This window comes from Schistocerca piceifrons, chromosome 2, assembly GCF_021461385.2.
Source record: "Schistocerca piceifrons isolate TAMUIC-IGC-003096 chromosome 2, iqSchPice1.1, whole genome shotgun sequence".
Classification (NCBI taxonomy): Eukaryota; Metazoa; Arthropoda; class Insecta; order Orthoptera; family Acrididae; genus Schistocerca; species Schistocerca piceifrons.
In genome coordinates, this window is record NC_060139.1 from 413854721 (window position 1) to 413998899 (window position 144179).

Here is a 144179-nt window from a genome sequence, read left to right on the forward strand (position 1 = left end):
TCATCAGTACCGCAGTCTTGTGAAAGAGCGCTGATGAACAATCTCTTTAGCATCCAACAATTTTAAATCAATCCATCCTTAAATCTTCCATGCCTTGCCTCTTGCAATACAAAACAGATTGTCTAGCTTCGTTTCAGAACCACCCACCATACAAGCACCAACATGTTTCCCACGTTCGAATTCACTTATATCTGACATAATGCACACGCAATGCAAGGAACACTATTCTGACCGAGACTAACACTTTCAAAGTATCGCGGATATTGCGCAGGTGCCATTCGTGATCAAATACAACAGCGCAACCTTCAGCCTTGGCTAGCACCTGCATTTATGTTCTAGCAAACATTTATCGCGGTGTTTCCACATTTTTATCGAACCCGTGTAAATGAATTACTAATCAAATAATGTCGCTTAAAGAGACGCACGAGTTGAGGTAAGGGATTTAGTCTGACTGACCATCTACGATATCCTTTACCGCATGATATAGAGCAGTGGTAAGACACTGGATTCGCACTCGGCTAGACAGGGGTTCAAAATCTGGGCATCTTGATTTAGAATTTCCATGATTTCCCTAAATCGGTTAAGGTAAATGCTGGGATGGTTCCTTTTAAAATGGCACGACCAATTGCCTTTCTCATTCCTCAGCAAACTGAGCTCTTGCTCCGTCTAATGACCTCCTCTTATTCCAAACATTAAGCCCTCCACTTCTTTCATTCTTCTACAGAATGTTCCATGCTGTCCTCTAGCGACTGCGAGCAGTTGTGTGTCTAGATTAAAATGCAGAAAGGTTTTGAACTGTCTAATGAGGTTGTAAATAATACCACATACAAATACGGATAGATCTAAACTAATCACCCAAAAAAAAAGTTTATTGTGCGTTACTTTATTATACTGGTGGCAACGGTGATTATCCATGGCTACCTTATTAACGGTAAGGAACGCCATTATGTTCCGGATATGAAATTAAAAAATACTTGCAAGGATAATCACAAATGTCTAAGTTTCAGTGCGGAGAAGCACCTAATCAAGATGCAAAAGATTACTTCAAAATGTTTTATCTTTCAAAGACAGTTAATGAATGATTTTACTGAATGAACTTCAAAGAGAATCTGATTTTCAGTCTTCATACAATTTATATTTATTAACTCGCATTAGGTAAAAGAAATTCACACTCTGGTCCATGTAACATTCAGAATTCCAATGAATGACAACAAAGATATCGCACCAGAAATTAAAGAATGGTTAATTATTCTGCTTCTGATGTTGGTGTTGGTAAATTTTCGCTTTTACACATTCATTGAGGATAGGAAACCGTTTCATAGAAACATGTTTCGAGTTCCTGATTTTTTTATGTACAAAATTACCAATGAGAATATAAATTAAACAATTTTCTTGAGAATTTCTTGAGAACATTATCTGCACTATTTGCATTCTCCATTTTCCAATTGTCCATCAACTTATCCCATTCTTCTTTGTGTGTTCTGTCCCTCGGGCCCCACTTCTTAGAAGGTCTGAACGAGTTCAGTAAATGCTGAAAAATGTTTGATAACATTTAGGATCTCGATAAATCATAACCATTTTACTAGATTTAAGATAATATTAATTATACCTTTCTGAACGAAATATTTCTTTTCCTGAAAATTCTCAGTGCCATCCACAGAGGAAACTGGACAACACCAAAGGCAAACAAAACCCAACCAGCCGCTGCAAAATAAATACAATTTGTTAAAACCTTTAGTGACTTAAGTCGTTACATTCATGAGCTTACATGAGACAGTTTACAGAAGACTGAAGTATACAGTTCGATCAGTACATTACAACCGATCTTTTTCAACTAACAAATATACTTGAATCAACTGCAGGGAACTTAATATAATATGAAATCTATGTAAAAGGGGTCATTAATTAAAAAATCGTTCTGTCATTTTCTCTGGAGAGAATGTGTAAAGTTGGCGATTATGATAAAGTGCAGATTATGACGTTCTGGTGGCTGATAATGCACCATAGTAACATAGAGGCTTGCAAGGTGATTACACGTTGCTGTCAACATGGTTTAGAGATTGGAGATGAATGATGGTGAAACCGTTAACGAGTTACAAGTTATTGGAAGTCCAAACCTTTATCAAAAATATAAAAATCAATGGTTTTCTAATAGTGTAAAACACATTCATTGGGCATCCTCGATACAGCCGACAGTGAAATTCAGTATTGAGGGAAGCATCAGCACCGCAGAGCATGTAATCCATTATGTATGTGCTGTTGTTGATTCGCTAACATTTCCGGTTATGGCTGTGTTGGCACATAAATACGGTCACTGGACAATGAGACAATGTAAGGGAAGTGGCTTATAAGGTAAACTACGAGGGGCGTTCAGAAAGTAAGCTCCGATCGGTCGCGAAATGGAAACGACTATGAAAATCCGATAAAGCTTTGCACAGATGTGTTGGGTAGTGTCTCTAGTATAACCCCAGTTAGTATCACGTCGCTCTTCTCATTTCTGAGCTCGCAGTGAGTGCGTAAAGATGTCTAGAAAATAGTGTCTGCCGCCAAGTACGAGGGCCTGGTGAGAAATTTCGCCTGAAGCTATGCAGCTAACATTACATAACTGTCGTGCTGTTTCTTCTTCAAGACAATTCTCAGCCGCATTCTGCAGGGGCAATGAAGATGCTCCTGCATCGTTTTCAAATGGAAATGTGAGATTACCCACAATACAGTCCGCAATTGTCTCCCCCTGAGTTTCATCTCTGGTCACATGAACCGCTGTCTTTGAAGACAACATTTTGACACAGACAACGAGGTGTAGGCCAGCGTGGAGAATTGGCGGAAAGCACTGGCGGCTGGCTTCTATGATGAGGCTATTGAAAAGTTGGTACAACGCTATGACAAAAGTCTAAGTCAGAACGGCGACTACGTAGAGAAGTAGCTGAAAGGTGTAGCTAATTGTTACAAGTAAAACATTTCTGATGTTCACTGTGGTTTCAATTTGGCAATCAATCGGAGCTTACTTTCTGAACAGGCCTCGTATCTTCTGCCTCTACATGGGGAAGTGCAGGATCTGCGGAATTAATGGAATATACATGGGCATAAGCCGGCCACTTCGGCTTTCGGCACAACGTCTGCGTCCAGCGGGTAGTCCATTCCACTATCGCAGGCGCTCCTCCACTGCATACAATCACGCGCCCAGCGGCGCTAGTGCAGTGCTTGTATTGGAAACATTACTGCAGACACACCAAAACACGCCTGCTGACACACCGACATCTAGCAAGCGTCACCAGCAGCCTCACTGCCAAGAAGCTTGCGAATAGGCGGCAGTGGCGCTGCCACTGCAGTGACTACGTTGCATCCGCCGATACGTCTCGCCGAGCGCCGCGCGGTACCCTTCAACCTGCTGCTTGTAAAGACGCAGCAGCCAGGCAGCAGTACATCACCTCGCGGTACTGATCATGCTCTGGAATTAACACCGGCCCTCAAGCCCATCATTCGAAGCTCACACCAGCCGCGCCACGTTGGTCCAACATCCATCGCCTTCGGAGCCTTCGTCCGTCCGATGCTGGCCTTCTCCGGACTCTGTACCTCAGCGGCCATCCAAGTAAGATACGCAACATAATCTGTACTGATCGGCCAGGTCGGTGTCTTCACCTCCTCTGACGCTGGCCTCCCCTGAACTGGTATTCTGTTTGAGCCAGTACGTAGCAATTACCGTCACGACCTGTGTCATTACAGACTTTTGGCTTCGTGTTTTCGCGTGCTCGGCGAACTTCTACTTTCGAAAAAGTTGGATCAAAGAATCTGCATCAAATTTTGCTTGAAAATGGAATGAATTACAGCACCACGATCTAAATGTTTACTGTGGCTTTTGGCGAATATAGTTGTAATACAAGACTAGGCAAGTGGTATAAACGTTTCACAGAGGGTCGCAAAGATATTGAAGTCGAGGACGGACGCATAAGCACGTCAGTTACTGATGACAATGTGGAAGGAGTATAGAAAATGGTTCTGGAAAATGGCCGAATCACCATCAGAGAGATTGCTAACGCTATCTGCATATCCCTTGGCTCATATCGAGCAATTTCCTCGGATGTTTCGGACATGAAACATGTTGCAGTAAAGTTTGTTCCGAAATTGTTGAATTTTGGCCAAAAACGCATAGACATCGCTCAAGAACTGTTGAATGAAATCGGCAACGATCCAGAACTTCTAAAGATTCTCATAACGGGTGACGAAACATGGGTATGGGGTATTACGCCGAAACCACGGCCCAATCTTCCCAATGGAAACTGCCTGAAGAGCCAGGACCGAAAACAGTAAGGTCAGTAACATGTGAAGTTTCTTTTCACTGTTTTCTTCGATTACAGTGGGATAGTGCATCATGAGTTCCAGCCTTATTGTAGTAAGGAATATTACATCGAAGCTATGTGCTGTCTGCATGAAGCAATCCGAAGAAAAGACCAGAATTCTGGCAAAACCGCTCCTGGGGATTGCATCATGATAATGCTCCCGCTCACACCTCAATGCTTGTTCATTATCTTTTGGCAAAAACCAAAACCGTTATGTTGTCTTAGCCACCGTATTTGACGGACATGCGACTTCTTTCTATTCTCGAAGGTGAAGACAACCATCAAAGGAAGTCTTTGAAGTTCTTCTGGATCTCACGTTTCCTAACTGTGTTTAGCTTCTTCAGCGATTCTGTATTGATTTCATCAGTTGTGGCCACAACTGACTAAATCAATACAGAATCGCTGAAGAAGCTGAACACTGTAAGAAAACGTGAGTTCCAGAAATGCTTCCAAGATTGGAAAAAGCGCTGGCAGAAGTGTATTATATCTGTGGGGGATTACTTTGAAGAGGACGAGGTTTATGTTGATAAATAAATCAAGATTCTTTAAGAAAAACAAAAATTCCAGTTACTTTTTTATCACTCCTAGTATACCAAAAACTTCCGATTTCCGACTTGCGTCACTTCTCCTGCCGGAGTGCGATGGTCTAAGTTAATCGCCTTTCCCTATAGTTTACTCCTATTTTTCTCAGAATTTCGAACATCTTGCACCGTTTTACACTGTCGAACGCTTTTTCCAGATCGAAAACCCCTATGAACGTATTTTGATTTTACTTCGCTGTTGTTTCCATTGTAACAGCAACATTGCAACTGCCCCTCAGGTGCCTTTACCTTTTCTAAAGTCAAATTGATCGTCATCTAACAGATCCTTAATTTTCTTCTTCTTCTTCCTATATTATCTTGTCAGCTACTTGGATCCATGAGGTGTCAACCTGTTTGTGCGATAACTGAAGCACTTGTCGGCTCTTGTTGTTTTCGGAATTGTGTGTATAATGTTTTTCCGTAAGTCTGATGGTACATCGCCAGTCTCATATGTTCTATGCATCAACGTGAGTAGTCACTTGGTTGCCGCATCCCGTAATTATTTTAGAATTTTCGGTGGAATGTTATCTATTTATTCTGTCTTATTTGGTCTTAATCCGGCCAAACTTCTTTTAAATTCTACTACCGGATCCCCTATCTCTTCCCTGTCGACCCTTGCTTCCGTTACTATCACTTCATCAGGCAAGTCCCCCCTGTCATAGAGATTTTCACTGTGCTCTTTCCACCTATCCACTCTCTCCTCTGCATTTATCAGTGGAATTCCCATTGTACTCTTAATATTAACGCCCTTGCTTTTAATTTCATCGAAGGTTGTCTTGAATTTTCTGCATGCTGAGTCAGTTCTTCGACAATCATTTCTTTCAATTTCTTCACACTTTCCATACAGACATTTCGCATTATCTTCCCTCCACTTTTTATTTATTTCATTCCTAAGTGACTTGTATTTCTATATTCCTGAATTTCCCTGAACATTTTGCACTTCCTTCTTTCATCAATCAACTGAAGTATTTATTTTCCTACCCACGGTTTCTTCGCAGTTACCTTCCTTTTACCTAGGTTTTTCTTTCAGACTTCTGTGATTGCTGTTTTTAGAGATGTCCTCGTCTTCAATTGTACTGGCTACTGAACTATTAATTATCACCGCATCTACAGCCGCAGAGAACTTCAAGCGTATCTCTTCATTCCTTAATACTTCCGTATCCCAGTTCTTTGCGCATCCATTCTTCCTGTCTAGTCTGTTAAACTTCAGCCTACTCTTCATCATTACTAAATTTTGTCTGAATCTGTATTTGCTCCTGATCGCGCCTTACAATAAAATATCTTATTTCTGAATCTCTGCATGGCCATGGTGTAATCTAACTGACACCTTCCCTTATCCCCAGGCCTTTTCCAACTACTCTTCCTCCTCTTACCATCCTTGAACAGAGTATTTACTATCATTAACTGATATTTACTGCAGAACACAGTCTATCTCCTGTTTCTCTAATACTGCCGTGTCTATATTCTCCTGTAAACCTTACTTCTTCTCTTTCCCCTACAACCGCATTCCAATCTCCCATCACAATAAGATTTTCATCTCCCTTAGCGTACTGAATTACACGTCCGACTATTGTTTTCGGTGTTGGTTTGCTGCCCATTTCGATGAGAACAACCCTTTACTGAACTGTTCACGGTAAATCACTCTCTGCATTACCTTCCTATTGATAACGAATACTAACAGTGTTATATCATTTTCTGGTGCTGTTCATATTACCCTGTACTAGTCTGACCATAGGTCCTTGTCTTGTTTCCATTTCATTTCACTGGCCCCCACTATACACAGACTAAGCTTTAACATTTCCCTTTTCAGGTTTTCTAGTTTCCCTACCATATTCTAACTTCTGTTATTCTACGCCCTGGCTCGTAGAACGTTACACTTTCCTCAGTTATTCAATCTTTTTCTCAATGTCACCTCCTGCTTGGCAGCCTCCTACACGAGATCCGAAATGGGGACTTGAACCTCTCTCCGCTCCTCGACCCTCTTTAACACTTACCATGCTAAGCCCTTAACTGCATGCCACTCCCTGTGTGCTGGCTGATTTTTTCTATTTTCAACAGACTTGAAATAGCTGTAAAGGACGTTTAGTTAGAGATACATAAAAACTACAGGTATGATTTAAAACCTTAAGGTTTCAACTTCACATGGGTTAACAGTCATGTGTATGGGGCATACACTGTTTCCAAGAAGTGATGCGGATTTCTCCTCGATTTTGCGAAAGTAAATTTTTGGAAAAAATTTATATTTACTACTTTATTCAATTTAAAGAAGAAATAAATTTTGGAATGTGATCATTTGACACTGAAAAGACATTTTTTATACCATTTGCACATAAAGCATAGCTACGTACACATAAGCTATTTTGCATAGTGAACCACAGTGTGGTAAAACTTGAAGCACGGGGTGACACACAAACCTACATTACACTCACTGCACACATAAGAAGTATCTTTCCTCCCAGCTTTTCCAGTAATGTTCTTTTGTTTTCCACTACACACTACACAACGTCTTTGTGCTTTCTTCTTCCCTTCTGCCATTTCCACACGGTTCGGAAAATGTTTCTGCGACAATCGAGCAATCGTTGCAGATCCATGAGAATCCTTAATTCTCTCTCCTCTCTGTAACACTAACGCAGTGCAGACCTCTTGTATGAACTTAGGAGTGCTCAGTTTCTTCTCACTGATGCAATTGTGCAAAATACAACCATTGGAAACTGCCATAATTATACAGTGGAAGGCAAGCTTTCTCCACCTCTTCACTGTTTTGTGATCAAGCGCTCCATATGAAAGACGCTGATCAAAAAGGTCTACACCTTCATTTGACGACAAATCTGTGTCCGAAATAATACAGAACGTAACAGAACAAATCGCAACATGAACTGTCTTGTTCTGCATCGATTTAGTAAGATGTTAGACTTACATGGACTATCGTGAATTTCCGGCATTTCGTAGTCACTGTCACTATCGAAATCCGAAAAATCATCATCAGTAAGTTCAGCAAGTACTTCTTCAATCATTTTTTGAAGTTTTGCGTCCTCATCACTCGCCATTGAGAGTAAAAAGAAGATAAACAAGCTAAAACGAAAATATTAGCGCCAAAATCAACGGTAAACAAACGACAGGGCACCACAGAACACGTTACATACGCGTGAAAACACACGTGAATTCGTTCGGAAATATATACGGATATATCCCACTACTTCACTAGGTGCTGATATCTAGCGCTAATATGATTAACTACAAGCATTACGGGATCTACAGGTTGTAGCGGGAACGCTAACAATGCGTTTGAAACACTAAAACAATGTGGAATGCGGCGGGACGTAATATTACGGCGGCCGCATTTTCTTCGTTTCCACCCGCGACGTAATATTACGGCAGCCGCACGGTAAGTGTTAACAAGGCCGTTGCCACAGTGAGGGTCACTTCCTTCTCCTAAAGTCTTCGGACGGCACTGTTAATGATTTTTATTCAGAATTTAAGCCATGACAGAGTTCAACACTGGACCGAGCGCTTGTTGATTGCTAATCAAAGACATTAGCTCTAGACCTTGGGAGACACAAACCCGTCAAAGCTTTTTATTCATGCCTTAACTGTGCCTCAGCAGGTACATTCTGTGTATTTAAAGTATTTTTTTGTTTGCTACATTGACAAAATTTTCAGGTTTAGGCGAAAAAATTAGCATATTACGGTCTGATGTCAGACATGACAAGGCCAGGTACAATTGGCCATGTGAGAAACACTGTACATTTATGTAAATTGCAGCAGCTTACAGTGTCTGGCTCCACCCTTAGTTAACTGTCACATTAGGTGATTTCAATGGGGAACTACAACCATTTGAACTGGAAAGCTAAGTGCGGGGGTATCTGTCATCGGTATTCATGGTATCAAAACAGTTTTTCCAGTTCACAGCCAGTTAATATTGTGCAGATGATCAAAAAAATTTTGAGGTCAGTTATTCGGAGTCTTGTTCCGTTGCAACCTCAGAATGAGTTTAAACTTCTCAATAAAATAGTGCTTGCACCTACTCTCATCATTAATTCATGAGGTGGCTTCCCAGGTGGCATCAATGAAATTAAAAATTCAGTAGGGTAAAGCACTATTCCCTGTCTAAGACCGTGTCAACACAGCAATAAATTTGTAATGGGGCCTCAAACTTGGACAGAATGAAGTCATTTACTTTACTGTCTTGTTCATTTGTAAGTGACAATACAGCCCTTCCCTTATCCAATAAAGTGTCTTAGATGTCGTGTTGTAAATATCTGGATATACTTTTCAGTTAACTCGAGTCGTTTGGTACTGAGACAGAGACATTATTAATATTCGTGTTACCATTTGTTTCTCGCCATTCGAAATGTCCTATTTTGAGGAAGTTATAAGCAAAATATACGCTAACAAGCCAAAGCGTTATAAACACTGCCCACCTTGACATTGGATGCCGTCTATTGGCGTTGTGGGCACGTGGCGCGGTAACAAAAGTATGTAAGCGGCACAGACACGGACGGGCTATCACTCTAGCGAAGATATGGGCTGAGAATGGGGAAATTCATTGAGATAAACGATTCTGACAATGGTTAGATTATTATCATGCAGAGCCTGTGAACGACTATCTCGAAAACGGCGGAGCTGGTCGAATGTTCACGTGCTACTGTCGCGAGCATCTACAAAAAGAGGCAGGACATAGAAACTACCATTAGTCGCTAATTCGTTGAACATCCACGACTCTTGACAGAACCCAGAGGCTTGTCTCCTCTGTAAAGTAAAATAGATGGCGATGTGTGGCATCTCTGCCGAGAGAGCACGTTGTCGGTGCGGCGAGCACTAGTGTTTCGGAGCACACCGTTCATCGTACATTGTTGAACATGGAGCTCGGCAGCAGTCCACCTCTACGTGTTCATATATTGATCCAACGACATCGTCAGTTACGATTGGAGTGTGCACGGGACCATCGGGATTCTACCGTCGAGCAATGGGAAAGTGTCGGCTCTTCGGGTGAATCAAATTTTTGCTACAGTAGGTCTCCGGTCGTCTCCACAAAGACCGTCATCGACGTCAACATGGAACGTGCAGCCCGCCACGGAGCATGCTGGTGGGAGCAGTATTACACTATGAGAGTCATTACTCTGCGTTTGCATGGGAGCTGTGGTACAGCTGGGAACCACGTGCATCCCTTGATGTCTGATGTCTTCCCCGACGGCGACGTCGTCTTCCAGCAGTATAACTGTCCGTGTCTCGGAGCCAGAACTGCACCACTGTGTATTGGGGAGCCTTTTAGTGAACTCACGCTCATGTCTGAGTGACCAAATTCGCCTGATATAAATCTAATGGAACCCATCTGGGTTGCTATTGGGTGCGATCATCGCGTACGCAAAACAGTGGCCCTATATTTACGCGAATTCGAATTACATGACCTATGCGTAGGCGTCTAATGCCACATACCTCCACAAACCTACCAACAAAATTTCGGAATCAGTGATGTATTTCGTCCCAAAGACGGACAAACAATTTATTAAGCAAATGGTCATAATCTTTTGGCTCCTTAGTGTATTCAACTTGTCCAGAACATGTTGTTGTTGTTGTGGTCTTCAGTCCAAGACTTGTTTCAGTCCATAGATGTATCATGAACAGATATTTGAATGTTGTGCAGGGGCAGTTGAATTTATTGAAACTAAATTTCTAATTGTTGTTATTTATAGGTCCCCTAACTCTGACTTCAGACCTTTCTGCTCAAGCTAGAGAGGGTTCTTGGTTCACTTTATAGGAAGTACCAAAAATTAGTTATATGTGATGACCTCAATATCAATTTTGTACATGATTGTGCAAGAAAAAGGATGTTGGTAGATCTCCTAAACTCATATGATCTGATGCAGACATTGCTTTTTCCAACTTGGGTATAGTACAAAGGTAGCATAGCCATAGACAATATTTTTATTCATTCTTCGTTACTAGATGGGCATTCTGTTAGTAAAAGGATGAATGGCCTTTCAGACCATGAAGCACGAATTTTAACACTAAAAGGCTTTTGTACTCAAATAAATGTCACATATAATTACAGTCTATGTAGGAAAGCTAATCCAACGGCAATAGAGAGTTTTTTTAAACCCTTAGGGAACAAGAGTGGCAGGATGTTTATACTGCCGGTAACAATGATGATAAGTATAATGGTTTCCTTAACACACTTCTGATGTTCTTTGAAAGTTGCTTTCCATTAGAACGTTCTAAACGGGGGACTAGCAGTAAAAGGCAGCCTGGGTGGCTGACTAGTGGGATACGTATATCATGTAGCACAATGCGGGAATTATATCACAATGTTAGAAGTAGTTACAATCAAGCTACAGTAGCCCATTACAAACAGTATTGCAAGGTGCTTAAGATGTTATTAGGAAGGCAAAGAGTATGTGGTATGCAAATAGAATAGTTAATTCACAGGATAAAATTAAAACCATATGGTCAGTTATGAAGAAAGTGTCTGGTCAGCAGCACAAGGTCGACGATATTAAGTCAGTTCACAGTAAAAATGTTTCTGTTACTGGTAAGTCAGGTATATGTATAGTATTTAACAATCATTTTCTGAGCACTGCTGGTAAAAATACTCCTCTGTGATACTGACAAGGAGGTGATTGAACCAATAATTAAATCACTGAACACTAAGGACTCTTATGGATATGATGAATTACAGTAAGACTCCATTTTTACAGTTTCTGATACACAATTCAACAAAACCCCGCGTTTTAATTTCACATAATGGGCATATGATTAATGAAACTGAACAGTTCAGATTTCTAGGTGTTTAGATAGATGGTAAACTGGCATGGAAAGCGCACGTTCAGGATCTTGTTGAAAGACTTAATGCTGTCATTTTTACTGTTCGAATGGCATCTAAAGTGAGTGATCGTTCTACATGAAAATTAGTCTTCTTTGCTTATTTTCATTCGCTTATGTCGTATGGTATTATGTTTTGGGGGTAACTTTTCCGTTCTAAGAGGATATTTTTGGCTCAGAAACGGACAGTTCGAGCAATTAGTGGTGTAAGTTCGCGAACCTCTTGTCGACCCCTGTTCACTATTCTGAGTATTTTGACATTGTCCTCTCAATATATATGTTCTTACCATCGTTTCTTGTTAACAACATCAGCTTAATCCCAAGAATTAACAGATTTCACTCAGTTAATACTCGGCAGAAATCCACTCTGCATTTGGATCGCAGTTCCTTAACTCTTGTGCAAAAAGGTGAGCATATACTGCTGCATCCATTTTCAATAAGCTACCACAAGAATGCAAAAATTTTAGAAGTAATCCACACGCCTACAAATCGAAACTGAAGGGTTTACTGATGGGTCACTCCTTCTATTGTGTTGAGGAGTTCCTTGAAAAATCAAGCTGATTCTTATGTTATATTGTTGATTGCGTTTACTTAAACTTATTGCTTGACTTTTTTTGGATTCATAAACATTTTATTTTTTGTCTGTTACTACTTTTGTGTTGCAATTTCGTGTACTGATACGTTCCATGACATTGGAGATTTGCTCCTCAGTTTGGTCCTACGAAACTAGACGTGTAAATAATAAATAGTAAAATAAAAATGCAGCTCTTCATGCAAGTCTATCCTGTGCAAGCCTGTTCATCTCCGAGTAACTACTGCAACTTATATCCTTGTGAATCTGCTTAGTTTATTCATCTCTTGGTCTCCCTGTACGAACTTTAACCTCCACGCTTCCCTCTAGTACTAAACTGGTGATCCCTTGATGCCTCAGAACGTAACTACCCGCATCAGGTAGCCAACTATGTTTCAAGAGTTATCACAACTAAGAAGGCAGCTCTTGAACAGAAACCTTTGGGAAACAAGGCTTCTCCACAGATCTTTTATAACTGTTAATTCCTTACAATGTCAAGGCGCATAAACGGTAAGGGGCTGCTTGAAATCCACCAAAAGTCATAAAGCTTTTAAATATTACTTCGACAAGCACAAAGAATTAAACCAGAACTTTAAAATACACAAAACACATTAAATATTTAGCCTTCTGGCAGTAAATAAAAAACAGAATAATAATAATAAGAGCGCATTAAGAGCTATTACCAAACGGACACCAGCATAAGAGGCCATAGGAATCAAATATTAATACTAGTTAACGCCGAAGTGGCAAAGAACAATTCGAAAGCCAAGTAATAGTATAGGTGAGCTGTAGTTCTGTCAGTATCATCAGTTTCACGAAAATGAATACACAATGTAAACACCAAAATAAAATTAATTACGTACATACAGCGGTTGCTCGTTAGTCTATAGTGTGTATAATGACAAGGCAACCCCCTGTGAAACGTGAGACAGAACTTTACTAAAATTCAACGGTAAAGAACTCATTGCTTATTAAAAGGACAGAGCTAAACTTAACAAGAGCAAAACTTAACACACTTCCTTATTAAAGGAACAGAGCTCGACCCATGCGCCACAGCCGGTCGTTACCGCACAACATTACAGGGAAATGTGGTTCGATAACCCGGACGGTAGAACTTTTTACGGCAGAACACAAGGGTTTCTAAAATTTTACAACCCGGCTGCAGTTTGGTGTAAAGCAGATGCTCACCGCAGTTCCGATGTTGTTCTCGGATGAAATTAAACCCGTCACAACCCCCCTGTCCACCAGGTAAGACAGCATATTCAAGGGCTCGGACTGCAACCCGCAACTCGCCGCTGCACAAGCACGAAGCAAACACTTGCAGCAGCGGGGCTGCACCGTTAACGGTCAACACGTCCGCCTCGCTACCAAGGTCTGATACGATGGACTGTGTCGATATTCCAAGCGGATACATCTGCCGAAGCCAGAACCTTGGCCATTATATGGAGCCACCACCCAAATGTCATCCACAAGTCGCATTACTGCAGTCGTTTCTCAACCAACTTGCTTACCCGAAGCTCAAGCACGAGTCTTTACCTTCGCAAGGCACTTCGTCGCTGCCCCAACGCAGTTGCCAGGCAATGGATCAAAGACATTACGCTGGTACGGCAGATATCGATAAATGCTCTCACCCAGCTCAGTGTAATTGGTTAATTCATACTACGTTGTTTTGTTTGTCCCCCGCATACAGTTACCTAGCCGGTGTAGGTCGTAAAATTCCTCTTTCTGTAGCATTTTTCTAATTAATACTGATGATCAATGCTCAACAACTCTTTCGTAGTGTCATTTCCGTTCTACAGAATAAAACCGTTTCGGCCTTATATTAACATTTATTTGAACTAATAGAAAGCTTCTTAGTTCGTAGGAAATCCACATTTTTTTCATTCATGTAAGGATATTTGTCAAAAGTAACTCACTTACCATAAGCACTATCAGGATACAGTTTGCCTCCATAGGTAGTTAACGTGTTTGTGACTAAGGAATATATTAGCACAACCATCAGGAAGATTGGAGTAATGAATCCCCAACAAAGCCTCCAATAAATCCCGGTCTTCCTTCCAAGCATAAAATAGATGTCCTGACAAATTCTGTCAACTCCTGAAATCGTACAAGTATATTAGTGCTCTGTCGACTCTTGCTGAATGTTTTACTCAGCTTCTTGAGTCGTCACATATTTACCATAAATCCAACAAATGGCAACTAGTTCCATCGTTGCGAGAACGTACACCACTAACGTCACTCCGTAATGGTCAACCAGATTTAGAATCCATTGTCCACCCTGGCAATATTAAAAATGACAAAGTTAATATTTTACAGGCAACCTGTTTCGAAACTTCATTCTTTAAAGCGAGCACATTCGTTCACCTTTTATTTTGTAGTTCTACTCACGGGTGTGATATAAACCAATCCAATCAAGAAGCCGACAACTGCTAATGTGATGGCAACTGCCCAGTACTTTAGGGACGGGACCTGATCACAGATAATTGTGATAATGCAGTTCGCCATTGATGCGACAGATCCAATTCCCAGCACAAACAACATAAAAAAGAACAGAACAGCAAACAGCTGAAAAGAAAATAACATTTAGTTAACAAATAGCGAAGTTTATACAAAAACTTGAGAGTTCTTGCTAAAAGATAACATATACTGACGTGACAAAAGTCATGGGCCAGCGTTATGTCTACACACAGATTGCTGTAGTGTCACGTACACAAGGCATAAAAGAACAGTGGAATGGCGGAGCTGTCATTTGTACTCAGGTGGTTCACGTGAAAAGATTTTCATTGTGATTATGGCCACACGACGGAAATTAACAGACCTCGAACGCGGAACGGTAGTTGGATCTAGACTCATGGGACATTCCATTTTTGAAATGGTTAGGGAATTCAATAGACCGAGATCCACAGTGTCAAGAGTGTGCCGAGAATACAAAATTTCAGACATTGCCTCTCACCACGGACAAAGCAGTGAGTGAAGCCCTTGAATTAGCGACTGAGAGCAGCGGCGTTTGGGCAGAGTTGTCGGCGCTAACAAACAAGCAACACAGCGTACGACGAATGTATCCGTTAAGACAGTGCGGCAAAATCTAGCGTTAACGGGCGATGGCAGCAGACGACCGACGCAAGTGCCTTTGCTACCGGCACGACATCGCCTGCAGCGCCTCTCGTCAGCTCGTGACCATACTGGTTGGATCCTAGATGACTGGAAAACTTTGGACTGGTCACATGAATTCCGATTTCAGTTGGTAAGAGCTGAACGGATAGGGTCAGAGTGTGATGCACACCCAACACCTTCTGATACTCAGGCCTCAAGGCGTAACTGTGACGCAATCGCCGCTAGACTGTCATTGTAAACCAGCATTAGCGCTAAAGCGTGAACTTCTTTCGTGAAAGCATAACAAAATCACACGACTTAGCTCTTAACTACCAATCTGTGTGTCATTCAGAAAGAAGTTGCGCCGAACTTTATCATTTACAAAGAAATTGTGCCGTTCCTGTAAGCTATAGTGCAAAACAGATCTCCAGCACAAATGGGTATCTGCACTACAAAGAGAAAATTTTCAGGTTACACAGAATTCGAAGGTAAGCTCAGCATCTTTACATTTCAGTTAGATTCTCTCAGGGAGTGGGTGCTTTAATATAGAGAGCATGAGCAACTTACATTGCGTTTAAGTTAGCATGATGTCCAGTTGCTCAGTAACAACGTGATTTCGGCTGGCCTGATATCTTTCTATAGCAGAGCAAGTACATTGTATACAGCATCGAATCTCTGGCAAACTGTGATTTACTTACTCAGAAATATTTTTAGCATTAGAACATAAAATACTGAGTCAGTTTTAATCGATTTGTTCTGAAGGCAACCGACACTAATCCCCTGGGTGTTAAAATTACGAACAACTTCAGTTGGAAAGACCACATAGATGATACTGTGGAGAAGGCGAGCCAATGGTTGCGTTTCATTGGCAGGACACTTAGAAGATGCAACAAGTCCACTAAAGAGACAGCTTACACTACACTCGTTCGTCCTCTGTTAGAATATTGCTGCGCGGTGTGGGATCCTTACCAGGTGGGATTGACGGAGGACATCGAAAGGGTGCAAAAAAGGGCAGCTCGTTTTGTATTATCACGTAATAGGGGAGAGAGTGTGGCAGATATGATACGCGAGTTGGGATGGAAGTCATTAAAGCAAAGACGTTTCTCGGTGCGGCGAGATCTATTTACGAAATTTCAGTCACCAACTTTCTCTTCCGAACGCGAAAATATTTTGTTGAGCCCAACCTACATAGGTAGGAATGATCATCAAAATAAAATAAGAGAAATCAGAGCTCGAACAGAAAGGTTTAGGTGTTCGTTTTTCCCGTGCGCTGTTCAGGAGTGGAATGGTAGAGAGATAGTATGATTGTGGTTCGATGAACTCTCTGCCAAGCACTTAAATGTGAATTGCAGAGTAGTCATGCAGATGTAGATGTAGATGTAGATGTAGAAGTTTCCGTTAGTACTTATTGGCATCATTTCCGTTGTACGTTATCATATGTAGCTAATAAAAATTGCTCTCGTTATTCCAAAGTCTGCGAGCACCTCTTCATTCGGAGACATACTGATTATTTCGACAATTCCACAGGGAAGAAATGTTCTGTGCCTCTTCCGAAATCTCGCCCTCAACTGGGAGCCATATCATGGATTCTGCCTAACTGTCCGAAGTACCTTTCGTCAGCTTCTTGTCTAATGGAAAATGTAGATGAGAGACCGGAGTGTCTGGAGAACAGAAACTTAGAAACAACTATTGCAGCCAGTGTAGCAATTCATTCCCGGTATGAATAGGAAAGATGTTTTGTGGTCTTTAATGGCTCCTTAAGAGCTTAGAGGGGATCAAGCTGCCCAAATATTGGCATAAAATCAGGAAGGGGCGTTAGCTTTAATTCTAATAGAAACAACAGATATTCCTACACTATTGTGTTCTTTTCTAGTGTATGCTGATCGGATTATGCAGTTGTACGTTGGTAAAAATATAATCAAAAATCTTGGTACAAGGAAATTCCTATTACTATTAACAAATTGAATCACTTAACTGACGTTGTTGATAACTTGGAAAACTTCACCAGAAAGAACCACTTTCTATTCATAACCAATTATTTGAAAAGTAAGGCAAATTCTTTTGATGAGACTGAAAGCAGAAAAATTAATTTTTATGTGAGCAAGTGAATTTAATAGTTGTCCAAAAGAACCATTACGATACTCGTCAGATTGTATTATATTTTGTAGTATTTTATTTTCAATATCACCACATGCTTACAAGTTCATAAGAAGTAAACACTATATTGTGCTAACCCATACTAATACACTGTATAAGATTTGTTCACATTTTCAAATAAACCCAGCAGCTGAGCAGCTAGGTGACAATTTTCTGTTGCACACAAAACAGATGTTCAGTTTCTTTGTGAATTCATGTTGTTTCACTAATGGTCGATAAAATTCACTTGAAGCCTTATTTAGACTTCACGGGAGGCACAATCTAGGGTGCTGCATTCAGTTCGAAAAGTGTGGCAATTAGTGCTCAGATTTTAATGACACCAAGTTTGCTTTCTTCGTAGAAAGATGTAGTTAACATCCTTCCAATGATAAACATAAATGGTGAAGAACTCTTCACTCTAACTAAGAAAATAGTTTCTGGGCTAGATACAACAGGTTTTGAGGTAGTCTGTGTTGTTAGGACAAAGATTCTACACTACTGGAAATGGAAAAAAGAACACATTGACACCGGTGTGTCAGACCCACCATACTTGCTCCGGACACTGCGAGAGGGCTGTACAAGCAATGATCACACGCACGGCACAAAGGACACACCAGGTACCGCGGTGTTGGCCGTCGAATGGCGCTAGCTGCGCAGCATTTGTGCACCGCCGCCGTCAGTGTCAGCCAGTTTGCCGTGGCATACGGAGCTCCATCGCAGTCTTTAACACTGGTAGCATGCCGCGACAGCGTGGACGTGAACCGTATGTGCAGTTGACGGACTTTGAGCGAGGGCGTATAGTGGGCATGCGGGAGGCCGGGTGGACGTACCGCCGAATTGCTCAACACGTGGGGCGTGAGGTCTCCACAGTACATCGATGTTGTCGCCAGTGGTCGGCGGAAGGTGCACGTGCCCGTCGACCTGGGACCGGACCGCAGCGACGCACGGATGCACGCCAAGACCGTAGGATCCTACGCAGTGCCGTAGGGGACCGCACCGCCACTTCCCAGCAAATTAGGGACACTGTTGCTCCTGGGGTATCGGCGAGGACCATTCGCAACCGTCTCCATGAAGCTGGGCTACGGTCCCGCACATCGTTAGGCCGTCTTCCGCTCACGCCCCAACATCGTGCAGCCCGCCTCCAGTGGTGTCGCGACAGGCGTGAATGGAGGGACGAATGGAGACGTGTCGTCTTCAGCGATGAGAGTCGCTTCTGCCTTGGTGCCAATGATGGTCGTATGCGTGTTTGGCGCCGTGCAGGTGAGCGCCACAATCAGGACTGCATACAACCGAGGCACACAGGGCCAACACCCGGCATCATGTTGTGGGGAGCGATCTCCTACACTGGCCGTACACCACTGGTGATCGTCGAGGGGACACTGAATAGTGCACGGTACATCCAAACCGTCATCCAACCCATCGTTCTACCATTCCTAGACCGGCAAGGGAACTTGCTGTTCCAACAGGACAATGCACGTCCGCATGTATCCCGTGCCACCCAACGTACTCTAGAAGGTGTAAGTCAACTACCCTGGCCAGCAAGATCTCCGGATCTGTCCCCCATTGAGCATGTTTGGGACTGGATGAAGCGTCGTCTCACGCGGTCTGCACGTCCAGCACGAACGCTGGTCCAACTGAGGTGCCAGGTGGAAATGGCATGGCAAGCCGTTCCACAGGACTACATCCAGCATCTCTACGATCGTCTCCATGGGAGAATAGCAGCCTGCATTGCTGCGAAAGGTGGATATACACTGTACTAGTGCCGACATTGTGCATGCTCTGTTGCCTGTGTCTATGTGCCTGTGGTTCTGTCAGTGTGATCATGTGATGTATCTGACCCCAGGAATGTGTCAATAAAGTTCCCCTTTCCTGGGACAATGAATTCACGGTGTTCTTATTTCAATTTCCAGGAGTGTATTAACAGACGGGCAATGTCATTCTTTGCCCCCCCCCCCCCTCAACTGTCAATTGTTTACAAACAACCTTGAGATGCTACTTAAGCACCTTTAGCACTTTTTTGTATTTTAGATTTTGTTCACACATTAAAATGTGTCAGAAACAATTGGATCAACAAAAATGATCCTGATAAAACAATAAAATACCTCAAGTTTTAAATAGTTTCAGAAAGTACGCTGCTGCTTATGGCTCTCTGCAGTTAAAGAGGTACATGACGCAGAATGTAAACAGTCAATAAAATTTTCCAACAAACTTAATTTAAAGTCTCTTCATCCAAGCAATCTGCTGTGACAAAAAATCAAACTTGTGCTTAATGTTTTCAATAAGATGACTGGCCAAGGCTTGTTAGCCTTGGGGGAATATCATCTTATTGAAAGTGTTGAGAGCACTGCTAAAGTAATTAAATTGATTTATACATGGTGGAACATTTTAAAAGTTATCTCAGCTGATAGAAATATTCGTTTCGAGCATTCACTTTAGAAACCACTCTCCAGCACAAGTGATGAAAATATCAGATATGTAGACAGATTTTTATCATGCCTGGATATATGGAAACATTGTCCTGATCATACGTTTGGGTTATCCAATGACACATATTTGACCTTATTACATACCACTCATGAAACGCCATTTCAAATGGTTACATCGAAATAACAGAATTAAAAACTGATGTATTTCTGTAAATCAAGTTTCATGATCAAACAGTATGTTTTGAAATCAACGTAAACGGTAACCAAAGTTTTGTTTACTGGGTAGGTTGGTCAACATATATACTTAATTCCGAATTGCTTATACAGATAAAACTACAGAAATTAACTACATTACTACAGAGTGCAGATTTTTCACCGGATATTTCTTTGTGAACGCCGCTTCTTTTTGTTGCAGTGCTTCATGTTGTTGTTGTGGTCTTCAGTCTTGAGACTGGTTTGATGCAGCTCTCCATGCTACTCTATCCTGTGCAAGCTTCTTCATCTCCCAGTACCTACTGCAACCTACATCCTTCTGAATCTGCTTAGTGTATTCATCTCTTGGTCTCCCTCTACAATTTTTACCCTCCATGCTGCCCTTCAATGCTAAATTTGTGATCCCTTGATGCCTCAAAACTTGTCCTACCGACCGATCCCTTCTTCTAGTCAAGTTGTGCCTCAAACTTCTCTTCTCCCCAATCCTATTCAATACCTCCTCATTAGTTACGTGATCTACCCACCTTATCTTCAGCATTCTTCTGTAGCACCACATTTCGAAAGCTTCTATTCTCTTCTTGTCCAAACTAGTTATCGTCCACGTTTCACTTCCATACATGGCTACACTCCATACAAATACTTTCAGAAACGACTTCCGGACACTTAAATCTATACTCGATGTTAACAAATTTCTCTTCTTCAGAACCATCATTAGTTATTTTGCTCCCCAAATAGCAAAACTCCTTTACTACTTTAAGTGTCTCATTTCCTAATCTAATTCCCTCAGCATCACCAGATTTAATTTGACTACATTCCACTATCCTCGTTTTGCTTTTGTTGATGTTCATCTTATATCCTCCTTTCAAGACACTGTCCATTCCGTTCAACTGCTCTTCCAAGTCCTTTGCTGTCTCTAACAGAATTACAATGACATCGGCGAACCTCAAAGTTTTTACTTCTTCTCCATGAATTTTAATACCTACTCCGAATTTTTCTTTTGTTTCCTTTACTGCTTGCTCAATATACAGATTGAATAACATCGGGGAGAGGCTACAACCCTGTCTCACTCCCTTGCCAACCACTGCTTCCCTTTCATGCCCCTCGACTCTTATAACTGCCGTCTGATTTCTGTACAAATTGTAAATAGCCTTTCGTTCCCTGTATTTTATACCTGCCACCTTCAGAATTTGAAAGAGAGTATTCCAGTTAACATTGTCAAAAGCTTTCTCTAAGTCTACAAATGCTAGAAACGTGGGTTTGCCTTTTCTTAATCTTTCTTCTAAGATAAGCCGTAAGGTTAGTATTGCCTCGCGTTTCCAACATTTCTACGGAATCCAAACTGATCTTCCCCGAGGTCCGCTTCTACCAGTTTTTCCATTCGTCTGTAAGGAATTCGCGTTAGTATTTTGCAGCTGTGACTTATTAAACTGATAGTTCGGTAATTTTCACATCTGTCAACACCTGCTTTCTTTGGGATTGCAGTTATTATATTCTTCTTGAAGTCTGAGGGTATTTCGCCTGTCTTATACAGCTTGCTCACCAGATGGTAGAGTTTTGTCATGACTGGCTCTCCCAAGGCCATCAATAGTTCTAATGGAATGTTGTCTACTCCCGGGGCCTTGTTTCGATTCAGGTCTTTCAGTGCTCCGTCAAACTCTTCATGCAGTATCTTATCTCCCATTTCGTCTTCATCTACATCCTCTTCCATTTCCATAATATTGTCCTCAAGTACATCGCCATTGTATAAACCCTCTACATACTCCTTCCAACTTTCTGCCTTTCCTTCTTTGCTTAGAACTGGGTTTCCATATGAGCTCTTGAAATTCATACAAGTGGTTCTCTTCTCTCCAAAGGTCTCTTTAATTTTCCTGTAGACAGTATCTATCTTACCCCTAGTGAGACAAGCCTCTACATCCTTACATTTGTCCTCTAGCCATCCCTGCTTAGCCATTTTGCACTTCCTGTCGATCTCATTTTTGAGACGTTTGTATTCCTTGTTGCCTGCTTCATTTACTGCATTTTTATATTTTCTCCTTTCACCAATTAAATTCAATATTTCTTCTGTTACCCAAGGATTTCTATTAGCCCTCGCCTTTTTGCCTACTTGATCGTCTGCTGCCTTCACTACTTCATCTCTCAGAGCTACCCATACTTCTTCTACTGTATTTCTTTCCCCCATTCCTGTCAATTGTTCTCTTATGCTCTTCCTGAAACTCTCTACAACCTCTGGTTCTTTCAGTTTATCCAGGTCCCATCTCCTTAGATTCCCACCTTTTTGCAGTTTCTTCAGTTTCAATCTGCAGTTCATAACCAATAGATTGTGGTCAGAATCCACATCTGCCCCTGGAAATGTCTTACAATTTAAAACCTGGTTCCTAAATCTCTGTCTTACCATTATATAATCTATCTGATACCTTTTAGTATCTCCAGGATTCTTCCAGGTATACAACCTTCTTTTATGATTCTTGAACCAAGTGTTAGCTATGATTAAGTTATGCTCTGTGCAAAATTCTACAAGGCGGCTTCGTCTTTCATTTCTTCCCCCCAATCCATATTCACCTACTTGTTTCCTTCTCTCCCTTTTCCTACTGACGAATTCCAGTCACCAATGACTATTAAATTTTCGTCTCCCTTCACTACCTTCATATATTAAATGAAATGAACAGCGCTTTCAATCGGTGGTTTCAGTTGCTTTGCTTGTACGGCTATTAAATCCAGCACTGTAGCAGATTCTGTTCGCCCTCAAGCGGCCTACCGGAAACGATGTCACACAGCATACTCCTCTTGGTGGGGAGGCCTGTTTGTCAGAAGGTGTTCGCAAACGCCGCGAAGACGTGGACCCAAGTTGTCAGCAAGGCAGTGAGCATGCTGGAGGTTTCACCATAAAGATGTGGGTTGTGGTTAAGTGGAATGTACTGGGTCCTCTGGTCCAATTAAACCGCCCATTGACTATAAATGGTCATGTTTGTTAACTTGGAGACCATTTTCAGCCAGTCATGGCCTTCATGTTCCCCAAAATAGGTTGCGTTTCACCGGAGCGCAATTGCTCGCGATTGGTTTGAAGAACACTCTGGACAATTCGAGCAAATGATTTGGCTACCTAGACCTCCCAGCATGAATCCCAGCGAACATGAATGGGACATAATAGAGAGGTAAGTTCCTGCAGTACATCTTGCACCGGCAACATATTCGCCGTTATTGATGGCTATAGAGGCAGCGTGGCTCAGTATTTCTGCAGGGGACTTTAAACTACTTGTTGAGCCCGTGTCAGGTCGAACTGCAGCACTGTGTCTTGCGAAAGGAGGTCCTATACGGTATTAGGAAGTACCCGTGACTTTTGTCACTTCAGACTACTGCAGAAGCTTTGTCATCACACATATAAACGGTCATGACCCGGACTCGGAAACTTCTGGATAAATGCTAGATGATAACTACGAACAAGCCGATGACAGTAATTAAACTGCTAACTTCTACGAAGTAAACGTCTACAAAATTCTGTGCAGCTGCGGTCACGGCCATGTTGCACTCACAATGGTGTGCAAGACTTAACGACGAAAGTAGCTTTCACATGATACGTCACTGCCAAGTAACATGGTTCGATGAAACTGGGACCATATGTAGTAATATCTGCTATAGTATAGTACAGAAGTTAACTGAAAAAATGCAATAAGACGCATAGAAATGACACTGGTGTTCAAAGATGATTATTTACACTGAATAGACCGCGATTCATGACGGTGTCCTGTACAGTACAAAAGGTGGGAGATGGTCCTTAATCGGGTATGTGATCACCACAGACGGCAGTGCATGCTTTGCAGAATGCTTTCATGCTAGGGACTATGTTGGCAGTCGGTACCTCCATGCATCGTTAAACCTTCCTTCGTCATAACACCTAGACCACCAAAGCAATAATGTTGAACAATGTTCTTGAGTACATTATGTTGCCTCATGTGTCGAGAGGTTCGAACACATAACTAACACAGGCAGAATGTCAAACACGTCCGTTTTGGTGGTCCAGGTATTATGGTGTGGAGAGGCGTAATGTTGCATGGGCGCGCTGACCTCCTGAACACAGTACATTCATCGTCAACACTCCTGTGTCCCTGCACTCCTTCCCCATATGCGTCGTTCCAGTGGTGTATTCGATCCTGACTTCATTTTAATAGATGGAAATGCTCTATTGCATCGAACTGCGCAGGTGGAGGAGCTGTTGAGACGAAAGTATGTTGATCGAACAGACTGGCCTGCCCGTTCCCCGACTTAAATCGAATTAGGAACGTGTGGTATGTGTTTTTCAGCATGTGCATGTGCACCAACGACCATCCAGCAGTTATCAACCGCCGTAGAATGGCGTGGAATGCCTTATCACAACAGCTCCTTACCAACCTTGTGGCCAGCACGGGAGCACGGTGCAGAGTATGTATTGCCGTGGTGATCACACATTCAATTAAGAATCATGTTCCGCCTTTTGTACTTTCCAGTGGACCATCATAAATCGCAGGGACTTCTATGTAAATTATAATCTTTGAATAAAGTGTCATTTCTGTTCGTCTCATTACGTATTTGTTTCAGTTCCTTTCTGTACTATATTGCACCATTTCTTTGTATGTATGGTCCACGTTTCGTCAGTCTATGTTACTTGGCAGTGATGCATCATGTGGAAGATAATTTCGTCCTTATTTTCTCCACAGCAGTGAACAAAGAGACTGAAAATGGATCCGGATTCGGTTAAACGAAACACAGAAGCCAAATGCGCAACTGGAAATTGCGGAATAACCTTGGTAACAATCAGACCATCTTAGAAAAGAATTCCCGCATTTTAAATTTCTATACACGACTGCACTCCGGAATGTAGCAAACGAATAAACACAAAAAATCAATGGTAAAGATTCTGGGCTCCGATTTTGTGGAACAACATTAAGGCTTAGAAGTATAGATGAGACAGAAGAGGCAAATCACTTCTAACAATCATGCACAATCTTTAACTGCGAGAGAAAGGTCAAGATGTAGGATAAACATAAAACAGAAGCGAAGGGATAACGTCAAGCGATTAAACTTCATTAACAGTGGTAAATTTTCATTCAAGACTGGAATATTTTCTCAACAACCCATAAAATTATGGAAAGTTGTAAAAAGAACTGTCACATATCAAACCAGTTAAATTAATCGTTTAATAGTTCATATATTACCTCACAAGTTAACAACCTTTTAAGAAAATGTCTCCTAAGTGCAAGGCCTGACTTGATAAAGAAGCAGCCACTATATATTTATCATTGATAACGTGGAGTGTGATATTTTCATAGCTAAATTTAAAATAAGAAGTTAAGTTACAATAATTATCCACCAGGAAAGAAAACTATATAATGTATGAAGCTGTTCAAGGAACCACAAAACTGATTTGCAAAGACTGCTTTGTACAACGTATTCTTTTAAAAAACATTGTGTGTAAATAGTACTCAAGATGACAGACCGAATGAATAAATAAATAAAAGCAATAGAAGTTTGACGAAAAAAAGTAAAAATACAAAGTAAAATATATTGGTCCCAGAAAGATAATGGGTCTTTGATGAAATTTTGTTTTCAATAAAATGCTACACACTGCAAAGTAACGCAAGAACCGACTTCAAATGAGTGGATCAAATAACATGCCGGCATCTTAAAATTTATTTTATTTTATTTTTCACAATTTTCCGGCAACGATCATTAATTTAAAGAAGACAAGATTTACCAGGGACCTGGTCTTAAACTTTCGGCATTAGGTAAGTGGGCGGTGGGACGCAACGCGCCAGTATTTCTTCTGCAAGTCATTGAAGTGAACTTCATGTCTAGATTAACGTCTGTTCGTAACTAAATTAGTTTCGACATGCAAATTATTTTGAGACCAACGAGATAACTGTACATCTTTCTATCTTATGAGATATATCGCTTCAGTAATCGTCTATTTTACTTGGCAAACTTATAACAGTATCATCACTGCACTCAACATTAAACTCCTTTGTAAGTGTTTTTATAAAGAAGTATTACTAAATTATTATATTTTATGATCCATATTACCTGAGGAACTGCATCAAATTTAGCTATTGCATCAGGATATGAAATGAATGCTAAGCCAGTTCCGCTTCTTACAACTCCAGAAATGTCGTCCACACCCATTTCATATGCAAGATTTCCTAGGATGGAGAAGATAGTGAAACCAGCCAGTAGGCTGGTGAACGTATCCAGCAGTGTCACTATCATAGCATCCCTGAAAAAAGTTTTCTATTATTAATAGCTTAATGCTAGTGTATAATAAGTAAGTGTGACCTGTACGATTTTGTTTTTACCTGTATATATTATGCTTGAAGTTGTTGTATGACGCTAGCATCACCAGTGTACCGAATGACATGGAAAGCGAGAAAAAACACTGCGTCACAGCAGCGTACCAAACCTAGAATTACGGTATTACAATAGTGACAACATAATATCCGGACTTTTCCTTAACTTTTATTGGTATATTAACACGCTATGCCGTAAGCTTCTTTCGGAGTGGAGAGTACAACAAAGAGAAATATATCACTCTACTTCGCAAGTGCTTAGAAAGATTGTCTATGCTGGTGCGAAAAGACTTGAAAGGTAAGTTGCACGTTGTCATAGTAGGCCAAGTAATTTTTATTTAATGCTGCACTACAGATCAGAGTCATAAATGACTCTATTTTTCTTCATTGACACAAAGTATGTAAAAAATAAAACAATGGTCCGAACTTTGCGTAACAAGGGTGGCACACTGTTAGAGGAGAGTATATGCTCCGGGGTTCCTGCAGATGCAATTCTGCTGCAGTTCGGATAACAAGTTCACTACAGTGCGCAAGTGAAATGGGGTGACAACTGGAACCTAGACTATAGAAATCCGCTCCTTGGTCACGAAGCGATTCGAGAACCACTGTGTAAACGTCCTTATCGTTGGAATATATCTTTCCTCCCAGATAGTCTTTCAGTTTGATGAAAAGAAGGAAATTATGCGCTGCAAGATCTGGATTGTATTACCAATGTGCGGCCTTGGTCAAATTGTTGGCACCATGTCACTAATTGCTTTTGGTCCGTATACTGGCAGAATTCCACAGTGAATCTGTGAGCAATTAAGACGTTTTCCGGCCTGGATGGCCTAGCGGTTCTTGGTGCTACAGTCTGGAACCGCGCGACCGCTACGGTCGCAGGTTCGAATCCTGCCTCGGGCATGAATGTGTGTGATGTCCTTAATTTAGTTAGGTTTAATAAGTTCTAAGTTCTAGGGGACTGATGACCTCAGAAGTTAAGTCCCATAGTGCTCAGAGCCAATTAAGACGTTTTGCCCACAAGAAACGTAATGTGCCTTATACATCAACTCTGGAGTGCAGTTCTGGTTGCCGCCCCATTTCACTTGCACAATGTGATACACTTGTTAATTCGAACTGCAGCAGAACTGTGCCTGCAGGAAACCCAAAATATGTAGTCTTTTCGGACAATCGATCACTCTTCTTGCGCAGTGATTTTAGTGTGGTACGACATGGGTAACTTACTTTCTGAAGTCTGTAGGTATGAAACGTATGATACATGAATTGAATCACTCCTTGTAGACACACAGTCACACGAAAAACGGAAAGCAATGATGTTCAAAGATCTATTGAGAGGTTATCAGCTAATGGGAACTCCTTAAATACAGAAGAATTGTACTGTGGACAGATTTACACTTAGATTACTACTCTAAAAAATATCAAATTATCAGTAGAGGGAATTTACTTAATTTTTTATCAAAAGGTAGTAATGATAGCTGCTTGTCATTGCACGTCCTGAAGACAAACCAATCAATAAGTTAGCATACACATAAACTTGAGAGAGAGAGAGAGAGAAAGGGAGAGCAAGGGAGAGAGTGAGAGAGAATGAGACAGGTGACCATATGTATGTATGTATGTCTGATATCTCCTCCAAAACCTCTGGATCTATTTCAGCAAAATTTTGCACACAATCAGTAAACTTCATGTGTATGAGCACTGTGGGGTTTATAGTCACATAGTTCAATACTAAATGATATATCAACAAATCATCATACAGATTATCCTGTACAACAGGTGTGTTGTGAAGAAATAGTATCATCCTGCCTTAACAATACTTTGCAGGCAGCCTACATGTCAGGGACGAACAAATCATTATCAATTCCTGTCTTGAACAACAGGCATGTTCTGGTGATAGTATCGACCTGCTTTAGCGACCTGTCTTGCAGGAGCTACATATGCAAATGGACATGGATGGGGGAATGTCACATTAAATACCTTTCAGCTGTCTTGTTCTCAAACTGAATTTATTTGGCTACTTGTTTCAGCATTTAACTACGCCATCTTCAGACCCATGACTGATGTGTAGGAAGATTCTACTTTGGTTCTGATCAAAACAGGGGCCAGCAATACTAGTATTAGTAGATTTCTGGTTGCTATAGCGATCATCTACCAACTGATAAGAACCGAGGTAGAATCTTTCATGTCCTTCAGGAGCCTGAAGATGGCGTAGTAAAACGCTGTTTGCCAAATAAAGTAAGTCTGGAAACTAAATCACTGAAAGGTATTTAAGTTGACATCTTGTATCTAACAGCTGAGTCCTGCAACCATCTCTAAAATAATGGAAAATACAGAGACTGGATGGGGAAAATTGACATGAATAGAGGAAGAGATGGACACAGAGAGGGGGAGGATGAGATGTATAAGGAGAAAGGGGCCAGCAGAGGATGGACAGAGAGAGCGGGAGGCGGAGATTGATAGGGGCCAGTAGGAGATAAATAGGGACAGATGGTGATGGACAGGGAGAGGGGGCCAAGAGGGGAAGCATAGAGAGAGGGGCCAAGACGATATGAAAAGAGAGATGTGGGCGGAAGGAGATGGACAGTAAGAGAGTGGGCAGGAGATGGACAGTGAGAGAGGAGAGAAGATATGGGGGAGACAAGGGGAGAAGAAGATGGGATTGGGGAGGAGGAGATGGACAAGGGGAGAGGCAGGGGGAAAGGACATAGTATAGCATCACTTCTTGAAAAAAGTAATGAAAATTACTTTATGTATGGGTGACTACAATGGAGCCGCTAATTAATCTCAGTAAATGTAAAACGGCGTCTCATAATAATTTCCATTTCATTTTAGGCCAAAGGTACAGTTTCATTGAAAGAAATTATTTTAAGTGCGTACACTGCCATTGCACGTAGGCGGCTATACTGGAGCATCAAGCTTCACAGAGAAAAATAATTGTTTGAATATTATATTAAATTTGCTTATTGCATTACGTTAAAGAAAGATAATTCTTTTCATCCATCGTGAGTAAGACGTTAGGATATGCAGGATATTTCTGGCCATAAATCCTTTCGATATTTTCAGAATTAAATAGCTATGAAGAAATTTTATCAATTTTAACAGCAATGGCGTCGCTTCAACAATGTATTTACAAATGGCCAGGGTAACATTTAATTGCTATGTAATTAATTAAATAAAGGGGACAGAGAAGGTAATTTCTTGCTACTAACAAAAACATATACTGCATTAAATACTAATATATATATTTAGCAGAAATTCCAAATACACTACATACAGTAGAAATAATTCTTTACAGACCGTAATCGAAATGCAACATCAGAACCAACCAGGCACGGATAACAAAGAAGAAGAAGAGAGAGAAGACAATGAAATAATTGTATACTACGATACAGAGATACCAGTAATTCAATTCTCTGAGCACGTATAGTGCCTCCATTGTAGTCACTATCGATTAAGTAATTTACATTACTTTTTCAAGAAGCGGTGCTATTGTGGACACACGCAGAGAGAGAGAAGAAGGACAAAGATAGAGGGACAGAACGGTAAGAGATGGAAAGGTTGAGAAGGAAGAGGAGATAGACAATGAACAACAGAAGTGGGGGAGGAGGTGTTGGACAGAAAGAGAGGTTAGTATGAGATAGACAGAAAAAGAGGAAGAGAGAAGGACATATATACATACATCTAAGATGGGAGTTAATAGGAATATAAAAAAAGGGAGGAAGGTTTATCTGTTTAGCAAGAGTAATAGAAGGCAGATTTCAGACAACCTAACAGATCAAAACGAAAATTTCTGTTCCGACACTGACAATGTTGAGTGTTTATGGAAAAAGTTCAAGGCAATCGTAAAATGCGTTTTAGACAGGTACGTGCCGAGTAAAACTGTGAGGGACGGGAAAAACCCACCGTGGTACAACAACAAAGTTAGGAAACTACTGCGAAAGCACAGAGAGCTCCACTCCCAAGTTTAAACGCAGCCAAAACCTCTCAGACAAACAGAAGCTAAACGATGTCAAAGTTAGCGTTAGGAGGGCTATGCGTGAAGCGTTCATTGAATTCGAAAGTAAAATTCTATGTACCGACTTGACAGAAAATCCTAGGAAGTTCTGGTCTTACGTTAAATCAGTAAGTGGCTCGAAACAGCATATCCAGACACTACGGGATGATGATGGCATTGAAACAGAGGATGACACGCGTAAAGCTGAAATACTAAACACCTTTTTCCAAAGCTGTTTCACAGAGGAAGACCGCACTCCAGTTCCTTCTCTAAATCCTCGCACAAACGAAAAAATGGCTGACATCGAAATAAGTGTCCAAGGAATAGAAAAGCAACTGGAATCACTCAACAGAGGAAAGTCCACTGGACCTGACGGGATACCAGTTCGATTCTACACTGAGTACGCGAAAGAACTTGCCCCCCTTCTAACAGCCGTGTACCGCAAGTCTCTAGAGGAACGGAGGGTTCCAAATGATTGGAAAAGAGCACAGATAATCCCAGTCTTCAAGAAGGGTCGTCGAGCAGATGCGCAAAACTATAGACCTATATCTCTGACGTCGATCTCTTGTAGAATTTTAGAACATGTTTTTTGCTCGCGTATCATGTCATTTCTGGAAACCCAGAATCTACTATGTAGGAATCAACATGGATTCCGGAAACAGCGATCGTGTGAGACCCAACTCGCCTTATTTGTTCATGAGACCCAGAAAATATTAGATACAGGCTCCCAGGTAGATGCTATTTTTCTTGACTTCCGGAAGGCGTTCGACACAGTTCCGCACTGTCGCCTGATAAACAAAGTAAGAGCCTACGGAATATCAGACCAGCTGTGTGGCTGGATTGAAGAGTTTTTAGCAAACAGAACACAGCATGTTGTTATCAATGGAGAGACGTCTACAGATGTTAAAGTAACCTCTGGCGTGCCACAGGGGAGTGTTATGGGACCATTGCTTTTCACAATATATATAAATGACCTAGTAGATAGTGTCGGAAGTTCCATGCGGCTTTTCGCGGATGATGCTGTAGTATACAGAGAAGTTGCAGCATTAGAAAATTGTAGCGAAATGCAGGAAGATCTGCAGCGGATAGGCACTTGGTGCAGGGAGTGGCAACTGACCCTTAACATAGAGAAATGTAATGTATTGCTAATACATAGAAAGAAGGATCCTTTACTGTATGATTATATGGTAGCGGAACAAACACTGGTAGCAGTTACTTCTGTAAAATATCTGGGAGTATGCGTGCGGATCGATTTAAAGTGGAATGATCATATAAAATTAATTGTTGGTAAGGCGGGTACCAGGTTGAGATTCATTGGGAGAGTGCTTAGAAAATGTAGTCCATCAACAAAGGAGGTGGCTTACAAAACACTCGTTCGACCTATACTTGAGTATTGCTCATCAGTGTGGGATCCGTACCAGATCGGTCTGACGGAGGAGATAGAGAAGATCCAAAGAAGAGCGGCGCGTTTCGTCACAGGGTTATTTGGTAACCGTGATAGCGTTACGGAGATGTTTAGCAAACTCAAGTGGCAGACTCTGCAAGAGTGGTGCTCTGCGTCGTGGTGTAGCTTGTTGTCCAGAATTCGAGAGGGTGCGTTTCTGGATGAGGTATCGAATATATTGCTTCCCCCTACTTATACCTCCCGACGATATCACGAATGTAAAATTAGAGAGATTAGAGCGCGCACGGAGACTTTCAGACAGTCGTTCTTCCCGCGAACCATACGCGACTGGAACAGGAAAGGGAGGTAATGACAGTGGCACGTAAAGTGCCCTCCGCCACACACCGTTGGGTGGCTTGCGGAGTATCAATGTAGATGTAGATGTAGAAGATGAACTTTTCATCGTGCTGGAGATGTCTGTAATCCATGTCTCAATATGTCATACCAGAATGGCAATTAAATACCACACTCTAGATTGCTTTTTACTGCAAAATTTGATACCATGTCTAGTCTTCAGTTACAAGGATTTTTGGTCTGTAATTCATTGGCTCTAGCCGCTTCCCGTCATCCTTCAAGTGCAGCCATTATTCATCAACTGTTAACAATATTTTGTAGTAGAAGTGTGCCTGGAGTAAACCTTTCCGCATTTTTTCAACAAATATCTGCACACACTCTAGTCAGCCTAAATCACAAATTCGGCGCATTATGCACAGTGACAAACGTTAGCAGGAACTTTTATTTCGTATGTTTTAATAGCTGCTTTTACATCTTTAGCCAAGAAAATTTAAATTGGTAGAAATTTCGACATCAAAAAAGAATAACCCTAATAAATCTCGGAATATGTGTGGAACAGCGACAGCACAGAAATGATGTAAATGTAGATTTATTAGCTTTCTCTCTAGTGTTATTGGGAACAACAGGATTACTATATTCTTATCTAGTGAAGAGTCGTTAAAGGCGATGGGAATTTCTAAAGAATAATCAGTGAGACACATCGACTGCAAAACGCATTAATATTAGAAGGGTGAGCTCTAATGTGCTACAGTAATCAGTCTCCGAGAAATTTGTTTGTCAAACAGTGACTATTCGTGTTGTATGGAGCATACTGCTATGATACGTGAAGAGTGTCATATGCAGTGAGGAGATATCAACGGACTATGGAACTCGACCACAACACAAGTTGATCCCTGTGTTGTCTGCGTGGTCATAGGGAGCAATACAGTTCTGTCTACAGAAATGGCGATGGAGCTCTTAAATTAAGACTAGCCTTGATTCAAGTTATTCTCTGTTGATGGCGACATGTGTTTGACGCTACTGTGATGCTTGCGCTCTTGAAGACTACTTGGTGTAAAGGCACAGCGGACAAATATGAAGAACAACGAGGAGGGGTGCTATTTGGTGGTGTGTGGTATAGTCATCACTCTTACAACTGATCTGATACAGCTCTTCACTATTTCCTCATGTGATAATCTGTTTATCCTCAAGTAGTACTTATCTTCACTGTCGTCAATTATTAGCTGGATATATTACAATCCCTCTTGCATCATGGAAGGTTATTCCCAAATTTCTAATCACATGTCCTCTCGTCCTGTCCTTCCCTCTCTTGAAAGGTTTTCACATGTTTTTTTCCTCGCCGATTCTGCGGAGCACCATTTCGTTTGTTGTTTGGTCAGCCCACTCAATTTTCAACGTACGTGTGTAACATCATGTCTCAAAAGCTTCAGGTCTCTTCTGGCTTTTCTTACTGTCCATAACGAACTTACACATCATCATCCTGTTATCCATTCACAGTATCAAGTAAAGGCCTATGTTTCATACAAGAAACTTTTGACTCCGAATAATTTCCTTGCCTGTGCTATTCTGCTTCTTTTGTCTTCCTTGCTTCGTTCACCATGTGTTACTCCACTTTCAAGTTGTAATGCAACTGATCAGTGGTCCTGTTTTTGTTATCTTTTCTACTTACTGGTAAATTCTGAGAAGCTGATACATAAAAAAATTTCTGAAATTACATAAATCTGGGTTTTTGAATGAACAAATGGTAATGTATTGTTTCATTTATATTCAAACATAAAAAATTATGTTCGGTCTATGCATCGAAAGTAACTATTATTAATTTAATTATTTTTCAGAAAACATTTTTTTCGTATTTCCATTTTAATTTTCAATTGTAATTAAAGTTGAAATTATTGCCATTATCACCATTTTTGCAAATTATTCTGAAAATATTTGAAAATAATTAATTAGCTATGTATAAATTTCTATGAAAATAAAAGAATCGGTACTTTGTAAGAATTTTGTCCTGTGCATGGGTGTATCTTTGTTCTTCAGGGGTTAATATGTAGTTATGGTATGGAGAAGTACAGAGTTAGATGTTCACTGTAACAGTACGAAGACTAAATTGTGATATTATGAGCAATACAAAATGAAGAAAATAAAACATCAGATGGAAGAAACTGAAACAAGCAGTGATCAAATTTAAACAATAAAATTCGATCATATTCCTAAATGTGAAATTTATTGTTTCAGTGAGCCAAGTTTTTTGACAAGCTATGTTTATTAATGATAAATTGCTAAGAGGAAATGAGTACCTATGTGTTTTACTATTATTCTGCCTTACTTCTCGCTTATAATAGTTGCACTGTAGTAGTGCAGGAATTGTTTAAAGAAGTTCTCTTCTTTGTCAGTTTCTAACATGTAATTGTTTTTCACAGGAGAGGGCCATAATAATGTTGGTGCTCTGAGATTTTGGCACTGCAGTAAATTTATGTCTTTCAGACCAAGAAGGAGAAGTAGATGTGAATTTACAAGGAATGTGGACCAATGAAATTATTCCTCAACTGAAAGAATTGTTGTTAGATTGAAGCCTAAGTACAACAATCATTACTGGTGGAAAATAAAGCAATGATTATTAATTAATCTGCTGGTTGTACCTGAGACAGCAATGTATGTGACCATGTGATTGCTGCATAGCCAAATACTTTACTTTTTTCGTAATTTTTGGAGTGAAACTTAAAAGCCAATAAACATGTTTAAGAAGAAACTAGAACAAGAATGAATGAAATGCGAATGTATTAAAGATATTACAGATACAGTAACAGCTAGTTTAGAATGCATACTAGCAACAGTTGAGGTATCTGTTATAAAAAATTTAGAAAAGATTACTAAATGGCCAAAACAAAATGTGGCACTGTTGAACAATCCCAGAATAAATGTTTCCAAGCTACTACATGAAGTAGAATGCACCAAAACTGAAATTAGTGTTCAAGACGATATAGTAAACTTGCAAATTTTGTCAAAATTTTGAATTACTGTATTGAGGGAAAAGGTCAAAACAAAATTATTGAAAGAGAAATATTAATAGTAGCCAGTAAAGAAGAAGAAGTTTATGTTAAGAATCTGATGATAAGGCCAAAAACGTGACTGAAGCACAACCTATTTTAGTAGCTGAACCTATCAATGTAGTTAGTGTTGAAAATATTGTTGCTTATAAAATAATTAACAGAGAGGAATGTGTAAATAAACCATTTAATGGTTAAAAACAAATTGTTTTTACCTTGAAAAATGTTAACATTTTAAGTAAAAATGTGAAGAAGTAGTCAATGTTGATGAAGAAGCTAGCTTTCTTGCTTTTTGAATGAGAATAGTAACTAGCGAAAATTAAAAGCAAGTGTCAGAGGTGTAATGATAGAATTATCAGCACTGTGCACAACAAATCAGGAAAAGCCTTAAAAGAAATTTTGACAGTAATTCAAAAACAGGGAGTTAGAAGAATACTGATTTAAGATATATATTATGTTAACTCATGTAAAACAGTTGTATTTGACAAAACATATGAAAATCTTCATCTTTTAGTTACACTGAAGGAGAGAATATTTGCAGTATGTGAAAGCAAATTACATCTGTTCATGACATAAAGGTACATAATTTTCGTTTATTTGTGTAGACTTGAAACAAAAAGTGAATTAAGATATACCAGTAATGTTATGCATAATTATGGAATGATTGTAGAATTATATTCAGTTTTTACTTTAAAATAGAAAAAGTGCAGCCAAGTGAATTCTACAAAGAGTGAAAAAGCCTCCAAACAAAGAAATGTGTCTTGGAAAACCAAGAGAGGCATAACAATAGTCTATCTGTTACTGAAAACCCAAAGAGTTCTGTATATGTACTTTGGAAATTGACATTTATGATTTAATTTCATGACAGTTCATAAATTATTTGTTATTACAATTTATACATATAAAAGTTCTTTCAGTATACAATGTTTCTGCATACTCTATGTTAGGATTTATGTTCAATTGTGTTTGATAAATACTTTTACTTGAGTTAAGCTTAATGCTGACAACTTGAACTAGGTTGTAGGATAAAAAATACTAGGAAATGAAACATGTTGTGTTGATGTTATCTAAAATGATTTTGTACATAAAGTAATGTCCTATTTAATGATATATATTCTTATCAGGTCTGTGTTTTGTGTGATAATTTTGTCATTGTTTAGACGAAATTATGCTGATTTTAAAAACTTAATATACAGCACGCTGTTTTGGACAAAAAAATATTGTTAGGTATCATATAAGATAACATGGAACATTATTATGCTTGGCTAATAATTTTTGGATGTATTTTGAAATCATTGCACTGATCTGAAGTGGAATTTGAATAATCATTATTTTTTGGGAAATAATATCACCAAATGTCTTCTGAGTTTCTATACTGTTTGGTTTCATGGAAAGGTTTCATTTTGGATACATTTGGTAAATTAATATAAAACATTTGTGGGTAGTTTTGCCAATATGGGAAAGCCTTAATGTTAGACTTGCTCATTAACTATTTGCTGTCAGCTCCTGTATAGAATTATTATTAAAAAAATGAAGCTAGGATAAGCTTTTGTATTGAATAGGTAGTAGATTAGGCTGACAAGTCATGTAAAATTTGAAGTTTTATTTCATTCCAGTTACGTTTTTGATGAGAATTTTCTCTGTAGAGAGAAGATTGTTTTTTAGATCAGGTAGGTAGAATTTGAGTGCTATGACAGAAGACAGACATTAGAAAAACCATGAATAAGAACCAAATGATTTAAATTTCAATTATATATGTACTATGATCAAAATATTTTTAATTTTTGCAATTTGGAGAATGTTTCTGTTGTAAGTTTTCTATGTGTTTTGAGAATTAAGGTGATTAAATTGATGCTGAAATGATGTTCTGTTGAAAGTTGATATGAAGTAGAAGGTGAAGAAGTAAGAGTTTGGTAATTGTATTCTGATTTATAGTATGGTACATTCACTTGCAAAATAATGTATGTGTTTACATCAGGGATTTAGTTGAAGATCATAATGTACCTACTGTTGATCTGAGAGATAAGAAAAATTTTTTATTATATTTAATAATTAGTAGACAATAACGTGATGCAATAACAGAAATAGAGAAAGTAATTTACAATGAAAAATAGCTGTAACCCAATGATGTATACTGTGCAGTATTATGTACCACCAGTTTGATGAAACAATTCTGATTACTTTAAAATGGGATAATATTTTTTGTATGAAATAAACTGGAGTGTACTAGTGCACTGTGAGTGTTAAGGAAATTTTCTGTGTGAATTTTGTGTTTTTGAGAGTTACTTTGTTACTCTGATAAGGATTGTGCAGTTTAGTGTTTCTGGTTGTAAATATTACTGAATGATATTGCACTGCATGTGCTTTATGTTTTTCCCTCTTTTGTCTGATGCTGAAAAGATGAGTAGATTGATTTAATGAAATTTCCAACAATATTGTACATTCTTAATCAATTTTAGGTTTCAACAGTATTAAACAAAATTATGTTAAGAAAGGAAGTGTTTAGTAATTACTTTAAATTAAAAGCATGATAGGAACCAAGTGAATGAAAAAAGATCAGTAATAGTTGGGGGAAGAATCCTTAATTATATCTTATGCATGGTTAAGGGGACTAGCCAGGATATTATTAGAGTGTCCAAATATTACATTCAGGCAGTGCAGCTAGTGGCTGTGTTGATCCCAGACTCAGAAGCACTCTGGTCAGGCCTGGAAGGTATGCCAACAGTGAATACTGTTCACATGCCTAGCCATGCTTTTGTGCTAGGCCGGGTAGTGAATCTTGCATAAAGTTGTCAGAGGACTTATTGCCATGCACGTCACTGTTCTGAGCTGGTTAAAATACTATTACAAGTAGTGGACTGACATAATGTAGTCAATGGTATGTGGCCACAGGGAAAATCCAGTTAGTACTGATCCACACCCCACTGTAAGAAGTTTGGCTAAATAGACGTTGGATATGCACCTGCGTCTTCTAAATCTTATTTGAGGACAAAAGAATTGCAGAACTTAATGACCCAAAATAAATTCAGTTGAAACAAGAATCACCCAAAATAAAATAAAAAAATGGGAATTTAGTAGGGTTATAAGAAGCGATGTGAAGGGAAAAAAATCGAAAATGTGGAAGAATGTTTTATCACTGAGGAACAGAGCAATGGAGGCTCTATCGTTGACAAGTGTATTAAAAACTAACAGTATCACAAATAAAGAAGGAATGGAAGGACTGGGTTTAAAAATAGAAAGTGTTATACAGAAATCATTCAAGGCCCTGTGCCAACATGTTCAAATTCTGGTAAGAAGACCTCTATAGAGAGTTAAGAAATTTGGTAAACGACAACAGATCCAACTACAAGTAAATGAAGGTGAGTTTAATGTGTAAGCAGTACAACAACTGATCAATAGTTCTTCACTGAAAAATTACCGATGTGATACCACAAATGACAAGCAGTACATGTTAGAAGAATTTGTTCAGAGTCACTTATTTCTTTTAACACACACAATCGGAAGAAACAGATACAAATGGACTTAACAAGCAAAAGAAGGCGCCAGAAATTAACTCCAATACATTTTCTCAAAAAAAAAAAAAAAAAAGCGAAACTGTACAAGATGTAACAGACCTGAATAACTTTCGAATTATTAATGATAACACACCCTAAGATAGAGAATAAAATTAGATGTAAGGCTATTAGGCAGGAAGTCAGAGATAAGTATCAAGAGGCTTTACTTAAAAATAAGGAGGTAAACCAGAATATGACAAGTAACAATTCAAATAACTTCGAAAATGAAATGTTTTCAGGCTTAGGCAATGTAGGTAATTACTGAACAAGGGTACATCTGTGTACAGCAAAATTGCTGCAGCTATATGCTGTCAAAAGAGAAGTATGACAAATGGAACAAAGCTTATAGAGGATGAAAGGTTTACTATAGAAGATAGTTTGCACATAATGCAGCACACTGACTGCATAAAACTATCTGGAAAATTTTCAAGTCGATTTCAAAACGGAGTGCAGTCGACACTCGCCATTTTTTATCTTTTTTAAATGCTGAAACAAACGTCGACACTACTAAGAATACTGTAAGACATTTAATTCCCTTACACACAAACACACACATGTTAGCTTTGGGAAACAATAATTTTTACACGTTATTAATATTTATAGAGAAATATTTGTCTAAAATATTGTATAAAACTCGATGAGGGCTATCAGTGCACATAATCTCATCTATAAGTAATTCCTGAGGATACTAGAAGTATGGATCATTATTGTGTATAGAATGTCTCATTCAAGATATGAAACAATTTGCAGAAAACACACCTCTGTGATTTCCTCTTGTCGTATTTCTCAGACAAATCTTTTAACGAACAAACCTAGTACCTTACTCTTCCAAGCCTGTCGTATTATCAAACATCACAATGATCGGGAAATAACATAAAAGCCATCTCACATTTGGATTTGCCAGCTGCTCCCACTGTGGTGTGATGAAGAACAGTATTCCGTCAACAGCGCCCTCCAGGGTCGCGCCCCTTACAAGAAGCGTGATCAGTATCACGTACGGGAAGAGAGCCAGGAAGTAGGACGCCTTTCCTGAACTCTTCACACCCCGAAGCACAACTAGTGCCACCGTGGACCAAGAGAAGAGAGACCCAAGTACGAGGCGCCAGTCCGGAACTCCAATACCTTCATCCAGGGTTTCAGGTTCATTGAGCACGAACTTCCTGCAAACATAAGGCAATTCGTCATCCTTGCTAATCAGTCTTATCTTTCGTTAGTGGTTTATCAGCAGTAGTATTACAGTACGAGTGCTTCACTTTCACAGTATTGTGAAAACAAGACTAACACTTCTACTGCATTATAATATTATTTCGGCTAACTTGATACTAGGAAGCGCGCTGTTTATCATTCTGACACTGATTCATTTTCCTTATTCCCATCCTTTCTATCAGATAGTTACGTCTAACAGTGCGTTAATTTCATACGATTTTGCCGGTTCATCCTCTAAAATGTTCAAAAAAGTCCTTGTGAGTATTACGAAAGAGTGTTCGTCTTCTGGTCGCATGATTCTTTTTTCCAGAACTTTCTTACTATACACATAAAAGGAAAATATTGTTTTTGGCTAGGAATGGCTAGATAATTCTGGCCCATCAGACCACTAGTGGTGGTGATCATACACTGTCTGTCCGTCTTACACAACAGGAATGCTCTTAGTTACTTGTGTTACATTATTCTCACCTACGTATTTTGACAGCGGGCACAATATTTCGGCGACATGTATGATCGCCGAAATATTGTGCCCGTTGGACTCTATAGACCGGCAGCGCACCCGTGGATATTTTGCTTATCAAATACGCCGGGAGAAACTCAAGAATCACAGCTTAAATATTCATCGGTAAAGTTTGTACCTACGAAAAGAGAGAAAAATCTTTGTTAATGGCTATAGGCCTACAAAATTGGTTTTTAGTGGAAAACAACAATACAACAGTGGCCTCATTTCTGAATAGTTCGTGCAGATTCTCGAATTTGAAATGGCTCCTTAGTTAACGAAGTGTTTCTGTATGTGATGTTGGAAGATACCGATAGAAAAATGTTACCAAAGCGTATGTTCCGAAAGTTAATAAAGGCATCTACTTCCATGAGCCGTAATATATTGCTAAATACACTAGAACGTTAGGGAATTAGATTTCAGCCACGCACTTTGCTTCAGGCTTTTCTAATCAGTAGGACGAAGGAATAATACAGGATTCGATTGGGACACTGAACAAAAAGAAGAAGAAATGATATAGGATTCGACTGAAACATGGAATGTTCAGTGGGACCCCAAACTAGGAATACTTCTTTCCTTATTTTATAGGATGGTCAGAAATGGTCCGAAAAGCTTGCAAAAGTGTTCAGGGCAAGTTGTTCTAAGGAATAATTGTTGAGAAAAAAAATCGATTTGTTGCGCCGTTCCAGAATGAATTAGCATTTAAGATGGCCAGTCAGGTCGTTGGGCGGGCAATTTTGAGCGGCCCATCAAAGACGATATCGCCAAGCGTGTTCACCACTTGGTTTCCTAAAAACCAATAAGAGATCGATACAAAAACTGGGACGGAAGTGAGATTTGAACCCGAGCCAAATGTTGAGCAGTCTCGTGCTCTATCATCTGCGCTATGAGAACAACTGACACTACTCGTATCTTCCGGACCGCTAGAATCTGCACTCGCAACAATCTGATTGACTAACTTCAACATTAATTAACTGGGAAACGGAGCAACATACCTATTTTTTTTCTTAACAACTATTTCTCAGTACAACCTACCCTCCAACAACCTTTAAGGTCCATGTTTGAAACTAGTAGACTTCTCTTTGCCAGGAATGCCCTTTTTGCCATTGTTAGTCTGCTTTTGATGTCCTCCTTGTTCCGTCCGTCACTGCTTATTTTACTGCCTAGGCAGCAGAATTCCTTAAGTTCATCTACTTCGTGACCATCAGTCTTGATCTTAAGTTTCTCGCTGTTCTCATATCCGCTACTTCTCATATCCTTCGTCTTTCTTCGATTTACTCTCAATCCGTATTCTGTACTCATTAGATCGTGTGTTCAATTCAGCAGATCATGTAATTCTTCTTCACTTTCACTGAGGATAACAATGTTATCAACGAATTTATCACTGATATGCTCTCACCTTGAATTTTAATTCCACTCTTGAATGTTTCTTTTATTACCATCATTCCTCCTTCGATGTACAAATTGAACAGCAGGGACGAAAGACTACATGCCTGTCTTACGGCCTTTTTCAATACGAGCATTTCGTTCTTGGTCGTCCACTCTTATTATTCTATCTTGGTTCTTCTACATATTGTATATTAACCACCTCTCTCTGTAGCTTAGCCCTATTTTTCTCAGAATTTCGAACATCTTGCACCATTTTACATAGCCGAATGCTTTTTCCAGGGCGACAAATCCTATGAAGGTGTTTTGATTTTCTTCAGTCTAGCTTCCCTTATCAACATCAACGTCAGACTCGCCTCTCTGGTGCATTTACCTTTTCTGAAGCCAAACTGATCATCATATAGCACATCCTCAACTTTCTTTTCAATTACTCTGTATATTATTCTTGTAAGCAAATTCGATATATGAGCTGTTAAGCTAATTGTGCGATAATTCTCGCACTTGTCAGCTCTTGAAGTCTTCGGAGTTGGGTGGATGATATTTTTCCGAAAGTCAGATGGTATTTCGCCAGACCAACGTGAATAGTCGTTTTGCTGCCACTTCCCCCAATGATTTAAGAAATTCTGATAGAATGTTATCTATCCCTCCTGCCTTATTTGATCTTAAGTCCTCCAAACTCTTTTAAATTCTGATTCAAATACTTCATCACCTAACTCTTCTGTATTGACTCCTCTGTGACATCAGGCAAGTCTTACAATCATAGGGGCCCTGCGCGCACTCTTTCCACCTATATGTTCTCTCCTCTGCAGTTAATAGTGGTATTTCCGTTCCTCTCTTAATGTTACCACCCTTGTTTTTAATTTCACCGAAGGTTGTCTTGACTTCCTGTATGCTGAGACTGTTCTTCCGCCAGTCATATCTTTTTCGATTTATTCACATTTTTCATGTAACCATTTCGTCTTAGCTTCCCTGCACTTTCTGTTAATTTCATTCCTCAGTGACTTGTATTTGTGTATTCCTAAGTTTCCCGGAACCTTTTTTGTACTTCCTCCTTTCATCGATCAACTGAAGTATTTCTTCTGTTACCCATGGTTTCTTCGCAGTTATCTTATTTGTACCCAGGTTTCCTTTCCAGCTTCTGTGATGGCCATTTTTAGAGATGTCCATTCCTCTTCAACTGTACTGCCTTCTAAGCTAATCCTTATTGCTGTATCTGTAGCCTTGGAGAACTCCAAGTGTATCTTGTCATTCCCTAGTACTTTCGTATCCCACTTCTTTGTATATTAATTCTTGCTAACTAATCTCTTAAACTTCAGCTTACTATTCCTCATTACTATATTGTGATCTGAGTCTATATCTGCTCCTGGGTACGCCTTACAATTCAGTATCTGATTTCGGAATCTCTGCCTGACCATGATGTAATCTAACTGAAATCTTCCCGTATCACACGGCCTTTTTCAAGTATACCTCCTCCTTCCGTGATTATTGAACAGAGTATTCGCTATTAATAGCTGAAATTTACTACAAATCTCAATTACTTTTTCTCCTCTCTCATTTTTTGTCCCAAGCCCGTATTGTCCTCTAACCTTTTCTTTTACTCCTTCCCTTACATCTTCATACCAGTCCCCCATGTGTATTAGATTTTCATCTCCCTTTACGCACTGTATTATCCTTTTAATATCCTCACATACTTTCTCTATCTCTTCATCTTCAGCTTGCATTGTCTATGTTGGTTTGCTGTCGATTCTGAAAAGAACAACCCTATCTGTGAACTGTTACAGTAACACACTTTCTGCGCTACCTTCCTATTCAAAATGAATCCTCCTCCCGTTATGCCATTTTCTGCTGCTGTTGATATTGCCGTTACTCATCTGACCAGAAATCCTTGTCTTCTTTCCATTTCACTACAAATAACCCTTTTATATCTAGATTGAGACTTTGTATTTCCCTTTTCAGATTTTCTAGTTTTCCTACCACATTCAAGCTTCTGCCATTCCACGCGCCGACTCGTAGAACGTTATGCTTTCGTTGATTATTCAGTCTTTTTCTCGTGGTCACTTCCCTCTTGGCGGTCCCCTGCCGGAGATCCGAATGGTAGCTGCTCCGGAATTTTTTGCCAGTGGAGAGATCATTACGACACATTTTTTCAATTACAGGCCGCGTGTTCTGTGGATAAACATTACGTGTCTTTAATGCAGTGGTTTCCATTGCCTTCTGCATCCTCATGCCTTTGATCACTGCTGATTCTTCTGCTTTAGGAGCAGTTTCCGTCATCTAGGACAAGAGAGTGCCCTAAACCTCTGTCCGCTCCTACACCCTATTTGGTAAGGCCGTTGACAGAATGAGGATGACTTCCTATGCGTGAAGTCTTCGGCCGACAATGTTGATTATTAATCAAAATTTAAGCAGTGGCGGGATTCGAACCCGGGACCGAGGACGTTTTGATTACTAATCAAAGATGTTAGGGGTATAACATCTCTGCCAAACTCTGCATCCTTTATGTCTTCCACATCGATTTCCATTTCTTCTTCTATCACGTTATCAAATAATTCCTCCCCAGAGGCCTTCAATGTACTCTTTCCAGCTAACTGCCGTGAATATTAATGTTGGCGCACTTGCTTTTAATTCCACCAAATTTTGTTTTGACTTTTCTGTACCAGTGTGACTTCTAATGATGTATTCCCATCATTTCCTAAACGCTTTTTGTATGTCCATCTTATGTCGACCAATGGAAGTAGTCCTTCTGTTATCCAAGGTTTCTTCGCAGGTAGCTCCCTCGTATCTATGTTCGACTGACCAGCATACGTTATTGCTCTTTGAATAGTGCCTTTTCTACTCCTGCTGAACTGTCTACTTCGGTATTAATTGTTTCAGTATGTACAATGTCAGAGAACTTCAAACGCATCTCATCAATCCTTGGCGCTTCAGTGTCCCACTTATATGGGCATTGATTCTTCTGGACGATTCTCTTATATTTCAGACTACTCATCATCATTACTAAATTGTGATCTGAGTCTTTATCTGCGCCTGGGCACGCCTTGCAGTCCAATATCTGATTTCCGAATATATTTCTGACTATGATGTAATTCTGTTTGAATCCTGACGTGTCTCCAGGCCATTTCAAAGTGTACCTTGTCCGCTTCGATTATTGAACAGTATATTCGCTATTACTAGCTGAAATTTATTGCAGAACTCAATTAGTCTTTCTCCTGTCTCGTTCCTACAGTGTACCTTGTCCTCTTCGATTTTTGAACAGTATATTCGCTATTACTAGCTGAAATTTATTGCAGAACTCAGTCTTCCTCCTGTCTCGTTCCTACTGCCGAGTCCATATTCTCAAGTGACTCTCTGTTCTATTCCTTCCGTAAAACCATATTTTTCGAATGACTATTCCTTTGAGATGTATGAGGGGCAATCAAACGAAAACCGAAGAGCTGCCACCAGGGACCATGGAATGGTTCCATTCGAAATTAATCACTATATTCGTTAAGACATTTACCCCACTGGGAGATGAGAGGATCAATTCCTGTTTCGACGAGTGCAGTCGGTCGCTTACAGATCCACAACCGCACCCACTCTTGCACTTCCTAACCCGACTGAAATATACGTTCACGCATATCTTTATTCAGGTCGCCAAAGATGTGAAAATGACATGGTGAAAGATCCAGGCTGTACGGAGGATGTTGCAGGGCTTCCCAACCGGGTCGCTGAAGTGCAGCCTTCGTCCGATTGGCGGTGTAGTGGCGGGCGTTATCGTGCAACAAGATGCTTCGTCTGCACGTCGAGTTGCTCGAGCGTGGAACCACAATCAATGCGCAGCGCTATGAAGACACTTTGCAGAAACTGCGACGCGCAGTAAAGTGAAAACGACAGGGAATGCTGACGGACGGAATCACCGCCTCAAAGAGCGGCTGCGGTTGTGGAACCGTCAGCAGTTCACCGCGTTCTTCGAAATAAGTATTGATCGTCTCGTCTTCCAGTGGGATAAATTTCTTCACGCATGGAGTGATTACTTTTGAATGGATCCGTTCCATGATCCCGTTGTAGTGGTAGTTCGGTTTTTATTTGACTGTCCCTTATAACTGCGTGCTGTTCGTCAGTCCTTAAGTATGGATTCTTAAAGCATTTTTCAGTGTACTATCTTGTGTAGAATCAGAATTTATGTCACGTAATTGATGTCAAATATCAGGAAGTCGTATAACGATAGTGTTCACAAGAGTAAATGTAATAATGCATTTCAGACAACTTACAGGAAGTATAGTTCAGACGAACTTCTCTTCCCTGTTACATTCACTGTGTTGTTGCCTGAGCCTTTCACGGAGTCGAAGCAGATATTTCCCCACTCCGGACGACACCGTGACCACGGCAACTCGGAATTGAAAGACATCACGAAGTAGAAAGTAGTAAGCGCCAATAGAGAGCAGTAGTAGCACAGCACCATCAGGTTCGCGAAGAGTTGTCCAACACCAACGCCTGAAAACGTAGAAAGACTCTTATAAAACTGGGCTAGAAAATAGAAATCACCAATTACTGGCGTAGGTAACCCGAGATCACAATAAACCAGTGGCATATGATATTGAAGCTTAACACTTACTTCGTAAAAAAAAAAAAATACCTACCGCGATTAGAAGTACTGCAGTTGTGACTGGAATTGAACGGGAGTGTCACTATTACGGAATAAAGCAACTGTCTTTCTTGTGTGTGTGTGTGTGTGTGTGTGTGTGTGTGTGTGTGTGTGTGTGTGTGTGTGTGTGTCTAGTGTGTTCATTTACAGTATAAATGTATCGATGCGTTTGTCAATGGTGAACGCGTGGAAGAGATGATGCAACTAATGGTGACATTTCTGCTAAGGAAATTTAGGTTCAAATGGTTCAAATGGCTCTGAGCACTATGGGACTTAACTTCTGAGGTCATCAGTCCACTAGAACTTAGCACTACTTAAACCTAACTAACCTAAGGACATCACACACATCCATGCCCGAGGCAGGATTCGAACCTGCGACCGCAGCGGTCGTGCTGTTACAGACTGTAGCGCCTAGAGCCGCTCGGCCACCGCGGCCGGCGAAATTTAGGTTCTTCCTGGGTGGTTTCACAGCCAGAAACATGGCAGCCCTGCAGTCCCTGTCTTACAATAGCACTGAAATGACAAGTGAGCACGCTGGCGCACCCTCACATTGTCCCTCTGTAACCAGCCAGTCGCAGACCACATTGACTGCAGCAACAAGTCACCAGTCAGCTATCACCACTGTTCTCACCTGAAGAAGCTGTTCCTATAACGTATCTGCTACAGACGTCGACAGTTACTTACGACAGGTGAGAGATATCCAGTACAAATATTAAAGCACTGTTGTCGTACCGAAGGTGTAAACACTTATACACGCTGAAGAACTTGAGCCCCTACTCCAAGAAGGTAGAGTATCCATAAAAGGGTCGTTTATACCACAGTCTAACGTAACAGTCGCGACACATCCCCTCGATTTTGTTGCCTACAGCGCCAGCTTCGCGCCAAGCGGCCCGTAAGTAAAACTGTTGAGCTCGGCGCGATTGTGAAAGCGAAAGTGAATAGTAGTTATTGTAGTTTGCACAATGATTTTTTCAAACAGAAGAGTCTGTAGCTCAATAAATTGCAGCAACAAGAAGAAGGAGATACCACATCTGTCTTTTTTTTAGATTTCTCAGGGACCCTAAGAAGCATATACCATCACGTTAGTAAACTGTATCGTCAGGATTCGCTTGCAAACTACACGTGTAGTAATCACTAATGTTTCATTTTAGGAGCAGAAAATGGCTAGTGAATAGCAGATTAGAAGATCTTAATGAAAAAAGATCCTGTTTACTTTTGCAATAATGTTAAGTTTTGTTCGGTGCACTTCGAACAAAGCAGGTTCATGAACGCAGACAATAATAAACTCGTGTGGCATACGAACCCACACTGTTTGAAATCCCAAATAAGCCACGTCAACTGACGATGAAAAGGAAACTACTACAAAGGTTCGACGATCCATTTAAATCTGTAAAACAGTCCAACTGTATAGAAGCAGCCAGCTCAACTCTCCATGTATCAGTGCCAGATTCATCTGAATCGTCAACAAAGACCTGCTTTGACGGTGAAGTGGTTAGATTAAGTGCCGTTATTCGTGTCTTGCAAAAGGGTGTGACGGGTCAGAACGTGCAAATCTCTAGATTTCGTGCAAAAATGTTATGTGACAATGAAATTACCTTTCATTTTCAGTACAGACAGCAACAGAAAATGTATCAAAAGGCTCAAGTGAAGAAGGACACACAAATTTTGAAAACTATAGGATCCCGATATTTACAAAAAGATGCCCTTGGCTTGTTGTTAAGCCAGATTAGCATGCCATTGAAGGAGAAACGTGCTGCAAGATGGAAAGACGAAAATAAAATGTTTGCTCCAAATTTATTATATTACAGCACTCAGGCAAACAGGTTTTTGTGAGAATGTTTTATACTTCCACCAGTGCGTACATTACAGACATATGTAGGAGGCAAGCAAATAAATGTGGCACAAGTGACAACATATTCCACCTTTTAAAGCAGAAGTTACAGAATTTCTGATTTTGCGTGAAACATAATGTAATCAGCACTTCTGTCACGTTAAACGATTCTCTTCAGTCGTCGTTGGTCCCGCTCTTGCAGGATCTTTTCCCGGCCGCGGCGATGTCGGAGATCTGTTGTTTTATCGGATTCTTGATATTCAAGGTTACACTCGTGAAATGGTATACGGGGAAATTCCCACTTCATCGCTATATCGGAGATGCTGTGTCCCATCGATTGTGCACCGAATATAACACCAAGTTCAAACTCATTTAAATCTTGATAACCTGCCGTTGTAGCAGCAGTAACCGAACTAACAACTGCGCCAGACACTTATTGTCTTACATAGGCTTTGCCGACCGCAGCGCCATATTCTGCCTGTTTGCGTATTTTGTATTTGAATACGCGTGCCAGTTTCTTTGGGCTTCAGTGTCTATTATTAGATGATCTACCCCTGAGGCCTGTATTACAGTTTCCTTATACACTATTCTGGCTCCCTTACAATAAATAAAATACAGGCAAATTAATCTGCAACATTTTGGAACTGCTGCCAGAAACCTTTTGAAATTGATTTGTTGCACAGCAATGATGCAACTTTTCTCAAATATTTCGATTCCCTATACTATAAAGTAGTTAGTATAGGCAAGAAATGTATTCAGTGCTGGTGATAAGAGGAAAACAACAGCAGCAATATTTGCCAACTGAGCTCTCCGAGGAGTCTACAATTTTCTTGGGGTTAGCAAGTATAAGAAAATAACATGAGACCTAATTTGGAGCGTTAATGAGCGTGGACAGTAACACTAAACGACGCGCGACGATGTAACAACTAAGAAGAGGCGTAAAGTCAAGATGAATATCGGACTGTTGAAAAATATTGTATCTTGAACGAAAAAAGTGACATTATTATATCCGAAATTACTACAGGAAAAAGTAGTATACAGGGTGGACAGAAACAGCGTGAAAAGTTACTAAAGGTATTACAGGTAAGGGTGCTCTGAGAAATAATTATTAAGAAAAAAATTCGATATGTTGTGGTGTTTCCGATTTAATTAGCATCGAAGTCAGCCAGGTCGTCTTTCGCGCAAATTCAAGCAGACTGCCAAAGACAGTCGCCAACGTGTTCTTCGTCTGGTTTACCCATACCGAACAAACTTAGCTTTTCCTCACCTAGCTTAAATTTCTCACTTCGGAGAAAGGTATGTTTTAATTCGTAATGAGCACTTGAACAAGTGGTAACTAACGGCCCTGCAGATTTTTCTGTATTATTGCGTTTTGGCGCGTGCAAGTGATTGAATTGGAGTACGCAAGTACCTGATTGGCTAACGTCAGTGCTAATTAAATGGGGAACAGCGCAGCGAATCGATTCTTTTTCTTGACAATTATTTCTCAACACAACCTACCATGCAACATCCTGTCTAGCTTTTCAGACTGTTTCTGACCACCCTGTAAAACTGACTCTAATTGACTACCTCGTACGGATGCTGAATAACTGTCGGTAAAGTGAAGAAGAAATTTGTCCACATAAAAGGCTAATCACTTTTAATACAGAAATGTTATCGGTATATCTCAACGATAGTGCATTGACCAAAAGCGTAAAGATATCGAGGAATGCATTAAAAGAGTACTACAATAGAAATACTTAAAGCAAATGATCACATTTAAAATAAATGGATACAGGAACGAATATCTTCGTCAAAAAGGAATCAAACATTAATAAATTCGTAACAGAGTGCGATAAAAGTTAAAAATACGTTTTGCAGGAAGGATTTCGTAATTTCAAAGTCGCTACAAGTCACAAATTCGATCTCTCCCAAAGTAGTGTACAACCGATTTAATAGTCAGGAAGGAAAAGCATACACTCTAAGGAAATTGTATCAACGGACGATAAACAAGGATACATTAAGAGCTTAAAGTAGAGAAACGTACTTTAAGGAGAAGCGAAAATGCACAGCGGCAATTCACGAAGGAAACCTGCAATCGTCTATGAAATACGTATTGCAACTACACGTTTAAAAGAACCCACAGAATGCAGTCTACCATGCACCACCGAGTAAAGTTCCTTACCGAGAACTCTGAGAAAGTAAGACGACGTACTGGTAAGTGTGGACGACATGGAAGACTTCTCCATATCAGTAGAGAAACATCACAAAGATGTCGGGCATATAATTACAACAAATGCAAGGAAGGAAGACGAAGAATTAGCGCAACAAAAACGTCGTGAACTATTAGTAACTGAACAGCAGTATTGTACGCACTCTCACTATGCTAATCAGTTGAAATCTGATGATGATCTTGTAAGCCGTAAACTGGTTAACTAAACCAATCAAAGATGCAGAACACCCACAATATTGTGTTTTTCTATTATAATTATGAAACGTAGTATGTTTTACCAGGTCTAGCCTCCAACTATAATTGATATCCCATTAAATAAATGACCTAATGATGTACTATAGGCATATCTAGTGACCCCAGGCAATCGACACTGCGTTAGAGAATAAAAGTTGATCCTCTTCAAGAAGGCGGAAGCAAAACAAATAATTGACAATTCAGATAACGAACGCACAAATAACCAAGCAGAGCAGTTCGTCATTCCAGCAGGAAGGTATTCCTGTTTACAAGAGGAAACAGATTTCAGAGGCCGGCCTTGTGGCCGAACGGTTCTAGGCGCTTCAGTCGGGAACCGCGCTGCTGCTACGGTCGCAGGTTCGAATCCTGCCTCGGGCAAGGATGTGTGTGATGTCCTTAGGTTAGTTAGGTTTAAGTAGTTCTAAGTCTAGGGGACTGATGACCTCAGGTGCTAAGTCCCATAGTGCTTAGAGCCATTTGAACCATTTGAAGATTTCAGAGTATCTGACAGGTCAACATGAAAATTTCATCTCTAACACAGACAATTTTGGGCATCAAAAGTGACCAAAAGCGCAAAGATAACGAGGAACGCATTAAAAGAGTACTACAATAGAAATATCTAAAGCAAATGACCACATTTAAAATAAATACGCTTTAGACTGGTATGTGCCTAGCAAAGTTGCAAGGGATGGAACAGAGGCGCTGTGGCTCCACAAAGGTGTTGGAAGCCGCTACTAAAACAAAGAGAGCTCCGCTGAAAAATTAAACGAAATTAAGCCTTAAAGACTAGCAAAAACTAAACAAAGTTGACAGCGTAAGGAGGGCCATGCGTGAAGCGTTCAACGAACTTGGAAGTAAAATTGTCTACCGAGTTGGCAGAAAATCCATAGAAGTTTTGGTCTTATGTTAAATCAGTAATCGAATCGAAGTCGCCTGTCCAGACACTTTTCTCGTGGTCGTGCGGTAGCGTTCTCGCTTCCCACGCCCGGGTTCCCGGGTTCGATTCCCGGCGGGGTCAGGGATTTTCTCTGCCTCGTGATGGCTGGGTGTTGTGTGCTGTCCTTAGGTTAGTTAGGTTTAATTAGTTCTAAGTTCTAGGCGACTGATGACCTCAGCAGTTGAGTCGCATAGTGCTCAGAGCCATTTGAACCATTTGAACCAGACACTTTGTGACCAAAATCGCTCTGAAACGGAGGATGACGCAGAAAATGCAGAAGTACTAAACGTCTCTTTCGAAAGCTGTTTCATAGGGGGAGATCGCTCTGTAATTCCTCCTTTAAAACCTTCGAACGAGAAAACGAGCACACTGGACTCCCATTCGTGGGGACGACGGTTCAAACCCGCGTCCGGGCATCCTGATATAGGTTATGGCTTCAGGCAAATATCGACATGGTTCCTTTGAAAGGGCACGGCCGAATTATTTCCCCGCTTTCCCCAATCCGATGGGACCGATGACGTCGCTGTTTGGTCCCCTCTCCTCCTTACCCCCCCTCCCCCCAAATCAACCAACCTTACGGGATATCAGTTCGTTTCTATACAGAGTAAGCGGAAGAACTTGCCCGTCTTCTAGCAGTAGCGTACCGTAGTTCTCTGAAAGAGATTGGAGAAAAGCACATGTTCTTCCTGTTGTCAAGAAGAGTCGTGGAACAGAAGCACGAAACTGTAGACCTTTTTCTCTGGCATCGCTCTGTCGCGGAGTTTTGGAACCTGTCTTATGCTAGTGTATTATGACATTACTAGGGACCGAAAATCTCCCTGTAGGGATTAACATGGGTTCATAAAATAGCGATCGTGTGAAACCCAGCAAGATTTGCTCGTCCACGAGACCCAGAAAGCAGTAGATAAAGGCACCTAGGTAGATGCCCTGTTCCTTGACTTCCGACAGGCCTTCGATACAGATCCGCACTGTTGCCAAATGAACTAGATACGAGCGTGCGGAATATCATACCAAATTTGTGCTTGGGACTGAACAACTTCTATCAAACAGAACACACCATGTCATTCTCAAAGGAGAGGAATCTTCAGACATGAGAATAGTTTCTGCGTACCCCAAAGGAGTGTTGTAGGACCATTACTTTTCAGTGAATGACCTGGTAGATAACGTCGAAAGTTCCATGATAATTTTCGTGGATGATGCTGTTGTGTACAGAGAAGTTGGTGCGTTAGAAAATTGTAGCTAAATGTAGGAAGAAATTCAGAGGATCACGCTTGGTGCAAGGTATGGAAGTTGTCCCTCAACACTTTCAAATGTAACGTATTGCGTATACATAGACAGAAAGACACTTTGCTGCATGACTACACGATTGAAAAACAATCACTGGACTTACATAAAATATACAACAGTATGCTTATGGAGCGATTTTAAGTCGAATGACCACATAAAATTATCGCAGGTAAAGGAGATTCTAGATTGAGATACGTTGGAAAAATCCTCATGAAATGTAGTCCATCAGCAAAGGAAGTAACTTAAAAAATATTTCTCTGATCATTACTTGATTATGGCTCATCGGTCTGTGATCCGTACCAGATGGGGTTGATAGAAGACGTAGGGAAGAGCCAAAGAAGAGAAGCATGTTTCGTTACAGCTACAGTTACAGTGAGGGCTAATGAGTCTCGTAGACGCTCAGCCAACTCCAGTTGCACACACTGCAAGAGAGGCGTTCTGCATCACGGTGTGGTTTACTGTTAAAGTTCCGACAGTCTACGTTCCTAGAAGAGCGAATCAATGCATTTCTTCCTCCGTCGTATATCTTGCGAAAAGATCACAAAAATACAATTAGAGAGATTCTAGCCCACACAGAGGCTTACCAGCAACCATTCTTCCCACGAACCATTTGGCACTGGAACAAGAAATGGAAGACATGGCACTGGTACACAAAGTACCCTCCGCCACAAACCGTAAGGTTACTTGCGAAGTATAAATTAGATATACATGTAATGGCTCTCCAATCAGTGCCCATTCCAACGGAAATTAACATAGTTGCAAGACATTCAGCAACAACATTGGCAATATTCGGCCGTGCGTTATCGTGGTGCAGCATCCAGCCCGCTTCACGGAAATGTGGACTTTGCTCCTGATACGGACTTGCAATGTTTCCAGGGCATCCCTGTAGCATTGTCCAGTTACTGTTTTGTGTGCAGTTACAACATGCTGATAAACCACTCCATGAATATCAAAGAATGAGATGACCATAACTTTCCCAGCAGAAGCAACTACTTTTGCTTTTTTTGGGAGTTGGTGATGAAGGAGATTTCCACACTGAGCTTTGCTACTTGCTCTCAGGATAAAAATGATGTAGCCAAGTTTTATCAGCAGTGATTAAATTCGAAAAAAACTCCGGGTATTCCTCTAACATCAACTTTAACTGCATGCAGACCTGCACGAAAATGTCATTTTGTTTTGAAATCAACACTCTTGGAACCCATCGCGCACAAACAAGTGTCATGTATAATTTTTCTGTCACCAATGCAAGGGAGGGTGGCACCCAATGAAATGTTCAATATTTCAGAAAGTGATCTTAAGGTAATTCGTCGATTCTCTCCCACAATGACAGCAGCAATGTTGATGTTTTCTTCTGTAATAGCAGTAACCGGAGCACCGTGTCCAACTTCCTTTGAAATTGATTGTCTCCCCTCTTAAAACATTTTAAATCACCTTCGACCTGTGGTGTAGGGAGGAACAGACTTTCCACAGGCCTCCTGTAACATTGTATAGCCCTCATCTGAAGAAAGCAGAAGTTCAAAGCCGCATGTTGTTCTCGCGTGTTACCTCCGTTGCAGTGGTAGGCGACACTGAACATGTCTCACCTTGCCTGTCTCTCATGGATGGGAACCAGGAGTTCCAACAATGAAACTACTACGGCGCGTTTGTTGCACGTTAAGCTAACAGAATATCATAAGATTAAATTTTAGCGCAAGAAATTATGATCATTCTTTACTGAACAGCCCTTGTATTTGAATTATTCCGAAACCGCAAGAAACATGACTTCCTGACACTAGAAACATGGAAAAAAAGAAGACAGTAAATGCACGATGGCATGTTTCGTTTTTACCTACACTATGAATTCGAAGATAACGCTGTAAGTTTATATTGAAACGTGTAATGCTACAGTGTATCGCAGCATGCTGGATTAATAATGCTGATAGCAATTTCCAAGTGCGCAGCTTTGTAGGTTTATGAATGTACAAAAGCAGCTTCCTCTACTTTTTTCTCATTATAAGATATAATTGCTCTGTGATCGGCAGAACGATTACTGACTGCCAAAGCTAGGTCCTAAGACGCATTTTTCATTATTTTGTTCTCCTTCTGCGTGGTGTGTTCGAAATTATGGTTATTTTGTGACATCTGCCGACATCCCAGGCTACGAAAGAATGAAGACTAGTTCGGCTACAGAAGGACGTGGGCGTAGGAAGTAACATGCGTGATGCAAAGACATCTGCAGCCGTTCGACAGTTAAGTTCAGCTACTTTTGCTCCTCATATAATTGCTGGTCTTGGAAAAAAACGAATCTGTCTCCTGACGTATTATGCATGTTTCTACTCAATAATACGTTATGGAATAATTTTCTGGGTTAGTTCATGACTTATAAAGAAAGTGTTGATTGCACAAAAACGACCAGTAAGAATAATATGTGATGTAACTGCACTTTAACTGTATCATCACAATACATGGATTGACCCTGACATGTGTTATAAATAATCGATCACAAATTGAGAAGAACTGTGATGCCCATAACTAAATCACTAGAAGAAAAACTGACCTTTGTTACCCATTATTAAGGCTGTCAGTGGCTTAGAACTGATGCAACACAAACATTCTTGATAATTTGCCCATTAACGTAACTAACGAACTAAATAGTTCACTGAAAATAAAGAGTGATATGTAATAACTTTCATCAGTGGCAGCCAGAATAAGTTTAGTTCATTGCTTCTTTCATGGTTCGTACTCAACACAATTTATTTTGATGTGAAACGTGGCTGTATATCGTAAACTGAAAGCAGTATACGAGCTATATCATCCGTTGAATGGACTGATAGATGGTAACCATTTTCTTGATTATACTTAGCGCTATTTATTCTATGATGTTAAGTAACTAAACGTAATCTAGGTCAAACATCGCAGAGAAACCACCATTGGTATGTAGCATAACCTGTTAAGACAATATTAAATGAAGTACATACATTTATGATATAGAGAACTTTGATTTTAAAACTGACTTTACTACTTACTTAACCGTTAAGAAAATTGCGGTAAGTAACATGTGCAATTAAGTTTTAACTCACCTCTGAATGCTGGACATAATCTCCACAGTTTGATTGATCCGTAATTGGAGAACTGTCCAATGACCATTTCTAAGTAGTACATTGGTCTTCCAATCAAGAAAAGGACTATTATGTACGGAATTAGAAAAGCTCCACCGCCATTTTCGTAGGCGACGAATGGGAAGCGCCAGATATTTCCCAAGCCCACGGACATTGCGATGCATGACATCAGGAATTCTATGTCTTTGCCCCATTGATCGCGTTGAACGGTACTGCCAGGCAACGATTTCTTGTAAAAAGAAATTTTGTTACTGATAAACTTTCGTGGTTGTGTGCACACAGTGGCTGCTATTTTTACGTTATTATGTTTCAACAACAACAGATCGCCTTGAACCATAATATTTAATTTTCTTATCACAGTTCAACGCATTATAAAGCTACAACGCCATTCACAAGGGCGGCATTTTGAGAATTACATCTGAATCAGTGAAATGAAAGTCCAAATGTAAAAGCTTTTCATCGATGTAGACTTCAGATATTCTATGATCGAAGGAAGTGGAAAAACAAAGACAGATGTAACTCCCAAAGCCTAATAAGAAAGTTTACAAAATTGTGAAAGGCGTTGGACTTAAACAGGAAAATAAACTATTTTGAATGAAGGCTGTATAATAATACCGAAATATCTCTAACTTAAAAATATTCTACTATTTACGTTAATATTGCAATTCAAAATATATAAGCAGTGATGATGTTTTTACAATTACAGAGGCCATAGAGAAATAAAAAGTCAAAGTTGAAAGAACAGAAGAAACTGAAACCGTTACAGTAGGCTTATTTTTCTGTTTGTCGGTCGGTATCATTATTTGAAAACGATGTGTTTCGCACAATGTACTACGGTATATGACAGTGAACTGATTGTTCTGTTAGAACAGGTTACTTTGTATAAAAATGGGCAATATTTCCTGAAACTGGTCTTTTTTAAATAAAAGTAGCGATCGCCGGACAGAAATACAAGCCAGTTTTTATAATCAAGGATCGCGGATAAATATGTCCAAATTTTGTGAAACAATAACGTTTTACTAAGCAGTCACGAGACAGAAGCATGTCCTTGGACTGTTATGAACAAAACATGTCCATTAGGGTGGCAACCACCTAAGTACGACAGTCATTTTGGATTCGTACACAAACTGTGGAATGTAGATCAGTTCACCTTGGTTGAATATGGGACTGGCATTATGAGTACGGCTGGTGATCGGTGAAAAAGTTGCCTGTTCTTGATAATTTCTGTTTTACGGGCATTAGGGCACGGTCTGTTTCTATGCCTCACGTTTCGTCCTGGAGATATCCTTAAAGGATGTAAGGATAGTGTTAGTTGCTTTTTGAAATCAAACAAGCACAGCAAGTCGAACTTATTACACATAACCGCGCAACACGTAACAGGCGAATAGTGACGTCATCAGACCGCTGCTACAGTTCACTGTGTCTCACCGTTGCGTCTTACGGGAGCTTGTGCTGCAGGCGAGTTGGTACTGTTTGCTTTATTTAGCACTAAGATCTTCAATTTGACTGATATCAGTCGTTCTTGTTTTCTACTGAACTTCATCTTTTTAAATTTTTTATGACTCCCTTTTACATCTCAGCATAGTAATAAATGGACCTTGATACAACTACAATATCAGAGAATCGAATAGAATCGAATTTGATGGTGCCCTGGTCACAGTCCACGCTGTGATACTGCGAATTTATCCCTGTTGCCTAGCCGACAATTGTTAATGCTTCTCTTAGTAGTTCCTATGTATACTTGACTGCCGTGTCAAGTGTTGGGCGACCGTGCTAATTGAGATTCACGGGAATAACAGGGAAAGTAACTGATCCACGAAGGAAGTGGCTTCAAGGCGCTTGTTCGGCCGATTCTCGAGTACCATTCGTCAATCTAGGATCCTTACCATGTAGTACTGATAGAACAGATAGAGTAGATCCAACGAAGAGCGGTGCATTTCTTCACAAGTTCATTTAGTCCTCGCGAGAGTGTTCAAAAAAAATGGTTCAAATGGCTCTGAGCACTATGGGACTCAACTGCTGTGGTCATAAGTCCCCTAGAACTTAGAACTACTTAATCCTAACTAACCTAAGGACATCACATACATCCATGCCCGAGGCAGGATTCGAACCTGCGGCCGTAGCGGTCGTGCGGTTCCAGACTGTAGCACCTTTAACCGCTCGGCCACTCCGGCCGGCGCGAGAGTGTTACAGAGATGTTAATAAGCTCCAGTGGCAGACGCTACAAAAGGAGAAGCTATGCACGAGGAGAGGTTTACTATTGAAATTTCGAGAGAGCACACTCCGGGAAGAGCTCATCAATGTATTACTTCCTTCCAAATACATCACGAGAAATGACCATGACGAGAAAATTCGAGAAATTAAGGCTAATACAAAAGCTTATCTACATGCAGTATTCCAAGGCGCCGTTACAAAGTGTAACGTGGAATGGGGGATCAGTTAGTGGTCCCAAAAGTACCGTACACCACACACTGTTAGGTGGCTTTCGCAGAATGATGTACATATCCTTCGCAGTATTTAAATATTCAATCACTTTTCTTGTCGGCTTAAACGTTGTGTCAATACAGTATTTTCTTAGCAATCTACTGATGCAATCTGTGACCTTTTACGGATGAAATGAAAATTTTGCCTTTAGCTGATGCTTTTTTGCCGAGAGCTGCTGATCTTCGTGAGAGTAACCATTCCCTCTGAAAGTAATTCTTAGGTGATTGAGCTCTTACTCTAAGTACCACGGCTCACGGATTCCATTAGTTCGGCACACCAGCATCTTAATTAATTCTTTTATTCACATGGCAAGCTGATTTGAATTTCTACGAAGGTATGTATCCGTGTGAGTGGGCTCTCTGTACATTTTGTCCCCTCAAGTTCCCATAGACTGAGGCGATAAAAGTCGTGGGATGCCTTCTACTATTGTGTCGGACCTCCTTTTGCCCGGCGTAGTGCATCAGCTCGACGTGGCATGGACTCAAGGAGTCGTTGGAAGTCACCTTCATAAGTATTGACCCATACTGCCTCAATAGCCATCCACAATTGTGAATGTGTTGCCAGTGCAGGATTTTGTGCTCGAACTGATCTTTCGATTACGTCTCATAAATGTTCTATGTGTTTTACGCCGGTAAATCTGGCTGTCCAAACCATTTGCTAGAATTGTCCAGCATGCTCTTCAAACAACTCGAGAACAGTTGTGGGGCAATGACATGGCGCATTGTCATCCATCAAAATTCCGTCGTTGTTTGGGAATACTGACGTCCATGGATGGCAGCTTATACAGTGCCTTGTTGGCAACTTGAGTCCACGGTTTTGTTGGGACTGCGCCACGCTCGAACCCTACCAACAGCTCTTCCCAACTGAAATAGGGTCTCATCTGACCAGGCCACGGTTTTCCTCTCGTTTGGTTGGGTTGGTTGGGTTGTTTGGGGAAGGAGACCAGACATCGAGGTCACCGGCCTCATCGGATTAGGGAAGGGCGGGGAAGGAAGCCGGCCGTGCCCTTTGAAAGGAACCATCCTGGCATTTGCCTAGAGCGATTTAGGGAAATCAGGATGGCCGGACGCGGGATTGAACCGTCGTCCTCCCGAATGCGATCTCGTCTGGTTTCCAGCCGATAAGGTCAAGAGCCCAGGAGAGGCGCTGCAGGTAAGTCGTGCTGTTAGCAAAGACACTCACACCGGTCGTCTGCTGCCACAGCCCATTAATGCCAAATTTCGCTGCATTGTCCTAACGGATACTATCGTCGCACGTACCACATTGATTTCTGCGGTTATTTCAAGCAGTGTTGCTTGAACTCCAAGCAATCGCAACTGCTCTCGGTCGCTGAGTGAAGGCCGTCGGCCACTGCGTTGTCCGTGATGAGAGGTAACACCTGAAATCTACTATCCTCTGCACGCTCTTGACACTGTTGGTCTCGAAACATTGGATTGCCTAACGATTTCCGAAATCGAATGTTCCATGCATCTAGCTCCAAACACCATTCCGCCACCAGAGTTGTTAATTGCGGTCGTGCGGCCATAATCACGTTGGAAACCTTTTCACATGAATCGTCTGAGCACAAATGACAGCTCCACCAAAGCATTGTCCTTTTATACCTTTTTATGTACATATCGCTGTCTCATGACTCTGTCACCTCAGTGTGTGTTATCTGTATGTCCAGAAACGAAATTTAGCTTTCTTTCTCTATTTTCGTGGTGAAATTTATATTAAAATTAATATTTTTTGCAAAATTTAGAAATTCTGAGAGTTTGTTTTGTCTGAGGATTTCTCTAGCATTGGGAGACGAAACTTTAGGCAGAGAAACATTTGTTGGATTATTGCTCAATGCTCATACTACTAAAATCAACAATAATACTAATCCTGGTACAGGAAGTCTACAATATATGAGTCTGCATATTGCTCCAAGACGGACGAGGAAAGTCAATACGCAGATTAGACGGACTAGACGCTTGCGTCTGCGTGTCGACAGACCATGAAAATAAGTTTGATGTAGGTACGTTAAATCGTTGAATTCTCAGCTTCTACGACTTGAGTCTTCTTTTGAAAGACTCACAAAAATTACTCCCTCCAAGGCCTACTTATGGGATACTGAAAAGATTTACCAGTCGACACTGGTTTATCCATTGAAGATTTTACTCTATTACCTTACTGAAACAAACCTTATTGCTAAATGAGAAAACATCTTATTCCAACTCTTTACACTCTCAGATTTTGTGTTTTCTTAAGTCTAAACTGCTACTTAATATTGGTCGATTATATCATGCGCTGCCTTAAAAAAAATGTTTGTGAGTTCCTCTTTTCCACAGGTTCAAGAGAATTTGCCGTCCATCTAAACCTCATGGCGATTTTCTGTTACTGCAATTTGTGTCTCGTAATACTTTTCAGTTCTGTGATCTGGACAAAAGATTGCAATTAATCTGTACCACATCTACATCTACATCTAAACCTACATGATTACTCTGCTATTCACAATAAAGTACCTGGCACAGGGTTCAATGAAGCACCTTCAAGCAGTCTCTCCATCATTCCACTCTCAAACGGCGCGCGGGAGAAACAAGCACTTAAATTTTTCTGTGCGAGTCCTGACTTCTCTTATTTTACCGTGGTGATCATTTCTCCCTATGTAGGTGGGTGCCAACAGAATGTCTTCGCAATCGGAGGAGAAACTGGTGATTGAAGTTTCATGAGAATATCCCGTCACAACGAAAAACGCCTTTGTTTTAATGATAGCCACTCCAATTCACGTATCGTGTCTGTGACTCTATTTCCCCTATTTCGCGGTAATACAAAACGAGTCGCTCTTCTTTGTACTTTTTCGATGTCATCCGTCAGTCTCACCTGATGCGAATCCCACACCGCTCATAAGTACTTCAGAATAGGGCGGACAAGCGTGGTGTAAGCAGTCTCTTAAGTAGACCTGTTGCACCTTCTAAGTGTTCTGCCAATGAATCACAGTCTTTCGTTTACTCTACCCACAACATTATCAATGTGATCGTTCCAATTTAGGTTATTTGTAATAGTAATCCCTAAGTATTTAGTTGAACTTACAACCGTAAGATTTATGTGACTTATTGCGTAATCGAAATGTAGTGGATTGCTTTTAGTACTCATGTGAATAACTTCACACTTTCCTTTATTCAGGGTCAATTGCCACTTTTTGCACCATACAGATATCTTATCTAAACCATATGGCAATTCGTTTTGGTCTTCTGATGACTTTACATGACGGTAAATGACAACATCATCTGCAAACGATCTAAGACGGCTACTAAGATTGTCTCCTATATCGTTAATATAGATCAGGAACAATAGAGGGCCTATAACACTTCCTTTGGGAACGCCGGATATTACTTCTCTTTTACTCGATGCCTTTCCGTCTATTACTACGAACTGTGACCTTTCTGACAGGAAATCACGAATCCAGTCACACAACTGAGGTGATACTCCATAGGCGCGAAGTTTGGTTAGGAGACGCTTGTGAGGAACGGTGTCGAAAGCCTTCTGGAAATCTAAAAATATGGAACCAATTTGACATCCCCCCTCGATAGCACTCATTACTTCATGAGTATAAAGAGCTAGTTGTGTTTCGCAAGAACGATATTTTCTGATTCCGTGCTATGTGTCAATAAATCTTTTTTCGAGGTACTCCATAATGTCCGAAAACAGTATATGTTCCAAAACCCGATGTTATATTCCAAAATCGATGTTAGTGATATGGGCCTGTAATTCAACGAATTACTCCTACTTCCCCTTTTTAGGTATTGGTGTGGCTCGAGCGATTTCCCAGTCGTTAGGTACGGATCTTTCTGTGATCGAGCGGCTGTATACAGGGTGTTACAAGAAGGTACGGCCAAGCTTTCAGAAAACAATCCTCACACACAAATAAAGAAAAGATGTTATGTGGACATGTGTCCGGAAACGCTTAATTTCCATGTTAGAGCTCATTTTAGTTTTGTCAGTATGTACTGTACTTCCTCGATTCACCGCCAGTTGGCCCAATTGAAGGAAGGTAATGTTAACTTTGGAGCTTGTGTTGACATGCGACTCATTGCTCTACAGTACTAGCATCAAGCACATCAGTACGTAGTATCAAGAGGTTAGTGTTCATCACGAACGTGGTTTTGCAGTCAGTGCAATGTTTACAAATAAGGAGTTGGCAGATGCCCATTTGATGTATGAATTAGCACGGGGCAATAGCCGTGGCGCAGTACGTTTGTATCCAGACAGATTTCCAGAACGAAGGTGTCCCGATAGGAAGACGTTCGAAGCAATTGATCGGCGTCTTAGGGAGCACGGAACATTCCAGCCTATGACTCGCTACTGGGGAAGACCTAGAACGACGAGGACACCTGCAATGGACGAGGCAATTCTTCGTGCAGTTGACGATAACCCTAATGTCAGCGTCAGAGAAGTTGCTGCTGTACAAGGTAACGTTGACCACGTCACTGTATAGAGAGTGCTACGGGAGAGCCACGTCTGCGAATGGTTCATCCAACAATGTGTCAATCCTCATTTCAGTGCCAATGTTCTCTTTACGGATGAGGCTTCATTCCAACGTGATCAAATTGTAAATTTTCACAATCAACATGTGTGGGCTGACGAAAATCCGAACGCAATTGTGCAATCACGTCATCAACACAGATTTTCTGTGAACGTTTGGGCAGGCATTGTTGGTGATGTCTTGATTGGGCCCCATGTTCTTCCACCTACGCTCCATGGAGCACGTTATCATGATTTCATACGGGATACTCTGCCTGTGTTGCTAGAACATGTGCCTTTACCAGTACGACACAACATGTGGTTCTTGCACGATGGAGCTCCTGCACATTTCAGTCGAAGTGTTCGTACCCTTCTCAACAACAGATTCGGTGACAGACGGATTGGTAGAGGCAGACCAATTCCATGGCCTCCACGCTCTCCTGACCTCACCCCTCTTGACTTTCATTTATGTGGGCATTTGAAAGCTCTTCTCGACGCAACCCCGGTACCAAATGTAGAGACTCTTCGTGCTCGTATTGTGGACGGCTGCGATACAATACGCCATTCTCCAGGGCTGCATCAGCGCATCAGGGATTCCATGCGACGGAGGGTGGATGCATCAATTCTCGATAACGAAGGACATTTTGGACATTTCCTGTAACAAAGTGATTGAAGTCACGCTGGTACGTTCTGTTGCTGTGTGTTTCGATTCCATGATTAATGTGATTTGAAGAGAAGTATTAAAATGAGCTCTAACATGGAAAGTAAGCTTTTCAGGACACATGTCCACATAACATATTTTCTTTCTTTCTGCGTGAGGAATGTTTCCTGAAAGTTTGGCCATACCTTTTTGTAACACCCTGTATAATTGCTAAATATGGAGCTATTGTACACTACTGGCCATTAAAATTGCTACAACACGCAGATGACCTGCTACAGACGCGATATTTAACCGACAGGAAGAAGATGCTGTGATATGCAAATCATTAGCTTTTCAGAGCATTCACACAAGGTTGGCGCCGGTGGCGACACCTAGAACGTGCTGACATGAGGAAAGTTTCCAACAGATTTCTCATACACAAACAGCAGTAGATCGGCGTTGCCTGGTGAAACGTTGTTGTGATGCCTCGTGTAAGGAGGAGAAATTCGTACCATCATCTTTCCGACTTTGATAAAGGTCGGATTGTAGCCTATCGCGATTGCGGTTTATCGTATCACGACATTGCTGCTCGCGTTGGTCGAGATCCAATGACTGTTAGCAGAATATGGAATCGGTGGGTTCAGGAGGATAATACAGAACGCCATGCTGGAGCGCAACGGTCTCGTATCACTATCAGTCGAGATGACAGGCATCTTATCCGCATGGCTGTAACGGATAGTGCAGCCACGTTCGATCCCTGAGTCAACAGACGGGGACGTTTGCAAGACAACAACCATCTGCACGAACAGTTCGACGATGTTTGCAGCAGCATGGACTATCAGCTCGGAGACCACAGCTGCAGTTCTCCTGACGCTGCATCACAGACAGGAGCGCCTGCGATGGTGTACTCAACGACGAACCTGGGTGCACGAATGGCAAAACGTCATTTTTTCGGATGAATCCTGGTTCTGTTTACAGCATCCGTGTTTGGCGACATCGCGGTAACGCACATTGGAAGCGTGTATTCGTCATCGCCATACTGGCGTATCACCTGGCGTGATGGTATGGGGTGCCATTGGTTACACGTCTCGGTCACCTTTTGTTCGCATTGACGGCACTTTGAACAGTGGACGTTACATTTCAGATGTGTTACTACCCGTGGCTCTACCCTTCATTCGATCCCTGCGAAACCCTACATTTCAGCAGGATAATGCACGACCGCATGTTACAGGTCCTGTACGGGCCTTTCTGGATACAGAAAATGTTTGACTGCTGCCTTGGCGAGCACATTCTCCAGATCTCTCAGCAATTGAAGACGTCTGGTAAATGGTGGCCGAGCAACTGGCTCGTCAAAATACGCCAGTCACTACTCTTGAAGCTGCATGGGCATCTGTACCTGTACACGCCATCCAAGCTCTGTTTGACTCAATGCCCAGGCATATCAAGGCCGTTATTATTGCCAGAGGTGGTTGTTCTGGGTACTGATTTCTCACGATCTATGCACCCAAATTGCGTGAAAATGTAATCACATGTCAGTTCTAGTATTATATATTTGTCCAGTGAATACCCATTTATCATCCGAATTTCTTCTTGGTGTAGCAATTTTAATGGCCAGTAGTGTATCAGCAGATTCTCGTAAGACTTTTCCTAAAGCCAGAGAAGACGGACAAGCGTCGCTTAAAAGATTGTAAGTCGCTCTGGGAGGAGTGTCTCCATTTAAAAGCTGACTGACAGCCGAGGGTTGCTGCAAAATTCCAGAGGATCTGAAGCACTTCATAGAAAATCTAAAAGCCTTCTCGCCACAGACAAGTGGAGCTGCTGTTAATGTGATGTCTTCTTGGTGGCTCAGAGATGCAAGAAACACATGGAAGTATTCACACTCTTTTCTCAAAATAAAATCCATCGTGTAAGCCGCTACCAACCCGGCCGCAGGCTGTGACTGTCGCCAAGATGAGAGGGCGTCGAAAAGTCGCCTGAGTTCATGCGCTCCACACCTGACTACGCCTAGGGACTTTGTGTAGTGAAATCAAAAGGACTATCATCCCGAGTATCATCCAGACGATAGACAGGATGGAAATACCCAGCGTTGATAGGTCACTGCGTGAGGTAGCAAATTGAGCTCACCAATGACAAGATGGTTCGAGAGTAAATTGAATTCCCTGAAGGAGAAGAGTGGGGGGAAGATGAACAAAACTCCTAAGTAGACGCTTTCAAGAGATCATTCGAGTCTCTTCCGGAAAGACCATTCCGAGAGAAAACGGTTTGGTAGGAATGAGTGGGATATTTAGATTTGAGAGAAGCATTCGGATGGTCATTTTCCGGCTTGTTCTGGACATTTTTGCATAAGATTTTCTTGCGAGATCGTGCTAAGTGATTTAAATGATGTTTCGCGTAGCCGTTCTGAGTTTGCGTTCTGGAGGAAAATCAGTCTGCTTCCTACGTAATTTGCATACTTCGAGTTTGATATCTGTATGATCCTAATATCTGTTGTCTCTTAGTGACGCACCCATTTTTACGAGCGAAATTTTCTCCTTGAACCAGGAAGATTTTATATATTTTTTTATTCCATCTACGAATCGCAAAAAGATTCTATATCAGGTTATTAATTTCGACCAGTAACGACTATCTTCAAATATGAGTACACAAAATTTTCTTATCACACCGAGTCAGCATTTGCAGAAATGGTACACTCATAATAATGAGCCAAACCAGCTTCATCGTATACATATAAAATTGTACAAGCACACATTTGTAATAATATTAGACTAATAAATAAATATGCAAATGCCCAGTTTCCTTTAAATAAAGGATTTCTTTTCTTTAGGTCCAATGTTCGGATTCACGAATATTCGACGTGTTCCCGCTGCATGATTCCCGCTTCCATATACAGCTTGTACGCCACGACAAGCTTATCACTGCAGACAACAGATGCTGCATGTGCAATGAAAGCCATCGAGCAACTCTTCCGGACAGATCAATACAGTTCTGGAGGTATAAGGAATGAGTTAAACTGCTCTGAGCGTCACCTAAAAAGCCATGTATACATGGGCAAGTGAAGATAAAAGTTGCTGCCTGTCAAACAAGGACTACACAACATCACACCGGCTCTCCTGGGAAACGACACGTCGCACCAACATCATTCCTGCCACTCAGGTCTTCATGCAGCGCCAATTCCGTCATGTGGTGAAATAAAATTGTTAAACCCTCCGCCGCTCTTACGCGTCCAATTAACGATTCGTGTCAACGTGTCCTGTCGTACAGAACCTGAGAGTTTTATGTTCTCTTGCACGGCACCAATACGGTTCCAAAAAGCAGCGAGCTAAAATGCGAATTTTCATGGGTGATACCTCGAGTTCCCACAGCGGTAGGGGTCAAGTGTTCTACATCTACATCTACATCTACATTTACACTGCGCAAGGCACCCAACGGTGTGTGGCGGAGGGCACTTTACGTGCCACTGTCATTACCTCCCTTTCCTGTTCCAGTCGCATATGGTTCGCGGGAAGAACGACTGCCGGAAAGCCTCAATGCGCGCTCGAATCTCTCTAATTTTACATTCGTTATTTCCTCGGGAGGCATAAGTAGGGGGAAGCAATATATTCGATACCTCATCCAGAAACGCACCCTCTCGAATTCTGGACAACAAGCTACACCACGACGCAGAGCGCCACTCTTGCAGAGTCTGCCACTTGAGTTTGCTAAAGATCTCCGTAACGCTATCACGGTTACCAAATAACCCTGTGACGAAACGCGCCGCTCTTCTTTGGATCTTCTCTATCTCCTCTGTCAACCCGACCTGGTACGGATCCCATACTGATGAGCAACATTCAAGTATAGGTCGAACGAGCGTTTTGTAAGCCACCTCCTTTGTTGATGGACTACATTTTCTAAGGACTGTCCAAATGAATCTCAACCTGGCACCAGCCTTCCCAACAATTAATTTTATATGATCATTCCACTTCAAATCGTACCGTACGCATACTCCCAGATATTTTACAGAAGTAACTGCTACCAGTGTTTGTTCTACTATCATATAATCATACAATAAAGGATCTTTCTTTCTATGTATTCGCAATACATTACATTTGTCTATGTTAAGGGTCAGTTGCCACTACCTGCACCAAGTGCCTATCCACTGCAGATCTTCCTGTTCTGGATAGCCCTTGCCTAGCGACCATCTGTATACCTATCAGAAGAACAGTTATACTGTAAATGTCCCACAATAATGGATCAAAACTAAAACATTAAACACTTCTTCCGCCACAAGAAAATTGAGCAGTTCGGTTCGTTCTTTTGCATTGAGGGTGGTGTAGAGTCGGACTTAGATGGCTTTCAGAAGCACCATTTTTGCTAGAGTGCTTCCCGTTAAAACCCGTAAAACCACGACTTTTGGTAACAAAAGTACCTTTTGTGGGGGATGGCCATTTCTACAGTTTCTTTTTTTGAAAGATTGTCGAAATTTTTGCCATATGTTCTTAAAATGATCTTCTCAGGGAACACTGAAACTATTTTCTATATCATAACACGTTACTGAGATCCAAACATTCGAGGTTATCGTACGTATGCATGGAAAATATGGACGTAACATCCGGTCTGAGGCGTGAATGTAGTTTTAACTGACGTAGTGAATACATTGCAAGGGTACTGGTGTTGTCTCAAGGGCTATAAGCTCGCCAAACCACTTTTTTGTTGCCACTCTTTCACCAATAAAACTTTATGGCACGCTCTCTGTATAATGGGCACTTCACGCCTGCACAGGCTGTCTCGACCTCTAGGTGACACCAGGCGGAGTAAGCATCTTACAAAAAATTGCTTTGTCACACGAAATTCATTGTGCTTGCAAATCAAGCACCACATTTTTTGGTATACTGTGGATGTAGCCTAACAATATTCTGCTTTTTTTTATGGACAGTAGTGTATAGTGAAGTTGTGCTGGATGGGAGACACTTTTGTGTTAACCTTATACACAGTGCTTTGTTATTTGTATGTGTCAATGTATGTAAACGAGTCAAAGTTTGTGAATAAACTATCCCAACTTTACGAATTCGTTTTATATAAGCAGTACACCGTGTTTTAATAGGGAACCAGCTGAAAAATGCTTCTGTCGGAGCACAAAAAAGACGAATGTACTCATCTTTTAAATACTCTAAGAGAAAAGTGGGGAACTAGCCACGACAATTCTCATTCCGCCCTTTTCGCCAAGAATTTTGGCATGCGAACACATTCACGCTTCTTTGTGCTGAAAGAGAGTAGCAGAGAGACAGCGTCGGTGGAAAAGAGAGGAGACAGCACCAGTAGGAGAGAGAGAGAGAGAAGAGACAGTGATGGTTGGAGACAGGAAGAGGAAGTGAAAGAGAAAGAAAGATAGATGAAGAGGGAGGAGATAGTGGTGTTCAGTGAGACACAGTGGCAGTAAAAAAGAAAGAGAGATGGATGGTGACTGTAGCAGTGGGAGCAAGAAATAGAGAATACGGTGGAAATGAAACAGAGAGGTGAGTGAAAACTATACAAATAGGCTTGGGTGAGTGTCGAATCCCTAGACAAGGCGAACTATAACGTTTTTCCTCATATCCTATACTCACGTGCAACAAGTTTCCCAATCGACGGGTTAAAACTCAAAGGATATATATGGTGGGGAGACAATGGTGGTTGAAGAGAAATAAAGCAGACTGTAAGCGAGAAACAAAAAGATATTGAGACTCGGAGAAGGTGACAAAGACAATGACAGCGGGATAGGCAGACAGTGAAGGTGTCAGATAAGGAGACAGCAGTAAGGAAGTAAGAGAGAAAGGAATGAAGACAGTAACAGTGGGAGAGACAGAAAGGAGAATGTGCCAATGGGAGAAAAAGGAGACGATAGGAGAGAGACATAATATATGGAGAGTGGCAGGGTGAGGGAGATGCCGAGAATGAAGGCTTCGCTACAAGAGAAACTGGGTAAAATGACTTAGAATGTTCAGTGTTAAAAGAGCGCGAATATGTTCACATATTAAAGTGTTTGGTGAGAAATGCGGAACGAGCATTAAGGCAGCTGTTGCCCCCTCTTTTCTGTCACGGTCTTTCAAAGAGGACCATACTGGCTCCGACAGGAGCATTTTTCAGCTGGTGATTTATGTACCCAACATGGGGCCATTCCAACGCATTTGAATGTTACTGAATAAATTTACTACACTTTTCGAGCTCATCGTGAAATTCTTCCATTCTATTTTCATTTTGTTTCAATCTTTAATGACAAGTTTCTATAATAGCTACGTATCGTATTGTCAAAATTTAAAACTTACTTCTTCATCACTATTAGCGGCATTATCGACTGCTGGTGAAGGTTGATCTCCATCAGGGGAACAATATTTGAGGTTTCCATTTACTTCTTCGGGATCCTGCAAAATATAACAATGTTTTACAATTAAATTCTTCCGGAATTTTGAGCAGTTCTCTAAACATTGATTCTTAAACTTACATTTCGCCACACATCCGTCAGTCAACTTATAACTACTTTCATAAAAAATGTCTAGCAAAAACTCAAATTTATCAAAAAATAATCCAATGATATGTGGCTCTCTACAAGCGTACTTTGTTGATAAACACTATATCCTAGTTCATTCACAAGGATGGTTTAGGTATTATATCCTTGCTTAGCAAAGTTCAATTGTGAGTCTCCGTATCAGTTTAATGTTTAATGTGTTATCAGAAATCGAACATACAGTATATTTCCACCATTTTTCCTGGAGCGCCAATAATCTAATGATTAACAAACTGCGTTCTGTTACAAACACTTGCTCTCTGATCAAAGCTTTCTCCTTCTTCCAGTATTTCACTAATATGACAGTCGCGAGAGATGATATAAAAGAATCTGCATGGTTAGGTAAATGGGAATAGTTCTGTACACTTGCGGCGACTCCCAAGGGGTCACTACGACAATCAAAAACTGGAGAAATTAGCAGTTCAGATCCGACCAGGGAGGCTTAATTTATCTCCAGCATAGATTAATGGAAAAGATAATTGAGAATCTGTTAGATGATGACTAGTTTTGCGTTAGGAAAGGGAAAGATACCAGAGAGGCAGTTCTGACTGTGCGTTGAATAATGGAAACAAGACCGAAGAAAAATCAAGAAACGTTCATAGGATTTTTCCAAACTGAAAAAGCTTTCGGCAGTGAACATTGGGCAAGATGTTCGAAATTCTGAGAATAGGGAAGGACAAGTGACACACAATATGCACAAGAATCAGAGGGAACAATAACAGTGGAAGACCAAGTACGAAGTGCTCGGATTAAAAAGGGTGTAAGGCAGCATGTAGTCCTTCGCCTCTATTGTTCAATCTATATATCGAAGAAGCAATGATGGAAATTTTTAAAAAAGGGTTCAAGAGTTGTGTTAAAATTCAAAGTGGAAGGATATCAATGATAAGATTCGCTGTTGACATGGCTATCCTCAACGAAAGTTAAGAAGATTACAGAATCTGTTGAATGAAATGAACAGTCTAATGAGTACAGAACACAGATTGAGAGTACATCGAATTAAGGCTAAAACAATAAGAAGTAGCAGAAATGAGAACAGTGGGAAACTTAACATCAAAATTGTTGGTCACGAAGTAGATCGAGTTCAGCACTTCTGATACCTATGCAGCAAAGTAATCCATGGTGGACGGAGGATATAAAAAGAAAACTAGCACAGGCAAAAAGAGGATTCCTGGCCAAAAGAAGTCTGCCAGTATCAAAAATAAGCCTTAATTTGAGGTCGAAATTTCTGAGAATGTATGTTCGGAGCACAGCATTCTACGTTATTAGAGGGATCTATAGAGGGTAAAAACTATAGAGGAAGACAGATAGTAACTAAAAAGTAGTGACTTATATAAGGAACTGAAAATGAACTCAATATTGCCCTAGAATGAGTAGTGTGTTAGGTCGAACATCATCGAAACGTTCAAACAGGAATGTAACTGGATGTCAAATGACACACCTTTCAACCGTCTAATTTCAAATCTTATTTTATTTGACAACCAGTTTCAGCGTTTTACTACCCCATTTCAGGCCCCTGACCGACGTGTAGGAAGCTTCTACCTCGGTCGTGATTAAAACAGGGACCAGCAATACGGGTATTAGTAGAATTTTGCTGTAGCAATCACGTCAACCATCATCTGCAGACATGTACCTGTTTTCCTCTATATATAATCTCAGAGTGAAAACGATATAATTCTGCACTACTGACCAGTAAATGTATATGAGATTCTTTGTTCGCGTGTTTCAGTTACATTGTTAGCTGCTGGCTGCGCAGTCACTCTTACTCGGTAGAAAAGAGTAACACATATTGAAGACAATTGAAACAAAAGACAATTTCAGATGCAAATTGTCTTGGTAACATCACTAGTAACTACTATTTGGATTAGCGATCTGCACCGGAATCTGTTTGGACCCATCTTTCATCTTAAAGGAAGTGACTCACTGACAACAAGTTTCGCTCTATCATATCTATTACGCCAAGTCAGCTGATAGACGACACGTGTGCTGCGAATACACAGAAAGATAGATCCTTTATCATTTAGCTACAAAATAGCAGGTCAGCAACTGGAAGCAGTTAATACCATAAATTATCTGGGAGTACGCATTAGGAGTGATTTAAAATGGAATGATCATATAATGTTGATCGTCGGTAAAGCAGACGCCAGACTGAGATTCATTGGAAGAATCCTAAGGAAATGCAATCCCAAAACAAAGGAAGTAGGTTACAGTACGCTTGTTCGCCCACTGCTTGAATACTGCTCAGCAGTGTGGGATCCGTACCAGATAGGGTTGATAAAAGATATAGAGAAGATCCAACGGAGAGCAGCACGCTTCGTTACAGGATCATTTAGTAATCGCGAAAGCGTTACGGAGATGATAGATAAACTCCAGTGGAAGACTCTGCAGGAGAGACGCTCAGTAGCTCGGTACGGGCTTTTGTCAGAGTTTCGAGAACATACCTTCACCGAAGAGTCAAGCAGTATATTGCTCCCTCCTACGTATATCTCGCGAAGAGACCATGAGGATAAAATCAGAGAGATTAGAGCCCACACAGAGGCATACCGACAATCCTTCTTTCCACGAACAATACGAGACTGGAATAGAAGGGAGAACCGATAGAGGTACTCAAGGTACCCTCCGCCACACACCGCCAGGTGGCTTGCGGAGTATGGATGTAGAAGTAGTAGATGTAGATGTGTGTATTAAGTTAAGACACCATAGTCAGTGTTATTCCTCTAGCGACTGTTATTGATTTACGATTTTAACCACGAAAATAACCCTTCCATCGGTTAAAAAAGCTATATCACGAGTTAGATAAGCACACTAAAGAGACGAAATCGCAATGCGAAGAAAGAATTTGCGACATAAGCGAAAGCTGGTAAGCGTGTTTCTACATCTGAAAGATGATGTGTACTCAAATTTTGGGCCAGTCCTATAAGACTGGCATCACTAGCGCCACTATGAGGATACAGATCAAGTTTGCTTTAAATACACGCTTTTACGGTCTTGAGCGTTAATTACATTTTGAGACTGGAGGCAGTCAGTTGACGTTAGTCAAGATTGCCTTTATGGCGACAAAAACACTATTTTCAACATCTGACTGAGTTTGAATGAGATGGTGTAATAGAGCTACGAGAAGCTGGACGTTCCTTCTGCGATATTGCACAAAACCTTGGCAGGAATGTAGCCACTGTACATGATCTCTGGCAGCGATGGTCACAGGAGTAGCTATAGCGCATCCTACTCCATCTGCAGTAGCAATGTGAGGAGTAGTTGGCATCACAGAAACACAACGAACTGATACAAATCAATTACTTCAAGGACAGCTCCGGGCCAGATGTCGTGTCGGGTGCAATTCACTGACCCCAAATCACCGCCATCTGCTACGGCAGTTGTGTCAAGCGAGAGCTCATTGGAGGGCAGGATGGAGGTCTGTTGTGTTTTCTGGTGGGTAACTGGTTCTGCCTCGGCGCCAGTGATGGCGAGTGTTGTTTAGGACGAGGCCAGTTGAGAGCCTACAACCAAACTGTCTGTGTGCTAGGTACATAGCACCTACACCTGGAGTTATGGTCTGGGGTGCGATTTCGTATGACAGTAGGAGCATTCCCTTGGTTATCCCAAGCAACCTGATTGCAAAATTGTGCCGCAGTCTGGTGATTCATCCTGCTGTGCTGCCATTCATAAACAGCGTTCCAGTGGGTGTTTTCCAACAGAACAATGCTCGCCCACATAACGCTGTTTTAACCTAAAACCGCATACAGAGTGTCGACATGTTGCCTTGGCCTGCTCAATCACCAAATATGTCTCCAATCGAGCTCATATTTGACTTCATTGGTAGACAGCTCCAGCAACATCCATAGACAGCATTAACTATCTCTGTATTTACCGACCAAGTGCAACGGGCGTGGAACGCCATCTCACAAACTAACAACCGGGCCCTGTATAACACAATATATTCACGTTTGCCTGCTCGCATTCAACATTCTGGCGTTATACTGGTTATTAATGTACCAGAAATTCACATTTGCAGTGGCTTATTTCACCCTTACGTTAACCTGTGATCCTGCAATGTTAATTACTTAAATATGTTACCTAGGTATTCCCGAAATTTCGTTACTCTACATTAATTATTTTTTGGTGTCTCGATTTTTTTCTGTCAGTGTATTTGTTAAGGTTTTAATCCATTTTAAGCAAGCGTGAATTTTTCCAGCAAGAGAGAAATTTGAATCGTTAGTGGACTGTTTCGAAACTGACCACTTATGTGGCATTTACTTTCAATAGCTTTTGAAATTCACTGAAGACATATATGCGAAAGACAAACTTGTTTAAGAGAATAAGACGAACGCTTAGGGGATGTTATGAGAACGTGTGGTAGTTGTGTTAAATAGGTTAGTGTAAATTTCCTACATTAAACGAGTTCATCTCAAAGGACAACTGCAGTAAATAATATTTTAATATACAGACACTTGTGGTTTTCAGTCCAAAAGACTGGTTTGGTGGGCGCTACTTTGTCCTATGTACGTCTCGTCATCTCTGCATATCTACTGTATCCTACATGCACGTAAACTGGTTTACTGCAGTCAAGCTTTAGTTCCCTTTACAGTTTTTATCCCTCACACTTTCCACCATTACCAAACAAACTACTCCTCCATTATTCATTCGCTGTCGACTCATTCTTTATTTTAGTCAAGTTGTGCCACACAGCTCTTCCCTCCACAATTCGAGGCAGCGCTCTCCGATTAGCTACTCGAAGAGTAATCTTCTGTAAAACTATATTCCAAGAACTTCTACTCTTCCCGTCTGTACTGTTCATCGTCCATATTTCACTTGCGTATTAGATTAGACTCCAGACAAATGCTTAATGGGTACTTAAATTTGGATTCGATGTTAACACATTTATCTCTTTCAGAAACGCTCTTCTTGCTATTACCAGACTACATTTTAAGTCCTCTTTCAGTGATCGTCAGCTATTTCACTGTCCAAATTACAAGCATCAACTGCTGCTTCTTGTATCTCGTTTCCTTATCTAATTCCCTGACCCTTTCCAGAATTAATTCAATTACCGTTGTGTTTTCAGGACTCTATTCATTCCGCTCAATTGATCTTCAATGTCCTTTGCCCTCTTTGATAGAATTACGATGTCATGAGCAAATCTCAAATTTTTAATTTCTTCTTATTAACATGACTTTCCTTTTCTTAATTTCTCCTTGGTTTCCTTCACCACTTGTTCTACACTGAGATGACAAAAGTCTTGGGTTACCTCTTAATATCATATTGGACCTTCTTTTTCCCGTCGCAGTGCAGCAGATCGACTTTGCATAGACTCAACAAATTGCTGGAAGTCCCCTGCAGAAAATTGAGCTATGGTGACTCTATAGCCGTCCATAACTGCGAAATCGTTGCCGGTGCATGACTTTGTGCACGTGCTGACCTCTCGATTACGTTCCAAAAATGTTATATGGGATTCATGTCGGGCGATCTGCGTAGCCAAATCAATCACTCGAGCCGTCCAGCATGTTCTTGAAAGCAGTCTCGAACAGCTGTGGCCAGTGATATGACGCATTATCATGGGAACTCCAAGCCCATAATTGGTTGCAAATGATCTACAAAAAGCGAACGTAATCATTTCCAGTGAGTCATCGCTTTAGCTGGACCAGGGGACCCAGTCCATTCCACGTATACACAGCCCGCACCATTACGAAGCCATCAACTGTTTATACAGTGCCTTGTTGATGACTTGGGTCCATGGCTTCGTGAGATCTGCTCTACACTGGAACTCTACCGTCAGCTATTACCCACTGCAGTCAGGGCTCATCTGACCAGGCCATGGTTTTCCAGTCGCCTAGGGTCCAATCGATATACACTCCTGGAAATTGAAATAAGAACACCGTGAATTCATTGTCCCAGGAAGGGGAAACTTTATTGACACAATCCTGGGGTCAGATACATCACATGATCACACTGACAGAACCACAGGCACATAGTCACAGGCAACAGAGCATGCACAATGTCGGCACTAGTACAGTGTATATCCACCTTTCGCAGCAATGCAGGCTGCTATTCTCCCATGGAGACGATCGTAGAGATGCTGGATGTAGTCCTGTGGAACGGCTTGCCATGCCATTTCCACCTGGCGCCTCAGTTGGACCAGCGTTCGTGCTGGACGTGCAGACCGCGTGAGACGACGCTTCATCCAGTCCCAAACATGCTCAATGGGGGACAGATCCGGAGATCTTGCTGGCCAGGGTAGTTGACTTACACCTTCTAGAGCACGTTGGGTGGCACGGGATACATGCGGACGTGCATTCTCCTGTTGGAACAGCAAGTTCCCTTGCCGGTCTAGGAATGGTAGAACGATGGGTTCGATGACGGTTTTGATGTACCGTGCACTATTCAGTGTCCCCTCGACGATCACCAGTGGTGTACGGCCAGTGTAGGAGATCGCTCCCCACACCATGATGCCGGGTGTTGGCCCTGTGTGCCTCGGTCGTATGCAGTCCTGATTGTGGCGCTCACCTGCACGGCGCCAAACACGCATACGACCATCATTGGCACCAAGGCAGAAGCGACTCTCATCGCTGAAGACGACACATCTCCATTCGTCCCTCCATTCACGCCTGTCGCGACACCACTGGAGGCGGGCTGCACGATGTTGGGGCGTGAGCGGAAGACGGCCTAACGGTGTGCGGGACCGTAGCCCAGCTTCATGGAGACGGTTGCGAATGGTCCTCGCCGATACCCCAGGAGCAACAGTGTCCCTAATTTGCTGGGAAGTGGCGGTGCGGTCCCCTACGGCACTGCGTAGGATCCTACGGTCTTGGCGTGCATCCGTGCGTCGCTGCGGTCCGGTCCCAGGTCGACGGGCACGTGCACCTTCCGCCGACCACTGGCGACAACATCGATGTACTGTGGAGACCTCACGCCCCACGTGTTGAGCAATTCGGCGGTACGTCCACCCGGCCTCCCGCATGCCCACTATACGCCCTCGCTCAAAGTCCGTCAACTGCACATACGGTTCACGTCCACGCTGTCGCGGCATGCTACCAGTGTTAAAGACTGCGATGGAGCTCCGTATGCCACGGAAAACTGGCTGACACTGACGGCGGCGGTGCACAAATGCTGCGCAGCTAGCGCCATGCGACGGCCAACACCGCGGTTCCTGGTGTGTCCGCTGTGCCGTGCGTGTGATCATTGCTTGTACAGCCCTCTCGCAGTGTCCGGAGCAAGTATGGTGGGTCTGACACACCGGTGTCAATGTGTTCTTTTTTCCATTTCCAGGAGTGTAGTCACGAGCCCAGGAGAGGGGCTACGGGTTATGTGCTGTTAGCAACGATTCTCATGTCGGTCGTCTGCTGCCATACCCCATTAACATCAGATTTCGCCGCACTATGCTAACGGATACGTTCGTCGTACATCCCACATTGATTTCTGCGCTTATTTCGTGCTTGTCTGATAGCACTGACAACTCCACGAAAACACCGCTGCTTTAGGTCGTTACATGGAGGCCATCGGCCACTACGTTGTCCGTGATGAGAGTTGGCACTCCAGGCACATTCTTGGATCTCAGAATATTACGTTCCCTAACGATTTCCGGAATGGAATGTTCAATGCATCTACATCCAACTACCATACAGCGTTCAGAGTCTGTTGATTCATGTAGTGCGACCATAATCATGTCGGAAAAATTTTCAAATAAATCACCTGAGTACAAATGACAGCTCTGCCCATGCACTGCCCTTTTATACCCTAAATGGTACTACTACCATCTGTATAAGGAGCATGTCAGTATCGCATGACTTTTGACACCTCAGTGTACATACAAAATGAAAAACATGGAGGGGTAGGGTCGAATGCCAACGGCCTTGCCGCAGTGGTAATACCGGTTCCCGTCAGATCACCGAAGTTAAGCGCTGTCGGGCTGGGCTACCACTTGGATGGGTAACCATGCGGTTTGCCTAGCGCTATTGACAAGCGGGTTTGCACTCAGCCCTTGTGAGGCACACTGAGGAGCTACTTGACTGAGAAGTAGCGGCTCCGGTCTCGTAAACTCACATACGGTCGGGGGAGTGGTGTGCTGACCACAAGTCCCTCCATATCCGCATTCAGTGACGCCTGTGGGCTGAGGATGACATGGCGACCGGTCGGTGCCGCTGGGTCTTCCAAGGCCTGTTCAAAAGGAGTTTAGATTAGTTTAGTAGGATAGAACACTTTCTCATACCCTTCTCAACGTCAGAACGAAGCAGGAGAAACCGTTTTGTAAACTTGGCAACATAATCACAGAGGACAATAGATGCTTAATGGAAGTGAACAGAAGGATAATATTGGCAGTAGGCATTTATGACTAAGGAAAACATTTTAACTCGCAAACATGTGAATACTGAAGTCCGATTATCATTTGCAAAATCACTTGCATGGAGCACACTCCTCTATGTATGTAGAACTTGTGGTCTGGGTGAATTGGGAAGTAGCCGACATGGAGCTACTGAAATATGGTTATGGTGGAAGATGGCAAGAATGAGCAATACGTAAAGAAAAACCAACATAGAAGTCTTGAGGGAAGCCAGCAGAAGGCTATTAAAGGAAATAGAAAAGAGAAAAATAAAGTACGCTGGATATGTCATCTGACACAACACCTTCATCATTTAATATTCTTGAAGCGAAAGTGCTCGGAAGGAAAGGAAGAAGACGGGATAGGATGAAGTACTTGGGAGGCACCTAGAAGAGGATAGGATGCGACAATTACATGGAAATGAAACGAAAGGCCAATGACAGAAGAGAGTGGTTGCATCGACAAGGCATAATCCTTTAGAATATATATGTACAATTCTTCGTAGTCGGGCTTCTGTACAAGTTTTAGACAGCCTTCGCTCCCTGTGTGTTTGCCTGATAGCTTAAGAATTTAGACAAGTGTATGCCATTCAACAGCGTCAAAAACATTAAGTGTTTACAAAAGCTATTAATAACGATTTACCTTATTTTATCGTATCATCTAAGATAAGACATAAGGTCGTAATTGGTTCGCAGGTTCCTTCGTTTCTCCAGAATTAAGCTGATCATCCCCAGTAGGCTTCTACCACTCGTTTCATCCTTCAAGTACTTTATAATCGTAATTCATTAACCTATGGGTTCGGAAATACTCATACGTACCTGTCAACATTTGCCTTCTTTAGTATGATGTTTATTACATTCATCTCTAAGTCTAAGGGTATTTTGTCTACCTATACACCAAGTCAATTAGTTTTAACATGGTTGATTTTCCCTAGGATTGCTCAGCGAGTATATCTGTTCCAGCTGAAACGCTTATACTTAGGTCTTTCAGTGCTCTGTCAAATTCTTCTCGCAGTATCGCTCACCCGAACTCACTTTCATCCATATGCAAGTTTCTTTCCTTTACATAACCTTTCTATACATTCCTTCCACTTTTCAGTCGTCCTTTAGTACCAGATTGCCATCTGAGCTCTTGAATTTCACACAACTGCATCTTTACTGTCATAAATTTTACTACATGCAGAATCCACCTTCCCTATATTCATTCATAGATATACACATTGCATTTGATTTCCAGCCGTTTGTGTTTTGCCAGTTCGCACTTACTATCAGTCTAATTATTTCAACGTGATATTCTCATTTACCTGCGTCACTTACCACATTTTTACATTTTCTCCTTTCCTAAATTAAATTTTATATCTCGAATGTTATCTAAGAATTTCTGTGAAGCTTTATCTATTTACATGACTGTTGCCGTGCTGCCTTCTCTATTTCGTCTCTCAAAGTTAGCCACTGATTTTCTATTTTATTTACAAACCGCTCATTAGCTTCAATAAACTTAATAATTGAGATGTAGTTCCCCGTAGAGACACTCCGTACAACACCGTGGCTACGGTTGAGTAAGCAAAGGAGCAGTACAACATTGTTCAGCATGACAAGTCCATACTCGCTTTGCAGCGGACGTAAGTTATAAAATAGCATTAAACAACGTAGATCGCTCCCGTGATACCATGAGTATCAATACCTGGTGAACTAACGGAATCCCATATACAGGAAAAATAATCAAAAACCGACCGTATATAATAGTCTATGCGATTATGTAAAATGAAGCAGCACCGGTCCCTCAATTACAACAGCTCAGTCGGCAGAAAGCAGCTCATTGCAAAGCCAGACGGCAAGAAGCTGCACTTACACTATGTGATCAAAAGTATCCGGATACCTGGCTAAAAATGACTTACAAGTTCGTAGCACCCTCCATCGGTAATGCTGGAATTCAATATGATGTTGGCCTATCCTTAGCGTTGATGACAGCTTCCACTCTCGCAGATATACGTCCAATCAGAAGCTGGAAGGTTTCTTGGGGAATGGCAGCCCATTCTTCACGGAGTAATGCGCTGAGGAGAGCTATCGATGTCGGTCGGTGAGGCATGGCACGAAGTCGGCGATGCAAAACACCCCAAAGGTATTCTATAGGATTTAGGTCAGGAAACTGTGCAGGCCCAGGGTTTGTTATTGTCCTGTATCCACTCCACCAGAGACCGTGCATTATGAACAGGTGCTCCATCGTGTTGAGAGATGCAATCGCCATCCCCGAATTGCTCTTCAACAGTAGGAAGTAAGAAGGTGCTTAAAACATTAATGTAGTCCTGTGCTGTGATAGTGCCACGCAAAACAACAAGGAGTGCAAGGCCCCTCCATGAAAAACACAACCACACCATAACACCAGCGCCTCTGAATTTTACTGTTGGCACCACACACGCTGGCAGATGACGTTCACTGGGCATTCGCCATACTCACATTCTACCATCGGTTCGCCACATTGCGTACCGTGATTCGTCACTCCACACAACAATCGTCCAATGTTTACGCTCCTTACACCAAGCGGAGTGTCGTTTGGCATTTAACGGCGGGATGTGTGGCTTATGAGCAGCCGCTCGACTATGAAATCGAAGTTTTCTCACCTCCCGCCTAACTGTCATAGTAACTGTAGTGGATCCCGAGGCAGTTTGGAATTCCTGTGTGATGGTATGGATAGATGTCTGCCTATTACACATTACGACCCTCTTCAACAGTCGGCGGTCTCTGTCAGTCAACAGACGTAGTCGGCCTGTACGCTTTTGTGCTGTACATGTCCCTTCAAGTTTCCACTTCACTACCACATTGGAAACAGTGCACCTATGGATGTTTAGAAGTTGGAAATCTCGGATACAGACGTATCACACAAGTGACAACCAATCATCTGACCACGTTCGAAGTCCTTGAGTTCCGCGGAGCGCACCGTTCTGCTCTCTCATGATGTCTAATGACTACTGATGTCTCTGATATGAAGTACCTGACGGTAGGCGGCAGCACATGCACCTAATACGAAAAACGTATATTTTTGGGGGTGTCCGGATACTTTATCATATAGTGTATTACCGCAATCGCTGGCAGTGGATGTTTAACGACAATTGTCGTGTCTAAGAGGGCTGCTCAGATTGTCTCCTAAATCGTTTACGTAGATCTAAAACAAAAGAGGGCCTATAATACTTCCTTGGGGAACACCAGACATAGCTCCTGTTTTACTCGATGTCTTTTCTTCAGTTATTACGAAATGTGGCCTTTCTACAGGAAATTACGAATCCACTCACAGAACTGAGACGATACTCCATAATCCTGTAATTTACTTAGAAGTCAATGGTGAGGAACAGTGTCAAAAGCCATCTGGAAATCTAAGAATATAGAATCAATTTGACGTCCCCTGTCGGTAACACTCATTACTTCGTGAGAATAAAGAGCTACTTATGTTTCACAAGAACGATATTTTCTGAATCCATGTCGGCTATCTGTCAACATATCGGTTTGTTCGAGGTGATTTATAATGTTCTGCCATAGTATATGTTCCAAAATCCTACTGCAGATTGAAGTTAGTGATATGGGTCGGCCGGCCGGGGTGGCCGAGCGGTTCTAGGCGCTTCCGTCTGGAACCGCGCGACTGCTACGGTTGCAGGTTCGAATCCTGCCTCGGACATGGATGTGTGTGATATCCTTAGGTTAGTTAGGTTTAAGTAGTTCTAAGTTCTAGGGGACTGATGACCTCAGAAGTTAAGTCCCATAGTGCTCAGAGCCATTTGAACCATTTTTGATAAGGGTCTGTAATTTAGAGGATTACTCATACTTCCTTTCTTGATGTGACTTGTGTAACTTTCCAGTCTTTGGGCACGGATCTTTCTACGAGCGTAGAACGGAGCTGCTGTATCAGCATACTCTGAAAGGAATCTGATTGGCGTACGATATGGACAGAAGTGTTTCAAGGGTTTTATTAATTGTTTTAAGCTGATCGTAACAGTGTAGATAAATCTTCAGGCATTTAGACGTAGGCAATGATATCTTTAAATCTAGCAGCTAGTAGTTATCTGCATAAACTATCCTTTCTTTAAACTAGTCCACCAGAAAGAAGCTTGATGTAAAGAGTGCTACTATTGTCTTGCTACACTGTTATACAGATAACTTATATTATGCAAAATGTCCCATTCGAAAGAGGCCCCACAAACAAACATTTCCTTAAATTACACTTATAAGCTTCGCATAAAAATCACGGAATGAAATGAATGCGTCATACCTTGTTCATGGGGAAATAAATGTGGTTCATAAAAGGTGATGGAAGTGACCTCCCTCGACTTGCAAACACAGCTAATCACATGTAATTCGTATTATAGATGGTATCTTCTCTCAGCCATTATTTCGGTTTGTCGTAGTTTCTCTGTGTGATTTAAATTACAATATAGTAATCTAGGTTCAGTGTTTCAGTGCCTTCCTTAAATCCCTTATTTCAACACGGTCCAAAAATACGCCTGGATCTCCATTTACCTCCATACAGACGGGACGTTAAACTTTAATTACGTCTGCCAGTATCACATTTACTTACACATATACATTTATTAGTTTCGTATAATTGGCGGTTTCTCCTCGCCACAGCTGACGGTGCATTTACTAGTACACTGTCTTTCATTTAGTAGCAAACTGCTTGTTGCTAAACAACACCATTTTATGCCGATGGACCATTTTTTCTGTTGTCAATAGTTCTAATCCTAAGCACAAGCGTTACAGACGTACTACGAGTTCTGGAAAAACACATAACTACCCGAGCACAAACGTCCCGTCCGTCATAAATGTTACTGATCTGAGAATAGCTCGTCGATAGATGGAAACGTTCAAATATGTTCTGGTATCCCGTGTTTTAGTTTAAGGACGGAGAAGAATATTGACTGCCGTGAACCGAAAGAAAACTATCTAATTCGCTTTGTTACAAAAATTCTCCAAACGATTTTTCCTATGCAGTGGAGCCACTTCCTAAACCTTATTTCTCATACCGACTCCACTTTTTTTTATTTTAGCTTCTACGTTATATGTATCAAATAAAGCTTTCATTTGTTTAAACGCATATCTCATTTCCACTTTTGACGTCTTCGCTAATCTGCCTATCTCCTTAGCCATATGTCCAATGAGCTCAAGTTTTCTCAAGCCTCCTACCTTCCCACTCCTTTTCTCCTTCTAACCGACCATTTAATGTTCTGCTACCCATGAGCCTCGTCATCTCACTCTAAATATACATACAGACTCCGCAAGCCACTATACCGTCGTACCAATATTATTTTCTGTCCTATTTCATTCGTGCACTGAGCGACGGGAAATCACTGTATGCCTGTGTACACTCACTAATCTCCTCTTATTCTCGTGATTCCTACACGAGAAATCAATGGTGGTAACGTAATTGTATTTTTCGAGTACATCTGGTCTCAATTTACCCAACAGATCATTTTTTATGTCCCGTAATTCCTTAGCTGCTTCTATAGTTTTGAACTAGTAGTCCATTATGCTATTAAATGAAACGCTGCTTTTCTCCTGTCATTTTTCACACGTCTTCAGAGACGATTTGTAATGTTGTTAATCCATATGCACCCTCCTGGAGTTGTACTTAGGCTACATACATCAGGATGTCCAATTACCGGTGTTTATTAAACACATCTCAACTGAATACCTCACATTCACTGTTCACAGTATTTTGGTGTGTGAGTTTACTGTAGCTAGTGTTTCCAACAACAAAAAAAGCTACAATTCGCAGCACTATTAGTAGTAAACACACACAACCGACACACAGTGAACGGTGAAAGTTTTGTGTTTAGCTGAAATTTGTTCGATAAACACCAAAAACAAGACGTTCTGAGGCACGCAGACCAAATAAGTGCAACTCCATTACGGCACACATGGACTAATAAGATCACAAATCACCACTGAAAATGCTTCACAAAAAAATGAAGCCAAATGCGTATGGCATACAAAGAAAAGCCGTCATTTACTTGCATAACGGTCACATCTAGAAAAAGTTGAAAAAATTAAAAAGAACTGCAAAACTTTTGGCTTACCTCATTTGTTCCCTCTGCATTGTGCTGATTTCGACTTGTCAGATCTAATTCACTACCTTCATAGGCATGATTATCCTTTCCCTGACCCTGTGAACAGTAAGAACGTTGGTATAATATATACTCAGAACGAAAACAGTTAAATGACAACTTCATCGTTGGATTCTGCACATGATAATTATTTTTTGTGTTATTGTTATGATGCACTGAGCTGTGCATGGTTGGACCGCCGTGGCTTGCTACACATTCTTCGGCAATAAATATTTTAGTTCTAAAGATATGTTAAGCGTAGCCGCCGTTTCACAATACTGAGCAGAAATAGAAAATCTTATACGGGATGAAAGAACACAACAAATCATGTCCCATAGTCGCTGTTGGGGTATTTTTATTCAAATGTCCGATTATTCCGCAAAGTATTTACTGTCAGTTATAAAACATACAACAGCCATCCGTAACGTGGACAATTTCGCCGTATAAGAAAAGTTGGACGTCAAAGTGATAAATCTGAGCTGAATATAAGTCTTTGTAGGTTACGGCCTGTAGACACTGAATACTGAGATACATATACTGTACATCGATCTAGCACCATTTTGGTTGGTGGACGTCTATTTAGAGCCCTACGTCAAGTAAATGCCAAGCCATAAAAACCAACACAAAAACTGAAGTTATACCAAAAAATGACAAAGTTTCAAGTAACAGTACGGAGAAATCTAGGAATATTTAACAACGCCCTTCGTAACGCTACTGTGGAAAGCTCTAAGACAAGATTAAACCACCTACGGCGCGCACAGATGTGTTCAAGCACTCATTCTTCCGACGCTTGATACACGAATGGAACTGGAAAAAGTCTCAACACGCGGCACAACGCAAAGCAACCCCTGACCCGTACTTAACGATGGTTTTCACAGTATGTGTGTAGATGCAGTACAACAGTGGTAGTTTGAGTTTGAGCAGTGCAACGCCTGTATAAGGCTAGAACATGTTAAACGTTGCTTTCAAAGTGAGAGCAGCCGAACCAATAACTGATTAAATATCCATCATAGCTGTGTAAATTAAGGACATTTTAAGTCAACTGGTGTAATGCTATATGTATGATGCAAGGTCATCTATGCTCAAAACATGCGTTGAAGAGTAGAACACTGACTTCTGTTATATTTCCTAAAGAACGTAACTGGATCAGGTAGTAGCGTCAAGTAAGTTATATTTGACTTGTTTAAAAACAGCCAATGGGGGACATGAGTCCAACTGGTCAGATCATTACACGTCAGGATTCTCGTATGGAACTTACAGAAATTTACTCAGTTCAGTTATAGAGAGCAAAGCAAAGGCAGTGCACCAGTAGAGTGTTTATAACAACAGGCTTGCAATGAGAAGGCACATAGTAATTTACAGTTCAAATTGGTTCAAATGGCTCTGAGCACTATGGGACTCAACTGCTGAGGTCATTAGTCCCCTAGAACTTATAACTAGTCAAACCTAACTAACCTAAGGACATCACAAACATCCATGCCCGAAGCAGGATTCGAACCTGCGACCGTAGCGGTCTTGCGGTTCCAGACTGCAGCGCCTTTAACCGCACGGCCACTTCGGCCGGCAGTAATTTACGGGATATGACACTAATGTACATTAATCTGTCCATCGCTATTTCCACAATTAGTGTAGCATGCATTCGGGTAGAGTTTAATTGGAATCACAGTAACAGACGTTGGGATGGTAAGTCATAAGACGGCTACATTCTTTGGATAGTTTGATCATGTCTCGTTGCAGTTTTGACGCATAAATAATTCAAGCTACAGTTGTACTTCACTGGTGCATTTACCTCCATGGTCGCCGTTGTGGGAAGTTGGTTTCTTTGAGGGTGCAGCGCGGCAGACACATCGATTTCCCGTTCACCCGTAGCTTGGCAGTACTTCAGAAATACGAGCCAATGCAAGGCAAGTTTATATACCGCACATCACAGTTCCTTATCAGCGTTTATCTCGCAAGCCGAGGGGTTCTTTAGACCTTCACTGCTAAGCTGTTGTCGTAGTCATGTGATCCAGAGACGTTTTGCCTGAAGGAGAAACAAAAAAGTTATATTAACAATTCAGTGCTTGCGTTTCCATCGGCTTCGTTACTTCTAGCGATTAACTCCCATATCTTTCTTTATGCAAGTATTGTAGCATTTTCGTAGCGTGCGAAAATTTCGTACTCTTACTCTTATTCGCCAGGGACCAATGAAAACAGTTTAAATAAAAGGAACCGTATTTTCCAAGATAACTTTCATGCATACGGAACGAGTGTTACAGACGGAATATGATATGCACTATAGACAGTGTCTTGGACGAATTTCCCCATGCATCCACGAGGGCTTCAACCAGTTATCACCCCTGTAATGTTAAATAGTACATTAGAATTCGTCCAGACGCAACAACTCATGATGAGGCAGTGAACTGAAATGGGTCTGTCTGCTGCCTACACCGAAGCGTTCTGTCAGGCAGAAAAGATTTGGTTGGTCTATAGCGACTGTGGAGGGGGAAAGGGAATGAGCAGGGAGAGTAGGGGAGAGGAAGCAAATAGTCTTTGTAAACGTATTTATGGGAAAGAAGTCTGCACGTTATAAAAGAAAATATACGTAACTGCCAAGTACGGAAACAAGTTCTTATCGCTTTTAATACAATTGCCATCGTAGAAGTTACTCGAAAGCGCTAAGTAGAAGAACTGTATTGGACTCATACAATACATATTACAAAGTTCATTTCTTATAAGCAAATTGTGAAATTTTCAGTCAAACCTGCCATTTATCTTTAATAAGGAAACCTGTAGTTATTATCACTACTTTTGTTCCTCCCCGTCTTTCCCATGCAGAACGAAGTGTCATAACCGTACAGATCGCTTAAGAACGTTCCATATTCTTTCCTGTGCAGGTAAAGTATAAAGTTAATGAACAGAAAGCAAACTAATTTACCAGATAAACTGTGATCAGGGGCCATTACCAGATGGAAGCAAATCACGCTTAACAAGCCTGTCCAGAACACACATCGTTCGTTCTTATGTTGTCCGTAGCCTGTGGCAACAGTTCTAAGCACTGAGCAGAAATTTCATCCAAAGGTGGCGAAGGTATTTGTTGGTGACTGGTATAAGGAATATGACCACGATTCTATCCCAACTGCGATATCCCTTGCCCTAGACAACAGAAGTGCGATGTGACAGAGAAGTGTGCTCGGAATATTTCAGAAACGTGAAGTACACGAAAGGGGAGGGAAGTGCAAGTACAATTTCTGATGACAAAATTCTGTTATCAGGGGACTTACTATCATCTACTATAGCGTACGAGCTAATCTAATCGCAGATGTGATACGCATTTCGAACGCTATTTTTTCGTGCTATTTTCCATCTCTCTCTTCATTATGGCAGAGCTGCACACAGCGTATATTATTTTGTTGCCACGGAAAGACTATTGTGTACCGAATTTGCACAGATATTCCAATTACACTGCCTGACAAAACAAATGAAGCGCCGGCCACTGTGACCGAACGGTTCTAGGCGCTCAGTCCGGAGCCGCGTGACTGCTACGGTCGCAGGTTCGAATCCTGCCTCGGGCATGGATGTGTGTGATGTCCTTAGGTTCGTTAGGTTTAAGTAGTTCTAAGTTCTAGGGGACTGATGACCATAGATGTTAAGTCCCATAGTGCTCAGAGCCATTTGAACCATTTGAACCTGAAAATAAGTAATGGACTTCTTGCAACATTCGGTGTCATCTCGCATCATTGGTCCGAAAATAGCAGCTGCCGTTAACACCACAACACAAACGGCTGCGTATGCAGTGGTTCCGTGAGTGGGAAGATTGACATCTAATGAATGGTGTCACAATGTGTCCGGCGATGAAACGCTGTTCTGGGTCATCATAGTCGGTGAGTATGGCGATGACGTAGGGAGAGGCCACATTTTGCCAATGTTGTTGCGAAGTACAAAAATTTTACTCCTGGATTCACGCCATGGGGAGCCATCGGGTATGGCGTCACGGTTGGTGTGATTTAGCGAACTCTGGCAGCACCGTGGTACGTAACAAAATTCCCCATCCTCATGTGTTACCTCTCATGGGACAGCACCGTGCATCATCGTACAATTTTTCCGCTGGACATCGCTCGTCCAGACTTGACACATACCTCTACGAACTGTGTGCGTGATGCTGAGGTACTCCTGCGGCCAGCAAGACCACCAGATCTGTCAGCGATAGAACACGTGTTGAACCAGACCGGACGTCAACACCGTCCCCGGGCCAGTAACCAGGACATCAGCGTCCAGTTACAACATTTGTGGGTCAGGAGACGATTCAACTGCCTCGTGACACGCTTTCCCATCCGAATCAGTGCATCCATCCAGACCATGGTGGGTGCAGTGTCATACTGATAAGTGAGCTTATATAGTCAAATTCTTTGTAAATGTGACTCTATTTTGTAATCACTTAAATAGCATCATGTACCCACTATCCTGTGAATTTCACTTTCTTTCCTCCTCTCCTTATGGGTGCTTCACACTGTTTGCCAGGCAGTGTATACTCTGAACTGGAAAGGTTTTTGTACGTAAACAAGGAACTAAGTCTCAGTAAATTACAGATTCACTGAATGTAATGAAACAGTTGTAGTGCAGCCGTGGCTCTGATAAATCCATTAATTTTTTTTCCACCTGCCATTAGATATATTTTGGCTTTTCAAGGCTATTGACACGATACAGAAATGAAGGAGTCATTTAGCTTTAAACCTCTTTGCACCATAAACAACTTACCTGACATTACCTATAGGAAGAAGCGACCACACAATTGTAAATGAATACGTAAAGACTCTGGCATTCCTTGATCACGAAACAAGAATCCTGCTTTCTGTTCCTTCTACAAGATGTAGATCCTCGTGGGCCATCCTGACTAGGTTTTCCGTGCTTGCACTACATCAACTCAGGCTAATGCTGTCACTGTTCCTTTGAAACAACCACGGACAACTACCTTCCCGTCCTTCCCCAGCGCAGCTAGCGTCTCGTCCATGACCTCGGTGGCAACGGGCCAGTGGACTGGTCTTTTTTGTGGATATATCAAAACTGAAAATCTCGAACTGTTGCCTCTGAAACATGTCCTCCTTCCTCCTTATTTAGAGCTCTTTGTACAGTCAAATGGTTCAAATGGCTCTGAGCACTATGGGACTTAACATCTGAGGTCATCAGTCCCATAGAACTTAGAACTACTTAAACCTAACTAACCTAAGGACATCACACACATCCATGCCCGAGGCAGGATTCGAAACTGCGACCGTAGCGGTCGCGCGGTTCCAGACTGAAGCGCCTAGAACCGCTCGGCCACAACGGCCAGCATGTACAGTCACATGTCTTGTTTAGGAACTTAGTCATAATTTGACTGGTAACTCTTTTGTAGGACCGGAGCCACTTTCTGAGGTTACGCATTATGTTTCACGTGTACCGAGGAGAACTGTGCTCTCATCTGTTATTGTTTACTTCAGTTTTGTGAGTATGCCGCGGGGCGCTGTAGAATTCCCGGTTCGATTGGAAGAAATACCCCTATCCGAAAGCGGTAGAAGGGCGGTCGGAACTGGGGATATTTTGAAGAAGATTAACAGTTCCGGTATCGTGGTCGAAAACTGGAATTGATCCTACTTCGTTTCGTTCTTGGGACTATACTAACTCAAATAAATATTTCTAGGTCTAGTACGTGTATGTGTCTGAGTGTGTGTGTGTGTGTGTGTGTGTGTGTGTGTGTGTGTGTATTTATGTGCCCAAATTAATTAAGCTAATGACTTGCTCGACATATAATCCAACGTACGATTCGACAGGCTGCAGATATGCAATGTCTTTCCTAACCCACTGAAAGTAGGCGCACACAGCGCGAAAGAGTCCACATTAGGGGCAGGCTTCATCTTCATAGAATACTTAGTTGGACAAAATCTATTACAAGGACAGTGCTGACTCTCTGTAGAGTTCCCGGATTTACTGTTCTTGTGCTAAATCACAGTAACTGTAGGTCTGATACCAGCCTACGATTTGCAATCGTCTCAATCAAATTTGTGTCCACTCGTATGTATGAGCTATTCAATATGTTACAGGATTCTCACGGTAAAGCATTTTTACATTTCAGGCTTGATGGAGGAATATGTAAGGGTTGGTTGCGTGATTACCGTTTTAGTGTATTCAGCCGTTCGAGAATGCAATATTATGCGTGAAAATTCTAGTCAATTTGTTTTTGAAACGTGGAGAATATCTTGAGATCATAAGCAATATCATTTAAGGTGATCGAAAAACTAACTATTCCTTTGGTTTTTCAATTCATCCGTATAGATGTTAATTTTAAAAAGCGAAACAAAGTTTGCGAATGTTATGTACTACTGGTAAGAAATCAATGCATCCAAAATAAAATACATTTCTGCAAAATATCGGCTCCATTATGCATTTACATTTATGACTCCTCGGTAATTAAGCACAATACGTGGTTTTTTGCAGCTTAAAATAAGACACATAAGTATGGCTTCTGATGAAAATGCTGTAGTACTCTTACTACCCACTAGACGAAACGCGTTTACTTGATCGGCAATTTAAGATGCCGAAATCACTGTGTTTGGCAAAATAATGTTTTACTATATAATTCAGACTTGCGAACTTTTTATCCTATGATCTACAGAAGACATTATCATGTTTTTAAATGGATTAATGTACTTTTTTCAATGGAATTTAACAGCCCATACAAAGAAGAATGCTGTGTTGCAGCCCATCTGATGCTCACAGTGCTGCTTTTCACAAACAGTGCCAGAATCAAACATGTACAAGCAATGTGACAGTAACGCTAGTGCCTCTAAGCGTAGGTTTCAGTCATTGGATTGCATAACTGATGATGGTCGAAGTAGAGAGGATATAAAATGTAGGCTGGCAATGGCAAGGAAAGCGTTTCTGAAGAAGAGAAATTTGTTAACATCCAGTATTGATTTAAGTGTCAGGAAGTCATTTCTGAAAGTATTCGCATGGAGTGTAGCCATGTATGGAAGTGAAACATGGACGATAAATAGTTTGGACAAGAAGAGAATAGAAGCTTTCGAAATGTGGTGCTACAGAAGAATGCTGAAGATTAGATGGGTAGATCACGTAACTAATGAGGAAGTATTGAATAGGATTGAGGAGAAGAGAAGTTTGTGGCACAACTTGACCAGAAGAAGGGATCGGTTGGTAGGACATGTTCTGAGGCATCAAGGGATCACCAATTTAGTATTGGAGGGCAGCGTGGAGGGTAAAAATCGTAGAGGGAGACCAAGAGATGAATACACTAAGCAGATTCATAAGCATGTAGGTTGCAGTAGGTACTGGGAGATGAAAAAGCTTGCACAGGATAGAGTAGCATGGAGAGCTGCATCAAACCAGTCTCAGGACTGAAGACCACAACAACAAAACAACATGTATGAAATTCATAAAATAAAACAAATATTTAGTCAGCACCTAAGAAAAGCATTCTGCTATTCGTTACGTGCTCTATGTTACTAATCCAGTGACTTGAAATCTCCGTATCTTCGAGTTAGCGACGATTAAATGATGTTTACGGCAGTCTAAATCACAGACGTCATCCGCCTCATAAGCTAAATTCTGTGATAACGGCAACGCATTGTGGAACCAGAATGTAAGATGATTAAGTGGCCTGTCAATGTTTAGCTTCTAAGAGATATACCTCAAGTTCAATTGGAACTGGTTTGGCGGTCGGAACTGATTCAGGCAAATCGCAGAAAACATAAATATGGACAACAAGATCCAAACATCGCTCCTTCTCAATGGAAGTCGGTAGTCTTAACCACTGCCCCATCTCACTCAGTGAATTGAAGAATTGAAGATCGATGAGAGTTACCAAGACATCAGTGTTGCCAAACACTCATATTTAATTATCCCAGTTATTAGTCTGAATTGTTTGGAGACGTTTTCAGTGATGTGTACTCTGACCTCTGTTTTTTCTTTTTTTTTTCGCTTTGAGAGCTCCCAGACCACTACGAAATATGTACTTCACACGAAGAAAGAGCAGCAAAATGAGCTTAGAAAGTCTTCGGTACGGTGAGAACACTTTTACTGGCGCCTTGGAAAAAGTAACTTTTTGAACCGTGACTTAGTATCTGCGCAAAGAACTGTATCCTGCAGAACTAGATGTCATGCGCTGCAAATTTCGAATATTGAAACTCATACTAACAGCTGGACATTGACAACCTCTGAACGTTTGTTACTGTCTTGACTACAAGCTATATGGTCGCAATTGCTGTAATCGTGCTTGGAAGTATAGCCACTTTCAAGGACACGTGCACGACCCAGTGGTTATGACAAGTGAAACAGATTGCTTTACAGGAGTGTACCACATCCTTTTGCTGTCATAAAGACCTTAGACCGGAAAAGAGCGGAATGCACACCTATGTCTGTTCTGGTTTAGATTCTAGTGGTTCGTGTAAATCATCTAAGGTGAAACCACGCTGATTCTCTAAACAGTAAACAGGTCAAATTTTCTCGCCTTCTCTCACTCAAGAAAATCACCACGGATCTTTCTGCAATGAATATTTTATATTACTGTCGGGATTTCTTATTCATTTATTGCTCGTTGTGCAAGTTTCAGGTATGTTTGTAGTGATTTATGTTTTCAACGGTGTCCATTTTATGCAGTTGCATAGAAGAGCTCATTTATTCAAATCCACTGCAGTTGCTCGCCATAATCTCTTCTGTACGAGGGAAGTCAATGACAGCTACTGATACTACTTACTAAATCGTTCTCATTATACTTTTCTGTTGTGACCGCACATTCGCATAGTTTTCTTGTAAGTTATCATACTGCCAGAGACATGACAATTTTTAGTCAAGAAAACGCTTTTGGGATCGGAGACAGAGCCTATTAACGCTTACCTATTACACAATATATCTGGCATGGTGTAATAGGAAGTGCAGTTTCTTGTTGGAAGATTCAGATCCGACGCGTGCCATCGTCATTTGACATACCTTTGCGGCCCATCAAGAGGCGATGTTTTCAGCGGCAGTGATAAGCTAGACGCCTACCCGCCTTAATCCCGGCTGGGTTATCTCGGGCTGATGGACCTTTGTGGAGCCGACTCCACTAATCCGCTTAAAGTCGCGGTGACTGCTAACGGCACTGTAGCTGTGACGTCACAAGCATCGCTGCCTACGCAGAGTCCAGTGTTGTCTGTCGCCAGGCACCAGTTGTCATCTGACTCCTCAGGCATAGCATGTACTCACTTCTGAACGTTCCTCATCAATTAACTTCGTATTTCTTTTTAATAAACGTGAGTTTCTTTGGCGACGAAATGAGGAATTGCCGCGTTGAAAGCAATAGGAAGACATACAAAACAAGTTATAACATTCTTTCTATGCTAAAGAGAATTGTGAGATTTGTGGATTGTTTGTTTTTATAGATTTCTATATCGAAAGATTCGGCAATCGATACATTGATGAAACTAAAATTTTCACCGAGGTTCGTATGTATCGTGAGGTCTTTGGCTTCCTCCATCGCGATCTCACACCATCGCTTCAATTAAATTCTTACCGAACGTCACCTCTCGCTCATACACCTAAACTCCGTCATCTCTGTTAATGTTGCTCAGTTTTCGTGGTCTTGAAAAATCTACCTAAGTGTCGCGCCCCTGTTATTTTTCGAAAACCCAAACATATTTCGGCACTGTTGCACTCTGTTCATTGAAAAATTGATTCCTACGGCATGTTATACTCTGAAGAGACTTGTAGTAATTGTTTTTGTGGTCGTCTGGTATTATCTACAGCGAAAGGTTGACTTGTCTTTTTCTTGTGATCTCGAAAACTTGTGAATGTATATGCTACAAGAAATAGTCGACTAGGTATTTAAACACTTTTTTTCATGTTTTCAAGGTGTTTTTCATCCTTCCTTTTGTGGTGGGGTGTCTACTGTTGGTGAATTAAATTATTTCTGCACGCATAACGTTTCGAAAATTGACGCTACAGTTCATTTTGGCCTTGATGGTCTTCAATACATATTTCGAGGTAATAAACTGAAGAACTGTACACTGTGTGTGAAACATATAATCAGATAAGTGCAATGCCCATGTGCCATACTGGTAATTTACTGCACAAATTACGGAAGCTTTTTACTGGACTAAGAAGTCAAGTACACCAGTGTACAAAACGTATGGACGAAAGTAACCTTCGTATGAAGTGTCGCTACCAGGTAACATGGCTCGATGAAACTTGGAACACATACGAAGAACTGCTGTAGTACAGTGCTGAAGGTGGGACGCATGATATGCAACGTGCCCACACTCTGGCCACATGCTTGGCGAGGAGTTGTTGTGGTAGGGCGTTGCACTCCTCCACCAACACAGTTGACAACTGCTGTCCGCAGCTCGTGGTCTCGCGGTCGCGTTCTGGCTTCCCGAGCCCGGGGTCCCGGTTTCGATTCCCGGCGGAGTCAGGGATTTTCACTTGCCTCGAGATGACTGGGTGTTAGTGTTGTCCTCATCATTCATGAAAGTGGCGAGATTGGACTGGGCAAAGGTTGGGAATTTGTGAGCGCCCCACAAACCAAAGATCATCATCATTGACAGCTGCTGGATGGTCTCTGGTCGGTATGGATGTGCTGCATTACATCTCCCAATCGCATCCCACACGTGCTCGATGAGATTTACGTCGGGTGATCTGACAGTCCAGTCTATTGTCCGCATATCCTTTCGTTCCAAGAGGTACTGCATCTGCTCATCGTTTTCTATGAAAAGTAAATCATGGCCGACTGTACCCTTGAAAAGAGTTCGGTGTCACACTAATGTTGACTAGTGAGTGTACCATGGCAAAGATTTGGAGGTCAGTGCGACCATGCAATGTTATACCTTTCCGTACCACGACCACCAAAACGATGATATTCGAAAATATTACTGGGTGCATTACATGTTTCCACATCTCGCCTCCCCGTGAGGGTAAGTAATGCACCCAGGAACATCGTTTTGGAGGTACAGGTGTTAAGGTCTGATTCCCTTGTGCGTCTTTTCAGGAGTGCACACGGCCGTGACTTCATTTTTATGGATGACAATGCGCGGCTGCATCGAACTTCGCAGGTGGGAGAGCTTTTGGAATGAGAGGATAATGGGCAAATGGACTGGCCTGCCTGTTGGAGGTACAGGTGTTAAGGTCTGATTCCCTTGTGCGTCTTTTCAGGAGTGCACACGGCCGTGACTTCATTTTTATGGATGACAATGCGCGGCTTCATCGAACTTCGCAGGTGGGAGAGCTTTTGGAATGAGAGGATAATGGGCAAATGGACTGGCCTGCCTGTTCGATCGACTTAGGGCGTGTGGCACGCATTGGGAGAGGTTCTACGTATGATGTATCATGTAGTAAGATTGCTATACATTAATGTGATAGAACGAGAAAGAGAGACAACAATATTCTTTATTACTCTCAGGCGTAGTGATAGTACGAGAAAGAGAGACAACGATATTCTTTATTACTCTCAGGCGTAGTGCGCTCAGATAATTATTCTTACACTTTCCATATTCGTAAGACCTGATTTCATGAGAGAGGAGGAGTGTTTTCTTCACTATCTGGTCCTATTCGACGTCATTGCAGAATTCGGACGGAATTTTTTTTTTTTAAATTGTGATATGTTACAATACAGCATCACCGGTCTAACTGTGTTTAGGTGAGGCAGTAACACTGCAATTCACTTTGGGGTTGTGGCGGTGGGACTTGTGGTCCTGTACCGCCCTCTGACGGTGACAGTGCTGCATGAGTGAAGCAGAAAATTTTGCCTAACATGGGCATGTATAGAATTTGTATATACATCTGTATATATGACAGAGAATCGCTAATTCATATGCGAGAAAAATTTCATTGACAATAAGGTCAATAAAACTTCGTTCATTTCAAAAAGGTACGTGTTATTTCCACAAACAACGTATGCTCAAGTGTGAGCTATTAATGAATACCGGCTCGAGGTCAATTCCGACGGGAGCGTTCAGTTCTAATTAAATAATTTGATGCTTTCTTCGGAAAGAAGTGCTTTCACGGATCATTTTTTTTTTTTTTTTTTGCCACCAATGTTTCTAAGAACTAAAGGCAAATCTGATTGCTATACAACAGAGCCCCGACGAATATTTCTCCGCAACTTTGATTAACACTTTCAGCTTCAATACAGCATCTGCAGCAGCTGGAGCAGATCGCCCTAACAACGGAAGCGTATAGTGTGAAAGCAGTTTCACCCACCGCCCTGTGTCCCACCAACGGTGTATTTATTCACTACAACAGAACATACACACAGACAGTCACTCATACATATAAAGCCACAACACAGGGTGGTGTGGGAAACATCTCAGTATTAGAGGGTCATTATAGGCAAAATACTAATAACAGTAAGTGAAGATAGCTGAGTAATTTTATATGCAGCACGTCTACACGCGCTAAGGATCATCCAGCAGTTTCCTGCAGCACTGATGAAGGGATGGAACACCCTACCACAAGCACTCCTTACCACCCTTGTGGCAATTTTGAGCACGTCGCAGACCACACACTGCCGCCCGTTGTCACCACATGTTCTAGTGTGAACCATGTCCCATCTTTTGTGATGTCCGGGGCTCCGTAACCAATCGCGGTGACTTCATAGCACTTATTGTCTTTGAATAAAAGTATCATTTCTCTTCATGTCATTGTATATTTATTTCAGTTACCTTAGGCACTATGCTGTAGCTGTTCTTCCTATGTATGGTCCAGGTTTCATCGATCTATTTTAGTTGGTGATGACACATCTTGCGAAAGTTATTTCTTCCTTGAGTTTTGCACACTAGTGTATATGGTATCACTAGCTCTGTTTTCTTTTTTTAGTTCAATGATCTAAAAATCGTAATAAATGTAATTTCACTTTATCTGTTTTATGTTTTTTCGGTTAAATAATCTTGCCATTGCAGTTACTTGGGTGTAAACATGAGGGACAGGCAGCAGTTACCAAAATGAAACAATAGGTTGCATCGGAAACGCTCTGGAACCTTACGTGTGCGGTGCTGCCATGGCAAACCATACTTGAAGTAATGCTCATATAGAAACGCACTGCCCGTTCACGTGAGACGGTTATAAGCTTTAATTATTCTTTGTAATAAAACAACTATCGGCAAAGTTAACTATAAAACAACTATGGGCAAAGTAAACGATTTGGGAGACAATCTGAGCAGCCGTCTTCGGTTGTTTGCAGATGACGCTGTCGTTTATCGACTAATACAGTCATCAGAAGATCAAAACAAACTTCAAAACAATTTAGAAAAGATATCTGAATGGTGCGAAAAGTGGCAGTTGACACTAAATAACAAAAAGTATGAGGTCATCCACATGAGTGCTAAAAGGAACTTAGGTTACACGATAAATCAGTCTAATCTAAAAGCCGTAAATTCAACTAAATACATCGGTATTACAGTTACGAACAACTTAAATTGGAAGGAACACACAGAAATTGTTGTGGGGAAGGCTAACCAAAGACTGCGTTTTATTGGCAGAACACTTAGGAAATGTGACAGACCTACTAAGGAGACTGTCTACACTACGCTTGTCCGTCCTCTTTTAGAATACTGCTGCGCGGTGTGGGATCCTTACCAGATAGGACTGACGGAGTACATCTAAAAAGTTCAAAGAAAGGCAGCACGTTTTGTGTTATCGAGATATATGGGGGAGAGTGTCACAGAAATGATACAGGATTTGGGCTGGAAATCATTAAAAGAAAGGCGTTTTTAGTTGCGACGGAATCTTCTCGCGAAATTCCAATCACCAACTTTCTCCGCCGAATGCGAAAATATTTTGTTGACACCGACCTACGTAGGGAGGAACGATCACCACGATAAAATAAGGGAAATCAGAGCTCGTACGGAAATATATAGGTGTTTATTCTTTCCGCGCGCTATACGAGATTGGACTAATAGAGAATTGTGAAGGTGGTTCGATAAACCCTCTGCCAGGCACTTAAATGTGATTTGCAGAGTATCCATGTAGATGTAAATGTAGATGGTGTTTGTAAAAATTCTAACATCTAGTCCTTATTTTTATTCGTATCTGATTTTCTTTGTGACAGCTTTAATAGAAAACTAATGGCCGGAATGAATCGAGACCAGTTCTGACATCTCAGTGACCTTCATCATATGTTGATGGACTCACGTAGGAATGTAGCCTCTGGAATTTGGCAACCAACCGCACCGTGATGGTGGTGCCCAATAAAGAAAAAATAATTATAAAAAGGAAATATGTTTGTGTTAGATAGAGTGACAACATGTAATTAAGAAAGGGTGACTGAAATATCGAAACATTATAACAAATCAATATGTCATTTTGTAAACTTGTCAAATAACAGTGTTGTTGTAGAAACATCTATGCGTCTAGAGGCCAAATAACTGCAATAAGAAAAGGGTGCGAGTGATACGAATATCTGAAAATTTCCTGACAGATCGAAATTTTGTCGAATTGGGACTAGAACCCAGAAACTGGCCTGCTGAGGGCCATACCCTTACCTATATCCAAGCACGACTCGTGACCGGACCTCTTAAATTTCAGTTGTGCCAATATCCAATTCCTACTTGCCAAGTTTGAAAGTTGTGATACGGTGTACAGTTTTAATTGGTGGAGCTTTGTAGATCTGGATGATGCAAGACCGAACAGAAATTGCAGTGCGGTACAGCAACCTTTGTAATAAGAATGATGCAATCAGATTCTGTGGCGTTATTTGAAAACAAATTGTGTCTAATCACACACATTCTTTGCACTGGCTGATATACGAGTACATACAACCATCTGGTTTCGTTCCTATGCTGATCTGTTTTTTTGGATAGGATGGTATATTTTCTCATTAATTTCCTGTGTGAAATATACATTTACTAGAATAATGTCTGACATTATCGGGAATCGAGAAAGCGGCGTTTATATGATTTATCAATTTGTTAAAAAATTATACAGAAATCTTTTAATGTTTGGGCTGCATTTACATAATATAACTAAGACCAAGCACATAGTAAATGCGGGTTGAACACGAACTGGATGTATCAGTATTAGTCATCATGCTGTGACATTCGTTCGTGCAGAAAGCAAAATGAATAAGAAAACTTATGAAGCTAATAGCTACAACAAAACTATGCCATGCTGTACATCAGGTCGTATCAGTAAAACTCGCATCAATCACTAATTGCAGCTGTATGATAGGCAAGTTCAGCGAAAAAAGCTTTTATGTCAAGGCACAAAAACTGAGAAAGGTTCAACAACGTGACTACTATTTCATCAACTAAGGTGTTGAACTTTTTGTGCCATCGCGAAAAGGCTTTTTTCGCTGAACTTGCCTTTCATACAATAGCAGGTTAACGAGTGACGTGAGTTATACTGATACAGCCGGTTTGTTCAACCTGCGTATCGTAAGAGTATGGCATACAGCCTGGGTCAGTCCTGTTGTTATGGTAAGCTTCAGAATTTTCCTTACTGATGTTGATTTCTACACGAGCGCAAGTCACAGCTTAATGAACACTACTAGCATATCCAGCTCGTGTTCAACTCGCATTTACAATATGCATGATCTCAAGATGATTGTTCCTTACAACTGAAACTAACTAGTCATCTTAAGTAAATGCAGTCTACACATTAAAAGATTTTTGTACACATATTTTTTAGTTTTAATGAATAACACTCATTTATTTTTATACGTCTCCAGCTGATTGTTCATCGCCCCAAATACAAAATTCAAGGAGATGATAGACAAGAGAACCGAACAAACGTAATGTCGGTTTACAGATCGCAAAGAGAGACCCTAACGAAACGAACACCATGGTAATTAATTCAGTAGCTCATCCGAAGATAATACGATTACGTGATTTTGATGTACATCGCCCTTCTTGGAGCTCAGACCGGGAAAATAGCATCGGAAAAATGATAACAGAGATTGTCGACTTTGATAACTTAATCTTTTTAAATGAGGGTTTCCCTACGAGGATAACTGCATTACATCAACGACTGCAGCTTTAGGTACACGTTTGGTGCCAAGTGGTTTAACGTTAAACTCCACGTGGGAGATTATAGCAGGGCCCTTCGGATCTGATCATCTTCCCACCGTTCGCAGATGTGACAGAGGAGAGGTACATGGTGTCATATGGCTAACATGCATGTGGAACTTTCGGAAAGCAGATTGGAAAAGTAATCATTCCTTTGTTCCGGAAACTACAACATTACTAGTGTGATGGAAGTGAAATACAGTAATGTGTTACTTGACCGAAGGAACATTTCGGAAGAAAATAACAAAAACCTCAAGAGACGGCAGGCAAAAGCAAAGTGACTATTCCAAAAAAAAAAAAAAAAAAAAAAAAAAAACAGTGTGGGTAGACTTCTGTAACAATCTGGCAGCAAATCAACATTATACGTCGGGCCTGTAACAACAGCACAGCAGCGCTTCCGACCAAATTAATGTACGACCACTTGAAACTTTTGTCAGTAGATTCATTGAACAACACATTGATCAGGAAGACGAGGAAGGATACCATTTCCTGGACCAATGCTTTCCCGTCGCAGAACTCAGAGCTCTGTTATTTGGAAGAAATAGTGGCCCAACGACTGACAGTATACATTACCGTATGATGTTCCTACCTATGTAGGTTGGGCTCAACAAAATATTTTCGCATTCGGAAGAGAAACTTGGTGACTGAAATTTCGTAAATAGATCTCGCCGCGCCGAAAACGGTCTTTGCTTTAATGACTTCCATTCCAACTCGCGTATCATATCTGCCACACTCTCTCCCCTATTACGTGATAATGCAAAACGAGCTGCCCTTTTTTGCACCCTTTCGATGTCCTCCGTCAATCCCACCTGGTAAGGATCCCACACCACGCAGCAATATTGTAACAGAGGACGAACGAGTGTAGTGTAAGCTGTCTCTTTAGTGGACTTGTTGCATCTTCTAAGTGTCCTGCCAATGAAACCCAACCTTTGGCTCGCCTTCCCCACAATATTATCTATGTGGTCTTTCCAACTGAAGTTGTTCGTAATTTTAACACCCAGGTACTTAGTTGAATTGACAGCCTTGAGAATTGTACTATTTATCGAGTAATCGTATTCCAACGGATTTCTTTTGGAACTCATATGGATCACCTCACACTTTCCGTTATTTAGCGTCAACTGCCACCTGCCACACCATACAGAAATCTTTTCTAAATCGCTTTGCAACTGATACTGGTCTTCGGATGACCTTACTAGACGGTAAATTACAGCATCATCTGCGAACAACCTAAGAGAACTGCTCAGATTGTCACCCAGGTCATTTATATACACTCCTGGAAATGGAAAAAAGAACACATTGACACCGGTGTGTCAGACCCACCATACTTGCTCCGGACACTGCGAGAGGGCTGTACAAGCAATGATCACACGCACGGCACAGCGGACAAACCAGGAACCGCGGTGTTGGCCGTCGAATGGCGCTAGCTGCGCAGCATTTGAGCACCGCCGCCGTCAGTGTCAGCCAGTTTGCCGTGGCATACGGAGCTCCATCGCAGTCTTTAACACTGGTAGCATGCCGCGACAGCGTGGACGTGAACCGTATGTGCAGTTGACGGACTTTGAGCGAGGGTGTATAGTGGGCATGCGGGAGGCCGGGTGGACGTACCGCCGAATTGCTCAACACGTGGGGCGTGAGGTCTCCACAGTACATCGATGTTGTCGCCAGTGGTCGGCGGAAGGTGCACGTGCCCGTCGACCTGGGACCGGACCGCAGCGACGCACGGATGCACGCCAAGACCGTAGGATCCTACGCAGTGCCGTAGGGGACCGCACCGCCACTTCCCAGCAAATTAGGGACACTGTTGCTCCTGGGGTATCGGCGAGGACCATTCGCAACCGTCTCCATGAAGCTGGGCTACGGTCCCGCACACCGTTAGGCCGTCTTCCGCTCACGCCCCAACATCGTGCAGCCCACCTCCAGTGGTGTCGCGACAGGCGTGAATGGAGGGACGAATGGAGACGTGTCGTCTTCAGCGATGAGAGTCGCTTCTGACTTGGTGCCAATGATGGTCGTATGCGTGTTTGGCGCCGTGCAGGTGAGCGCCACAATCAGCACTGCATACGACCGAGGCACACAGGGCCAACACCCGGCATCATGGTGTGGGGAGCGATCTCCTACACTGGCCGTACACCACTGGTGATCGTCGAGGGGACACTGAATAGTGCACGGTACATCCAAACCGTCATCGAACCCATCGTTCTACCATTCCTAGACCGGCAAGGGAACTTGCTGTTCCAACAGGACAATGCACGTCCGCATGTATCCCGTGCCACCCAACGTGCTCTAGAAGGTGTAAGTCAACTACCCTGGCCAGCAAGATCTCCGGATCTGTCCCCCATTGAGCATGTTTGGGACTGGATGAAGCGTCGTCTCACGCGGTCTGCACGTCCAGCACGAACGCTGGTCCAACTGAGGCGCCAGGTGGAAATGGCATGGCAAGCCGTTCCACAGGACTACATCCAGCATCTCTACGATCGTCTCCATGGGAGAATAGCAGCCTGCATTGCTGCGAAAGGTGGATATACACTGTACTAGTACCGACATTGTGCATGCTCTGTTGCCTGTGTCTATGTGCCTGTGGTTCTGTCAGTGTGATCATGTGATGTATCTGACCCCAGGAATGTGTCAATAAAGGTTCCCCTTCCTGGGACAATGAATTCACGGTGTTCTTATTTCAATTTCCAGGAGTGTAGATCAGGAACAGCAGAGGTCCCAACGCTTCCCCGGGGAACACCTGATATCACTTCAGTTTTACTCGATGATTTGCCGTCTATTACTACGAACTGCGACATTCCTGACAGGAAATCACGAATCCAGCAGCACAACTGAGACGATACACCATAGGCCCGCAGCTTGATTAGAAGTCGCTTGTGAGGAACGGTGTCAAAAGCTTTCCGGATATCTAAAAATACGGAATCAACTTGAGGTCCCCTGTCGATAGCGGTCATTACTTCGTGCGAATAAAGAGCTAGCTGCGTTGCACAAGAACGATGTTTTCTGAAACCATGCTGATTACGTATCAATAGATCGTTCCCTTCGAGGTGATTCATCATGTTTGAATATAGTATATGCTCCATAACCCTACTGCAAAACCGACCTCAATGATATAGGTCTGTAGTTCGATGGATTACTCCTACTACCTTCTTAAACACTGGTGCGACCTGCGCAATTTTCCAATCTGTAGGTACAGATCTATCGGTGAGCGAGCGGTTGTATATGGTTGCTAAGTAGGGAGCTATTGTATTAGCGTAATCTGAAAGGAACCTAATCTGTATACAATCTGGACCTGAAGACTTGCCCGTATCAAGCGATCTGAGTTGCTTCGCAACCCCTAAGGTATCTACTTCTAAGAAACTCATGTTAGCAGCTGTTCGTGTTTCAAAATCTGGAATATTCCATTCGTCTTCCCTGGTGAAGGAATTTCGGAAAACTGCGTTCAATAACTCCGCTTTAGCGGCACAGTCGTCGGTAACTACCATCGGCACTGCGCAGCGAAGGTATTGACTGCGTCATGCCGCTTGTGTACTTTACATACGACCAGAATTTCTTCGGATTTTCTACCAAATTTCGAGACAATGTTTCGTTGTGGAACCTATTAAAGGCACCTCGCATTGAAGTCCGTGCCAATTTTGCGTGTCTGTAAATTTTAGCCAATCTTCGGAATTTCGAGTTCTTCTGAACTTCGCATGCTTTTTCCGTTGCCTCTGCAACAGCGTTCGGACCTGTTTTGTGTACCATGGGGGATCAGTTCCATCTCTTACCAATTTATGAGGTATGAATCTCTCAATTGCTGTTGCTACTATATCTTTGAATTTGAGCCACATCTCGTCTACATTTGCATAGTCAGCTCGGAAGGAATGCAGATTGTCTCTTAGGAAGGCTTCTAGTGACACTTTATCCGCTTTTTTAAATAAAGTTATTTTGCGTTTGTTTCTGGTGGATTTGGAAGAAACGGTATTGAGCCTAGCTACTACGACCTTGTGATCACTAATCTTGGTACCATATCGTTCCTACACTCAGTCTGCATCCAGCGATCGTAACGTGTGGTCTGTGTACTACTTTGCTTTCTGTGACGTGTTGAAATGTGCGCTGCAACAGAAAATCCCTCCACTTGTGAGGTGCGTTCTGTGGTTTTGGCTACAAACAGCAAACCAACTGAAATTTTCTTGCGACCTTTGTGGCGGGTAATGAAAAGGAATAAAGACCGAAAGCCGAGTGACGCAATGGTACACTGATTCTAAAAATGGCCGTACCATTGTTCAGGACCGCAGTAGTAGACCTAGCATTATGGCCGACGAACTGGTGATGAAAATCAGAGTCAAAATTCGTGAAAATCGTTCCACTATTACGGAATTTTCGCAACATTTCCCCAAATTTCACAGAGTTTGGTGTATGAAACTGTGGCGGAGAGGATTGATTGCCACAAATTTTGTGCTAGCTGTGTTCCCAAAATCCTTATGGAAGACCACAAAATATTCTCTGCCTCGTGATGACTGGGTGTTGTGTGATGTCCTTAGGTTAGTTAGGTGTAAGTAGTTCTAAGTTCTAGGGGACTGATGACCATAGATGTTAAGTCCCATAGTGCTTATAGCCACTTTTTTTTTTGAAGACCAAAAAAAACAGAGACTGGCTCCAGCGCTGACCTTCCTCGAATATTACGAGGAAAATGGTAACAAAGCTGTCGATCGTATCGTAATGGGGACGGTACTTCAGTGAAGCTTGTCAGTATTGAAATAAAAAGGCAGTCAGCAGAATGTGGACACGTAAATTCTCCCAAGAAACCAAGGAAGTTTTTGCGAACGCAGTCAGCAAGAGAGATCATGGCTACAGCGTTTTGGGACTCCAAGAGAGTGATTCACGTGGCTTTTCTTCAACGTGGCACAACAGTTAACTCAGATATTGTCAAACCCTGACAAAGTTAAGGCCCTGTATAAAAACAAGAGTAGGGGAAAATTGAGCGCAAGATATTTGTTTTGCCACTACAACGCACATTTATGCACGGCCAATAGTACCCGAGAGCACTTCAGGGCTTTGGATGGGAGGTGTTGTCATCTGCCAAACATGCCGGATTTGGCGCCGAGCGACTGCCACCTCTTTACAGCAAGACTTGGCTCACTACACAACGCTTTGACATGACACCGAACTGCTAAATGGCATAAACCAGTGGTTGTTATCGCGGGTGGCAGATTTTTACAGAGAAGGTATTGAAAAACTTGTGCCACGAAATTATAACTGCCTCAATTTGAATGGCGATTATGTAGCAAAATAGCTTCAGAGAGTATCTTTAAAATGCATGCAATAAAATTTGCTTTTTCCACACTGTTAATTTTTTTATTGCAAAACCTCTGTTACTTTCCGGATAGCACTCATATTTACTTTCGATCTACACAATATGTTTCCATAAAATGTAAGAGTTTTTGAGTACGGTGACGATCCGTGTATTTATGCAGCAATTTACACCCTTGCTTGTGGCTTGCAGACGGTAAATCAAGCTATGTCTAGTCTACTCACATATATGGAGAAGAATGGTTTCGATCTTTTATCTAGAAAGTCTTCGGTTCTATTCTTCACCATAAGTATGGTTCCTCCAAAAGAGACACTGAAGCCTGGGCAGTGCAGTACCTTGGAATCCATATCGACCGCAGACTTCGGCGGAAGACACGTATTACAGAATCTGTCATAAACTGCGAAAAGTCTACTAATATATTGCTTGCTATCATGGATGTGAAATGGAGTACGGATGTAGAATTGGACTAAGACTGTATCGTGTTTTGGTGTGTCCTTACATGCATTTTGCTTGTCTTTGTTGTGAGTCAGTTCTTTTAGCCGAAAAAAATGAGCCTCAGTTACATCTTCGCATCGAATCCCTGAACGCGAAATTTTTACTCTGACTGTAGCAGTTCGAAGAGACCAAATATTACAAGACATTTACAGCATATCTCAACGGGATAGTACTACACGCCCAGATACTGGCTAAATAAGTCATTCTCTTCTAGTTGCCGAGTACGTGGATACCTGTCCATTTCTCAAAACAAAATGTGTCTGCACAAAGATCACTCTGCTTTGAAATTGAAAACTGTGCCAGTGTATTTGAACAAGCTGCAATTATTGAAATAATTGCGTTTTCACGGGTACCTCTCGAAACAACAGAAGGTTTATCTAGAATACCGATGCTTCGAAGGATGATGATGAATGTTGTTTTACGTACTAGGACAATAGCTGTCTTTTTGTAATGAAATTCGAGCTACTTAAGGAAATAACGACCTCGGCAGCGGAGCTTTATAGCTGTACTACGAGCCATTCAATACGCCGAGAAGCACTTGGACTGTCAATCCTCTCTGATTGCAGGTTAACGCTGGAACTGTTAAAATATACAACAGCATGCGACATCATGAATCAAATATTACGGATCACAACTAGGAATAAGGGTGTACCATATGCTGGGACAAAGCACATTGTGCCATTTCTGGCAATGACACAGTAGACAAGAGTATCCAAAACAGCCGTCTATGGCGGAAAGAGGAACACACGAAATAACCAAATACAGGCCTTTTAGCAACTACTGAATCAGTAATCGGAGTCCAGTGGAACACAGAGAGACTTCTTCAAACACAACGGCCAAAATCAACCTGATGCTGATTACTAACTTCTGGCTCGGGAAATACTGTAAGACGCCTCTCATTTAACCATGGCTGTTACACGAAGCATCTACATCGTTTTGATCTGGTCGTATTCCGGTTGTGGGACTGCGGTGAAGAAGAGGATGTCAGCCGCATCTTTTAACTGCAGAAACAGATACAACGCTGTTGCTGTTTGTCGACATGTATCACCGTAGGGCTCTGCTTCAGAGACTTGAGAATATACAACGCTATAAGTCTCCTATTACAATGTCTGATCACCATCTGTTGCTGTTTGTCGACATGTATCACCGTAGGGCTCTGCTTCAGAGATTTGAGAATATACCGCCTTTTATATAGCTGTTTCTGTTGGAAGAGCATTTTAACTTATAACATGATTCTACTGAAATTTTATGTTTGTGTTAATGTACAATCTATTAATTCCAGTTTGTAAGTTGGTCTTCAGTGTGTTAAACATTGTGTGTATGATTATGGCTGTATTAGTCCTGCTCAAATGCCAAACTAAAGAAGACGTGTGACTGTGAAGAAAGTCGAGGACCGGATCAAGTCATTTGGCCCTTTAATCGTGTCGGAGACAGCACCAGATACAAAAGATTTGAAATGGGGTAAGTTTAAAAGCCAAGACAGTTTCCAGGACAGAGTTGGAGATTTACGAGAGAGGAGAATAAGTCAACATAAAGAACTAATAGTATAAATAAATATAATAGAAGATAGCAGCGAAGATTTGTGTTTAACTGCGTGTGGTTCGCTGACAGGCTTTGGGGAGTGCCGGAATAAACACTGCTGCAGATCCTGAGGCTGTTCTCTGTAACATGACGCAGTACAGATACGAAGGACACAAGAAGGAGACTGACTGGACACTCGCAGTGGTGCACTGTGTGTCCTTCCTGGAGTCTTGGACATAATTGTCGTACCAGAGGATGTACAGCGCAATGTCAGACTGTTAGAGTGTAAAACAAGCGTAAAACCACTGCAGATAGGTGCAATTTTTAAAGAAATTACGAAATCACGAGATTGGTCTCCTTAGCCTGGTCAAGGTCTTCGGTATTACAGAAACACTCCGTTATTGCCGTAGACCGCAAACCCGGCGGAATCAGTTTTTGAAGTCCAGTAACGTTACAAATTTTAAATGTATAGTCGTGTGTAACCTAGGGTGCAAGCAAACTCAATGAACAGAAACCTTTAGTAAAGTGTTAAGGCAATTCAGTTAACAAGTAATTTTATAACAGACATTAGGAAATTAGTGGAAAATGTTATTTCTCTTAAAATCGTTATTAAATAAAATTATAGAATAACACTTATAATAAATGTAACGTCTGCTGTAGCTTTTAGGCAGCAGACTCATTTGTAGGCCAGCAATGCATAAATAAAAACATATGTCTCGAAACTGGTCAGACTGTCTGTCACCCAGATGTGGACTGTGATCTCAGATGGCTTCGAAATGCCTCTAATTCTATTTCTGCGGATGCCTTGGTCCGTTTCGACAATATCCGTCACTGAGGACTGGTTTTCTTCAACCTCTGGCCTCACTGGCGGCAGCACTGTTACGATATTCCCCACATACTGACAGTCCCGATGAAATTGTTCCAAATAATAATTGCTGCGTAGCTTTGGTAGGGGTCAATGCATAATCTCTCGTCTCATTTAAACAAATTATAGTCAGTTTCACGGACCAATATGTATGCCTACTCCACTACACTAACAAACGACGGTCCTTTTGTACAAATGATTAGTACTGTGATACAACAAAACTAATGTGCTTCGTAATAGAAGGTGAAATCCACCGACACAATTTCTGAGGTTGTTCAGAAATGTTTTCTGAGTATTATGGTATATGGGATCTGTGCACAGTTATTTTGTAATTATGATCTATTGTTTCCTTGAAAACAATTTTACAGCAGTGAAGAAGCTTATAATATGAAATCGTCAAAACTTAGAACATAAAACACAGTCTAGGAGCCCATGTACAAATGCAAAAGTACTATGATGCGTTTGCCATCGCTGCGGCAGCAGCTCAGCGTAGCGTTGTTGCGCCGTATTCCATTGGATTCAGTGAACACATACATCAGGTGCATATCGCCCATCTCATCAGTAAACCTATCCATACTGCTGTGTATCACTCTTAACGTAAGGTTAACACCGTCGGAGAATCAAACTCGAGCAGTGCTGAACGCTACTGAAGTGTGGGTTACTTGTATCAACAGCAAATATCGTGAATGAATGTAGTAACTTTGTTTCGAAAAATAAATTGTTGCTCAGATATTTTCAATGCAATACAAGTAAAAAGATAACTGAGAGTAGGAAATCAAACGAAATGCGTGCGACTGCAGAGTGAAAAATTCCTTCTGGAAACATCACCGGGCTGTGGCTAAGACATGTCTCCACAAAATCCTTTGTTCCAGAAGTTCTAATCCTGCAAGTTTCGCAGGAGAACTTCTGTGAAGTTTGAGGGTAGGAGATGAGAGACTGGCAGAAGTAAAGATGTGAGGACAGATCCTTAGTCATGCTTGGCTAGTTTATTCGGCAGAGCGAAAGGTAAAGGTCAAGAGTTCGAGTCTCAGTACGATATACAGTTTTATTCTGTCAGGAAGTTTCTATCAGCGCACACTCTGCTGCAGAGCGAAAAATTCATTCTGGAAATGCAAATACTATGTAATGAGCCACTGGAGAACACGGGTCCCTGATACCAGGATACTGCGAAAATATCCCTGTACTTAACGTTGGTAATTTATACGAATCTCCATTGTGTTGATAGCCGCATATATGATAAGGCGTTCAATGGCCAGTAACACACAACAATCTTGGCCAGCGTGGATACGGTGGACTTGGGTAAGAGAAGCTGTCATCTCAGTATCTGCACTGACGACCCCATTCACTTTGATTGCTGCAGTAGAGAAACATAGTATATTCTTAATAGTGGTGGCGTTTACAAGAAACACAGTTCACCTTTTATTGACATTATTTTCGCTATTTGACTGTAATTACGTTTATTATGTCCACTAATGCAGTTTAGAATTTGGAACAAATGTCAATTGCAATGCACCATTCCTTACCAAATGCCAAACGTGTCATGCTGAAACGAACAAATACACGTCGTTATCAAACATACTCCACTTAATACCTGTCAGACATGTCTTGTGCTAGAGTCAACAAAACAAAGTGCAATAGTATACATGATTAGGCCCAGTCAATTGGATAAGCGTTTGTGAGGGTCCTACATCTTTCCATGTTGGTATGTTTCTTACATTTTGTGGCATTTGTATAAGTTTATTGATTAGCTTTGGCGTAGAGTATTTGTTATATTATTGTATTTAGAGTCCGCCCAGAATACAGAGGCCACTGTGCACTGGCCAGTTTTCGTCCAAAGCGCTGAACGAGTTCCTTCGTTTCTTCAGAAGGGGAGACCAACATCGTTTGCCAGCTTTTGGCTTGTTAGCTGACAGAATCGAAGCGCACGCCCTGCAGTCTTCCTTAAACGATATTACAGAAACTATTCAGTAGAAAAAAATTCGTTTTGCGTTATTTATAGCTTTATATGTTAGCTTCATGATGACATGCGCTTCTTTTCGTTAATGGTCGTAGTTACTGTGATATTTGCATTTGAGTAAGACACTGTGCTAAACTGAAAAAAGTTTGCAATGAAAAATAGGGGTCGCTATGACTTTGCGTTTGGTGTATATTACATAATATGTTTCTGCATATGAAACTTAGCTCATACTGTGAAACTTTTTTTAGTTTTAGGCTGAGGTCTCTATCTGCTGTCTCTATCTGCTGTCAATGTTGAGAAAGTTTATCTCATATAGTACGTTCATTTTTAGTCGTTGGTGGAAGCGGTAAAGACAGAATGAAATGTCCATAACATTCCTCTTTGCTCATGAAAGGTTTGAGATATAAAAACGAGATTTTTTACAAATCGTAGCCTGCAAAGAGGAGGGTATTTTGTTACGTCGTTATTGTGCAAGACTTCATTATTTATCATGTTATTCTACTAAGGAAAGATTTTTTCGATAAAAGAATGTAATTCTTTAGAGCCATCGACAACTGGTAAAACAAGAAATTCTGTTTGTTTCGGAAGATAAATGAAGATACGTATTAAACATAAGTGAAGACATTACATATTTAGTTTTGTACTGAAGATGTGCTTTTTTGTAAGTTATTGAACTTAGTTGTACTCAGATCTTCACTTAAAAAAAAACACTTTCTTAGAATTCGCTCAGAATTGCGTCTGCACAACATGTTAGTGAGGTGACATTTTGTAAACTTGATTGTTTTTTGCAAAAGAAGCAAATCTTAACATGGCAACAAGAGTAAAGTGAGTTTTACTCAAATTTCGCCACTCATGAGAGTTTTCTGAAAGTTACAAATGGTTAACAAGTCAAGGGAAAAGAAATTGCTGCTTTTGTTGCGTTTTCAGCGGAATTCTTTTTAGATACTAACCAAAGCAAAGATGACAGTAGATCTTTTTGAAAGGTCAGCATGCAAGTGTGGGGGTCGAGAGGCTCCACTTAATGTTTACAAATAATAATAGGCTTTAGTTTTTTTTTAAGTGAAGATCTCCCATAAGTCCAACCCCTCGTCCAAGTCGTGGGAGATGGGCAACGGCACAAAGTTGGGGATTGCCTTTAGGGGCGATGTACAGCGGGGACTTCGTGTGCCCCAGGACCGCTACGGTAGCTGAGAAGGCCCTATGGGAACCCTGAAACGTGACGGCTAACGGGGCTCTGGTGAAGCTGCGATAGGCCTAGCAAGCCAGTATTGGATAAATCAACTGCTTTCAAAAAGGGAACATGCCTCGGATCACGGAACGGATTTAAAGGAAACGGACCAAGCAATGGAAAAGGATTACGAGATGGTTTACGGCTGGGCACCTTAAACGTAAGGACTCTAACTGGGAAGTTAGAAGAAATTGAAGAAATGATGGAAAGGAGGAAATTGGACATCTTGGGACTTGCTGAGACTAGGTGGAGAGGAGTTGGTGAAAAACCACTAAGTAAAGGATGTAAACTGTACTGGATAGGGAATGAGAGGGGAAGAAATGGAGTGGCAATAGTGGTCAGAGAGGGTCTGCAGGAGGAGGTGGAAGGTATCAATGATCGAATGATAAAAGCCAGAGTACGGGTGAAAGGAAAAAGCATTGAAATCATCCAAGCATATGCCCCACAGGTGGGGTGTACAAAAAAGGAGAAGGAGGAATTTGAAGATGACATGCAAAAGCAGCTAAATGGAGGAAATCAGATTATAATAGGGGACCTCAATGCACATGTTGGCACAGACAGGAAAGGATTCGAGGAGATAATGGGACCAGAGGGCTGGGGGAACCGAAATAGAGAAGGAAAATTGTTGCTGGAATTCTGCAAGAGGAATGGGCTGGCGATCGCAAATTCGTGGTACAAGAAGAGGAGTAGTCACAAAATAACTTGGTACAGTGGGGACTGGTCCCAAACTTCAGTAGTAGACTATGTACTAGTGGATAGGCAGATGATGAGCAGCCTCACAGATGTTAAGGTCATACCATCTGAGGCCTTAGACAGCGACCATCGGCTGTTGGTAGCCACCCTAAGAGAGAAAAAAGATAGGAGGGCAACAGATATACAGGAGAAAAGGTTGAAGACATGGATGCTGAAAGAGGATGAACGGAGGACCCAGTACCAGACACTGATCAGGAAGAAGCTGCCAAAGGAAGATCAGAGAACAGTGGAAGAAGAATGGGGCGATTTTAAGAGGGCTCTAGTTGAGGCAGCTGAGACTGTGTGCGGAAGAACTAGCACAAAGAGGAGAAGTAGGGAAACCCCATGGTGGAACAACATATGTAAAGAGGCAGTACTTCGAAAGAACAAAGCCTTCAGAGAATGGTGCCAGATCCGAACAGAGGAAGCTAGGGTAAAATATAAGGAAAGCAAGAAAGCGGCACAGACCATAGTAAGGGCGGAGAAGAAGAAGTGGATGGAAAAATGGACAAGAATGTTAGAAGAGGACAGTGAAGGGAACAAAAAAGTACTTTACACCATGGTAAGAAATAAGAGGAATGACAGAAGCGAGTGCCTGAGGATCATGGATAATAATGGAAGAGTTGTGGAGGAAATGCATGAGCTCAAAAAGATTTGGAAGGAGTACTTTGAAGATCTGTTGAATGCTGCCAAGCAGGTAACTAACAGCGATGGAGAGCCTAAGGCAGCAGACGATTATAATAGTGGGGAAATTGATGATCTAACTTGGAATGAAGTGGAAGAAGCCATAAAGAGGATGAAAGGGGGCAAGGCACCAGGTTGGGACGAAGTAACAGTGGATATGATACGAGCAGCAGGAGAAGTAGGAACCCAGTGGCTATACAGAGTGCTGAGGGTGGTGTGGAAGGAGAACAGAATTCCTGAGGATTGGAAGAAAGGAATTATAGTCCCGATCTTCAAGAAAGGGGATAAAAGGAGATGTGAGAACTACAGAGGAATCACCCTGCTATGCCACTGTGGAAAAATCTATGAAAAGATGCTGGAGAAGAGAATAAGAAGCAGTATTGAAAGTAGACTGCAAGAGGAGCAGTACGGCTTCAGACCGGGAAGATCAACAACGGACCTCATATTTGCGGTAAGGCAACTGCAGGAAAGGCACTATGAGTACGGGAAGGACTTAATCATGGCCTTTTTGGATATTGAGAAGGCGTATGATAGTATCTGTAGGGACAAGCTCTGGGATGTGCTGAACGCAAAAGGGATAGATGAAGAGATTACACGAAAAGTCAGAAAAATGTATGAGGGAAGTGAGAGTTGTGTGAAAGTGGGGAGGGAACGTACTGCATGGTTCAAGCTGGAAAATGGGCTGCGACAGGGAAGTGCACTTTCGCCTTTATTGTTTATTATTGTTATGGATGAAATCCTACAGCAAGTATCAGATGCAATTGGAGATCATAAAATGAAAGCAGTGCTTTTTGCCGATGACCTGATGTTATGGGGAAATTGCGTGAAGGAGGTGCAAGAGCAGTTAGATGCATGGGAGGCAACGGCAGCACAATATGGAATGCATTTCTCTGCAAAGAAAAGTGAAATAATCGTCACAACAAGGAAGAAGAATAGGCCAAATGTGGATATAACTTGTGGAGGGGAAAAACTACAAGTGGTAGAGAACTTCAAGTACCTGGGAAGCGTGATTGAAAGTAAGGGGGGAAACGCAATGGAAATAAATGAAAGATGCAGAAAAGCAGGGCAGTTCTACAAATGCATTAGGGGGCTTATTTGGAGCAAGGAGGTGCCACAGAAATCCAAGGGAATTATATACCGAACCTACTTTGTCCCCATATTGACATACGGAAGTGAGACATGGGTAATGCACAAAAGCGACAAAAGTAGAATACAGGCTAGTGAAATGAAGTTCCAGAGGAGCAGGTTGGGTGTAACAAGACGAGACAGATTGCGAAATTTGTATGTGAGGGAAAGACTAAAGGAGGAACCAGTACAGGACAGGATAGAAAAATCAAGACTGCAGTGGTATGGACACATGAAGAGAATGGATGAGGGAAGAATTCCAAAGAGGATGTTTGATCTGCAACTGGAGGGGAAGAGGCCCAGAGGAAGACCAAGAGATAGATGGGTGAAGGGAGTGAAGGAATGTGTGATGAGAAGAGGAGAGAACTGGACGAAGGTGGAAGAGGGGGAATGGTGGAAAGACAAAACACGGTGGAGAGGCTTGTGTTCCCGACAGACCCAGCCAGTGGCTGGAAACTGTCCAAGATGATGATGATGAATAGGCTTTAGTTTAATGTGGCACCTCCCCTCCAGTGCTCAGCATTTCCCTACAGTGCGCTGAATGCCTACCTGCAACCGCCACTAGTACCATTCTCCTCTGCCGACTGCATATCTAGAAGCTACATTATGCTGCGTGCAATCTACCACTGGGTAACGTCTCCAGCATTTAAGAACAATCTTTGCCAGCTGACAACGTTTTCCTGTATGGTGACTGCTGCTTTGTGTCCATGCTTGGTATTACATCCCGTAGCATATAGATGGGCAAAGGGCGCCGGCCACGCTCATTAAGGTGTTCTCATGCTTATAATTCATGCTGAGTTGTGACATTTCACTTTCAAGGTCACCTATTTCGTTCTTCCCCCTATCCCATACCCCACTTGCCTCTCCCTGTAGGTCATTTAGACTGTTATTCTCTGTTTATTTAGGATATATTTTATTACTCTGGGGTGTTATCCACTTGTTTGGAGAGCTGATGGTGTTCATTTAGGATCTAATTTATTACTCAATTAACTATCTTTATCACTATACCTTACTATCCAATTAGGTAGGCTCTGGGTGTTTAATTATGGTCTTAATTCATAATGGCTGACGCAGTCAGTCAGGGCTGCCCAAGATAAGTCTGACACTATTACACCACAGTGGACATAGACACTATTACACCACAGTGGACATAACCCACTGTAAAAATTGCTAGATTTTTTTTTTAAATCCAAGTGAGACAGTTTTCATATTGCTAAGTCTAATTATTTAAGAACGTTTCTGGGTCCCATCAGGCATGTATGTAGTAGTACTGCATTAAAGACATTCTGCAGTTCAAACAAAATATCATCACAACTGTGCTAAGAATAAAATGTTAAAGAAAATGCAAGATAGATCGCTTGTTAAAAACAATTACTGATGTACTGTCGTGCATTTGTTCGAAATGAAGCAGAAAAATTTTTCAGTGTAGTTAGCCATGCAGCAGGTTAGCTTGGATGCAGGGATCCTTGAGCTGTAAGCCTCTGAGCCTTTTATTGGACATTTTATTTTGCCAAACAGCAGCTGCTGTCATGTCTTCGTATGAAATAGCTGTATAACGATTGGAATTCACGATATCCAATGATTTATGGCGACGACAAGTTCGTTTATTTGAATAAAAGCATATGGAGCCTGAAGATGGCAAGATGAAATGCCGAAACTGGTTGCTTTCAGAATAAAATAAAATACCTTAAATTACACGGCTGTTGGTGAATTTTATTGACATTGAAAATGAAGAAACTGTATCCAGTGAGTTCTCGACGTTAATAAAATGACGGAGATGCGAGCAAGACCACAGACTTCAGCTGCGGCTTACACATCCCCACACCACAACCCCCCAGTAACAGCACGCTGCACTCTCGTGTGTATGTTCCAATCAGCGGCCTGCTGTCTGCCCATCTTAGGCATGGAAACCAGCATGTCACCCCAACAAGCACAAGGCTTCCTTTACTGACCAGCATACACTTCGCTCCCTTCTCAAAAGCCAAGACAACACCTCCATTCCACTCTTGCGCGCCACTTAAAAATATTCCATGCCGCGCGTCCTCTCACTATGAGCGGAATATGCAACTCCTTGCGTCAGTGAAGCTGACCTGCGAGACAAATCAGTACGTACATGTAACTTTTTATTCGCATCAAAAACGCAGCCACTGTAAGGAGTTCACCAGCTGCCTGTGCTCGCACCAGACAACTGCTAACTGTCAGAGTGGTACAGATGCATTATTTAACGTTTTAAATCACTAATCACACACTTGAAAAATACATCATGACAGTGCATAGCCAAGTGGCCATCTGTGGTGTATGCTCTCTAATGCCACTCATCGCCGCTACTCCATGTAGACAACGTCTTATCTACCCTCGCTGAGCCCGTGCTGTGTGCGTGTGTGAACTTGCTCTCCTCTTCGTTTCTCGTTCTGTGACACTGACACATTTTTTTTTAAAAAAAAGTCGTGCATCTACCATTGCTATGAAGGCTATACTTAGAAAATAAAATCGCTACTGGCAGTAGAAAATATTATTTTATAAACAAACCAATTACTTACTCTTCGTCCCGAAGATGGAACTTCTGGTTCCTCTACCATTTAATCCCCATTCCTGCTCCATCCATGAATGCCGTGTGGAACGAATCATGTCAGTAAACCTCAGTATTAGCTCTAATTACTCGAATTTTGTCATTGCAATAATCTTGTGAGACGCCTGTGGGAGGCAGTAATATGTTGCGCATCTCTTCTGTACTGCAGACTGCTTTTTACTTACAAGAATCGAAGTAAAAACCACTCCTACTTCATTATTTATAGAGTATAACCACCCTGCCACTGATTACTCTGCTTGTAAAATCTGTAATTACTCCCTTAAAAAATGAAAGAGGGTGACAATGACTCTTTTTTGAAGAAATAATGCATCTGCCATTCCTATGTAGGTTGAATTTAAAAATAACATCTTGACTGGCTGCATAAAAAAGTTTTTTTTTACAAAAAAAACCTATTACTTATGTTTAGTTCCAAAGACGGAACTCCTGGTACCCACACCTTTATCACTTTACCCCTATCCCTGTTCCATTTGCGAATGGCACGAAGAAAGATTATTGTCAGTAAACCACCATATTACCTCTATTTTCCGGGATTTTCTCATTGTAACCATTTTGAGACATGCATTTGGGAAGAAGTAATACGTTGCCCAACTCTTCCTGAAACACACGCTCCCAGATTTTCTACGGTAAAGCTCTCCATGATGCCTGACAATGGGTTTGTGTAGCATTTGTATACTGAGAATATTGCACCATACAGAATCCACCTCAAGCATATTGGAAAGGGCTAACTTGTACACTCTGCTAAACTAGTAACAACTTAAAGCAGGAGCAGGATGTGAACCATCAATAATATCCTATTTGGCTACCACAGAAACTCTCCATAGCATTACAGTTATCATTCGTTGTCTACACCCATGTGCCAGAATCATTTAAAACACCAAAATTTGTAATACTACACTGATTTGTAGATTTGTAGAAAAAGCAGTATACAGAGCAAGTAACCATAATTTGCGACTGAAGCTGTGAGGCTTTAATGTAAACACTCGATGTAAAAGAAATGTATGTGTACTTTTAATAGAGGAAAGACAAAACATTCTAAGTTATGTATCCAATTATTTGTTTCATGAAATTTCTAAACAATGTAAAATCAGACATAAGACTATATTGTAATATAGGATGGGAATGACACCACATATCTATATTTTAATAAATATACGACACCCAAAATTTCCTTCTCAAGGGGAAAATCAAGAAAACAAACACCTAAAGCTACTTGTGCAAGCTCTGATTCTTCATATTCTGTTATGATGGCCATTTTTTTCTATCTAGGAGAGGGTCACTAAAATGTGTTCACATTGTTTTACTGATTGTCATTACATGACTCTCTCCTGTACATACGTGAGCAGGTTGTTTATCATAATAAACAAGTATGATTACAATTCTCTGATTGGGACCAAAAAATTCTTTTGACAATGTACCAAAGTAAATAATCTTATTTCCATCTCTAAATTGCCAGTAAAATTTTGTCAAAAAGCTCATCTTATATCTGCTAAAGCCAATATCAAAGATATCCGAACACTGTAGTGATTCCCCACACTAGTGTAACTTTTGACGTTAACAGTTTTTTTGCATTCCTTTTTTTTATTTCGGTTGTTCTATACAGTGACCTGGGTGGGACTTTATGTTGGCTTAGCAATGATACCTTACATAAAAAGAACGCCAAGGGTAATACGTTAATAACTATACGCCACTAAATTTCCTCCCTTAGTTTCCTTGTCTTGCCAATGTTGTACATAGAATGCTCTGGTATACATATTTCTGACTGTGGAACATGGTATTAAGCCCCAGTTTGTAATTCTATGGAGGTGCTAGACATTTTTCACATTAACAAACATTATAGTTTCAGTGTACTCCATGCCATATGTTTCTGTTGTTCCGTAAACTGTCAAACAGTTTTCTGAAATTTACTACATTTAACAGCTATTCATTTGCTATACTGGTGGAAACTTCAGTTCTGTATACAAGAATATGGGAGTAAGAGCTGATAATGTGCACCCAAGAAGATGTGTGTTCTGTCTGCCTATATTTTTAATTAATTGACATGGTAGTTGATTAAGATGTTTGTTCTGTCTGCCCATACTTTTAATCATTTAACATGAAAGTTGGTTACACTGAATATAGCACTATTTGATTATTGCTACAGGTTCTGTGAGTTGATACTGAATGTAAGTAAGTGTAACATATGCACAGGCCTAGAAATAAAGTACTATACTATTATGCTATTGATGACAGATCCCTAGAAAGAGTAAAAATCGTAAAATATGTTGGAAATAACAACCTGGTTAGTAGAACCTGGTTGGTAGGACATGTTCTGAGGCATCAAGAGATCACCAATTTAGTATCGGAGGGCAGAGTAGAGGATAAAAATCGTGGAGGGAGACCAAGAGATGAATACATTAAGCAGATTCAGAAGGATGTAGGTTGCAGTAGGTACTGGGAGATGAAGAAGCTTGCACAGGATACAGTAGTACGGAGAGCTGCATCAAAACAGTCTCTGGACTGAAGACCACAACAACAACAACAATCTGGAGGGACCTAAATTGCAATTACTACATAAAATGGGTTGTTAGTCTCAGACTAATTGGAAGGAAGTGTAATTAATCCTTGAAGGAAGTTGTTACAAAACACTTCGACCGATTCTGAGTATTGCTCATCAGTCTCAGACCGTTCCCAGGACACACATTTTTTAGACAACGGGAGAGCCTAATCGGAATTCTAAAAAAACTTCATTGGTAGACTCTACAAGGGACGCACTGAGCATTATGAAGAGGTACACAGTACAATATTAGAGAGTACATTCTGGGAAGAGTTAGGCCACATATTGCTTCCTCCCAAACATTTCTTGGAATATGACTAGGCCTTGCTATGAGAAAATCCGGGGAATTGGAACTAACATGGAGGTTTACTGACAACATTCTTCTCACAAACCACTCTTGAAATGAGCTGGGGTGAGATAAAAACTGTAGAAAATCAGAGACAACATTCTGGGACGAGTTGGGTAACATATTGCTCTCTCCCACCTTTTTCTCGAAAAATGACCATGCCTTCCTATGAGAAAATCCGAGAAATTACATCTAATGTAGAGGTTTACTAGCAACATTCTTTTCATGTGTCATTCGCAAGTAGAATTGGGACAGGATTAAATGATAAAGATACCAGAAGTTCCATCTTTGGGAACGAACAAAATTAATGGGTTTGTATATAACTCTTTTTCTACTGCTGGTCACGATTTTCTTTTATGATCTGAGCTACATAGCAATGGTATATGTCCAGTTTCTTCGAAAAGCTATTCGTTGTCGTCCTCTAACTATTAAAATATGTAGTCCTGTTTTTGTAAGCAGAGCAATCAGTGGCAGACTGCTATGCCCCATAAATTACAAAGTAGGAATGCTTTTTTCTTTGATTCTTGTAAGGAAAAGGCATGCTGCCGTACAGAAGAGTGCGGAGATGTTACTTCAACCCAAATAAATTTCGTGAAATTATTGCAACGAGAATATCTGATGAATTACAGCTATACTCTGACTGAAATTAGTTTGTAATTGACATATGACAGTGGTGTGGAGCAGTTCCGGCTTGTACACAACATGCCATGTGCTCACGTGGTTGATTGTTGTGCACATACCAGAAAATAAATAAGTGATTAACTTACAGACTATTAATACTGTCTTTGTAGATAGTGGGTAGGTCAGTGGTGAAGGGAGCTGCTGGACTACGGCTATGTATTCAGGTACCATATTGACACATTACAGGCGAATAACAGCAATAAAGGAAACACTCAGTCACACGTGTGACGCAAAATAGTAAGTTATTTAAATAAGTGGATGAAATTGTAACAAGTAAATATAACTTAATCTTTGGTAACACACTAAACCGCTAACGGATGTACGCTAGTTATATCTGATTCACTTTCACTTCGTGCGTGTAGTTACTAGAACTGTTGCCAGAATTTAATTTAGTAACAAGTTGTTCCATGTCACTTTCGACTTGTCAATCCTTCTGTATCTACTAGCATACATTTTTTTTGTCCCTTGCTATATAACCCCTAACTTGAGCCCATGAGTTCAATGGAACTGAAACAGTGGTGATCTGATGTCAGACTGAGGACTATATCGGCATATTTTTTATCAATGCGTCTACAACTTGTAGTAGAGGTAAAGGTGGTTCATTCTGAGCCACAAGATCCACTAAATCACCCTTTCTACAGTTGTCTGGTATGGAATTTTTTTAATTATAGGCAATCGATAATGCCCTGTTTTCTGGAAGTTAATCTTGGCCGTTTTCGAAAATGCTTGGATGATAAGTGTTACTGAAGGTTTGCTCAAGCTTTTAATGGCTTTTTGATATCAAGAAGAGCTACAGAACGATTTACAGATTCCTTTTCCGTATGCATTTAGCTGCCTTTAGCTGAGACAAATCTTCATTGCATTTTAATACGATGACGAACTGAAACCAAGGAATCATTATTTCTATATAAATTCTACGATTTTTTCGTTCGTGAGTGTAGAAATAAAATAACAAAACCGTTTATTATATTGATAAAGTGTTGTTGTGGTTGTGACGGTCCAGAGACTGGTTTGATGCAGCTCTCCATGCTATCCTATCCTGTGCAAGCTTCTTCATCTCAGAGTAACTACCGCACCCTAGATCCTTATGAATCTGCTTAGTGTATTCATTCCTTGGTCTCCCTCTACGATTTTTACCCTCCACGCTTACCTCCAACACTAAATTGGTGATCCCTTGATGCCTCAGAACGTGTCCTACCAACTGATCCCTCCCTCTAGGGAAGTTGTGCCACAAATTCCTTTTCTCACCAATTCTATTCAGTACCTCCTCGTGAGTTACGTGATATACCCATCCAATCTTCAGCATTCTTCTGTAGCACCACATTTCGAAAGCTTCTATTCTCTTCTTGTCTAAACTATTTATTGTCCATGTTTCACTTCTGTACATGGCTACACTCCATACAAATACTTTAAAAAAGGACTTCCTGACACTTAAATCTATACTCGATGCTAACATATTTCTCTTCTTCAGAAACGCTTTCCTTGCCATTGCCAGTCTACATTTTACATCCTCTGTACTTCGACCATCATCAGTTACTTTGCTCCCCAAATAGCAAAACTCATCTACTATCTCATTTCCATTTCCTAACCTAATTCCCTCAGCATCACCTGATTTAATGCGACTACATTCCGTTATCCTGGTTTTGCTCTTGTTGATGGTCGTGTTATATCTTCCTTTCAAGACACTGTCCATTCCGTTCGACTGCTCTTCCAGGTCCTTTGCTCTCTCTGACAGAATTACAAAGTGGTTCAAATGGCTCTGAGCAGTATGGGACTGAACACCTGAGATCATCAGTCCCCTAGAATTTAGAACTACTTAAACCTAACTAACCTAAGGACATCACACACCTCCATGCCCGACGCAGGATTCGAACCTGCGCTGTTCCAGACGGAAGCACCCAGAACTGCTCGGCCACATCGGCCGGCTGACAGAATTACAATGCCATCGGCAAACCTCAAAGTTTTTTTTTTTCTTCTCCATGGATTTTAATTCCTTCTCCGAATTGTTCTTTTGTTTCCTTCACTGCTTGCTCAATATACAGGTTGAATAACATCGCGGATAGGCTACAACCCTGTCTCAATCCCTTCCCAACCACTGCTTCAATTTCATGCCTCTCGACTCTTATAACTACCATCTGGTTTCTGTACAAATTGTAAATAGCCTTTCGCTCCCTGTATTTGTCCCCTGCCACCTTCAGAATAATTCCAATTATTTGAAAGAGAGTATTCCAGTATTACACGAACTAGAATGAGAGCTATTAATTTTACAGCCCCGAAACCATTGTTAAGATTATTTATATCACACCGACTACAAAATACTTACCGAACATACACTGGTGTCCAAAATTAAAGCAACAAAGGAAAATTTTGAAAGGTTCCATTTATTTTGCCATGAAACAATACAGGCAGGTGATAGTATAGTAGAAACAATGTAAAGAATACAGAATGTAAGCAACTGTCACATGTAGAATGATGGATAAATTTGTTTTCGTTTTTTCCAACTTAACGGATTTGCACGCACATTGCGACAACTTGTTAATGTGTTCTGGCGGGGTGTGGCCGCCTCTGGCAGCAATACAAGCTTGACAACGCTGGAGCACGCGGTGACTGATGTCGTTAGTCTCATGTTGAGGCAATAACGGCCATTCTTCCTGCACAAGTGCTCGCAACTCTTGAAGAGCGTTTGGTGGATCCTGATGTAATGCAACCCACTTCCCTAGTGCACCACAGAGATGCTCTAAGGGATTCAAATCGGGAGAGAGAGCAGGCCACGCCATACATGCAAATCTTCCATTTCCAAGATAACATCAACACCCCGTGCTCTATGAGGTCGAGCATTGTCGTCCTTCAGTACGACGTCTGGGCGCACAGCGTCTTGTAACAACCACACAAGAGGTTCCAAGGTCTTGTCACGATACCTGACACCAGGTGAACATTGCCGACTCACCCGTAAAATTTCTGGAAGAGCTGTTGGAGTGGTCAATGTAATCCTTGCCCATTCCATTAGGATCCTCCTCGATATCGGTATATTTCCATAACGTTTGGATCCCTAAATCGTGTTCCAGGTTCCCTCCAAATGCGAATCGGTCGAGAATTGCTCTCCAGACAATATCGGGACTCATCTGTGAAAAGGACATTGGCCCACTGTTCGAGCGTCGAGGTGGCATGTCGGCGACTCCACTCTAGACGTTCCCTTGTGTGAAGACACTTCAGAGTTAGACATACAGCAAGTCCCCAACAGTAAAAGACACTCTGCCGAAGCCTTCTGTAGACTGTTTACCTCAGTACAATGCGTCCAGTGTATGCTGCGAGGCCAGACGCCATTTGCAGTACTGAGGCGGTACCTTCGTGCCCTTACAGCCAAATAATGGTCCTCTCTCTCCGATGCCACACATGGTAGGCCCTGCCCTAGTCTGTGGGATGCAGTTTTCGTGCCTATAAACTGTCACTACATCCGAGAAACAACAGAACGATTCACATTACGCCATTGGGCCATATCAGCTTGCGACTGTCCCGCTAGCGGGCTTCCTATTGTACCCAGACGTAAATAGTCTGGTAGGCGTCTTCTCTGTTCCATACTGCACCGTCTGTGATGTGTACTCAACGGTTGTGGATGTGGGACTATCGAGCAAACACCACGCCGTTTGGTAGATGTCCTGACGTCATGCGGAGTGGTTTTCCATTGATCTGGATGCCATCTTTCGTGCAGAACACTATCGTATGGACACCTGTTGACGGTTTATATGATTATATCGTGAATTAGGCACAGTATGCGGAAAAAGCGGTTTGATACTTTAATTTTGGACACCAGTGTAGTTCATCAGAGATACAGACACCATAACATACTACCGCAAAGACATTTTCTGTTACACTAGTCCACAGATTAAACTGTACTTGCATAACAAAGATGTAAAATGTCACATTACACAGATATAGCAAAACACTTCGTATGTCTATTTTCAGTGCTTCCTCTGAAGAAAAATATGAAAGTGATTATTAAATTTCACGTAGATATAATCTTCTGCGCTCCAAATTTTTCATGTGACGTCTCGAGTGAGACACTATCTAATGGCCTGGTTAGTAGTTCTGCTAACTAATTGATCCCATCAATCTGTTCTAATCCAAGATCCCCATCCAAGAATCTTTTCCCTGACATAGTAATGACAAACTTCTATGTGCTTCGATTTTGGATGATACGCTGAATTGTTAGACATTTTCAGTGTGCATGCGTTGTCAACATAGAATGTTGGAAGTGTTACTTGTTTCAGAGTCCCAATCAGTTCATGCAACAGCCTTTTCAGTCAAAAAACTCCTTTGCTTCTTAACTTGCCGACATTATTTCTGCTTCCATAGTGGATGTTGCCACTGTCTTTTGCAATTGACTGGTCGAAGATACAGCACTATGACTGCAAGCTGCGACAACATCTGCCGCTAGAAGTCTCGTGCTGTTGCCACCAACATAATCAGCATCACTGTACTCCTTTAAACCTCCTTTCTTCTTGTAGAAAATTCTATAAACCCTTGTATCCTTCAGCTATCTAAGACTCGTTTAACTTGATTCCAGTCTTGAACTGCTGGATCTTTCATGGCTTTACCTGCTTTGTCACTGCAGAAACAATGTCCAGACATGAGACTGTAGTCAAATACATCAGACAACCCTCTGCCTTGTGATAAGGAACTTTGGATGTGATCTTCTCTTTGACATTACATCCTTTATGACCAGTTGCAGTAGAAATTCCGTTACACTCAGCCATACCAAATCTTTCAAGAATGTCCTTTGCATAGTCCTCTTGGTTAAATGCTATCGACACATCTTCATTTTGCTGTATTTTCATACTGAAAACGTTGTTGACAGACACTCTAGTTGTATGAAACCCCAGCTTCAACATTTTGATGAACTCTTCAATATCTGCTGTGTTGCTGCCCACAACAAAGCTATCATCTACATATATTACAACATATAAACAATCCACGTTGCTCTGATGAGAGAAGAGACACAGTTAAGCCCCACTGTTTTTAAATCCAACTTTCATCATGAAGTCTATGAAACGTTTGTTCCGACAACGCAATGCCTGATACTCTTCACGGGTTTGCAGCCGGATCATGTCGTCGTCCAGACACAATATTTCGGCGGACCAGCTGGCCGCCATCTTCAGGTGAGTTAATGCTAGTGCACTGCCTCGCCGGATCTGAGTTCCAGCCACAACGACGGAAACCTTTATACACTATGAAGAGAGCACCACGCGTGCATGAGATGATGGGCAGCGCCTCCTGGCGGCAAGTAGACGCGCAGAGCGCCGGTGGGAGAAGACGGCAGAAATGATAAATCGCAACAGCACTAGTTAGAAGAATCCAATGATCGAAAAGAAGACCTTTGTTGTTTAATGTCGGACAAAATCGGATTCCATATCTTACTTAGAGGAAAACCTTTATCCCAGTTAATAGTATTACTGAATAATCGAATTTCAATGGATTCTTTAAGAACACATTCCCAATAGCGAGAAGCAGGAGAGATCAATTGTGTCTTGTCATACATCATCCTGTGGCCTTCGTTAAGGCAATGTTCCGCCACTGCCAACTTCTCAGGCTGGAACAACCGAGTGTGCCGATGATGTTCCACGCACCGGTCCTGGATAATTCGAATAGGTTGACCAATATACTTCTTTCCGCAGTGACACGGAATTTCATAAACCCCGGCCTCCTCAAGCCCAAATTATCTTTAACTGAGCCAAGAAGGGCTCTAGTCTTGGGCACCGGCGTAAAAACACTTTTAATATTATGTTTTCTTAAAATTCTTGAAATTTTGGATGATATACTTCCTGCAAAGGGAAAATAAGCAACAGCTTCAAAAGTATCCTCTATGGGCTCACGTGACGGGCCAAACTGAAGAGCGCGGGATATTTGTTGTTCCGTATATCCATTCTGTTTAAAAACAATCTTCAAATGGTAAAGTTCTTCTTTCAAATGTTCGTCGTCAGAAATGGCATAAGATCTTTTGACCAGAGTCCGCAAAACTCCACTACGTTGGTGTGGTGGATGACAGCTGGTCGCATGAAGATAGCGGTCAGTATGAGTGGGTTTCCGACACACACTATGTCCAAAAGACCCATCAACATCAAGAAATGGAAGTTTACCATCAGTTTCAATTTCCATAGTAAATTTAATACTTGGATGCAGACAATTAAATTGATCTAAGAAGCGATTCAAAGCATCAGTTCCATATGGCCAAACCATAAAAATGCCATCAACGTATCTCAAAAAACACTTTGGTTTAAGAAACGAAGTTTTGAGTGCCATGTCCTCAAAGTCTTCCATAAAAAGGTTGGCGACTATGGGGGAGAGTGGACTCCCCATAGCCACCCTGTCAGTTTGCTCAAAATAGACATCATTAAAAAGCAAATACGTTGAAGTCAACATATGACGATATAACTTGGTAGTTTCTTCATCTAATTTCTCACCGATAAGTAACAGGGTCTCTTCAAGAGGAACCTGAGTAAAGTGAGAAATAACATCAAAGCTAATGAGCAAATCAGAAGGACCACAGTACAAACATTTTAATCGTCGAATAAAGTCGGACGAATTTGATATGTGGTGTTCACATTTTCTCACATATGGCCTGAAGACTGAAGCTAAATATTTGGTCAAATTATAGGTAGGTCCTTCTGATTTGCTCGTCTGCATGTCTACTTGCTGCCAGGAGGTGTTGCCCATCATCTCACGCACGCGCGGTGCTCTGTTCATGGTGTATAAAGGTTTCCGTCGTTGTGGCTGGAATACAGATCCGGCGAGGCAGTGCACTAGCATTAACTCACCTGAAGATGGCGGCCAGCTGGTCCGCCGAAATATTGTGCCTGGATAACGACATGATCCGGCTGCAAACCCGTGAAGAATATCAGAAGTTATTACGCATAGAAAGTCTACGAAATCAAAACGCAATGCCTGTTTGAGACAACACACACTTTTCTTCAGTAAACAGACTCATCCACTATCATCTTCAAAACTTTCAGGTTGTTCCATGTACATAACTTCCTCGAGTACATCATTGAGAAAAGCTGTTTTGATGTCAAACTGGTTGAGTTTCATTTTCTCTGCAGCAGCTACTACCAACAGAGTTCGAATAGTAGCATAGTTTGCAACAGGGAAGAGCGTTTCTTCATAGTCAATTCCCTGCCTTTTGCATGTCCTTTTTCTAGAAGTAACCCTTGAAGCGAAAGTTCCCTTTTCCTGTAGTTTTTTGCGTAAAAGCTATCGATTCTGCAAAATCTGCGCACCACCTGGACACTCAGCTAATGCCCAAGTATTCTTCTTCTTCAGGGACTTTAGTTCTTCATGATGGCCTCCCGCCACTGATTTTTGTTGCTAGACTACAAGGCCTCAGGACACAAGGTTGGTTCTTATCCCTGACTATATGTGTTCCAGCCTTATACACATAATGTCCACTGGTCATCCATTCTGGTGTCTTTTTTACCCGTTTGTTTCTTCGTTTTTCACTTAATACTTGTCTTTCACCAGAATTTGATAGTGTATCCAAATCTTCTTCCCTTTCACTTATACCTTCCATCCTCTTGTCATGGATGACATTTTCTAATACCTTTTCCTCATCAGAAGTCTGCTTACGTTGTACCCTGTTGAATGGTTTCATCATGAACAACTTCAAATTCATATCATCGGTGTGGAGACTGCATACAACTTCACCCTTGAATTTCACTTGTGGCTTACCACAACTTTCCTCTGAGATGGTACTCAGACACTAAAGTCATCTCTGTCATTCACGTACAAAACCAGATGCGCATGCACATCCTTGTCGTCAAACTTTGAACGAAAATTCTTATTTGCATGCATTTAACACTCTTTTTCAAAGATTCTCTGATGGTTCAGGTTGCCTTCTGGCTTCCATACCATAGTTCATAGGGAGGTTCGTTTCCACTAGAGGACTTCTCTTTGTGATTCAAAAGGTATGAAGCACTACTGCACGCTTTTGTTCACAGTTCTTTCGTCAGTTTGCTAGGATTCAACATAGAACATGCACACTCCACAGTAGTGCGGTTTTCTCTTTCTGCAACAGCATTTAGCTGTGGTGTGTAGGGTGGAATGATGCAATGTTCTATTCCTCTGCTTGTCAGCACTTCCGAGACTTCCTTGCTATCGAATTCTTTTCCTCTGTCACACCTGAACTGTTTGGTAATATGGCCGTTTGTATTAGCTTCATTCAAGACGTATTAGAGGACAATGTTGATTTCATTCTCCTGCTTCGAGAAGAAAACTTACGAAATTTGGCAAAATCGTGTTTAATACATACATAGTAGTGAGGTTTTCCGAGAGGCTCTATAGAGAAGGTCCATTTATGTCGGCATCGACTTTGTCACCAGTAATAATCGATCGATTCATTCGACTGCTGAATGGCAATTTATGCGTTTTTTCCGATTGACACCCATTGTAGAATTCTTCTTTGCACCCTTCTGCATTGATGTTTCCGCTTCAAGACCCATTTCACATGTTGTTTGTGTTTATGGCCAAATCTCTCATGATAAACATGCAGCGTATCCAATGGTATGCCTAAATTCACTTGAAATATTTTTGCTGGTTTAACGACAAGTACGTCTTGAATAGTCATCATCGTTTTCCCAGTCTGTTTAATTTGACACTTTTGTTATTTAAGTCCCGGGCAAAAACCTTTTCGTGCAGCTGCTTTTATGGAGAGCAAGTGAGCACTTGCTTCAGGAACATAAAGCAAATCTGTCAGTTCAGAATTTTTTTGCTATTATTCAGCTGCATTTCCAGTTTCACATTTCCATGTCCATGAGCCAACATGCTTATACCTCTTTCCTCAACGGATCTTTTCAGGAACAACGAATTTTATATAAGATAAAAAATATTGTTTATTCGTTGCAGTGTGGTTTGTGGCACCACTGTTGCAGTATCAACTATCGATTTCAACACAGTTACTGACTGAAGCACCAAAAAACGTACGACAAAAATTCAACTTTCTATTCAGACTGATTGATGCAAATGCTGTTATTTGTCTTTTACATTGAACACTCTGCTGCCTAATGGCCTACATGCTGACATGTATGACATTTCGTTTAGCACATTCCGTATTCTTTATCGATTTTTCACTATCGTCACCTTTATTTTGCTAAATTTTCTTCTTATGACTGCAATGTGCGACAGATACAGCTGATTCAACTATGCCGGCTGGGGTGGCCAAGCGGTTCTAGGCGCTACAGTCTGGGACCGGGCGACCGCTACTGTCGCAGGTTCGAATCCTGCCTCAGGCATGGATGTGTGTTACGTCCTTAGCTGAGTTAGGTTTAAATAGTTCTAAGTTCTAGGGGACTGATGACCTCAGCAGTTAAGTCCCATAGTGCTCAGAGACATTTGATTTAACTATATTGTGATCACGCAGTTCAACTGTGCACAATTTTTCGATCAAAATAGTCACACTTTGATTTTTGAACAGAATCATGTCCCACAAGTCTTAAAAATTGTTATATTCTTTGCCTAGAACGAATAACATTCGGTCATTTAAAATTCTTTGAGGCAAAACATCTCCCTCGTGCTTCTGCAATTTATTGTTCAAATCTGTGAAGAGTTTCTGCAACTTCACGACTTGGTTCCTGATATCCTCTTTGCCGTCACTCTAAAAACGAAAAAAAATGCTTTCATCAACATGTTGTTGCCGCGCTGGATTAGCCGAGCGGTCTTAGGCGCTGCAGTCATGGACTGTGCGGCTGATCCCAGCGGAGGTTCGAGTCCTCCCTCGGGCATGGGTATGTGTGTTTGTCCTTAGGATACTTAAGATTAAGTAGTGTGTAAGCTTAGAGACTGATGACCTTAGCAGTTAAGTCCCATAAGATTTCACACACACTTGAACATCAACATGTTGAGTCCTTGTATACTGTTACGTTTGAATCACACACATAACCTCTCCCACATTTCAATTGCGGGAGTGTATGCCAACAGGATACTAGCTACAGATTTTTCGAGTGTATCTGCTAATAAACTAGATGCTTTCGCATCGTCTTTCAGCTACTGCCAATGTGCCACGTTTTTTTCTGCGGTCGCATCTTCCGCTGACTCCGTCCAGTAGATCGTACAGATGGCGAATACTATCCTCAGAGACATAATGCCACGCCTGCTCGACCTCTTCAGTAGTTCTGTGGGAATTGTTACTTGATGAGTCACACGAGCCACTTCTCGTCGCATCACACCCTACACGTACTCAATTGGATACAAGTCCAGAAATCATGAGGTCAGACAAGGTGCTGTACGTCTTGCAAAGCACACTGAGTTTCACGGGCCATGTGTGGACGGACATTATCCTGTTGGAACAACACATCACCTTCCTGTTGCAAAAATAGCAAAGAACGGGTCTAACAACATTCTGCATGCACCAAGCGCTGGTTATCGTCATCTCCAGAAATACCAAGGGGAACAAGGGTTTCAGTTTATCGCATCCTAGATCACAAGGTCTGGGGTGGTAGTTGTGTGTCTCAGATGAATGCATTCTACAAGACAGTGGTCACCAGGTCTTCGTCGTAGGCATAAACGGCCATCACTTGCATGCAGGCAGAACCTGCTTTCATCGCCGAAGACCAAGGCACGCCATTCCATCTTCTAGATGATCCTCTGACGGCATCAGTCGAACCGTGCACGTCGATGCTGTGGTGTGAATGGAAGGCGGGCTAGAGATGTGCTTGCCCGTGGTTCCACTGCTAATAACTGCTTTGCAACAGTTTGTGTTGACACCTCTGGGATCAAGAGCCCTCTTATCTGCGCGGTGAAGATGAACGATCTGCCAGTGCTGCCCTTACAATACGCGAACCTGGCAGGCGTCTGTGCGGCTTAGATGTCCAGAACTTCGTCGATGGATTTGAGAATGTTCATGTGACCACTGATACAAGCACCGTTCCAAAACTAACGTGGCACGTCCAGCTTGCGTGGCATTTCTCTGAAAGGACCATCCCGCCACTCGGAAGGCTCTTTCAAACTCGCTCATTTGTCGCACGAGTTGCGACCACTTAGCATGTCACCTGCTTGCTTCGCACGCTTGCACCTCACTGAGCCTTGAGGCTGCGTGTATTCCCTATTACAGGGCAGACACAGATGGCGTTCTGGTAGCTATGCAGCTACACTATCTGTCGGCGGACGACTCTGAAACCATTATCAGTACACCTACTATCCTTCAAGTGGCACATGCCGTCATCGGATCAAAATCGACGTGGTCTTTCCATGTGTGCATCTTTTTTTCCTTTTTCACCAATGTATTTCGCGACTTTTTACTCATTGCCTGGCCCCGTAACCTGCTGAGATTATTAATTTCAATCAAATTACAAAAGATTTACTGAACATGGTTCACCAGAGATACACACACCACAACACACTACCGCACATACACTTTTAGTTTTACCAGTTCACAGATTCAACAGCACTTGCATAACAAAGATATAAAATGTCACATTGCACAGATATGACAAAACACTTCGTATTTTTATTTTCAATGTTAACAACTATGAGTCATAATTCTCCTAAAGAGAAACAAAAGTAAGCTTAAAACGATGGTTCAATGTGTATTTGTAGTTACAACGTTTCCATTAACAGTCCGGTGGTTTGCTTTTATACTGACGTGTTAAACAGACAATTTCGCTTCATTTAATCTTGTTACAGTACACTGTAACTGTAATGCCAACATAGATGTGATAAATTGCACAAGAAACAGAAACACGAAACATGAATTCAGCATAGCGCACGGGGAAAACTTTGACTATGACGCACAGTGGCATACCGTGAGTATATAAATTATATTTACTCCACGCTGTAATGAAATATGGGTCTCCCTCCACCCTTAAAAAAATTTCCGTATGATGGCTGCATTTCAAATGCAATAACATAGGATCTAAGAACTCTGACCATAAAACTACCACATTTTCCACTGCAAGCTCTCCGAATTAACTGTTGTAGGTTTCTTAATTTGTAAAACGCCGAAGTAACTGAGACCACTAAAGCAAGCTATGTAGTGACGCCACTATAAGATGCGAAATAATCGAAGCTTTTAACCAAATAATTTATACAGGGTGAGTCACCTAACATTACCGCTGGATATATTTCGTAGACCACATCAAATACTGACGAATCGATTACACAGACCGAACGTGAGGAGAGGGGCTAGTGTAATTGGTTAATACAAACCATAAAAAAATGCACGGAAGTATGTTTTTAACACAAACCTACGTTTTTTTAAATGGAACCCCGTTAGTTTTGTTAGCACATCTGAACATATAAACAAATACGTAATCAATGTCGTTTCTTGCATTGTAAAATGTTAATTACATTCGGAGATATTGTAACCTAAAGTTGACGCTTGAGTACCATTTCTCCGCTGTTCGATCGTGTCGGAGAGCACCGAATTACGTAAGGATCCAAAGGGAACGGTGATGGACCTTAGGTACAGAAGAGACTGGAACAGCACATTACGTCCACATGCTAACACCTTTTTATTGGTCTTTTTCACTGACGCACATGTACATTACCATGAGGGGTGAGGTACACGTACACACGTGGTTTCCGTTTTCAATTACGGAGTGGAATAGAGTGTGTCCCGACATGTCAGGCCAATAGATGTTCAATGGAGTGGCCATCATTTGCTGCACACAATTGCAATCTCTGGCGTAATGAATGTCGTACACGCCGCAGTACATCTGGTGTAATGTCGCTGCAGGCTGCCACAATGCGTTGTTTCATATCCTCTGGGGTTGTAGGCACATCACGGTACACATTCTCCTTTAACGTACCCCACAGAAAGAAGTCCAGAGGTGTAAGATCAGGAGAACGGGCTGGCCAATTTATGCGTCCTCCACGTCCTATGAAACAGCCGTCGAACATCCTGTCAAGGGTCAGCCTAGTATTAATTGCGGAATGGGCAGGTGCACCATCATGCTGATACCACATACGTCGACGCGTTTCCAGTGGGACATTTTCGAGCAACGTTGGCAGATCATTCTGTAGAAACGCGATGTATGTTGCAGCTGTTTGGGCCCCTGCAATGAAGTGAGGACCAATGAGGTGGTCGCCAATGATTCCGCACCATACATTTACAGTCCACGGTCGCTGTCGCTCTACTTGTCTGAGCCAGCGAGGATTGTCCACGGACCAGTAATGCATGTTCCGTAGATTCACTGCCCTGTGGTTTGTGAAATCCGCTTCATCGGTAAACAGGTAGAACTGCAACGCATTCTCTGTTAATGCCCATTGACAGAATTGCACTCGATGATTAAAGTCATCACCATGTAATTGCTGATGTAGCGACACATGAAACGGGTGAAAGCGGTGACGATGCAGTATGCGCATGACACTACTTTGACTCAGTCCACCGGCTCTCGCAATGTCCCGTGTACTCATGTGTGGGTTCATGGCAACAGCAGCTAACACACCAACTGCACACGCTTCTCCTGTGACGGGCCTGTTACGGACCCGTTTGCGTGCTACGACCATACCTGTTGCATACAGTTGGCGGTAGTTTTGCAATGTGCGGCACGTTGGATGCTCTCTGTGCGGGTACCGTTCTGCATACACCCTGCAGGCTTCAGCTGCATTTCGTCGACACTCGCCATAGATGAGTATGATCTCCGCCTTTTCAGAGTTCGAATACACCATGGTCACAGTTCCTACAACACTACACTATCACAGACGTCTGGTAACACGGTGTACTACAGTTGGTCTGCGTGCGGAGACGAATGCAGAATAACAATAGCAGCAAGCGCTACATGCGGACACTGCGACAGCTAGACCAAACCACAACAGTGCACTACAGCCACACTCGTAAACACGGTCGTCATCGTAAACATGTCCCTGCAGATGCTGCTCGCCGACCGTGGCCCGTGTTTGTTACAACCCGCAACTGAACGTCGGAGGTTTCAAGCGTCAACTTTAGGTTACAATATCTCCGGATGTAATTAGCATTTTACAATGCAATAAACGGCACTGATTACGTATTTGTTTATATGTTCAGATGTACTAACAAAACTAACGTGGTTCCATTTAAAAAAACGTAGGTTTGTGTTATAAAACATACTTCCGTGCATTTTTGTATGGTTTGTATTAAACAATTACACTAGCCCCTCTCCTCATGTTCGGTCTGTGGAATCGGTTCGCAGTATTTGATGCGGTTTACCAAATATATCCAGCGGTAACGTTAGGTGACTCAAATGGTTCAAATGGCTCTGAGCAGTATGGGACTCAACTGCTGAGGTCATTAGTCCCCTAGAACTTAGAACTAGTTAAATCTAACTAACCTAAGGACATCACACACATCCATGCCCGAGGCAGGATTCGAACCTGCGACCGTAGCGATCACGCGTTTCCAGACTGCAGCGCCTAGAACCGCACGGCCACTTCGGCCGGCTTAGGTGACTCACCCTGTATAGTTTATGCTCGTGTGGTGAAGATTGGACGAATCTGGCACTTTTCTTTTCAGTATTGTTATGCAGAAAGTAAAACGCTTAGCAAACACTAAATTCACCAGCAGATATACTTTTGTCTTATTTTCATTAACAAAAATTATAGTCACGCAACGCAAAAGTTACTGCGTATTTGGCGCTCCTTCGCATTCTCTCCCCAGCGACGCGTGGGTGACCGCAGAACAGGGAACACAGCGCGCACGTGGAGGCTAAGAGAAAGTTTCGACTGGCTGGTCACGCCACTACCACTCTAATCAGTGAAACATCAATCATGAAGTTATTTTAATTGGATTACGGAGTTTACCGGAAATTCTTTCCATTCTTGAATGGAACAGGGTTGGGGACTGAATAATAGAGGTACTAGAAGTTCCAACTTCGCAACGAAATAAGTAATGGTTTGTTTACAAAATAAATGTTTTCTACTACCAGTCACAACTTTCTTTTTAAAAATGGACTCCACAGCAATGGTAGATTAGCGACTCTTTTTTTAAAAAAAGAATACATGAATGTCACCTTCTTTCTTTTTTTTAGATTAACGGTTTTGTTACCGGTAAGGAGAGAAATCAGGAACAGTACCTGAATTCTGCAAATAATGAAGTAGAAATGATTTATACTCCAGTATTTGAAAGGAATTCTCCAGTATGGGTACATGTTTAAAATGTGCTATAGAGTCCAGAACACGGATAAGTGGTTCAATACTCCACAAAACAGGACCTACATGTTTTGTAATGTATGCATCGTCCGGAGGCACAGAGCAGCCAGTCAACGATTCCTGTATGGGAGAGAGAAGCAGGGCCTACGTGTGGTAGTTGAACCAGCTGCGCGCGCTACCTTCGCATATTTGTTTGGTTTCTTATTGTTACAAAATGTTTGTTATAGGAATGGCAGTGCGGGTGTTCGCTCATTATTATAATAGTTGTACCAATTACACTTGAGTCATATACATCATCATTTTATTACCTATGCGTGGTTTTGAGGTATAACAAATATACAGTTAATTTAGTTTTTGTAGTAATTAGACTTGGTTTTGGTATGCGTTATTAATCATTCGCAAAATATAGGCATTTGTTCAGCCTCTGTTCCTTTTTTATTACCTGTCTGTCAGCGAGTGCGTCGTGTTTATGGAGCTGCAATAGCATATCTCATGGTGCTGTAATTTTAACGGTTTATTTTCTCACTGTGGTACAGTAGTGGGCTACGTAGTCAGAGGAGGGTTAAGGTTGACGGCTCTCTGTCCAATGGAGACTGTGCGGCTGGTGCGGCGGACGTTCGAGTCCTCCCTCGGGCATGGTTGTGTGTGTGTGTCCTTAGGATAATTTAGGTTAAGTAGTGTGTGAGCTTAGGAACTGATGACATTAGTAGTTAAGTATCATAAGATTTCACACACATTTGAACATTTGTCCAATACAGCGGTATTGTCAATCGTGATAGCATTTCAGGAGAACTGCAGAGAATATTACGCTACACATATTCGAAAACAAAATGTTTAAAATGCATATGGTACAATTTTATAATACAGAGATGAGAAACCAGCCTGGGAACTGCATACGTGGATGTCAGGAAAAACTGAAAACAATCTCATGAACGCAAATACAGTAATGATTTTGTTCATAAAATAACTATTTATCTACTGTCAGCGCGATTTTCTATTTAATTACGGTATGCATTTACATAAAGGTTCACATGATGATGCCAGAAAAACAAGAGCAGCCGAAATGGTCGCAGTGACAAGAAACAGCATAGTTTACTGTTAACAGTTTGACAGTCAATGTAGAGCCATTATTGAAACATGAAGACATCACAAAAATAATAATAAAAAAAAAATCAGTACAGTAGGTGAACTAAAGGAATCGCATTGGCATAACAAAATTTCAAATCATGTTAGATGAAGCAGTAACTAACTTTCAAAATCGAGTAAAGGTGCTAGATTAAAAAACTGAAGACAAATTAGGAGTTAAATGTCAAAGGAAAATCGGAAAGAAAAGTCAGACTTCAAGATTGATGTAAAGGAACATTGGTGAAGTTTAAAAAGAAATTGTAGAGATAGGTACAATAATGAATTTAAATATGAAGTGCAAAGAAAAAGTAGCCAGTGTCTATGTTTTACAGCGTCTCTACAGTTCGATACAATGCTTTGTCAGACATGCATGCATATTCAAAAGAACAGATACTGTTGATGATTGACAGCTATATCACAAGGCGCATCCACAAAGTAAATTTCCCCATACTTTTTTGACACAAACACAACATAGTTACATGAAAAACTTTATTAGCAACAGGTACAGCTATGCTTAAGCTGTTTTTTGACATAGTCATCAAAAGAATTGAGACACTTGTCACATCATGGGTGATTCCTCTGTCTTAGAAATCTGCTGCCTGTGAATGGAACCATTGTGTGACAGTCGCCGTCAACTCTTCGTCATTGTCAAAATGCTGGCTGGAGGACAGGAATTTCTTGAGGTGCAAGAAAAGATGGAAATCGCTGGGAGCAAGATCAGGACTGTACACTCGATAATTAAACAGCTCCCAGTTGAACTTCTGCAGAACAGTTGCTGTGCATCAAGCCTTATGGGAACAAGCCTTGTCATGGAGCAGCAAATGACCTGCAGTAAGCAATCCACACCTCTTGTTCTGAATGGCATGTCCCAGTTTCCGCACTGTTTCTCAGTAATGGTTAGTGTTCACTGTTTCACGTCTGGGCAGGAAATCAATGAGCAGAATGCCCTTTGTGTCCCAGAACACTGTGCACATCAGGTTCTGCACACTCACAGTTTGTTTGAATTTCGTCTGGACCAAAGATATTCTGTGACATCAATGCATTGACTACTGTTTGGTTACTGGAGTCGAGTTAGAAATCCACGTCTCATTGCCTGTGATGATTTATTTATTTATTTATTATCATCCCAATGATCACATTTGTGATATAGGATTTGTCAGGGTACATTTTAACAACTATATAATATCTTTACAAAATTTTTATCTGTGTTGAATTCATATTAATCTATCTTATGTTTGATACAATATACAACTAATAAGTGTTTTTATAACATAATTTATTATGCACTGATGTAATTTCGTTTGTCACATTAACTTAAATATATATTTTATACAGTTGCGCAAAGATATTCACTTATGCTGTAATAGCATTTGTCAAGCATGTGGTTCTCCAGAACAGTTTTAAATTTATCCTCATTTTCCAGCTCTTTGATATGTTTTGGTAGTGCATTAAAAAGTTTGATGCCTTGATTACATACATGTTTCTAGCTTCGGGTCCTTGTTACAGCTTGTATGTGGAGATCTTTACATTGCCGTGTATAGTAATTATGGAAGTCTGTATTGGTTTTCATTTTGTCCTGATTTCTTTTGATCACCAACAGACATTTCAGAATGTATAATGATGGAATTGTTAAAATTTTCAATGCTTTAAAAAGGGGCCTACAATGTGTTTGAGGTGGGCTGTGGGCCATTATCCGAATAGCACGTTTTTGCAATTTGAAAATCTCATTTAGATGACAATTTGTTTTTCCCCAGAATACATCCCATAGGATGCAATGGACTGAAAATAGCCAAAATATACTAATCTGGTACAGTCATTACTACAAACTCTTGAAATTATTCTAAGCACAAAACATGCTGAATTTAGTTTTAGTGCTAAGTTCACCACATGGTCCTTCCAATTAATCTTCTCATCAATGTGCATACCCAAGAATTTTGCACACTGTACTCTTTCAAGTTGTTTGCCCTCCATGGTGGGATTTAGGTCGTCCTGTTCACTTATTTTTCCATATTGCACATAATTAGTTTTTTTGCATTCAGTGTTAGCTTGTTAGCACTAAACCATTTTTGTATATCTTATAGGACATGGTCCACAGTACTGTGCAATGACTGCTTCATATCACTAACTATTAAACTAGTATCATCAGCAAATAACATGATTCTAGCTTTTCTCTCTGACACCTGAATATCATTAATGTAAATGAGGAACAGCAAGGGGCCTAATACACTTCCTTGGGGTACTCCTACTGTGACCTCCCTTGGATCTGATCTTAGTTTAATTTTTTGGTTAATATTTGGTGCTGTAATTTCAAAAACCTGCATCCTCTTTTCCAGATAAGACTCAAACCACTTTTTTACCAGTCCTCTGATACCTATAGCTTCAAGCTTTTTCAAAAGTATGCTGTGGTCAACAGTGTCAAAGGCTTTTGACAAATCTAGATTTATCCCAACTACACTATTTCCCTCTTCCAATTTAGTGATTATTTCTTTTGTGTATTCTAGTACAGCTGTTTTAGTACTTCTCCCAGCTTGAAATCCATGCTGATTACTGTTTATCAGATTGTGCACATTAAGATAATGTGTGACTCTGTATTTCATTAGTATCTCTAAAACTTTAGAGAAAGTTGGGAGGAGTGAGACAGGTCTGTAGTTTTCTATTTAAGTTTATCACCCTTTTTCAACAGGGGAATGACTTTAGAAATTTTCAGTTTTTGTGGAAACACGCCCTCAGCCATTGACAAGTTTGCTATGTGTGCCAATGGTTTCGCTATCTGATTAGCTGTTTTCTTTACAAATTTTATTGGCACCTCATCTACTCCAGCTGACATCTTGGACTTCAGACTTTTAATCACTTTTAAAACTTCCTTTTCGTTTGTTGGAACTGCCATCATACTGCTGGCTGCCTTGGGTGCTTCCATCTTAATCTGCTCCCCAAGATTCCTGCTTAATGTCTGTGGTACATTTAAAAAGTAATAATTTATATAATTAGGCATGGCATATTTATCTACCATTTTATTCTCCTCATCTTTTAGAATAATTTCCTTGTCTTTGGTAGGTACCCTGGTTTCTTTTCTCACAATTTCCCATGCTATTTTAGTTTTATTTCTGGACTGTTTTATTTCCATATTATTACTTAATAACTTTGCATTTGCAATTACTCTGCGGTATATTTTCCTATACCTCTTTACATATTCTATAAAATCAATATTTGTACACTCCCTCAACTCTGAATTCAGTTTATTCATGTTTTCACATGATTTCTTAATTCCAAGAGTCATCCAAGAACTTGACTTTATGCATCCAGTAGACTTGATTCTGGTCAGTTTTTTTGGGAAACACATCTCAAAGTTCATCATATAAATCGATGCAAATACACTATATGCCTCATCTGTACTTGACTGTTTCATAACATCTAACCAATTTTCATTTTCTAAGATACTTATGAACTGATGACAGCTGCCACAGAGAAGTTTCTTTTGTAAATATTATTTACACCTTTATCTTCCTTTGACCTTAAAGGGATTTCAATGGTGAGAGCATTGTGGTCAGACAATCCTAAATCTATGTTTGTTACCTCTATGTCAGTTTCTGACATATTTGAGAAAATGTTATCTATGAGGCTATTGGAGGTGTTTGTTATTCTAGTTGAATTGTTTATGTGTGGTGACATGTTGAAACTCTTTAATATGTCCAAAAATTGCCTTTTTTGTTGACTTTCAACTAGAATATTAATATTGAAATCACCACAAAGAATAATCACAGTTTCTTTTTTGTTAATAGTATTTAGCAACAATTCTAATTTATCAAAAAAGACTTCTATGTTTCCACATGGTGACCTATACACTGTTATGACCATGACTTTTTTCATCAGGCCATATAGCTGGACACCACCTGCTTCAAAAAACTTTTCAATACTTAAGTTCTCTGCTTCACATCTCTTTTAAAATTCTAACTCTTGTCTAAGGTAAATACCGACTCCACCACCTTTTGCAATTTTCCTACTATAATTATTTGCCAGTTTAAATGGATTAATATGAATACTACTAATTTCTTGGTCCTTACACCAATGTTCAGTAATACATAAGACATCAGGTTGGGTGTTACTTACTGCTATTTCAAGTTCACAATATTTGTTCTTGAGGCACTGCACATTTAGAGTCATAATCTTTAGAACAGGGGAGTGAGCACTGGTGGTATTTCTCCTTCCGTTTAACACTGTTATCTTGGAGTTTTCATTGTGGCTGGATACCAAAAATCCTGTTGTACCACAGGTTTCTTGTTTCTGTTGCTTTTCCTACTTGAAGTGGATGATGCTGATTGATTGTTTATACTAGCTGTGGCAGCAGATGACATTTTAATATTTACAATAGCAAATGGTGATGTTTTTAGTGCTTCAGCAAATGTTGCTCTTGTTAAGGTTTTCATTTCTTCTGCTTCTGTTCTCATTTGGAGTGGGATTTTAGGGAACTTTTCTACTGTTATGCAACTTATTTCTTCTAGTATCTTTTCACCCATCATCTTTTTTCCATAATAGTTCCTGTACTGTCCATGCCTCGTGAAATGTTTTCTCACTGAGCTGTTTGCATCCACAAAAGTTGCACACATAAAAGCACAGCAGATCTTCCTGAATTTATTATTTGTTGACTTTATTTCTTTGTTTACACATGATTCCTCCATTAGATCATGTCTATGTGGCACACTTACAACGAGAACCTTTAAATTTAGATCTGACAGCTTTTTTAGAGTTGTTTGAAGTGCCCTTGTCGCTAGTTGGCTTTCATTTTTGTATATGTCATTTGCTCCACCTATTAGCACACAGCATGTTCCAGTCTTAATTAAGTTTTCACAATTATTTACTACCATTTCATTAAGGGGAGCACCAGGTTTGACAATGGCTGTTACTCTGAATTGCGACTGCCGATCATTTATTATTTATGCCACACCCTTTACAACTATCACCTAATACACAGACTTGATATTTGTTGTTCTCCAGGTGCCCTCGTTCCGTCGTTTTTATAGTAGGGGCCTACACTTTGGAGAAACATTTCTCTCGTTAGAACACACAGATGATCTAGATTCACTTTCACTTGTCTTATTTTTTGAGTTCACATTTCGTCCTGTCGTGTCTTTATTACCTGTTTTTCTTTGCACTCTATTTACTGACGATGTCATAACGCCAGAAAGATTTCGTTTACTACTAGCAGAACTTTTGTTTGAAACGAAAATTGCCGGTATGTTTTCATTACACTTGTTTTTTAAATCGTCATTATTCCGCTGCTTTATCAGTTCCTCTAACTTATTTACGTAACGATTTGCAAGCACAAGGTCTTGCTGAAACGATGTAGTAACACTTTCTTCTATGCAGTTATCGTATCTTGACAAAGCTACCGTTAGTAGATCGCAGCATTCCATGCCACAGTCACATTTCGCGTCCCATTCTTCCGTTCCCGCGAAACACTTTGTATGAATCCATTTTTGCGACACTGCACATAACTTGATACCTTTCACGATGTAGTTATTGCACTTTATACAATTTTTACTCGATATGTAGCCGTTTACCATAGAACTATTTATACACACTTCTACACGCGACGCCATCTTGAATCAGTCAAGGAACTCACTGCCACCATGATATTGCTGCAGAAATGTCAGTGCTGCTTAAAAGCATTTCGTTTTGTGCTCGGGTGTTAGGTTTTTTGGCACTCATCTGACACACAGTTTCTTGAACAGCAGGTGCTTAGTTACAATTGATTCAATATCTGTGGAAAATCGCTGCTGAGCTCCGTAATTGCAAAGCTACGCTTCTCCAGGATGCGCTGGTACATCAGCTCAATCAGGTGACCATTAATGGAGGATGGTCGTCCACCGCACTCTTAATGATTGACACTTTGACAATGTTCAGAAAAAGCTTGCACCAGTGATGCACCATCTGTTTGCTCATGATGTTCTGCCAGTAGACATGGCAGAGCTGACAATAAATTTCCATGGGTACTATGTTTTGTGCATGAAAGAACCTTATCGCTGACTGAATCTTGCAGGTGGCTGGAGAACACATAAGAGATGCCATTTTGGGGCAGTGCTGCCACTGTATGACACCAGTCAGGACCTGTCCACCCAGCATTTGATTGTCACATCATAGATCTGTTGAGCATACACAATTTTCCTGGTGAGATATGCCTACTCTGAAGGAAGCAACATCATGTAACTACTTTCTGGATGCGCCTTACAAATTATAAAATGTATTTGCAAATATGATTGTACACTAGTTATACATTTACTAATAACTGGATTTTCTGTTTTTCATAGGCGATTGCCTTAACTGCTTTGTCTATCCATGCATGACTCATGGCCAGACTCGAACTTCCACATGTGCAGCTTTGAGTCCTTGTCCAGCATGAATTTTCATATGTTAGTAGTAAATTGTATAGCTGGTGTACAACCATATTCACAATTTGTGAATACATTTCATGATATAACAAAGAATTACTGTGATTATCCCTTCAAGGGGCATCAGATAAACATCACATAAGTGAAGAGATTTAAGGAATCCACTTCTTGGACTGAAAAGATAAAAGACAGTGTAATGTACAAATTTATTCAGGTCAAATGAAGGATGTTAATCATCATCTTCTCTTCACGTGTTAGGCAGGAATTGCCTGTTACGGTACCCATCTCTGTCTGGGTCTTCCTCTGTCTCTTCTCCCTTGGCACATATAATTTATTGCCTTTAAGGGAAGTCTCTCACTCTCAGTTCTTTGTAGATGGTCATTCCATTTTCTTCTGCAATCTCAAATTTTATCATTGAGGCTAAAGATTTGCAGTTCTTCTCTAATATCTTGATTTCTTAGCCTGTCTTCTCTTGCACAAAATTTAACACCTCTAAATAATTTCATTTCTTGTGAGTGAATCCAGCTTTCTTGCTTCTTGGTAATAACCCACTTCCATAGAGCAGTGTGGGAACTGCAACAGTTTTGTAAAATTTAATTTGAGTGTCTTTCCTGGTTTTGTTTTTTAGGTTTCTGTTAATTGTTCCACATACCCGGTTGAATTTACTCAGCTTAATTTCAATATCTCTCCTGTAGCCATATTTCATTTCACATCCGAGGTAATTGAAATGGTGTACTTGCTCTAAAATTTTCTGATCTATCACTATTTTGGTTCTGATTGGTTCTTTCCCCATGAAGGCCATTGTCATAGTTTTTTTTTCTTTTGAAATTTCCATGTTAAATTTTGCACTTATTTG

The 144179-nt window shown here is 41.3% G+C and overlaps 1 protein-coding gene across 1 annotated transcript; it reads right to left on the reverse strand.

Annotated features, from left to right (window-relative positions):
• Positions 1-1603: 1603 nt before the first annotated feature.
• Positions 1604-86451, reverse strand: LOC124775436 (sodium-dependent nutrient amino acid transporter 1-like). Its single transcript, XM_047250269.1, has 12 exons — positions 86446-86451; positions 84630-84716; positions 70019-70114; positions 56090-56357; positions 46156-46378; positions 39704-39974; positions 26500-26603; positions 26231-26420; positions 14697-14873; positions 14487-14586; positions 14229-14405; positions 1604-1704 (listed from the first exon to the last, which is right to left on the reverse strand). Exons 1-12 carry the CDS (start codon positions 86449-86451, stop codon positions 1604-1606), a joined length of 1800 nt encoding a protein of 599 aa, XP_047106225.1.
• Positions 86452-144179: the final 57728 nt, after the last annotated feature.

What these genes read in the sequence shown, in the direction of transcription:
- LOC124775436 (XM_047250269.1), bottom strand. An exon ending in ATTATGTCCAGCATTCAGAG is followed by an intron (nt 46,379 to 56,089) that starts GTGAGTTAAAAC and finishes CTACGTTTTCAG; the next exon opens with GCGTTGGTGTTGGACAACTC. An exon ending in AGCAGCTGGCAAATCCAAAT is followed by an intron (nt 26,604 to 39,703) that starts GTGAGATGGCTT and finishes CCGTAATTCTAG; the next exon opens with GTTTGGTACGCTGCTGTGAC.